At 43.1% G+C, this 144,179-nt stretch overlaps 6 protein-coding genes and 1 long non-coding RNA gene across 10 annotated transcripts in view; 3 read left to right on the plus strand and 4 right to left on the minus strand.

The window, feature by feature from the left end:
- Positions 1-12,775: 12,775 nt before the first annotated feature.
- znfx1 (zinc finger, NFX1-type containing 1) lies at positions 12,776-26,684 on the minus strand. 2 transcript variants are annotated; one of them, XM_079186695.1, is made up of 17 exons: positions 26,073-26,684; positions 25,552-25,774; positions 25,060-25,424; positions 24,768-24,947; positions 24,277-24,383; positions 23,179-23,417; positions 22,923-23,054; positions 22,563-22,711; positions 21,296-21,442; positions 21,082-21,199; positions 19,883-20,106; positions 19,248-19,387; positions 18,646-18,778; positions 17,854-18,021; positions 16,155-16,265; positions 15,923-16,018; positions 12,776-15,717 (listed from the first exon to the last, which is right to left on the minus strand). In XM_079186695.1, exons 1-17 carry the CDS (start codon positions 26,553-26,555, stop codon positions 13,267-13,269), a joined length of 5,466 nt encoding a protein of 1,821 aa, XP_079042821.1. In that variant the 5' UTR covers positions 26,556-26,684; the 3' UTR covers positions 12,776-13,266. The 2 variants fall into 2 exon arrangements, with proteins under 2 accessions (XP_079042821.1, XP_079042820.1); XM_079186694.1 differs by having other exon boundaries at positions 19,883-20,109.
- A 342-nt stretch (positions 26,685-27,026) lies between these two features.
- On the minus strand, positions 27,027-28,797 carry LOC306715790. Its single transcript, XR_013767700.1, has 3 exons — positions 28,675-28,797; positions 27,267-27,327; positions 27,027-27,142 (listed from the first exon to the last, which is right to left on the minus strand). It is a non-coding gene; the product is annotated as an uncharacterized lncRNA (long non-coding RNA).
- An 867-nt stretch (positions 28,798-29,664) lies between these two features.
- tbc1d20 (TBC1 domain family, member 20) lies at positions 29,665-35,689 on the plus strand. 2 transcript variants are annotated; one of them, XM_079156454.1, is made up of 8 exons: positions 29,665-30,048; positions 30,329-30,514; positions 30,711-30,791; positions 31,313-31,499; positions 31,588-31,689; positions 32,378-32,519; positions 33,100-33,278; positions 33,425-35,689. In XM_079156454.1, the coding sequence occupies exons 1-8, from the start codon at positions 29,997-29,999 to the stop codon at positions 33,687-33,689; spliced, it is 1,194 nt and encodes a 397-aa protein (XP_079012580.1). In that variant the 5' UTR covers positions 29,665-29,996; the 3' UTR covers positions 33,690-35,689. The 2 variants fall into 2 exon arrangements, with proteins under 2 accessions (XP_079012580.1, XP_079012581.1); XM_079156455.1 differs by having other exon boundaries at positions 33,859-35,689.
- Positions 35,690-36,256: 567 nt separating this feature from the next.
- On the minus strand, positions 36,257-44,016 carry rbck1 (RanBP-type and C3HC4-type zinc finger containing 1). Its single transcript, XM_079157135.1, has 13 exons — positions 43,879-44,016; positions 43,741-43,788; positions 42,352-42,496; positions 42,058-42,154; positions 41,719-41,917; positions 41,152-41,294; positions 40,894-41,067; positions 39,964-40,124; positions 39,718-39,814; positions 38,513-38,692; positions 38,308-38,406; positions 37,497-37,640; positions 36,257-37,390 (listed from the first exon to the last, which is right to left on the minus strand). The coding sequence occupies exons 2-13, from the start codon at positions 43,778-43,780 to the stop codon at positions 37,310-37,312; spliced, it is 1,560 nt and encodes a 519-aa protein (XP_079013261.1). The 5' UTR covers positions 43,781-43,788; positions 43,879-44,016; the 3' UTR covers positions 36,257-37,309.
- A 1,015-nt stretch (positions 44,017-45,031) lies between these two features.
- On the plus strand, positions 45,032-78,105 carry necab3 (N-terminal EF-hand calcium binding protein 3; the record flags this gene model as incomplete). Its single annotated transcript, XM_079157152.1, has 13 exons — positions 45,032-45,163; positions 50,508-50,532; positions 58,590-58,698; positions 60,511-60,536; positions 62,510-62,607; positions 64,108-64,244; positions 67,469-67,590; positions 68,960-69,039; positions 71,164-71,217; positions 73,409-73,521; positions 74,820-74,897; positions 75,624-75,715; positions 78,077-78,105. 13 exons carry the CDS (start codon positions 45,032-45,034, stop codon positions 78,103-78,105), a joined length of 1,095 nt encoding a protein of 364 aa, XP_079013278.1.
- A 7,671-nt stretch (positions 78,106-85,776) lies between these two features.
- On the minus strand, positions 85,777-120,833 carry cbfa2t2 (CBFA2/RUNX1 partner transcriptional co-repressor 2). 2 transcript variants are annotated; one of them, XM_079185608.1, is made up of 11 exons: positions 120,764-120,833; positions 95,851-96,003; positions 95,446-95,687; positions 95,244-95,333; positions 92,980-93,164; positions 92,633-92,886; positions 90,769-90,854; positions 90,284-90,476; positions 88,741-88,809; positions 88,370-88,560; positions 85,777-87,811 (listed from the first exon to the last, which is right to left on the minus strand). In XM_079185608.1, exons 1-11 carry the CDS (start codon positions 120,789-120,791, stop codon positions 87,452-87,454), a joined length of 1,851 nt encoding a protein of 616 aa, XP_079041734.1. In that variant the 5' UTR covers positions 120,792-120,833; the 3' UTR covers positions 85,777-87,451. The 2 variants fall into 2 exon arrangements, with proteins under 2 accessions (XP_079041734.1, XP_079041735.1); XM_079185609.1 differs by lacking the exon at positions 120,764-120,833 and adding an exon at positions 106,895-107,297.
- Positions 120,834-130,509: 9,676 nt separating this feature from the next.
- snta1 (syntrophin, alpha 1) overlaps positions 130,510-144,179 on the plus strand; it is a 27,738-nt gene continuing 14,068 nt past the window's right edge. The window contains exons 1-2 of the mRNA XM_079156601.1: positions 130,510-130,804; positions 136,765-136,950. Coding sequence (XP_079012727.1) covers positions 130,522-130,804; positions 136,765-136,950 — 469 coding nt within the window. The 5' untranslated portion in view covers positions 130,510-130,521. The remainder of the gene's footprint in view (positions 130,805-136,764; positions 136,951-144,179) is intronic.

A 144,179-nucleotide genomic window follows, 5' to 3' on the forward strand; every position in this document is an offset into this window, starting at 1 on the left:
ATGTTATTAATCATGTAAAATATATTAATAATATTCCAACAACTAGATAGATGTGACACTATTTATTTTTGTGCAACAGTGAGTGTAGAAATCCTCTGTCTCTCTCCCTCTCTCACACACATGCACACACTTGCAGATGACAGTCATTGACACAATCCATTCCCCAGCCCCTTACCCAAACCATAACTATCACAGCTAAACGCTTGACCCCAACATTTACCCTAACCTTATTTTAACCTGAACCTTGAAACCGAGTCTGGACAATTAAATAGGCCGTTGAAGATCCGTCCCAAAGTAAGGACGGGTCAAAATGTCCACACTTTCCCAAAATATCCTCACTCTTAAGGTTTAGAACTCAAATTGGTCCTCACAAAGGTAGCTGTTCAAGTGTACACACACACAAACTCACGGAGGCACACAGACAGGAGATTGAACTGAAGTAATTGTGAGCAAGCTGGAGGGCAAGAGCCATGTCCAATTGTTTATAATGTGCATGGCGTGAGAAAGGAGCTTCGATACACTTGTGAATCAGGACAGACAGCGGCGAGCCAATTAGAGAGACGTCACTGTTCATATCCTAAATACATGTTAGTATTGCTTATGCTTGTCAGGATGACAAGACTGCATGACAGAAACCAGTGGCCCAGTCATTCCGAGTCATCCGCTGAACATCATTTTCCGCAGATGAAATCTGTTCTTTACATTTACAAGTATGTTTTTTCCACATGAAAAAAATATTTCGACACCTAAATGCCATGATTAATAATGCTAGTTATTAATGTGGTACTGTAGTTTACTTTTAACAGACACTGCCTTTCGCAGGAGCGAGCTGCATTCACAACTCGGAGAGATGTATATTTAAAATTCTTGTGAGGATTTATATGCAGTTGTGTGTCTGCACCAAATGATACAAAAGGGTTCCTCCCCGTTGAGTGAAAAATGAAGATGAAAGAAAATTGCAGTGCTTTCCAGGTACCCGAAGTACTTTACTCTCATCTGCAGCTCCTTCTGGACTCAAACAAACCTGCTCCCCATTTCAAAGCACATCACAATTAACCTCAAGTGAAACCAGGTCAGAACAAAGTCATTTCAGTCATTTCTACAACTCTGATGATGCCACTGCCCCTAATTCTTCCTGAAAACCCATTCTGTGATTGGTTCAGCCAAAAGCTAGATTAATGTGTGTTTATAGCCACAGGCGAGCAAATGTAATTGCAAAAAGAAATGTACAAAAGCAAATCACCACTATAGCCCAGTATTATGTCGCTCGCAAGGACGTGTGTGTTCAAGATGAAAAGGTGAAAACTAAGATTGTGTTCCTCAATGGTTAGCCATAATCCTGAAGTGTGTTTGCTACGCACAGAAGTTCTCGACGCAGCACGTTTCTACAGCCTGTGTTAATTTTCAAGGCAGTTTAATTGAATTTCCCACTCAGAATTATCTAAATGAACTACGCATGAGACAGCAAACGCATTTGGAGGATATATTATGCTTTACTGCATATTACGGTGGCCCTGTGAGCTCAACATACTGTAAGTTAAGAAAACGGATGCAGACAGACACAACAGAAGCCAATGAAGAAACATCCTCACCAACTAGACGACACACGTGCAGCGTTCAGAAAAAGCGTTGCAAAACTTACATTGTGTCGTTATCACAAACTTACACAAAAGACATCCTGTATATAACGTAGTTCAGCATACTCAGTACCAGCTGGAAAATAACCATCAAACCCAGTAATTGTGGTACTCTCACTCTGCTGCATGAGAACTTAGCATTTTAAAACAAGTAAAACATTCTCAGGAAGTGAGAAAACTAACAATTTCCTGACATCATAAGCATACCATCAGTTGAGAATTGTTTTCCTGAGCTCTCTGGCTACAAAACGTACTCGGGCACAAACAGGACAGAACATCTGTCACTGAACGGTCTTGACAGAGGGCTTTTCAATGGCCTCTCTCCTGGATCCAGTTTTGCTGTTGCCGCACAATGTGAGAATCTGTGCCCTTTGTACAGCAGTCCAAATTCATTCTCACTGCTCACACAGTGCTCAAAGCGCCGAACATTTCCACTCAGTTTATCCAGGAAACAGAAAGAAAGAGACCATGGCAAGGCCTTCAAATAAAGGTCCATGGTTCAAGTACTAGACGTAAATGGTACTAGAACCATGGACTTTGAATGGTTCACTGCTGTAGGCCTCTAAATATTAGCCACACCGTTCTGCCACGTTAAGGTATGAAAGTAAAGGGAGACTTGAACAAATTTCAGGCACCATTTGAGGCTTTCCTCCTAATGTATTCAAATTGAATTAACCATTTACAAGTCTTTGACTCCACTCAGTGTCTTCCCTATTAGATGCTTGCAGAATACATTTAATTCACCTTGCATCACCTCCAAATTCTAAAGCTGATCTAAGGTGCAGCCATGTTACTCATGCTGCCCTATATTTGTCTCAAAATCTCAAAATGTGCAAAATTATCAAATAGTATAGACTCTAGCCTAGTGTGGAGCCTCTTTCACAACATACGATTTACAGATTCAACTAAAGAGAAAGGAGGAATTAAGGAGAAGTCAATTAATTTAAAAAAACAAGGACAAGTGTACAATTGGACCAATTTAAAAGCCATTAAGAGTACAAAGTTATGAAATTGATTAAACGTCAAAGAAAACAAGTGCCTTTTTAAGATGCCTTTAAACTTGTTTTGCTGATCTGCTTCTCTCAGCCTTTGCAGGAGGCTGTTCCAATGTCGAGGGTTTGTTTCCTCAAACCCCACTGCCTGGCATGAATCCTAATGAACATGGCTCCCCACACAGTACACAAATATTTACAAGGAAAACTTGAGCTTGTTTTTAAATCATCCGCACACCAGTACATTAACGTTTCTAGGTTTAAATTGTTCACACAAAGGGTTCTGGTGCTCATAAGTGACTGAAAAGACATTTAACTGCAGGCGTTCTTTGTTTTTCCCACCTCGGTAGCTGGAACCCATACAGGGTGGGAATGACGCTTTTGCCAGTTTAGATTACCAACAAATGCAGCATTAACTTTTGTACTGCAATTTTGCCGGTAAATATCTTGTTTAATTAGCGAAACGCAACCTATAATTTGCATTGCATTTGACATAATAAGCCAAAGGAATGAGGACGACCTCACAGTACAAACATTTCAATGTACCCAGCGGAGCATAAAAGTGTGAACAAGACAATGGTGTGTCCTCCCTGCTGGGAAAGGAGCAGTGAGGCAAGGTAAGGCTTACTGAACACTGACAGAAGTAATCATATCTGGATCTCATGTCTCTCTAAGTGGTTCTACTTCACAGAAATTTCACTGAAGACTGCTCTTATTAATATTTTTTTTTTCAAGCACGTCTTACATGCTTGGTAAGACCATAGAGAAACTATGGACATAGTCTCCGGCCATCACCATCCTGGTGACGACACTCCCAGCTAATCCAAAAATGGGCAAAGAGGTGGTGAGGCAGACCCGAGTGACAGTGGAGCAGTGAGCAACCTGAGAGGACCTGTCACTTAAAGAGACCACACCCTTAATCAGGCAATCCATCAAAATAACAGCTACAATCTGCATTGGATGCCCCATTTTGTACTTAACTTACAATCATTTAGCAGACGCTTTTTATCCACATTCATACATCGTAGGCAGAGCTACGGGAGCAGTTTTGTGATTAAGTGTCTTGCATAATGACACGCTACTAACGGAGCCGGAACCAGGGATCGAACCGTCGATTCTCTGATTGAAAGACGGCCCTGCTCTCCACTTAGCCAGAGTACATGTTTCGTAAACATGTCATCAGAGAGGATGTTGCCTGAAACTCAACTGTGCCACCTCTTGATGTCGGCTATAGAGCGGCGCAGCGATGGCTTAATTGTGTAGGCCACCCTGGATGTTAGCATTGCCCTGGTTCCCTCTTCAAACATTTTTTGAGGGAGATTATTGCACAACATAAACACTGTGGCAAACACAAGTTTATGATACGTACATGTTTTGTTGGGAAAGATAATCTTCAGAAAAGTATTTTAAAAAAAATAATTAATTAAGTCGGTAAAAAGACAAAGTACACCCCGGTCGCATGAGCTTGAGTATGCACAACAAGGCTGTGAGGGCAGACTAGTCAAAGTGATCATTTAGCCACTTGTTAGCAGCCGCTTTCATGCAAATTCATGAGAGTAGTATCTGATGTATTTGATATAGAACATATCTGAAACTTGTGTTAAGACGAGGGAGCTGGAAATGCAAAAAAAAATACTAACTCTTTTGGGGTGCGACAGCCATAATACCGTGGTTCTGAACTGCAGTGGATCAATGAGTGTGCTGGTGCACAAATCATAGAGCCGCACAGGCTTACAAAAAGCTTGCCGGGGACAGTGTGTGCTGCTCTGAACTAACACAAATACCCATTCAACTTCTCTGGCAGATTCAGCTGTGCTGGGCGGGCGCCAGGGGGGTGTGCATCTTTGCCTAATGCCATCCCTCCATGGAGCACAAACATAGTTTGTTTTGGGCCTGGCATGGCGCGTTGGGGCTCGATGGTGAGATGTCCTAATATATATTGATAATCATACACTGATGGTAATGATAATAAACCACCTTTGTCACAGCAGAGGAGAGTAGGATGGATTAGCCCGGGTATTTTTTCCCCCTTTCTTAGCCATATTTCACTGCTGCTCTGAAACACCAAGCCAAGTCCATTGCATGTTTTTGCAAAGCACATATGGTGTTGTATTAAGATTTGGAGGTAAATCCAGAGTTATGAAGCGGCAGGAGCAGCACTTGGAGGCCCAATGCGGCAAAACAACTTAATGTCAGTCACTAATCTAGTTGCAGGTGTTCAGAAGAGCAGAGCGCAATTAAATCAAATTGGCTTTCACACAGTTATTCAAATTAGTTTAGAAATCAAACGCTCAAAAACTAAATACGCTTACCTGGGCAGAATCGCCCGCTTCAACTCCCTCATTGCTCCCATACCAAGACGCTGTCAAGAGATGGGAGGAGCTGAAACAAAACGGAATTTACATTTAAATCAGCTTGGAAGCTGAACAAAAATGTGATCAGGGTCCGCGCTTTTCCCACTGCCTTAATCAAAGTTTTGATGCGATGACACACAACCCCGTGAGAAGTTGCCTGGCTAGTATCTCAAGAGAGGGCCATGGTAATAAGTTATTAATGTACTGCCCACGCTGCAATTAAGCACCAATTAAAATCACAGGTTGTGTGTCTGACATACAATTAGAGTCTCTTAAACTTCCTCATAAGAGTCTCATAAAGTACATGTCATGTCCTGGTTCAAAACAAGTGACGGGTATGCGTGCTTCTAATATAGAGATTTCTGACTAAAATAAACCACACTTCTTTAAAACATTTCAGGTTTATCCATAAAGTTCATCAGTCATTGCTTCTGTATAATCTAGCATGGGTACAATGATGTTGCTATCCAGGACCATATTCGTATCTGCTGTGTGTGTTGATGTAGATTGCAGGCTGCCTGACAGCGCTAAATAAATAGTTGTAGTAGATTTAATGACCGTGCGGGGGCATGAGTTGTTTTGATTTGGGGCTATCGGTAAATTATCGTTATTATTGTTGTAAATTAGCTGTCACTTTTCTTGAATGGAATAATATAAATTTGGCGAAAAGTCTTCATTACTGGTATGATTATTTATTCCTGGAGACAAAATCATCAGTCTTCTCCTGCGGTTGACTCTGCAAAATGCTGAGCAAGGCTCTGCATCGCAAACAACAGCAGCTGCTTTGTAAATCGTAATTGCAAGATTCATATATTTCTCTCGAACTAAAGAAAAATGTAACATGATTAAGTGGATGGGTTGAATTAATAACATCAGTTCAAAATAGTTGAGTCCAGATTTGTTGGCTGGTGTCTAAATCTGAATTAGAATGAGTTATTACCACCGATCCGTGAGATACAGTAGTTTCTTTCAGTAGATTCATATGTAAGCCATCAAAGTATACAACAAAAGTGTGTTACCATATATGTTAAGAATACTGTATTTCCACTGTAAAGATGTTCTTGCTCAGGGGTGAGGATGACACAATAGGACGTTTGATAATATATAGCTGAGTCTGACAACCGGAATCTGAAATGTCAGCCTCCCTTTTACTGTTACTTTAGTTCCTCCTCAATTTTTAAACTCCCTTCAAATGTTCTCTCCCTTTTGCCATATGCCTTTGTTTTTATCTTTTTATCTTACTTTTTTTCTTCCTGTCTGTCTGTGTATCTCACTGGTCCAGTGGAGTGGAGGATCAGTCAAACTCCTCAATTCCCTTCATATGAATCCGGGTCTATTCTCCCTCCATATCACCTGTGTGTGTGTGTGTGTGTGTGTGTGTGTGTGTGTGTGTGTGTGTGTTGTCTTCCCTATATCAGCAGAGTCTCTGGTGGACTGAAAGCAGGTCAGTCAATCAGACTATTCCATCTCATTCCCATCCAATCTGACTATTTTTCTGACTGATGTTTTCTTTAACTCCGTCTTGTTTTGTCCATGTGATTGTGTGTGTGTGTGTATGTTTGTGTGTGTGTGTGTGTGTGTGTAAGTTCGAGTCAGTCTTCCTATCCTTCTCTTTGTGTGGCTTTCTCTGTTTCTCCGGTCCAGTAGATGGGGATCAGTCAAATCCAGTGGGAAGTGAACAGCATGTTAGCAGAGCTCAAAGCATCCGTGGGAATCGTGGCCAGCGATGGAAGGCCAGTTGAGGCTAAGTGAGAGTGCCACGGAGGACTTGGGGGAGAAAAGGGCCGGTCATCCGCTCAGTCAGGAACTCACACCCCGAGGGTCCTGACAAAATGTGAAGGAAATAAGGGCCGGTGGGGCGGTTGAGACAAAAGAGATGTAACGTGCGTTAATAAGTAGTTCCTGAATAACTCCAAATCGATGACTATCTAGAGTGGCGAAAGGTGGTTAAGATGGGCCCAGTGCAGAATATTATGACGGGGCCTATTGCACCTTATACCAGTTATGAAGCACACACACAACATTGTATCGCCTCGTCACATGATCAGATAGAGACTGGAAATTGGACAACATCAACATTCACATTACTGGGCAATCATCATTGCATATATATGACAAAAATGCTAAAGACAATTATTCATTTAATATAATTGTTTTTATATGTTTTCCGTTTTTATTGTTAATGTAGAATAAGCACATCATTTTGTTATCTCTACTGACTATTCAAACAAAACAAAACAAAAAACATGAGGAGATGGGTTTTCCTTTTTTTAAGTTTTTAGTGATGATCCATATGATCCAACCCACGGGGCCCAAGTGCAACCGCACTGTCTCCTACGCCCCTGACTATATATCAGATAATGATGAGTGAGAACAAACTGGGAGATACTATATTACTGTAATGAATCATTAGGTAACAATTAGTCCGTAAAACTATGTAAATCGACTTTCTTCATGAGTCAGTCCTGATTAACTATGAATGAGCCGCTGAGCGGCACAAAACTATTAACAACTCATTAATTACTTATTACTTAGAGGTGCAAGATTCCAAATTCAAAGCATTTATACAGCAGCAAACAACTATTTGCTAGATGTAGTGGAGTAATGGCGTCCTGAGCGTGTTCATTTTCAATCATCAATCTTCAATCATTAGTTACTTTTTTTTGTGCCCCCTCAAGTAAAGTGATAGATCATACTGACTACTTACTAAATACACACTAAATGGATTTCACCAGTTCCTCCTTATTCTGCTTGAAGTTGTTTTTTTTGCATTAGCGCCACCAACTGGTATTGTGGATCGGACCCTAAATGTGAGGCACAAACACTAATAATGGTTCAAATAAAAATAAAGTAACAATAACCAAGAGTACAACATTATCAAATCCTGTCAAACACATGTATTCTCCTCAGATAATAAACACAAATAGATAATATTCATCCCCTGAACGTCTTTGGAAAATGTCACGTTTACAAAAGTTTCATTCGATCTCCATTTCTTGGAAAATGAAATCGTTACATATTCTTAATTTTTTTTTCTTACAGGAAGTCACATCTTCCTGTATTGTGTTAAAGAATGTGCTGTTTATAATATATCAATCAGGATATCAGTATCTCTTCTCCTGACATAAACCATCCGTTCTCTCTTCCTCCCACCGCTTCTGGCGCCTTATCTTCAATCTGGGCACGCATTCCACTCTTTATTTATATATTACTAAAGTTAACTATCAATTTATTTATTTTTTATTCATACTGCACTGCATAATGGCAGTGGCTGCTTTTAAATATGTACCTCCTAATTCATGTCCTTCTATTCCAGTGTGTGCTGGTATCCATAGAAATAGCACACTCAGTCCCATCATTTCAATTCTATTTGGCTGTTGATATCTAGAGATGAACATGCATTTGAACAACAACTTCTCTCAGTGGTCTGAATGCAATTATACCTGCGCCCCATTCTCTTCCAACCAGACATCTCAGTGCCTTAAGATGTGCAACACCGAACAGAGAAATAAAGCTTTGCATATTGGGAGAATTTGCAAGGAAGCAAAGGATTCTGGATGAAAATGGTCCCTGGAGGTGATTACAGGATAGGAGGATATGGAAAGAATAACATGGAGTATTCAAGTAGAGGTGAGGAGGATAGGGATACTGTTAAAAAACAATAAATTGTCAGAGACTACAAAGTCTGTCGCTGTTTCTGGAATCACCGAGCTTTTCAGTCAGACCTTTTTATCCACCTCCTCTTCACTGTTACGGCACAGACACATGTGGCAAGTGTGGAGATCACCAATGTGAAGGTTGTGAAGATGATGTGAAGGCTACATTTTGTAACTGTGGAGGTCAGCACAATGCTACTCCACGTCCATGCACAATTCAAGTGGAGATTCAAGTGTGAGAACAGTAAGAAAAGCAATGCAGAGGCAGTGAAGGTTTTGCATGGACGTGGAGAGTCATAGGACAGAGATCAACTGATGTAGTGTGGATAAACGGATTCATTGCTCGTGTATGTAATTCTACAGATCAAGTCGAACTCAAAACAGAGGAAAAAAAATAAATAACTGTAAAGGGAGCTGAGACATTTTTTGAGATTGAATTCATTCTATCCTCGGAGAAAAAATAGTTGAAAATAACAAGATTTCATTCAAGAGATTTTACAGCATGAAAAACGTAAACGTTTTCGGGTTGTTGTTTAACAAAAGAATAGCATGGGCTGTTCACATCCACAAAGTTATTGACAAATGTAAGAAAGTGATAAACCTATTGTCTGGTTGGGAGTAAATGGGAAAACATTGTATTGATGACCATCTATATCCTATTCATTCATTCTGTATAACATTATGAGTGTGCGGTGTTGCTGCAAGTACATCTCTCAAAACGTTCACACTCGGCATCAGGCTTTGGGATCAAACCCTAACTCCAACATCAGCATTACATTAGTTCAAATGGAGAGAGAAACAAAAAGCTTTGGATGTGCCGAACTGGAATTATCTCAAATAAACACAAATCCAATTCCATTATCAGCAAAACAACCTGATCCTACTGTATATTTGACAAATAATCACAAAGAAGATAAGGAGTTTATTTTAAATTCACAAACAGTAAAGACCAATACAAAAAGTCACCATAGTTATATTCAAATACAAACGCTTCAAAGACTTCAGTCAATACAGTTGGAATTGCATTCTCCGTTCCAGAGTTTGAACCTTAAGGTGGAGAAAAAAAGCAGTGGTGGTTCATCAAGTGAAGAAAGGCTTGCATTGTCGTCAGCATTACAATGGTTTGAGGACACCATTGAGAGCAGTTGTTTGTTCAGATTCAAGTCCGTTTGCGATACAGACATTCAACAAGCAAACCAGACATTTTGAGAGAATTGCAACTGACCTGGCGCAGAATTCAAATGGCGGGACTGAGCGTGCTATCTCTATGGATGCCGGCACATGTTGGAATCAAAGGAAATGAATTAGCGGATACATTTGAAAAAAGAAGCCACCGCAATTATGCAATGCAGTAAAAAAAGTTTTAAAAAGAAATAACAACTTCTTTGGAGCACAACTATGTAAACAACCCCTCTCATTTATTATTTAGCCCGGAGACATGGTTCATCACACATTAAGAGGCTTGGAGGTAACACATGATGGTGAAAGCTAATCTTTAAGTAACTTTGCTTCAGATCTTTTGCCAAAAGAGCAAAGCTGCTCCGTATTCCATTCATGACACAAGCAGTTTCTTTCCGATAGAGCGTCCCGTATTGTGAAGAAACCTTGGACCTCAAGCAGCTTTGCTTATTAGTGTTCCCTTGGTGGCTTTTCATCAGCAATTTTCTGATAATACAACCGCGTTACCCTTATAGCCAACATAATACCAGCAGTTCGTTCAGTGATTATAGACCTTGTTGAATTCTCTAAGGGACAAAGTAATACTGTCCTTTTTTTCTTTGACTTCATTTGAACTGCAAAGAGGTGAATATGATATCTGAACCAGATAACAAATAAAGGCATTTTAAAATTCAGATTGTATTGCTTCAAGACCATGCTGGCATGGTATACACAAAATATACAATGTTAAAATGATCAAACAGTGGCATCTTCAATCACATAGTGAATCTCTCAGCCTTTATTCAACCGTTTAGTTTCAACCACCTGATTCTGTCTGAGCCAGATATGAGACAAACCACAGTCAACATCCACTCTTCCTGGATGCTTAACACTGTGGAAGTTCGGTTAGTGGACCTCTAAGACTTACATTTGAGTGCCCTTACCCTACGACTCAAAATGACAACCTGTGAGGTTTATGGAGAGCTGTGAAAATACCCAATATGTGTTGCAGTCAAAAAGCTTTTGGGCAAGGATGCTGGAAAGTAAAGAAACTAAACTCAGTCGCATAACGTTTGACTATTTACTGAACATGTATATCTCTGGGGTATTTGTTTCATTACAGATCGTGCAGATTAAGTTCCAAAAACTTCCAAACTTTGCACACTAAACTAAAAGCATTTGTGCATTGATGGGAGAAGTGACAACTATATTGTTTAACAAAGTCCTTAAAACTGGACACAAAAGGTGGACGTCAATGATTTAAGTGTTAGCTTACCGTAGTATGAGTTTGTCACTATGAAAATGTTGATTCCATCGCCTGCTCTCGCTCTTGTCACTGACGGGAAACATTTTCAAAACGGGCCTGTTTGGCGTCGTGGACCTTCATGTTTCCACTCTTTGCCATGGACATTGTTTACATTGCATATGAAGTGAGTTTTTCTTTCATTTGATAGGATGAATATGTATTTCTCAGTCCACTCATCCCGAAATGGTTTTAACAATACGACGTTGAGCTTGTTAACAGTGGCTACCAACAGTTGAAAGATGATGATGATGCTGGTGTGTCAGTCAGGTTCCATTTAAACTTTGACCCTCTGGTCCAGTGTCTGAACTCACCGGTAGATATTATACTTTCTGACTGGAATAGCCAATGCTCTTTATTTACTAGGGTGCAAAGACAGCAGTGTTGAATTCTATCATCTTTTTTTTTTTTTTGTCTATAATTGGGACACCGTTTATACTCCGCTGTCAAGAAATGTTGATTGGTTTTGTCTTGCTGCGCCGGTCTGTTTGACAGTGCCACTGCCAGACAGTGTCAGAGCTCATCACTTTGTCTGTTAATAAGGACATGTTTACAGGGTACTGCCTTGAGCGGCTTCACAGACACGGCTGCTCTGTCGCCTTTCTTGTGGTTTTAAAACGTACGGCTGGCTTTGCTGCAAGCGTTTTATCCTTCACATTCCCTGCAGTCCTCACTGATCACAGCTGGGTGTGTCAGATCCCTCTCATTTCAATGGTGCCTTTTGCACCCAGTCTCATCACTTCTGCTAGAGACGGTAAAGAAACCACATAATGTACAGTACGCGTGATTTTGTGTGTGTGTGTGGGGGGGGGGGGGGGGGGGACTTAGTAGTTCTATTGCAGGGTCACACCAGCTGAAACTCTGCCAGTAACACAAAGCCACCTGACATGATAGATGAGACAGTCCACTCTGTAAGATATTACCATTTTTCTGCAATGCCTCCTTTTGTCCAGCTCTCTCTCAGCCCGGGTTTCTTGAATCCTATAAATATTGAGAGTGGCAGCCTTTTAAAGTTTGCTAAATTTTAACACTTAGTCTTGACAGTGCATTTTTTGGTGTTTCTTTTTTTTTTTTTTCTCTCCCTGCAGACAGCGCAGTTTGCATTGGAGCTGGTTTTGTGACAAGGACACATTCATCATGTAATAAAGTGATGCAAGCGGTTACAAAATGCCAAAATGAAACTCAGCGACTGTACAGTAGTGAAGAGGAATTGTAGCCATTTCAGGGTTGTTTCTTTGGCTTCAATGCCAATGATGTCCTATTAGAGACTGATAAACTCATGTTGTCCCTGTGAGAAAGAGAGCGAGCGAGGTAGGAAAGACAGTATTTGTTGCAATAATGGTGAAGAGGTTTTCTTGTCACGCATTATATATAAAAAAATTCCTACCGAACAGCTCGAAAAATGGCATGTTGATTATTCCCATGAGCTGTGTTTATGTGCACGTGTCAACATTTAGCTTTTCTACAAATACGTCTTGTAGCAGCATTACAAGTTTACATGTTAATCATTTCTGCTAAGCTTAATGCTGTCTGCCTATGAAGGCCCATATGAAAAATACAAACATTTTAACGCCGTGTATATTTGCAGAAACCTTTTATTGGAAGGCACTGCTCTCCCTGCTGGTATTTCTTACACTATGGTGTGTGTGTGTAAATGAAGACAAGAATGGGCGAATACGTTCAAACTAGTTTTATTCCGTTCAAACAAGCTGCAAAAATGATAACTATCATGTCATTTCTCTGTAAGTTCTCTAACAGTGTTTTACTGCCACCTATTGTTGAACAACAGGACAACTGTTACTTACACAAGGAACGTTGAACAAATGCAGCAAAGCAAGTTTTAAAACAAAACCACTACCCACCATGTCTGAAGCAGGAAATGTTCAAACTTCCATTAACAAAAAGGTCAACACAAAGTGGCATCAAAACAAATATACAAAGTAAAATTGGTGGGAAAGATCAAAAAACAACTGGGATGTATATATAAAAATGCAAGAGAACTAAAATGCATTCATAAAACCCAAAGTAAAATAGACAACTGCATTATTTCTAACTTTTGCAGAGAGCCTTCCTAGTCCAACATGAATTAAAAGTGATTACAGTTTAGGTATTGCAACCAACGGACCAGGACTGTGAAGGCAACGACGGACTTCTCTATGATGGCTTTCAGAAGTCACCATGATCAAAGTTTAGAAGGTTGTTGGCCTCGGACCAAGCGGAATGCTGCGCCCCATCCATCTCCGAGGCGACTCGGTTGCCGCCAGCCAGTGTGTGATTGGCCCCGCCAATAGTAGCTTCACAATCGGTGCAGCGTCGGCTCTCCGTAGCCCCTCCACACTCCGTTATAACGTAGACATGGCCATTGGGACATTTGTGCCAGTGTCCTGGCTGCATTTTCAGAGCAGATACGATCATCTTTCTCTCCTCGTCATTGATCCCCAAGCCTGAGGGCGGGAACTTCTCGTCGAGTTCCTTCATGGCTTCGGTCACTCGTTGTTGATCTTGCTCAGTGAATTGGCCGCACTTTTCCAAAACCTCTTTTATCGTTTTTACCTCGGATTGTATTTTGCCACTTTGTCCTCTCAGGTTTGCCTGATTGCAACGGGCGTTGAGTTCAACCAGGAGGGTGATTCTCTGCAGCTCTCTCTGCAAATCAAAGACCTGCTGGTCTGTGAATTTTTGGTCTCGGTTATTGAGCCAGCGCACAAACTGCTCAACATTATCTTCCAATGTCAAGCTTTGAACTTCCCAAAGCTTCTCCTTTAGGATATTCTTCAGCTTTGCAACTCTTATTAGGAAATCCATCTTGTTTTCCAGGGTCCACAGGTCCTTTGCTGTGAGATGGCTTTTTTCCAGTTGGTAATTGATTTGCATATACTCCATTTTGCAATGCGTTTTAACGAGGAGAAGGTTGTCCGCCCACTGTTTGTGAAGGGTCTCCCTCTGCTCATCAATATCTGCCTGACATCCATTCATCTTGACCTTTACCATCTCAATCTCAGCAAGACAGCGGTTGATGTGAGATCCGTAGCGCAGATTCTTGCGGATTGGAACTGTACACTTGGGACATTCCTTCAGTTTAATGGCCTCATCCTCGCCTTCATTTGCCTGCTGGTTGGCATCCATGTAGCGGTCCATGGCTGTGTATTCAAAGAAGTGTTCACAGTCCTCCAGCTGAATGAAGTAAGCCTCAGGCTCATCCTCGGTGCCAAAGAAAATCTCTGTGACCTCGTCGTGATTACAAACGCGACATTTGCTCGGACATTTGTCTCCACACAGACCTATGCATCGGTGGCCGCAATCCAGGGTCTTGGCACAGGGTTGGTCGCATGGCAGACGATCGCATGGCTCGTGGCAGAGCTTGCTGCAGCTTTGGTGAGGACACTGCCAAGCGCAGGGCTCAACGCACGGAGCACAGGCCTGTCCGCAAGGCTTCGTACACTTGCTGTGCACGCAGCAGTTCTCACACGGTTTCCGACAGGGGGGGCAATCACGAGTGCAGGGCTCCGGGCATATGTGAGAGCAAATCAGGAGCCGATTACAGGGGTGAAAACATGGGGTATGGAACCGGCCCTGAGAACACCAGCCACATCTACCGCGACAAGCATGGCCACATTTAAGCTGCTCCTCACAAGGGGTCCTACATTCAGGCTCCCGTGTGTGTGTTTTGTAAAAGCACGCATCCTGTTGGCTGTGGCCACACTTCAGTGCGATGGTGACCTTCACATTGCACTGACTGAGGATGCATGGTTCTCCACACAATGATTCACATGGGTGTCCGCAGCGAAGCAGCTTTGTGCATGGCTCCCGGCATGTAAATGTCTGCGGGTCCTGGTGGCAAGGAACCAACTGTGCGTGTTGACACTGGGGTATGATCTTCTCAACCTTCACTGAACATTTCTCTGGGCATTCTTTGAAGCACACAAGTGGACACCTGTGTCCAAGATCGCATAAAGTCTTCTGGCACTTCTTGAGACACTGGTACTCCTTGTGCTCGGGGTCGTAGGGGTGGCAGACGCGAGAGCAAACGTGGCCACAATCCAAACGGAACTCGCAGGGCTTCGTGCAGCCTCCCTCGGGGGCTTGCTTGAAATCGTCGGCGTGAGCCGCTTTCACCTGTCGACCTGGATGATTCTGACAGCACAGCGTCAGAGCCTTTCCAATCTGGTCCTTCTCCCTCAAGGTGTGGAAGATGTTGCTCCACAGTTTGACTTTGCCCAGCATTGCACTGTTGCCAATGCAGTAGAGACCTTTCTTGGCACGAGACAAGGCTACACAGACGCGATTGGGGATGTTCAAAAAGCCAACTTTACCCTGCATGTTGCTGCGGACCAGAGACAACAAAACAATGTCATTCTCTTCTCCCTGGTATTTGTCCACTACGTGCACTTTGACCCCTGTGAACTGGTTGGCAGGCATAAGGTTGCGCAGGCAGTGGAGCTGCCCGGTATAGGTTGTGAGGATGGTAATTTGCTCAGGTTTGTACCCTTGAAGGATAAGATAGCGGCAAAGAGCGACTACAAACATCGCCTCGTGTTGGTTGCGATGGCTTTTCCCGTCTTTGATCTGTTCTTCGAGGTTGTTGTGCTCCACGAAGAATAAATTGGTATCAAGGCCCTGTAAAACAGCATTTAATAAATTATATTCCATGTCATTCTTTGATATTTACAACATACTTTTATCATATTTATGTAAATCTTGCCCAACAGTGACTCAAAATATCTATATGTATTCAAGTAACTATGCAGATGCTTTTTATTGCAAGCGAGTAAACGGATATCCACTGCTGGATGCGCAGCAGGAGAGAAAATAAAATATGCACCTTGATGTTGTCGTAGTGCAACACAGACGGATGGTTTTCCAGCTCTGCGTAGATGTGTGGGGTCAGAAGACGGGCGATCTCTGGCCTCATACGATGCTGAAGAACAAACCAACACGTCATATAGACACAAACGTAGTTGGTCTTTAACTGAATAATCTCAACATGTCTACATTGTTTTCATCCATATATCCTTTCATAAGATAAACAAATGAATGGATGCAGAAACACTGACCTGGTAGTCGAGTCTGACATAAGGAAGTTCCATCTTCACCAGCCGCTCAAACATGGACATCTCCAGGTTGAAGTTCTTAGCGAGGTCATAAACCGTGGCACTGGGCCGCAGCTAAAGGAAAAAAATCACATGTTTAGCATATGCTTTAAACTTCATGAATTATTACGGAAAGGTTGAAAATAATGAAGTAGGTTTTATTTTGTACAAACTGAGAACATGTGGTCTTCTTGTAGCCTAATGAATAAATCTTGTTCCATCCGGTGGTGATTAAGTTCATTCGGCAGGTCTACGGTCTCATATTAGTATATTTAAAAGAGCCCTAGATCATAACCATAGAAGTGAGGGATGCCTCTCATGGACACATGCCTATGGTGATCAGACCATTTACAGTTATGTAAATGCTAGTGAATACTTATTACACAGTTCCTAGACACAGGTGGAAGCAACCATCTATACAGTGGTAAGCCTGGGAGGGATTAACAATATTCTGCTATGAGTTTCTGTTTCAGGGTGGCTGGATGGGAATATAGGATGTATGCAAATGCTCTCGAACTTTCTTTTCCTCTCCTGTCGAGTTTTTTTTTTTTTACTGTTTTGACTGTGCAGAAAATGTGAGTTTGTGTGTGCAAACCTAATTTAGCTAGAGGACAGAGTGTGATTGTGCATGTATGTGGGAGGGGTGTGGGGGAGGCAGGACAAATTCTAGTAAGAAATGTGATACATTGTGTTCTGCCTGATGCAACACCAAAACCTGTGATTAATGAACAGCACAACAATGCCAAAGCTTATTTTACTCGGAAAGTGTGATGCAGCCACCTCCGTTACATGCACGGACTCAAGTTTGGGTTCCGCAAAAAACAAAAAGCGCTGAACACTTGGGTCATAGAATCAAAACAAAATATCATCAAATGGCTTTAAACCCATGAAACAAACCAACTACACATAATTGTGCTGTCAGAATAATTCATCTTGGTGGCTTTGCTTACATTACATACAATTGTTCTGTAGTTTAAATTGATAAATCAGATATACTTTTATATTGATTTATTCATTTTGCACATTAAATTGCACTTTGTGTAAAACAAAAGGGAGCCTCAGGCACAGTGATACATTACTTTTATAATAATCTTGTATACCTAAAAATGACTATGGATTTCCAAGCCTGGGTTAGAATGAATGCAATTTTCAAGTCAACCTCTATTTTGAATTCCATTCTTGTACTCGCTAAACTTTCAGTGCAACTGTAAAGGAGTCAGGTTTGTTTGTACATTCAAATGCCTTCATAAATCCATGCACAAACATAGCTCAACAAGCAAATATTAGGGGAAAGAGCAGACAGAAGTCACACAGCAAGAAGAGACCAGGACAGAATATTGAATATTGGTGTGATAGAATTGTGTGCAGCGCAGATTGCTAGACAGGCTGCCCGGCCATATGTCCTTGGCAGGCCTCGACAAGTTGTCGCAATAGTCTACTGATGTCCAGCATATCACTCTTCTCTATCTTTTGTAATGGCCGGCATGGCATGTTTTCTGTTCGCCATTTCCCCCCAAGGCAACATGCACAAACATACTGACAACGACACAAAATCCCTCTGAACAGGTTGTCCTGTAAATTTCAGTCAGAAGAAGATGGTTTAATGAGATGACACCCGAGAGTTTCGGGAATAGTTGCCCCATTTGTCTGCGTGGGTTCGTACCTGCTGGTGGTCTCCGATGAGGATGAGGTGTTGGCAGGCCTTGCTCAGCGTCGTGATGGTGTGAGCCTCGAGAACCTCGGCAGCTTCTTCCACAATCACCAGACGTGGACACACAATCTGCAGAACTCTACGGAACTTGGCTGCCCCTGTCGTAGTCATGCCAATAACCTGATGGGACGCACGTTAAATATCAAGCTGCAGCCAAGAAATGTATCTTAGCACAAACACTGTGAACAGGAGGAAACGGCTAATTTGGCTTCTCCAAAAATAAAAGTAACAAAATCTGCCTAAAGCTTGCCAATTGCACACGTTATATGTTGTTTGTTTAATCAGCACAAAAACTCAAGTTGTAGAAGTGACAGGTTGCAGTTTTATGGGAGGGGGGGAATTCAGCGCCGGAGTATTTATTGGACGGGCGCAGTAGTCTCCTCTGACTGGCTGGCAACCTCACCTTAAGTGTCATTAATATCATCGTTCATAGGGATCCACAGAGGCCCTATCGAAATGTTTTTGCTACCGTCTACTAGTTTGCGCATTGCGAGCAGTAAACCCGAGTCCAGACTTATAAATATATTAATTATTTAAAGTGTATCTTTCAGGCAAAAAGAACAACTTAGATAGTAAGTGGAAGTAAAGCAATGTGCTTCATTATCCTCTCCGCATATTAAGCTGAAGAGTACATAAAGCTGATAACCTATAAATTCAAGAAGTGTTTTACTTAAAGTTTTGTCTAAACAAGGATCTACAAAAAGACATACATTCATACTATACATTACTGCACGTATACCGTACCGTGGCTTTCTTGAGGAGACAGATGTTCTGATGACGTTTTACGTCGGCCAACCTGTCCACTGCGTTCTGATAGTCTTCTTCAGACCGTTGGATTATGGTGCAAAGTTCTACTCTGTAGCGTGCCACCCACAACCTGCAGGCACAAATTATTAATAGCAAAACAGTGGGACAACTGACAATCTGGAGAGCGGAACACTCATTATTTGCTCAGAATCTAAAAGTATACAACAACAAAAAAGAAAACAATTGCTTGGTACTAGTAGGTAAGCAATTACAGTGAGACATCAGTCTTGGAAGGAAAATGCCCCATTTGTCAGTTTAAATAATAATTACGACTATATAAACAAGAGTCCTGGTAGCCCTGTTTGGTTGTTATGTCTTGGCTCTCTGAGGTGAGAAGATCTTGTGGGAGACATTTTCCTGGTGATTAGTTGACTTAATTATACACACTGGGAATAGACTACTTCTACCAGGCTGGGGTTGCTTGGGGGATGAGAGGAAGCAGGGGAGAGAAAGGAAGAGAAATGTAAGAAAGGTACGAGGGGAAGTGATGTGGGGGGGGGGGGGGGCACATCGTTAGTGAAACAAAGATGCAGACATACCGATAGAGTCTCCATCTGTCTGGCTGGCTAAGGGTCCAAACATCCAAGACAGCATCTTCCTCCGCTTTAGTCATGGCCGTGCTCTTCCCCAGCTCTATCCTGATTCGGTGCTTCAACTTTCTCTTCTGGGACCGTTGTATCTGCGCGGATCAGAACCTCAAGTTATTAACGGTTTTGAATCCTTGCTAAATCTGGTAACATTTAGTTGCTCTTTAAATCGACATCAAAATGACCATTTAAGGGTTAACTGTAGCTTAATGCAGGGCGAAGTATAACAATTGGACAGCTTGACACAGAAGAAGTGTATGTAGCTGTTGTAAAGAAACCGTTTGAAAAGGTATAAAGACGTAGATCTGTGGTGGAGAAATGCACTCAGCACAGTTGTTAGACCCCAAGGCCACCCACACGATGCCATTTCGTAAGGAATAGTGAATGTAAAATCAGAGGGTATGTATAGTGCAGCACCTGATACGGTTCCATTGGACAGCTCTTAGATATACTACTATACTGTATGTACTCTTCTTAAACCAGCTATAAATAATTGCATTCATAATCAAGTTGTCTGATTGAACAGGGATTGCAAAAACACTCATGAAACGTTAAATCCATTCCAATCACCACATGAAAAACGTTACCTGCCACCCTTCCTCGCTCTGCTCGGCCCCTACTTCGTCGGTCTCCAGGTTCATAGCCAGCATCAGTTCCCCTATTGCTCTGATAGCCTCATCCATGTTTCCGTTCTTTTTGCCACCTCTGGGACCAGCGCCGTCTTCGATAAACCGCTCTTCCAGGATCAGATCTGCTTCCTCTGCGATGTCAATGAGGTCGTCCCCGTCATCCGGCTCCCACGACTCCTCTGCTGCTGCATCCGGCACATTAAAGTAAGAATCAGTGTTTCATTCACCAGTACAATAAATGTGCCTCATTTTAGTTTATCGACGATTTATAAAGTTGCATGGAATCTTAATAACACACAAGAAAAGGTCGTAAAATAAAAAAAAAGGACATCAGTCTATAAATTGTACATTCCATGATAAAGGTAGAGGTTGATGGTTCATACAATTCCCAGAGACTGGTCTATCTGAACTGGGTTCTGGATTATGTATTATTGTTAAACTACAAAATCCAGCTGGAGCCGTTTAACGGTTAAGAATTTGATGGTCATTTTGCCATTTTTGAAGCTCTTAAGTTTTCATTTCAGCTGGCTTGGACGATGCCGACATGGAGCTGCACAGGCTATCTGGCTCAGTGGTTGGTGTTCGTACAAAATGCTGTGGACTGGGAGTGAAACCAAAGAAAGTTACTTTATGACTCAGGCAGTGATCACATCTATTTACTTTGAAGAAGACGGACACTTAAGAGTAAGAGCTTCCGTCTCCCTGAAGTCATATTTTCAATCTCAGCACATAATTACATAAATCATTTTCCTTGAGGTAATTTCAAAACATTTCAGCTGAATATTATAAGTGGAATCCATTTGTTATGCTCTCTCAGCCATATCTGTAATGGTTGAGTGCAAGTCAACAGATAAGGACAGTACAGGTCTTACATGTCTGGTGGTTGACAATCCCTTTGACGTCATTACTTCTTTAAAGATAACGTGATGCTTCTACCTGGTCAGTCAAGGACTTTTTCACTGTATTCCAACAATAGCTAACAATAACTGGTCTTCACTTGTTTGATGGGAAAATGTGACGGCCTGGAGGGAATCTTGTAATGTTAAAAGTATCGGTTCACACCAACAAAGGTTCTGAGGTGCCGTTAACAAACCGTCAGTGAAAAGGAAGCAACTATCAGATCCTCAGTGGAGTGCTCGTTACATTGAAAGCCTCACCATCATGTACATTTGCGTTCTCTGTCGCCCTCCGCAGGAAGGCGGTGGAACCCAAACCCAACCAATCCATCATCAGGCTGGACTTCTTCTCACCCGAGGTCCAAAAATCTCCCCATGTCTACAAATCATTTCACAAACAGGAACTGATGAGTTTTGCACCAGTCTTCATCAGTTTACACATGTACACAAAATGTTTCCGTTTTTATTTCCTCACATGCGGTCGCTCGTGCAGACTGTCCCAGTGTCCGTCTGAGATGACATTCTGTAAGAAGGTTTCCCGCAGGACGCCTTTCAGACAACACTCCAGCTTCATGCTCTGGCTCTGGATGGCCCGCTCCTCGTCACACACCTGCTTGTAAACCTGATTAACAGGTTATGGAGACAGTGATTAGGTGGCAACATCACAAAAGAATGCGATACACCGATTGTGACGGGTGGCCCTGCATGTGCCGTGTTGTACAGTTTGTTTTTTGTTCTCTCGCTGGTGCTCTCCCTCTTCTCTAGCTGCATTCTTCTGTAGGAGTGGAGCACCTGAAATCAATGACTCATCAAAAAGAAGGAGAAGGACCGGAGGAGCAAAGTGCGGCAGAGACACACAGGTCGGCGACACAGTTTTTGGAGGCTTGTTTCTCCCTGAATGTTTTGCCCCAGCATGACTTGGAGCGTCTCTCATTTGGGAGAACACCGGAAGTTCAGTTACTGGCTTTTGATTGGTTGGTTGTTAGATTACTCTTTAGGTAGTTTGTGGGATATATTATAGAGGATATCTCTCCTTAAATCATTCCATAATTCAGAAAATACAGTCAATAGCCATTTAAAAAATGTCGTGTTTTTTTGTAACAAAATGTTCTATAATCAGGCTCTAAATGATATGAACACAAATCACAGATAAGAATGAAACTGGGAAATGTGGCGTTTGTTAGTGCTACTGAAGTGGAGATTTCTGGCTCAGAAAGAGAAAAAGAAATAAACTGCCTTTAAAGACTATAAAAAGTTTTCTGAAATGCTGTGTTTAAATATGCAATAAAGGCATTATCTAATGCCAAGTTTTGGTTTATGTAGAAGAAATCTACAGATACAAAAAGCCAAAAGTGGAGTAAAATAAAACACCTAAAATGTGTTTTCTTTCCACTATTCTGAAGAAACAATGCAAGAAAAAACTATGTTTTTGCCTCCAATTAAACTAGGAGTATGGTTACTCTTCTTAACAATAAAGCTTGTTATTTTTCTCCAAGTAAATCTTGGTTCCTTATGTTTTGGTTGCCATTAGAGCCTTTGTCAGACAAAGATGAGGTAAAAAAAATGTGCATAACACAACAACATAATAAACTCAAGACAGAATCTCAAAAAGGCAAAGTTATTAGGAATTATGTAAACACATTATATCCTTTCATATATTCTCAACATGTTGCTATGCATGAGAGAAAGAAGTGTGGAGCAACTTGAAGCATCGAGTTCACGCTGCAGGTGAGGCAGCTCACCTGACTGTACGCACGCTGCAGGTCAGACGGCAGCGTTCGTTTGAAGTCAGGTGAGTGGGTCAGCTCCCTTAGATTGAAACGCTTCAGGATCTCACTGTTGCTGCGCCCTCCTATCCTCACTAATCCCTCTGGCAGAAACGTATGAATACCTTAGACGCAGAGGCAAAACAAGAGCTTATTAGTCTTACATTGCCCATTCAAGGTCAGTTTGTAAAGATAAATAATCAAATAAAACTTGAAACAGGCGCATTCGCAAAGGTTTCAGCATTTGTTTTTTACAAATAAACTTCTTTGGTTTAAATCCAAAACCACTCAAACAACATGGAAGCTAGATCTGATTATATTGGCACCACGGCTTACCCTCAAGGAACTGATCCAGGGCATGGTTAGTGTAACACACTACCAACATTGGAGCTGCGTCACGTCCATCTCTCCAAAGATCCTGATTGGTCAACAGAGCCTGAGCGATCTTAAGGCCAACGTAGGTTTTTCCTGAGAAAATGGAAGATGCCGGATTTTTGTGCGTTAATGAATTATCGAAAACACATTTCACACGGTTTCTTCATTGACACATCAATGACGTCATCGTTCCAACAATGTCTCTTCTATGTCTCACCAGTGCCAGGAGGTCCCTGTATGATGGTGAGCTCCTTTGTGAGGGCCATCTGGAAGGCTCTCATCTGAGACTCATCCAGCCCCAGCGCCTCCTTTCTCGGCCAGGCCCGTGCCACCAGGCTGTGAAAGGGCTTAAGTTTGGGCTTATGGTCAGGGTGAGCAACATACGACAGGTCATAGTCATCTCTCCTTTGCAGATAAGCTGGGGGTTGCACATCTGTGCTGCACTCCACGATGTACCTGGACACAGTATGGATAGGAGGATTACTTTTTGCATCTACTATCTGTGTGAAAGGAGGATGTCGAGACTTCTAATTAATAAGACACTTGGCCGATATGCAATTTCAGAAGCCACTGGTTATCGTCTGACAATGATTTCAAATCATAAGCTACAGACCAAGTAAGGCTTTAGCTGCAAAACCAGAGTGTACCGAATTCAACAAAAAGTGCATTTTGTCGGCAAGAGGAAGAATGTGCTTTTCTACATAGTCCTTAAATACAAGCGCAAAAGCAGCATGTGTTTAGTTTCGACGGGTGAAGGAAAACAGTGGGAGAGCTGCACAATTGATCTTCAGCTGAAGTAGGGGCTGTTTGAGGATTCGCCAGGAAAAGCTGGAGATGTCACTGTTTACACCACAACACAGCCACAAATTAGCATCTAGCATAAGGTGAAGAACTGTTTTTAATATATACGCCTATGTTAGTGGTAAGTCCCATGGTGCACCTCTGAAGGAAAAACAGTTGTTTCAGGTGGTCACAAAAGAGAGTCTAGGGCACAGACAGTCAACAATGTCTCATATCGTGCATTCCTTTGTGGTAACTGTGGAGGGCACTGGGAGTGGAGACAAAAACCAAACTTTTGAACTTATTCATGCATGATCGCTATCTGGAAAAGCGTGGCGATATAATTAAATCATACCTAACCCCCCCCCACCACCCCAGCTTCCCTTTGAAAAAACAACTTTGAACTGTTTTTTTGAAGTACTGTGGGATTATATCAAAACTATGACCCTGGCTGTAGAATGTAAAAACTTCAACACACACACACACACACATACACACACACACACACACACACACACACACACACTCCTCCTACCTCTGAAAGGGCAGGTCTTCCTCCTTCTGCTCCTTTAGACCCTCTAGAACATACCGATAAGCCTCAAAGTAGGCAGTGGTCTCAATCATCAGGAACGATTGATCTTTCTGTGAGAAAAAAAATAAGTTACTTTTTTTTCATAAAAAAAAAGGCCTAAATCCCCCCATCCTACATGTTAGGAAGTTAGTCTTTACAAGGTGTTGATTCACTGTACTGTTCATTGTAGATGCACTTATGACTTCTGGTGACTAGTAGTCCTCTTGAATACCTATGTTGAATACACTTACTGTAAGTCGTCTTGGATAAAAGCGTCTGCTAAAAGTGACATGTTTGCAGGTATGTGTATATCAGTGAAGACTGGACTTATTAGAAACCCCTCTCAGTGTTTTAGCTAAATGTACCTAATCATTTCAGTGATAGCTTTTTGCAGAAGAAGTGGCTGATTTTAGACCGTAACTACATGCATTCTGCTCACACACTCCACTGCCCACCTCAATTCTGGCCAACTTGCGTCTGCTCTCTTCAGTAAATGCAATCTGGACCAGTCCGTGCTCTAAGGTTTTGGGATCCCGATCAGACACTGTGGCAAACAGGAAGCTCTCAAAATTATCACACGACAAGCACACCAGGGAACCGAAGATCAGCCTCTTGGAGTTCTGCCAGCGCACAAACTGCACGACAGATGGAGGAAAGATTCATATACGTGTTAATATATGCATTTTTAATTTGCCATTCAATAAGCTAAATACTGTATCTCTTAAAATATGCAAGAGAGAGACTAACCTTGAGTGGCTGATTGTCAAACTGCACTACGTAGGCAATGCCAGTCGACGTGCACCTGGGCACCACCAGTTTGGTGTCAAAATATACTCGGATGTCATCAAATTGCTTCGTCTTCAGATGATTTTGGCTCCCATCATCGCCCCCTCCCTTTTCCGCTTGGATCCGAAGCAGTTGCTGGATCCCCTCCCGGAGTGGCCGCACAAAGTCCTCTCTCAGCAGCCGGAAGTGCGTGTCGAGGTACAGCTGGGTGTTCGTGTAGCGCTGAGAGGTGAGGTTGGCTCTAAGGAAAGGCTTCTGCTCCTGCTGGAGCTCCTCGGGCGTTGGGTAGATGGGTATGGTCCTGAAATCCGGTTGCATTTCTTCACCTGGGTATCATAAATCACATGAATATGACATTGAGCGGCAATCGTTAAACTAAAATATTTTCCGCAGTGTTGAAAAACAGCATTTGTAGTGGAGAGATCTATAAGAGGCCCTTATCTGGGTTATCACCTGCTGTGGGTAGAAGGGAATACGTGTCCTTGTCCGGGCGCAGGGTTCTCTCCCTGGATTTCTCCTGGAGGTGCTTGATCAGGCCCTCGATGTTCTCCACGTTCTCCTCCGTTTGAGGCTGGATGTCCACCCCTAAGGCCCTCAGTTTGTCGATGGAGGCTTTAAGCATCGTCAGTATCAGACTCACAGCCTGGGCCGAGCTGGCAGGGAAGATGCTGAGGACCTAGTGAGCACAATATTGAGGATAAATAGTTGAAGTATATAAGAGTTTCAATTACTAATTCAACAATTGTTAATAGAAATCAGGCAAAAACAAGGACCACTACATATTCTGTGAAAATTAAAAACATTGTTTGCTGGACTTTGTTTGCGTCCGTCGTTGAAGGCAGCTCTTCGGGGTCCATTTAATTAGTTTAATGCAAACTCAAACTCACAGAGTGTTTTTCATGCATTACGTAATTTATCCTTTAGCTGAATTAACTAACTGATTGGTTCGTCCATTCATTCTTTCCACTATTTACCTGTGACAGAATGGTCAAGATGTTTTCCATGTGCAAAGGGTAGTCCGCCCTGCGGGTGGGGTTGTACTCTGACACCATGCCCCCCAGATAGTGGGGCAGGACGGTGCGGAAGAACCCTGAATCTTTTACGATGCCGGCCAGGTGCTGCAGGGTGCTCCTGTCTGCCTGAGATTTGAAGGCTTTACTCAGCACCAGGCAGAAGAGTTCAATAAGGTCCTGCCTCATATCTGTCCCGTGCAGGGCCTCTTTCAGGGCAGGGTGAGCGGACAGGGTGATGGCCACTGCAGACGGATCTTTTCCAGAGAGTTCCTGCAGTGTTTTATAGCCCAGCCCGCGACCCCGTGGTGCCCCGACTCTGCCTGTCGAATTTGATCTGCCTTCATTCCTCTCCTGTCTGTCTCCAACACCATCTCTTTTCTCACCCCAACGTCCTCCTCTTCCATCCAAACTATGTCCTCCTCTCCACACACTCATTTCAGTCATCCCCCTAAATGTTCCTCTGCCTGACGCCGCTCCTCCTCGTCCTCTGCCTGCAGCTCCTCTTCCTCTGCCTGCTGCTGCTCCTCCTCCTCCTCCTCCTCCTCTTCCCCTGCCTGCTGCTGCTGCTCCTCCTCCTCCTCCTCTTCCCCTGCCTGCTGCTCCATCTCCTCCTCTGCCTGCTGCTCCTCCCCCTCTTCCCCTGCCTGCTGCTCCTCCTCCTCCTCCTCTTCCTCTTCCCCTGCCTGCTGCTCCTCCTCCTCCTCCTCCTCTGCCTGTTGCTGCTGCTCCTCCTCCTCCCCTGCCTGCTGCTCCATCCACTCCTCTTCCTCGCACCCCTTCACCTCCCCCACCTGTCTTCTCCCTTCCTTCTTTCCTTGCACCTTTTCCACTCCCTTTTCCTGGGTCTGCTGCTGCTGCTGCTGCTCCTCCTCCTCCTCCTCCTCCTCCTCCTCCTCCTCCTCTCCCACACATCCCTGCATCTCCTCCACCTGTGTCCTGCCTTTCAGCTTGGCTACTCCCAGGGTTTTGTGTGTTTTGTTTACCACTACTTTTTCCTTTCCCTCCACTAGCACTTTTATTTTGGCCAGTATCTGGGGGGGGGGGGGGGGAGAAGAAGACAGTAAGATACTTACATCTTGAATATAATAAACACCATGTCTGAATTTGATTGCCTCTACTGTAGCCTGTGTTTACCATTGTTAGGACCTCACCTACCAGTGATTAAAGTTGGACTTTCCATGGTTGCTGGAATTTAGGTTGGTAACACTGATGTTTTCTGTGTGGCAAGACATTGAACGTAAATACATCACATTTGAGCATGAACACGCAAACATTTTAAGGATGCTTAATATATACAAGCAGTAAAGTTAGATACTAGTGGAAGAAGTCATAGTACAAGAGCTCGCTGCTAACGATGCTAACAGCGCTAACACCGGGAGAAGTGCTGGGAGGGCAAACTGTGTTTACCTGGTGGGGGAACGGGAGGGTGGGTGCTACCACGACGCGACGAGGCCGCCGGTCTGGACGGACTTATCAACTGTCACCGCCGTATGAGAGCAGTGCAGACAGGCCCCCGTGAGCTAGCTAGTGGAGCGCGCTCACGTGCACGTACATGCACCTACAGCACGCGTGGCCGGCCTGACTATGACATCAAAGAACAGAGAAACTCAGATTACAGCACATCCAGAGGGAGGGGGGCGTGGGTGGACAATATTACACCTTTACATAGCTAATAGTCGTTTGCTGCTATATTAATGCTCTGGATGTCGAATAATTATCCTTTAAGTAAAGAGTAGCAATGCCAAACACCTGCATTTTAGTCGTACCTATTCTACAGTGCTTAATTCATATAAATATGTCACCATATTAATGGATTTACATTTTGTGTTAATGATCTGCATCTAAAGTTACTAGTAAAGCTGTGAAATAATTATGGTTGAGTAAAAAAGTAAGAAAAATTTAAAGGAGTAGAAGTATAATGGAAATGGAAATAAAGTACTTCAGAATTGTACTTAAGTAGCCTACAGTACTTTCATGTACTTCGTCACTTCCCACCACATCATAAACATCCACAAGTATGCACTCTGTTCTATCCATTAGTCCAACTATTATCAATTGGATTTGCAAGGTCAGATAAGGAGGGTTGATTTCAATAAAGCTTCTGAAGAGATCGAAGCAACCAGTCCGTGTGCTTGCCCGTCTCTTCATTCTCATTAAAAACAGGATATGTTGTGTATTGGCTTTAATTGTAATTTGAGACATTTTTTTATTCGAAAGCATATTGTACGCCAATACCTTTTTGAGAGTGGACTTTGCTTGCAAGTGCAATGACTTAACTTATAGTGAGAGTGTGCCCTCTGCTGGATCTTCTAAGATAGGTTTCTTTTCCCCAGAAAACGGATGAGACGTTTAAAAACCACATCACATGTCGTTCTTTCACGGATCTGCTAAAAAGTAGTTACCTTCTCTACACCGCTTATGTTGGCTGAGTTTTTTTAAATTTCACTCCGGATCTCTATTTATTCTCAGTCCTATAATGTATTCACATTTCCTAATACTTTAATCAGCTGCATCTACCTTCCTCGTAACAAACGCAACATGACGAATAAAAGAGAGAACTCACCGAGACTATGAATACTTCCACATACATCAAGGTTTTACAAGGTCATCAAGCCCATTTGCTAGCATCACAGCACCTAGCCTTCTCAGTCGAAAGTGTCTTCTGTCTCAGCTGCGTCTGCTGCTCACACTGCCCAGCTAAGGAAGCTGCTATTTAAATGCCCTGTCATTTTCATTTTCGTTTCTTCAGAACAAACACACCCCACCGAGAAGTCAATATGTAACACACACATGTAAGCAAGTGTTTAACATAAATGCATACAACAAATTATGCCCAACAGGTTATTTTCACTGCAATTGCAAACATGTAACTAGACTCAAGTGTAATTAATCAAATGAATTATGGCCCTGTTCCATTTAGGTCGGCCAAGGCCCTGGTATTGTGAATGAATGCTTTTTCACTGAAAAGGGTGTGTAAATAGAATAAGTATTATCGATAATGTAGGCCTATTGGCTCCTTACTGTTATCAACACTGATGCATTAACGTGTAAGCAGCATTGTAATGGTGTAGCTGGTTTATAAAGTTGTGTAAGTAAAACATTAATCTGCAAACTATGCCTATAGTTGTCAAATACACCAAATGTTGTACAAAGTGCAATGTTTACCTCTGGAATGTAGAAGAGTGGAAGTAGTCCAATTAAGTAGGAAGGAAATGGAAATGCTAAATTAAGGTAAATTAATCAGTCAATAATCAACCAACTAACAACCAAACTATATATTTAAATCAAAGACATGGTTGAATAATAAACATATTAATATAAATAAATATAATAATAGCACTATAATTATTGTTATATTTGTATTATTGTCTTTTTTTTTTTAATCGTCATTATTATTTGATACACTCAGAAGGTGGACTCCTCCTCCTCGTCGCCTCCATTGATGTTTGGTCACCACACATCATCTTGTCCCTACGTCATCATTCAGTGTGAACGCGGAGGCTAGCTAAAGCTATCCCATTGGTCGCTTCCGTCAATGTAAACATGTAGCCGGTTCACCAGTCCAAGGTGTAACCGCACTGCTGTTAAGCCGCGTTTCCTAATGCTCAGCACGTTTGTCGGTAGCACGGATAATAATGGATGTGTCGCTGAAAATAGCAGTTTCGGAACCGGGGAAATGTAGTGTTAGCTCGATAACTAGCTAACACTGAATAGCTAGCGTTAGTTAGCTTAACTATCGGGCCGTGCTTGAATTGGCTGGCCTTGCTAATTAGACAGCTAGCTCCCAGTTGGCAGCCATGAAGGGCTAAATTGAGGGTAGCCAAGCAAAGGAGGATGGCAAGTAATGTAATCTGACAAGGACACACCAAGAAGCGGAGACAAACAATGAGTAAATCCAGAAGTGCTGGTGCCTCGTCACCGGTGAACGGAAAACAAGGTAACGGTAGTTTTGACATGTCGCTAAGGTTGTTAACCGCTAACGTTAAGTTAGCTGTCTTCGTGTTTTAGGGCATTTCAGCAGCAAAACCAGTCCCCAAATACGCTTTAATGTCTTACACGTGCTCACGTTTGATGGTGCTGAAGTTGGCTCACCATAACCTCCGCAAATGCGTTAAGTTAACGTAGGTTAACTGTTACCTGCACGTATAAGTAACGTTAACTTTCCCAAGATAAAAGTTAGCACTTGCTTGAACACTGTTTGTTTATCTGTGTCTCAGACTGGGACACCAAGCGGAAGAGGAAAATTGCGGACATCGCACATGCCCTCAGTGTGAGTCCAGTGGACGTGGCTGCTTTGAGGAGGATGGCCATCAGTGAAGGTGGTCTGCTGACTGATGAGCTACGCTGTCAAGTGTGGCCTCGGCTCCTCAACGTCCCTCCTCACGTCTTGGAACAAGAGCCAGGTATCACGTGGGAATAGCTGCATTACGCACAAGCCCAGCAATATAGGCTACATATCTATATGCCATCACACATGCCTTCCCTCTCCCACTGTGCATGACAAATGGGAACATACAGAGTTCACGCAGGTGCAAAATGTCCCACATCCAGTATTTGATTAGTGTGTGGTAATGCTGACTTTTGACTTGTCTTGTCCAGAAACGGTAGAACGGGAGGATAACAAGGACTACAACCAGGTGCTACTGGATGTCCAGCGCTCGCTGCGGAGGTTCCCGCCTGGTGAGCAGAACTCCTAGCAGTTTAGAGAAGGGTTCATGACGCCCTGCTGTGTATGTGTACAGAAGAACTGACACACCTATAGTTAAACACACTGCCAGGCTGTGCACTAATCCTGAGCATCAAATCTCAAGATTTGGACTCATAAGTTCATGTTAGAAAAAGCTTTGCCATTACTGCTTCTCTACTAGACATGTCTGATCTCACTGTGACGTCTGTCAGTGATCAGGTGGAAGTCAAAGGGTTCTGCCTTCAAAACAAAACTGTAAAATGTACTATTATTACTTTTGGAGAAAAAAAGAAAAAAAAAACTTGATGTACTGTAGTTTTCAATCGATATCCTTTTAAAAATTAGAATGTTCAATTTTATTCAGATCACAGCAGAATTTGTACTTTTTGGCTTCATCCCGGAATAACGGAAATGTATTATTTGTTTGTTTGTTCATCTTTCTGCTGTGTTTGACTGGTAGGTGAAAGCCTATATAAGCTAACGGCTGTATGTTACTCTGCGTGGTCTTGTACAGGTATGCCAGATGAGCAGAGGGAGGGTCTCCAGGAAGAACTAATTGACATCATCCTTGTAGTTCTCAAACGCAATCCCCAGCTGCACTACTACCAAGGATACCATGACATTGTTGTCACCTTCTTATTGGTCCTGGGAGAGCGCCTCGCAACTGCTCTTGTGGAAAAGCTCTCCACGCACCACCTCAGGTACGCACCACATACGTAATCTGCTCCCCCCCCTTCATCAATTTTCTATTGTGCACTCTAAAACGTCTCTCTGTTTTGTTTTTTTCAGGGACTTCATGGATCCTACCATGGACAACACGAAACACATTCTCAACTATTTGATGCCCATCATTGAGAGGGTCAACCCTGAAGTGCATGACTTCATGCAACAGTAAGACTCTCTGTTTCAGTGATAACACGCCAAACCAAATTATTAGAGGTTACTTGTGGGACATGAAACATTCCACAATGAGAAATCCGTCCTCGCTCTATATGCAGTTTGAAGATAATTTGCAAGGTAATTCAGCTATAATTAAGGCCAAACAGAAACGAATATTCAAAGGCCTCATACTCTACATGACTTTCCCTAAGGCTATGAAATGTAATACCATTTATATCTACTCTATAAATAGTGTCTGCTATACTAAATGAGTACGCTTTCTTTAACAAGAGAATTTAGTTCTATATGAACTTTGCCATCACATTCAATATCTTGTCCCAGGTGTTTTCAAAACAGTAAAGGTTAATGTTAAACCTCAACACGCTCAAATACAAAGATGACGTTATTGTTGAGTAAGTGAAGGAGAGGGATGACAGTGCACTTTCAGCGTACTTGATCCTATTATGACAGCTCGAGTTAAGTCTGTAAAGATTTAACACGACAGGTCTTTAAGTCTTCTTCTTCGGAGGGCCAACATCGCGGCTGCCCTCTGTCTTTCAGTCTCAGATACCGTAGCATAACTCTCGTTTTTCATAACGAATGCTTAGTATACAGGGTCCCTGAAGTGCAGCGTCAGCACATGTTACAGTTGTGTGCGCCAATGTAAGTTGATCTGTGCCATTCATCGATTGATCCTTAGGGCTGAGGTGGGGACAGTCTTCGCTCTCAGTTGGCTGATCACCTGGTTTGGTCACGTCCTGTCAGACTTCCGCCATGTGGTCCGGTTGTATGACTTTTTCCTGGCCTGCCATCCGTTGATGCCCATCTACTTTGCTGCTGTGGTAAGTTTATGACCTCTAATCGGCTCTCCTAGTTTTGCCATTTAGAAACCCAGCTTTCATTTGATGGTGCATGAACCAAGTCTGCTGAGTCAGTTACATGCGAGAACATTTGTGTGAGCTACATTTCTTGATGTGGGATTCAGAGGCCAAAAGTTACATTTTGGGGAGGTGTTCTTTGCATACCTCACGAGGCAACCCGAGAGGCCTGTGTCCTTTGTGTGAGGAGGCTCTGGGCGTCCTTGAAGATGTCCCAGCTCAAGTGATAAGCAAGCATGGCAACTGGCCTTGACCGGAGGATACAGACGTGTTGTCTACCTTGTCACATGACACATTTTTTTACTCGAAAAAATATCAAGCTTTTTTGATATGACTGTGTCCGTGCATACAAGCTGTACCAATATCTTCTCTGACATCAGATTTCTGTTCAATAAACTCCAAGGAAGGACAACTACGGCTCATCGAGTTTATTCTGGTATTCATCAAAGTGTAGACTGATCTAAAGTACAGGTTTCTACCTGTTCAGTTATCAATGTGTCAATAACTACCGTGGTGGTGTGTGTTTGTGGTTCTTGTGTTGCAGATCGTGCTGTACAGAGAAGAGGAGGTGTTGGAGTGTGAGTGCGATATGGCCATGGTTCATCACCTGCTGTCTCAGATCCCCCAGGATCTGCCGTATGAGACGCTCATCAGCCGGGCGGGAGACCTCTTTGTCCAGTTCCCTCCCTCTGAACTGGCCAGAGAGGCTGCCGCACATGACAGGTACTGAACTCCCTCTGGTTCCCACCTTGCCTTTACAGACGCTTACCACTTTCTTCTACTTCTCAACTGCAGTTGCTCACTGTTCTCTCATTAACACTTTCCTTTTCTGTCTGTCTCGATCTCTTTTTGTCTCTTTTCCTCCTAAGCATGGCCGCCTGTACCTTTAAGGACTTTGACCTTGCGTCCACTCAACAGCGACCAGACTCTGTTCTCCGTCGCCGACGCAGACAGAAACAGGCTGCACTGGAGAGGTCGGCGGCTAACGCGGTAGTGGCGGTGGCCCAGCCTTCGACCACGCGGCGATTGGTCCGCCTGGCCGTCATGGGCCTCACGATGGCTTTAGGGGCAGCAGCTTTCGCTGTGGTGAACTCGGCCCTGGAGTGGGCCCCCAAACTGGACTTGTTTCCTTGAACTGCTCCTCTTTTACTCCCACACTCCAGCAGATCTGTCCTTGAATGCTGGTGGGTCTGCTTCCAAGAACCCTTTTTTAATTAGTGAAACCACAAACCGTGCAGTCTAACACTGTCTGGAGTGCACTCTCTATACTGAACCAGTTAACGCTCCTCCTTCCATCTTCCAGGATGTGTCTTAACGTCCTATGTGTGGCCTCTAAAGGCTCCGGCTGGAGGTCCTTCCTCCTGAAGAGCGGGCCCCAGTAAAACAGCTGCAACGGCTGGTGTTCCGAAATGAAGGGCCCATCCTGTTATAATGAAGAGACTGTTTTTATAAGAACTATCACTGATGGTGTCATTATCAAAGTTTATTTATATTTGGTATTAGGATAATCTAATATTGAGTTAAGCTCACAGACATTTATGCTGAAAGCTTGGTGGACTCATTACACTTGAAACTGCTGCCAATTGAGAGAGCTTGAGTGAATGTACGAGTGCGTGCGTGCGTGCGTGTGTGTGTGTGTGTGCTCGCAACCTATCTGATACCTGGACTAAGACCAAATAGAGGATTGTTAGAGTCCTTTGTATTATCTACTGTATCATTATTTATAGGTATATAAGCAGATGTAAAGAGATGGTCATGACACACAGGCACCTTGTTAAGGTCACCATTTTATTATGTTCTCGGTCATTTTGTCCATTTCAATGTCTCCAAAAAGTATTTTTTTTGTTCAAGAAAGTATCTTCCTTTCTGGTGACGGAGTATCTTTAAAACATGTCAACAGTTGCATTTTAATTCTGGCTCATGGTTGGGGGTCAGCTAAACATATGTTAGAAGTTTTAAACAAATTCCTATTGGTGTTTTCCAAGTAGGTGTGTTGTAGGATTAGGCCCCAGTTCACGGTCCAGGAAGTAAAACAATTAATAATAATCAACCATATTAAACTAGTTTTACTTGAGCTTTCCTTTTTAATCACGCACTTAATTGTTCGGTTGCACAACCTTAAGAGTGTGTCTGTGTTTCATGGCCTCTAATAAATAGGGTTCGCTTTCTGCGTCACTTTCTCTGGAGTAGATGATTCAATCTCTCCTTCTAGTTTAGTAACGCACTCACTCACTCACTCTGGGTAACAGAAAATATCAGAGCTGAGATAAAATGAAGTGGATATTCTGTAGTCTTTGGGCTGGCACAGCGGGGGGGGGCCACTTCACACTGACTGAGTTTTGTAAAAATCACTTTAAAATTGGTTTGATGGGTGCTTTTCTCGCCCCTCCTCAAAGGGTGGTCCTCTCAGAAGAAAGAAAGCGCCCAAGCCTTCATATTTATGCGATCCAGCCTTTTTGTTACAAACAAGAATTTAGCTTTAACACATAACATCAACTAAGTTGGATTGCTTTGGTGAGCGTAGCATTTGCATTTCAGAAGCAGTCGAGCTCATTCCAATGTTCCAGTCATTCAGTCTCATGTTTAGGTTCATAGGGCGTTGCTTAGGTTTTAAGTGGTGGACCTGAATAGCCGAGTCTCATCAGAAAATACATTGCAAATAGTTTGTCACAGCACTTCATTCTAAGGTGGGTTTGGCTTGTCTGTAGTCTTTATGATGTAGTTTGCTGAACAGAAAAATGTCTGAATTATTGACTTCAGGTCACCTACACTGTGCTGCACAACAACCAGTCAACTAAAAAGGTTTCGCTTCAGTTGAAGGCACTGAAGTGAGAAGAGAGAAGTTGTTTTTGCTGTATTAGGGACTGAATACTTTCTCCATCCCTGTATTATGGTTGAGTGGTGTACTGCCTTTGTAGTGAACCACTGACTCAGCTGTTATGGGATCTACAGACTGAAGGTGACCTGGAACATGTCCGAGGATGCACGGAGGTGCCTGAGAGCTCAGCTGTATTGTAACACACCATGTATCTGCACTCGGTGGCTGTCATTAATCATCATTGCACTAAATAATGGATTTGCCTTTTTTGTTTATTTTGTTATAATGAAACTGTCATACTAATGTAAAGTTGTAAAACAGAATGCTAATAAACTAGAGTGAAAATGTTCAATGTCGTGTCAATTTATGTTAACAATGGAGCATGTGGAAGAAATGCTTTTGATTAGTGGTTCTCTCTCTATGTACCCTGAGCACCCAGAGGTCATTTTTAACGGAGGCCTTTTGCACGTCCACAGCCTGCTAACAGGATTAGTTTTTTTCTTAACGGTCACCTCGCCTTCAACTCTCCGCTCTCTTATCACACACCTGCTAGTCCTCCTCCGGACTTTCTGTTCCTGAGAAGAAAGCATCTCCACTCCCATTCCTTACTGTCTCTACACGCCAGCAGACATGCTGCAGAGAAGCCCTGTCTAGTAGCCATATGTATGTTCTCTCTCTGAAACGTCTTTGATTCTGCATACACGGACGAGTTATTACTCAGTTATATTCTCCGTCTGAATAAATCGGCAATTTTAGGACATCTCAGACTTAGAACTTGTACATCGAGGCTCATCGCCGCGTTGGCACTTTGTTGTTCCTTTGGGCTTAATGTTAACACATGTCATTGTGTTACAATAATGCTAACACTACTACTGTATGCTTGCAGTTCCAGTTTATTAGAGTTGAGGCCTGTCACTTTAAAAAAATGTGGAGGTGGAGCCAAACAAACTTCATGGATACAAGACATAACCAACACTTAAGTACTCCAGTTAAAAGTCCCAAATACCTGACATTATTTGTCTACAGCGCCATGTTTCAAACTGATACTTGTCAACGGTGGCTGTAGCTCATTCGGTACAGCGGGTGTTGATTTAACCACAAGGTTGACAGTGTGATCCCTGGCCCCTACTGTCTGTGTGTCTAAGTGTCCTTGAGCGAGACACTGAACCCCGAGCGCGTTACAGCAGCTCAATACTTATGATGGGATAAATGCACAGGATTAAAGTTATTATCAAGTGCATCAGAGTAGCTTGAACACATTCATTTAATGTAAACAACATCCTTCTCATTAGTCGACAAAAGTAAATCTATTGCTCTTATAGTGCAGATAACACATTCATATTTGAGTAAAAAAAAAAATCCTTTTTGTTCAGTTTACTCAGGAAAGGTACTTTGGTATCCAGCAATCGTAACACTCACTTGTCTGTAAAGCTGGTATAGACTAAACCATGAGTGGCAAAAAATAGTCAAATTATTCATGTATAAAAATTACATGAATGAATTATTTATGTTTTTATGAATCTGAGTATTAGCCTTTTTGTTTTACATATTTATAGAAGAAAGAAAATGCTTTCTCCTATCAATGTTTAGAATTAAACTGGTAGCAATATGATTGCTGGCTCATCAAAGTTTTTGCTATGAAAGCAGTAGCCAGAGGTCAACATGTACATTAAGCATTCATAAATCACAACAACAAAGTATTATTTTATCGTAAAAGATCCCGGTAATCTCACACTGACAAGTTAGAATCCTCAGCGGAGGAGACGTGGAAGATATAGCTTAACGTTTGCATAGCTTGTATGTAGCATTTACATTGCATCATTTTTACAAAGCGCCTCAATGACAAGACAACTCCTGTACAGCGTCTTGAACACATTCACGTAGCCAGCATTAAGTTAATCTGTGTTTCCTCTGCGTCTTCATTAGTGTGCGTCTCTCAGTGGCAATTTTGGCAGTTGGGATGGCAAGGCTGATGATTAACTCGGCATCTACAGCCCCCAGATGTGTCGCCATTACCCTGTAAGAGACAACAACAAAAGTTATATTTTCTTGGATACTAAACCAACACTTAAAAAAGTGGTTTTCTACTTTGCGTGTGAGTGAATATTTTTTTTTTTTTTTACATTTGGTCCCCAGCGAGCTTGTTTGGTGACCCAGCAGATTTCTGTCTTGCACATCAAACAGCAGATCCAATCACAGCCATCTTTTTTCTGGATGACGATGTCACACCGTGGACATTTCATGGCCTCCCCATTCTGTAGCAGGCTCTATATTGAAATACGGTGGAGGTAAAATCAAATCAAAATGCAGAAAAGCCATAGGGTGAGAAATGCACAGTACAACGCTGAATTACACAAGTATGCAATTCAAGATGGTGATTTTTAAAAAACTTGTTGATGTTAGATTATGAGGACAACCCCTTGGCGCTGGGAAAGCATGGACCAAACTGAAAGAATCAGTCAAGTGTTCAGAACAAGGAGCCTGAGGTGTTGTTCCAGCCACACACGTATACAAACACATATTACAATATAAAGTGTACAGTTAACTAAGTCAGGGTCAGTGCAGAACCTGTAAAACAAATGAGTCGGGCATTTGAAGTCGAGTGCAGACAGTAAGCCATCTCTTTATCCATGAGTCATCATAGACTCATTTCATACCATTAGATTTGATTCAATCATTTAAAGCTCTATGAGATGGGTTTTTTATTAGCAAAATATTTTTTTTTTGTTTTAGTTGGCTCCTCCGGGATGTAATGAAGCTACATGTAAGACCCCTCAAAGCTTCCTGTACTGGTTTATGGCTGACTGAGTAGTACACTGGTGCAAAACCACAGGACGGGATGTGTTCAGTGTGGATCGATCCAAACTGATCCACAAGCGCCAAGGAGCACACAAGTGTTTATTGCCAAACGGTGCCACAGAAGGTTGACCTTACCTCCAGCATCTTCTTAGTTTGCTGAGCGGCCAGGTCGTTCTCTGCTCGGGTGCGCAGGTCATCCTGGTAGTCCTTGCAGTTCATGTCATTATGGATGGCCTGCAAAAACACACACACACACTCCCTTTATGTCTGGTGCTTCTGCTGTTACTACACGGCGAGAAAATCCCGGGTCAGTTAACATTGTGAATGTCCAAAAAACTACCCTGCAGAGAATGCAGTTGGTCTCATCGCAGAGTTCACAGTGGAACGCGTTGACTTCGTCCTCGTAGATGCACCACCCTCGACAGTTGGGAGTCTGACAGTGGAAGCTGTGCTCGGAGCGGCTTTCTGCGATGCTCAGACGCAACTCCAGAAAGCGCTGGTGCTCCTCTTCTGTGAGCAGCTGTATCCAGGATCATACAGTCGGGACAGGGGGAGAGAGAGAGAGAGAGAGAGAGAGAGAGAGTAAGAGTGTGCATACTGTAGGGTTGTCATCTTAGAGAACTTGAGTGTTCTTCTCCCAGGAAGAGTTTTGGATAATGGATTTACTACCACTATAACTCCACCCCCACTGACTGACTTGCTAGATCTCCCATTTTCTGTTGCTTTTTTAATTAAGAAGAATTTCTTAAAAAATGAAGATAAGCAATGAGCTTCCCACACATGCTTTTATGTTGCGTGGTCCTTTATGGATAACTTCTATTCCACGCACAGTTCTTACATTTTACAGGTCGGTTTGAAGAAGAAGAAGAAACCACCGTTTTCTTTTACAGACACACATAAACAGTGACATATTACATTAGGTCTACAAAGCTAATGGGCTCATTTTAATTATATACAGTACATTTTCTTCATCATTGACCAGATTGTCATTTCGGTTGTTTAAGGGGACAGAACACGGTCACAAAACCGTTTGAATTATTATTATTTCTCACGTTACTGTTTGCCATCAGCTTTGAGATGGGGCTGGTGTTTTAGATTTTGTGCAAACGGATTTAAGGCAACAAACTTTATTACAGGACAAACTTTTCGACGCCTTCATCAGAGTCTAACAGCACAGAAGTCCTCATTCTCTGACCTGCTCTAATCAGGAGCTGATTCAGCACAGGCTGGAAAGATAGCGCTCATTTTTCCAACCTGTGCTGAATCGGTTCCTAATTATGGGAGGTTATATAAGATCATCTAAATCTCTGTACTGTTTAACTCTGATGAAGACCCTCTTGGCATCGAAACGTCGGTCTTCTGATAAGGTTTGTTGCCTCGTGTCCGTGTGCTACAGCTTTGGCCATGCACTTTGAACCAAACCTTTGAAGCATCTCTCGATACGAGATTGCCCTCCCCGGAGAGCACTGGAGAGGCCTGCTTTTCCTAGTGCGGCAGTTCTACCTCCTCCAGAAACCTTCAGAAAGTTTCTCGTTCTTCACTCACCGCTTTGATCTCTCGGTCCAGCAGCTTGCTGTCACATTTCTCAGGACAGGACACCTCAGCATCTTGACTGTTCACTATTGTCGCTTTTAGACAATCCCTAAAACAAGGAAAAAACAAATGCGAATGAATAAACACTTAAAATACTAACATTTGCCCATTTTTGCAGATAAAGGCATGTATGTGGCCATTGTAAACGTTAAGAAAGCTATTTTTACGACATATGACTAATCATTCAGTGTGTCAGACCTGCAGAAGGTGTGTAGACACTCTCTGAGCACGACGCCCTCCTCTGCCGCCACGGGAGAGAAGCACACAGTACAGTCTATCTCTGTGGTGTTGGGGATAAGGTTCTTGTCTTCTGTTGCCAACAAATACCGGAAGTTCCTCTGTCGCTCCTCCTGCTGAGCCTTCGTCACCCGGAAAAGGGGGGGGGGGGGGGCGATAACAACAGAGAGATTCACTACAAATTACCAAACCCCCATTATCCTCTGTTTCCAGAGAACGGAAAGTGAAACCGCTGAAGACTTGAAACAAAAAGCTCTTGGCATCAGCTTTAAAAGTTTCCATGAGCATCACCAATGTTTTTCTGGACTTCACTCTGTTATGTTACTTCCCCTTTTTATCTATTTGGCTCTGTCAGTGCACAAGGGCCATCTATTGGTTCTGCATGTATCATACATATAAACAATGTTGGTTCAAAATTGGAATATTGATAAAAAAAAAATGTGTCACAGAACAAAATGTAGAAATCTTTTAAGCTGGCTGACCATGTGATCAAAGCTGACAAAACACTTATTACACACTCAGAGGCTACTTTTTCTGTGTAAATAAGTACAATCTAGTGCACACCAATACGACTGTTCAGCCATTACATTTACTTGGGCGATGCCTATAATGTTCATTGAGGCCAGAGTGATTGAGGTGCTGTTCTGGATAACATTATATGGAGAGGTGTTTCAGATATTTGTGTATGTAAGTTTTACAACTACAAAGACAACTCGTGCTTAAAAAAGCCAGCTGCACTGTGCTGCAGGTCTGTTGCCGACTGGTCCCCGCACAACAACCGTATGTTGTGATGAGTCTCGGTGTTCCCGGTTTCGTCAAATTTAGATGAGATAGCCTGAACAGATTCCAGAAAATACCAGTTGTCCGATTTTCCATGAACAGCACTGTTACCTGTTCGTACTGCAACATGGCCAGGCTTTCCTGCTGAATTCGAAGAACCTCCTGCTGGTCCGGCTGGTAGATGTCAGGCACCTGGTAACCCTCCGGCCGATCTCCTCCACACATCTCACAGCCGGGACGCGTTGGTTTGTTCAAGAACGTACATTCAGGGCAGGGCCAGCCAAACTACACACAAACACAGATATACTTAGCTACAGTCATGGAGTCACAATGCAGACATGATGTCTAATGCACAGGTTGTAATCTGACCTGAGGTTTAGCCGGCACTGCTGGTTTAGGAGGAGGAGGAGGAGGAAGAATGTGTTGAGTCTCGGGAGGAGCAGCTGTCTTCTCACCAGCAGCACCACCTCTGCGCAGCCCTCTGGGTAAAAGTTGCATGGACTCCATGATGCCTAAGAATGAAGAATAATGCCACTGAACTTAAATATCACCTGTAAGTTCCCTTGTAAATTCCACCTGTAATCAAGGCGGGTATTGAACCTATTTAAATGTGTCTGCGTCAAATCAAAAACACATCGTTTGGATCGTATGATTGAACAGTTTCTTCGGTTTGTTTACTCATTAACTAGGCATTGTCTGATCAAATAAAGTCAAAGGGTATTACATTGGCACTGTTGTTGAAAGAAAATCATAGGAAACATAGTAGTTAAACAGTGCATTCCTCACTTTGCACTCCGGTTGTTAAGAGTCAGGATTCAATAGTCAATATTTTTTGACAGACTAATTGATCAAAAATGAATTGAACCGATTAACCGACAAAGAAAAGAACTGTTATAAGCAGCCTTGATCTCTTTGCGAGCGTGTTTTGTTACTGACCCTCTATGCGTTGTTGCTCCTGGTCCTGCTTGTGCTGATGCAGTGTGAGATGAGCAGAATTGGCAGACAGGATGAACAGGAAAACCTGGTCTCCGTCCTGACGGACACCGTGGCTGTACAACGTCTCCCGGTCTTGAGCCAACCGCTTCCCGATCACCCAGCGCTGCAGCGAGGGGAGGAACCCAAAGTCGTTGCCTATCTGTGAACACACAACGAGGGACAGGCGGGTCATTCAATGACATCTTGATTTGAAGATTTGTTCCAGAAAGCGTGTGCGCAATGTGCAGTATTTGCGCGCATCGAAAATAAAGCCGTAAGCGTTCGCTGTCCCGTTAGTACCTTTTCTTTAAGTTGTGCAATTGTCATGTCGGCAGAAACCACAGCAGTCACTGGGATGATGGTATCTGACTGAGCATCCTCCACTCCGACCCGCAACCTATGGAATCGAAAACAATGGAACCAGCTTGTCCTTGATTTTTCTATTAAATATGCATCCAAACCCCACTTAGTTTCACATTTCTATCAAGCAGCAACCACACACAGATACATACGGTACATGCGCACAGACACTACTTTGGTTGTTAAGTTGTTGTCCCGCACACAGACACATGCATACACACGGTTGTGTCCCACCTTATGGAGTCCTGAGGGTAGGCCTCACTGTTGATGCTGACGGACACTGGGACAGAGAGTTGGGACAGTTTCTGGCAAAGTTGGACCGCTTCCTCTCCGTCCCCACTGTTGAGCGCTTCACTCAGAGAGAGGGCCAGTTCTTCCGCTGCACAGGGAGCAAGGGAAGAGATCTTATCTTCACGTGGCTTACTGTCAACACACTACATTTCTCCTCAGTGACGGATGTTACTATTGGATTGCACTGCCTGTGGCGCACTGCGTGGTGCATTGTCTATACTTTCCTCTCTGTCACATGTTATAGCCTTTATACATGTTGAGTGTTTCAGCTGTAAGACTATTACATTGTTACATTTGATTTTAGGGGAGGCTTGGGGGCAATTGTACTACACTCAATTCCTCCAATTAGAAACGATTAGAAAACCTCGGCAAAAGTAAAGAAAAATACATAAATAAATACATGATTTTGAGGTATGAAAGTTACTCTTTGGATGCACAGTATTCTTCTTCTGCTGTCTAAAGTTAACATGGCTGCGAATTCAAACTAACATCAATTTTATGTCTGATTTATTGGTTACAAATGTAACACCAATTACATTACACTTACTGTACATCTACCTTGTTTATAGTCCTGTTATCTGTTCGTTTGTGCACCTTATTTTATATTTTACTTTATTTTATATTTGACTGTAAATTGTAATATGTTTCTACTTTTTGCACTGTGTTGATTGTTGTTGATTGTTTAATGTTATGCACCACCCGTCATGTCAAATTCCTTGTATGCGCAACATAGCTTGGCAATAAATGATTCTGATTCTGATTCTGATCAACAACCGATGAAAGTATAGGTGTGGCTAGCATAGAGATGTTATCATGGCTGCAAGATACATGGCCTAATGTAAGCACTTGTGGACCATTGGCCTGTGTTGTCATATTTTTCTGTTAAAAAAAATAATTTGAATTGAATTTGAATAAATAAATGCATTACACATTGTAAAAGGGTGTTTCAAAATAAATGTGTCTGTTATAGGGTTAGTTACTAGTTATAATATTTAAGTTATATTATGAATTAGTGCACATGTATGTCTCTTGTATCAAAAGATGATTATTTTAAGTAGCTGTTGAGTTATGAAGGAAAACTTGGCCAAATGTTACATTTGCCCCCGGGTCTCCCCTACTTTCATGTATTGGTACTTATATAAATAGACTAGAGAATGTAAGTTCATGACTAATCAGAACAATGACACACTTTCACTTTCGTCTACAACACGTAGCCTAGTTATGAAACATAAGTGTTTTAGATATATGTCATATATTAGGAATAGGATGTTGTGACATGACATTAGGTCAGAAACCTCAGAAACACAATCGAAACCAAGTTGAGCCGCTCACCCTCTTTCAACTCGACTCTCGGTGTAACTTCAGAGGCCATAATTACACCTGAAACGAGGAGTGGAACAACATGTATGACGTTTAAACATCGCAGTTATGACAAACACAGCTGTCGTTACAGACACGTTTATGTCCAACCTTATCTGCTCGTGTTGCCGCTGCACTGTCCGCATCAGACACTCCACTTCCTCGAGTGGACTTACAGCAAACAAGCGTAGTGTGTAGCTCCAGCCAGATGAAGACCAAACTGCTTGCTGACGGTGACCAGCTCTGACTTCTCAGCAGGGAGAAAGTGAAACTTACTGAAGATCAGGAAGAGGAAATGACAGCGGGTTGCTCTGGAATCTCCGCCCCTCGACTCCCGCTCCTGGGACTTTTAAAGGTTATGATGATGATATAAACAACCCTGTAAATAAGAAAGAAGAAGAAACCAATGAAATAGTCCCTATGTGTAGGCCATCTGGTTGTTCACACTATCGTTTTATTATCAGCCCACTTTAAATGCCGGCAGACCGCTACACCAGCTCTTCAGCTCAAAGGCACGACTACAATTATATTAATAATAACATTCTTAAAAAGGAATAAACCTGAATGCAATGCAAGAACAAATAGAATGGAATGGAATCATAATGGTTATATTTTTAAGAGAAAGGGTCAAAACACCGACTCCCAGCATCCAGCAGATGGCAGTGTCCAATATAAGTGAGTCTAGTGGAATTTTACAGCTCAAAGTTGTTTTGACATGAATGTATCAAACATTTCACAACGTTAAACTTTCATTGCAAATATACATTAAACGTACACGTTCCTGCACTATACAGTGTACGTTATAATGTAATAAACTACATCTTATTTGGTGTTAATAGCTACTAGAACTTACTCTTTAAATCCCAAGTTGGTGTAACATTGAAAGATGACTTGTCTTTAATGCATAATGTGTTATTTACATTATCAGAGGCTACGGATCATTTGGTCCTGATGAAGTTAACGCTCTGATCCAGATGCCCGGCGCAGATAAACGAGCCAATCACAGCGGCTCCAGCAGGAGGGGGGAGGGGGAGGGGGCTGTGATTGGCTGGCAGCTCCGCTCGGGCAGCTCCGCACAAAGTTGCAGAGCATCTCCGAGTCCCCGCCCGCTCTTTGCCTTCACTTGGTATCTGTCTCACCTGCAGCCCGCCTGCCTCTCCTCCAGACTATACCGCCGCTACTTTTCGTCCACCTTCCCCTCCCCCCCCGTCAACAGTTTAGAGCCATCCGCCCGATCGAGGTGTGTCTCTAACGCGTTTCAAAGATGCTGGCATGTACGGAGATGATCACAATGTGCCTGCAGTCGGCCAAACAGAAGCATCTTCTGGCTCAGCAGCAGCAGCAACAGCAGCCGCAGCAGCACAGCGCCGGACAAGGGCTTACTATCTTTCATGATGTGAGTGCATCGCCTCTCTTACTCTGTTGCCTGCATCACCGCACAAAGTGGTGTTTGTCCATCAAGTTATTACATCTGTCAGCTATTTACTGTTCTCAATGTTGTTCTCAGTGTCCTGTCGAATAGGCTAACTGTGTAGAGTGTGTAGAGTGGTAATACCGACTTTTTTTTCTTTTTTATTCCATAAAAGTGAAAACATAAATGTTTTATCAATCGTTTTTCTCGTGTGTGTGTGTGCGTGCGTGCGTGCGTGCGTGCGTGCGTGCGTGCCAGAGGAAGAGCTGCAGCTGCTGCCTCTGCATGATAAATTAAGCTCTCACAGTGGGACAGGTTTAGGGACTGCTGGGGGTTCTCCTCTTTTTGTTGCACACAGACATGCTGCACAAACACTTCTCAAAAGTGTTATGCAACAACAGATACCACACACACACACACACACACACACACACACACACACACACACACAGACAGAAATATACTTTTTTTTGTTTTATCAAAAGAATCACATTAATATTTCTCACAAGGCAGGGCTGGGCAGTGTATCAATATGACATATCGTGATATGAATATTGTCTTAGATTTGGGGATATGGTAATATTACATACGTGTTGTAATATTGTACTTTCCAGGTTTTCCAGGCCGCAGCATCATTGGCAATTTGAGGAATCGCAGTTTTTGTCACTTCCTCGTTAGCATCATCTTTCAGCACCTTAAGGTTGTCGCTTGGCTGCATTCCAGTAAAGTGATGTCATTCTCTGAACTTACCAGACTGCTCTAGCCGCTCTATGAGTTGCCTTTTCCCACTTCGTCATGACATCCACATTTAAAAATCAAAAACCTCCTTGTGGAAATATTTATCAAAAGCACAATATCGTACAATATCGATATCAAGATTTTTGGTCATAAATATTGTGATATTTAATGTTTCCCCACGTTGCCCAGCGCTATCCCGAGGTACACACTCACACAGACACACCTATCCCAATTGGAGTTTAAAATAACAACACCCACTGCCTGATTCACCTGCAGCACTGCAGCAGAAACTTTCCATCACCACAGTCATTATCCATCCATCACATACTGTCATGTTCTGGGTTAGTAGGCCAATGATGTGTCCAAATCAGAGCTCTTACTAACTGACATCTCTCTGTCTATACTCTGTCACTAACGCTGCAGTACACAGACAGCCTTGTCTAAGCGAGGACACATCACGTTTGGCAGAATTGTCCGTGAAAACGGAAGTGCCGCCTCATTTAGTCTTCAACCTTGAGTTGTTTTTGTTGTTGTTGATTTTAGCCTGAGAATATGCCATTTGCATGGTATTTCCACCAGTCCCCACAGTGTGAGGTGAGCTAACAGCTGATACATCTAAAATGAATATGTTGTGTGCCCTGGAGCAGAAGGTTTAAAGCAGATCAATGGTGATTGATTTACACAGATAATGCCAGTGCATGAACTTCATTATTGCAGTGCACACATTGATTTTCAATGGTCTACTGGAGATTACCTTTTAAAAATGACACACAATTACTGAGTAGATGGGGATAGCGGTCCTTGTAAAGAATATTGTAATTGTTTGAAATCATCAGACCAACCGATCATAAAAACATGCATGCAACAGAGAGAGAGAGAGAGAGAGAGAGAGAGAGAGACAGAGAGAGATCAATACATCAACAGGGGGTCGATATTGAGTCCTTTACACATGATAATGAGCCAGTTAGTAATGTTAGAGATGCAGAGATTCATAGTATTTGACTAACATCTCCCAGAGTGAGTGTCAAAGCAATGCCTTAAAAAAAATATCCTGTTCAAAGCAGGCCAGGGATAATTAATGATGCCGGTCATTGAAGGTGGTTTTATCATCTAAATTGATGCTTTTTCTTCTTCTGATGCGTTTGCTTTGTGCATCCACTGGCTCCTCATTTCTGAGGCTTACTCCATCATACGCACTCGCTCAGATTTTCTCGCGTCGCTGTCCTCCCTTTCATCTTTTCTCCCTCTGCTCTTGCTTTGCTGCTTTTGAGCTGGAGAAACAACCCCCCCCCCCCCAAAAAAAAAAAGCCCCAACAACAACAACAAAAAAACATGGCATGTGAGGAAACAGAAGGAAAGATTCATCTCAGTAAATCACTTAGAATCTCCGAGAAAAATGGCACATAGAACATACTCAATAAAATATGATCACGAGCTCCTGTTTCAAACGCATCTAAACAGCTCTGCACAAGACAATGTGTCAGCAGAGCCTGAGAGAACCCTCTGTCTTAACACCGGCCACCACCACATGAGAACAGCAGCACAATGGGAAGCATGGTGTGACCTTTTTTTGGGGGGGCTCACTGTAAATGATGATGTATTGTAAGTCTCCACTGAATCAAGCAGGAGAGGGGGGGTAAATGCAGCTTAAATGTGTAACAGTGCCGAGGAGGGGAAAGAAAAAGACTGCTGCTCCATTCATGCAGTGAACATGGTGGGTCAGAATGTTCTGCCCTAATGCTTTTATTAGCAGTATTTCACTTTATTACAAAACGCAGACAGTAATTCGCAGCTTTAAAGTCACCTTGGAGTCTAGACAGACGAATCAAATACAGAGCAATGAGTGTGTTGTGAAGTGGTTTTCAAAATGACCTGCGTCTGGTTGTTAGTCAGGACTGAAGCTGTGGAGAGACAGACATTGACAGACAGAGGGCAGAAGTGCCCACCGTGAGCAGGTTGACCTATGGGAAATGAAAGTGAGGGGCAGGTTCTGCTGTTATTAATAACCTGTAGGTCAAAGCTGACAAGCACGTCAGTCCTGACCGCTGCCTAACACTGGAAATAGAATCGATAGGATAGAACAGATCACACTTCTTCATTTTAATGGCAAAGCTTCCTTGCAAAAGTCTAGCTTTAATCATACAGGAATTGTATTTTGTGCCTCTGATTGATAAGTGATTGCTGAACAAAAAAAAAAGAAGTATAAACGAATAGGTTGAAACTAAACAGTGGTTTAAAATTCTAGTTTTAGATTCTGTTTTTTCCGCAGGTTAACTTTGTTTTTGTAATTGAAATGTTAACTTTTTGAAAAGACATCTCTGCACAATGTGGACTTTGGACAATTGTGTTTTATTCCTTCTCTTTATTATCATAATTTTAGCCATCGACAACAATGTAGCCACCAGCTTTAATGTTGCCACATTGGGTCACAGGGACTCCAGTTGACAGGGATTCATAATAAAGCAGGTTTCCTCGGTTTAGTCCAATTATCTAACCCACTTATTGAGCAGGAAAACAAAGCTGGTCGTTAAAACTGTCAACTGTAAACACCTATTTGGTTTTCAAGAGCTACTCCAACTTTGATCCACCGTACTTTAGTTGCCTGTGTGCACAGTTTAACAATCCAGTGGATGATTATAATTGGCCTTTTGGGTGCACTGACTGTTTTTTTTCTAGAAAAATGGTTTAGTGATTATGGTTACACTGGGGACTTATTTAAAATCTGCAGGATATATATATATAGACTCAGTTTTTCTTTCTTTAAACTGCATTCAAGTCTTTTAAACCATGTTGTGTGTCACATTTCTGGAATTGGAAACTGGAACTTTCTGCTGTTGACCAGGAGGCACCCCCTCATATGGTCAGCAGTAAGCCATATTGTACGGATTTGTGTCTTTTTCATGTCAGCCAACAAATTGCTCTCCCGGTGTTAGTCACTCGCCCATACTGAAGTTATTCTGTTGTTGATCTCAGCCAATCTGTGTCAAAGTTTATTTTCATCTGCCTTGAAGCAAGGCCGTGTTGTTCATTTACTGTCATTTGTGGTTGTGAATGTTTAAACCTTTTTTTTTTTTTAAATGGGCTTTTTATCATCCGACACATCGTAAATTCAAACAATAATCCCTGCCGACTCCAGACCAGTCATAAAATCAGAGTAGCAATGATTACACTGTTCATTTGTCATCAGCGACAGATCCTCCAAAGCGTGTTTTGGCTTTGCTTAAAAGTCGACCAGTCCTTGTCATAGTCCTCTTTCTTCAGGGGTCCAGGTCCTGCACCATTTATCATTCAGAAACATCGTCATCATACTTGTTATTATCACAAATGTCAACCGTCTTCAGCGTTGCAGCCTCCCCTGCTAATCATCTCAGAAACCCCCCGGTGAGAATAGAGCGACAGGAGCCAGACCTAATAGTGATTATACATATGTCAATAAATTGAACAGCACACAAACAACACATTGATGTCATTACAAGTTTAGCTGACAGTTCATGTATCGGCGTGTGTCAAATGACAGCAGGTTGCAGCAGCAGCTTAAATAGGCCTTTTTAACTGCACATTTCTAGAGTTGTCAAAGCAGGAAGAGCACATGTGTAAATAATAACACTAACAACGCCTCTGTTTAATTTAACTATGCTTCTGAATGAGCCAGTATGCATGCTAGCACGGCACGTGACTGTGATTCCCCCCCCCCCCCCCCCATCGTTAATGTTATCACTTGCACCTGTGCTTTCCCCTCTATGTCATGTGAACATGTCTTTCGGTGAAAATGGTCTGTTGAGTCCCGTATGGGTGGAGACTGGAGAGGTGGGGTTACAGCTTGCAGTTGCAGCCGCTGGCCAGCGCATACAGTTAGCTGCAACAGGAGCAGCTGTAGTATAGGGACTGATGCTTGGAGTCAAGCTTTTAAATAGACTGCTCTGCTCGGAGGTGGTTAGTGCTCGAAGAGAGCAGCTGGCCTCGTGTTCCTGCCTGAATCCGTACTCTGGGCATTATCGATGACTCAAGCTGGTGGCCATTGCTCCTCTGTTAATTGTTTATTTTGGAACCCCATCCCAATAACTACTCTTCCATATTCAAATACACACCATAATTGACAAATGTTTACACCTACAGTATGTACAGTAAATTACGATACAATACAAACAATATCACCATGACGCCCAGCTCAATAGAATTCAATCGAACCAAACGTTCTTAATTCCAAACATCTCAGTTTGTTTTGCTTTTCCTCTGAGCCGCTTCCCTGACCGAGGCCCCTTGCAACATATTGACTATGAAGCCTCTTTGCTCTTCGACAGCAAATTGCTGTTCACTCCAGAGGTGATAATTAAACCTGTTTTACAACTGACACTTACTATAAACTGGCATTCAACCTTGCATGACATCCAGAGTGTTTGTGAATGCCCTTGTTCACATGTTTCCGTTTGGTGCAGCAGAATAATTTACCTTCATCAGCAGACGTCAAACATCCATTATGTTTTTGTTTTTTTCATCATTCTTAATAACCCGTACCAAGTTATTGCAAGAACCTCTTTAGTGATGCTTGGCTAGAGGTAATAACCATCTCCGCCCTCCTCTATGTTTTCAGATTTTCCGCCGAGCAGACAAAAACGGTGAGTAAACGCATTTTCTTTGCTGATGAATAATTTGTGACAAAACGTGCTTGTTGTTTCCCCACATTCTTCGACTTGTTATTATGCCTCAGATAATCTGGGCGGAGAAATAAAAGATTTGCATGAATGACTCATCAAGTAAAGCTCCTTTCCACCTCACGCACCAAAGAGTTTCTCTGCCCAATTAAAAATGATGCTAAGATGCTGGATTGTTGCCACTGAGAATGTGTCACACAAATAAAGCACGTCTCTGTCAGCGTCGACACAGATGACTGGGTGCTGTTCACAAATGAATATGAGTCATGTTAAAGCAGGAGGAGCCAAGTTATCTTTTTAGCTGTGAATCACTAATAATATCGCTTTATTTGCCAATATAAACAAAACGCATCTTGTTGTAAAGTATATACTTTGACTAACACATTTTCCTTAAATTCATGCTCAATATGTTTAGTACCTTAAAGCAGGTAAGTGGGAGTTTTGGCATTTATGGACCGTGCAATTTGTGGTTGTCAGATCAAAATGATTGAAAACAAAAATGAAAATAAGCCATAAAAGGTATTGTTAGCAATCGGAAACAAAATAAAAACGATTAAAAAACACGAAAATTAAACTGAAATGATATTGCCTGGTTACAAAACTAATAATAAAAAAAAACTACTGTAAAACTAATCATTAATATATGAAAACTAAAACAAATGTGCTCTGAAAACTAAATACAACTAAACTTATATTACACTGAAAATAAAAACTAAAAAAATTCGAAACAATTATACCCTTTTCCTTTTCACATGCCCATTCCCTACATGTCCTACAGCAATCACTGTCATCAGGGGATTCAGGCCACCTGTGTCTAGTGAGGCAGTGGGTGGAGCCATCAATTAGTTGATTTAGTTCCAAAGTTAATCCCTAACCAGGTTTTCCCTAACCAGGTTCATGTGTTGGTGCAGTGTGTACTAACCTCTGTGATGTTTGTTAGGATCAGGTTTCAGTGGGATTGTGTTGTACCTCCTCACATGCAGGGGTTCAGTTGGCAGCTTGCTGCTTTACTTCAGTTTTATTTTCACTCTATTTGCTCTTTTTTAATTTCCCTGGGACTGTTGTTCTTCTCCTCTGTTTCATTGGGATGTTTGGTTTATAAAACCACCACCACCTTTTTCTGAATCAGCAAAGTCAGTAAATGGCCTGATGCATGTAGTGCAGTAAAAAGTACATTACTGGCTTCCAGAATGTAGTGGAGTAGAAGTATAAAGTAGCATACAATGAAAATACTCATGTAATTTAAGTATTTGAGTAAATGTAGCTGTCACTACCGTGTCCACCACCGTCTATGTGCACTAAAAGTCATGTCCAATTTAGAGGTTTTTTGCGAACAAAGAGTCTCTGACTGTGTCAGAAATGTAGGACCTAAATTCTAACCATGTGACTGCTGTTATGATTTTGTCTACAAACCAATCAATCAGAATATGGCATGAAATGACACAGAATACACTGGCAAACTCCAACATTATAAGCATCCACATACTTGTACTGTAGATATCACACTGGCACTGTATACATAATATATATATATATATATATATATATATATATATGGTGCCATTCTTTTGTGCTACAGTACAAAGTCCAGGCAATACAGTCATAAATTGAAATATCTTTACTCAGAATGTATAGCAACCAGGATGTCATTAGTCCTGTAGAATGACTTTTATTGCAGTGTCGAGGGGCCTTAAGGGTACAGCAGGTTTGTTAGTTATGGTGATCAAACCGTAGAAGCATCACAAGGGATCAAACGGAGTATGTTGAAGTTACAATTTGTCTCAATACCCCCTGGATCCTCTTCCACTGCGATGTATCATCAGTCTACGATGTAAAAATCATTCTGGGAATGTGAATTAATTGCTTTTTTTGCCTTTCCTCAAGCTGTCTCATTTTATTTTACTTGGCTCATTGTCTTGCCTTTGCAGATTTAAACAAGTCCCAGCAAATGTGACAGAACTTGATTATGCACTATGAGCTGTTCTGATCTCAAAAAAGGTTTTCTTCAATTGAAGAGCCAGTACTCCAGAGTGTGTGTTTGTTGGTCATTGACTCCTTTTTTTTCTGTGTTGAGACTATCCTGCCGGGATGATGGCACAAAATGATCCCATGTTGAACTCATGCGTAGACTGTGCTGCTGACATTTGTTAAAGTTCATTGAATTTAGCATCATACCAAGGCGCCTCACACACCTAAACCCCTCCCGTAGCTGCCAGTAGCTCCTTACAGGATGCTGATTGGTCCGGACCACTGTGGTACGGACACAATCGAATCCGCTGTCAGATTTTTATTATGATGAGCTCAGTTCAGACGTCATCACTGCACCAGTCGTGGAGAAAGGATGGTGGGGAGAGGAAGAGGAGCGTTAATATTAAAGGAAATGAACACCACTGAGATTATAGACTGAGTAATGTAATATCAACAAAATAAAGATAAGGTCCATAGCACTACAATGTGTCGTCAGGATTTTATAAGATGTACTTTTACAAAGCCATTTGCCATTAAAGTTTGTTGTGATAATTTGACAGTATTGAGTTAAGAGGTTGTTCCACTGACCTCAAGGGGCCAAATAGAATGAATTAGTACCACCATAAAACTTCATTCCTGACCAACCAATCCAGATAGATTTTTGTACTAATCTGGTCAGTAAACCCCTGAACTACTGGTTGCCTTTTGAGATGTTTGATTTGGGCAGTATAAGTCAAATTGACTTAACTTACGGAGCTTGCATGTCTACAAAACCATCTCCATATCAACTGAGAGAACTCCATCCACTGACAAAGACGGATAGAGTTGAAAGCTGTAGAAGAAGCTAGTGAGCGGACATTGAGTTTCTCTAAGATAAGAGCCGATTGTAAAGAACTGTGAAGAATTCAATTAAACCCAGTTCATGTTCATCGCCGGTTTGTGGTCCAAGCGTATACTTTTAATGGTTTAAAAGTGAGCCCCCCTACATAACCGTCACAACCTAATTGGCAAAATGGTCACAGATCAGCAACCCTGTTTGAAATTGTTATGCAGATTTAAAGTTTAGTTTTAACAAGCAGGTCAATCTATACAAAAATGAACTTCAAATGTACTGGGGAAATGATGTTCTTTATCCTGATATTCATATTTCCCATAAATATAGAACACACGTTCCAGTGTGATAGCTGAAGAGATCATGTCCTCTTTTTCTCCTCAGCTTTTAATGAACCTCGCTTCTTTCCTGACAGCAGCTCCAACGTGGAGAAAAAGACCAGCGAGCTTCAGACCATTAGTGAGTGGTGGAGAATCGAGAAGCAGTATGATATGCCATCTAAAAGCAGCGCCGAGGCTTCAATCAGGATATGGATATGCAAAGGCAGCTTATATCACAGATTTCCCCACAGATGGCCTGGTGGAACACATCTTATGTAGAGCATCAGTAATAAGAATACCAGAATCTGCAATGGTCTGGGTGTACAGTAGTAGAATAGAAACAAGACCCAACTCTCTGAGCAATGCTGGTTGCTTTTGAAGCTGTGATGCATTTATGGGAATTTATAAACCACTTAGGAGAGGCAGCAATGGGACTAACCTTTGGAGCGATAAGAGCGCGGCCTACTTTGTGCCCTACTTTACAGGACTTCCTCACTTACTCATTTGGTTCGTGTTGACTCTGGTCTTGTGAGCACTTTGTTGAGAGTATTTACTTTTTTTTTAAAGGAGAAAAGGCCACACAAGAGCTGTCTGTGTCCTGCTGTGTTGCAGAATAAGCACATTTCACCAGCCTAAGTCTGTCTATGGAAACATTTTTCTCACCTTGAAATTCTTCAGTCATTTTTTTTCTGCCTGAGTATTAAAAAGCAATTTATGCACATTGCTTTTGGCTCAAGTATGATTTATAGCTACCTTTATTTTGCTGTATTAATAGAATTGCCTGTGAAGCAATTTGTTGTATGACGCTTTGACTACTTAGATTTTGGTTCCATTTAAAGGAGGATATCACACAGTTAGAAGATGCCTTTCTTGCTGTGCACATGTTCTCTTCCACATCTGTGCTCTACGCACTGGCGGTTTGTTGTTTTTTAGATAAAACAACTGGTTATGGTTAGGTTTTAAGTCTCATTTTTCCTTACTGCTTTGGATTCTAGTCATCAAGGTGTGATGTTTGAATTATTTCTTGATCCTATGAATCACTAAGCATTCAAAATAAAGTATTGTTTAGCCTTTGAGCTTTTCTGTGTTTTTTTTAGCATTTTCAGTCAGAAACATTCTATTTAAAAATAAAAAGAAACAGCGCTTGATAACATGAAAAATTAACAGTCGAGAAAATGAATAGTTTTAGGTCTAATTTTCAATGAACAAGACATACAAAGGTATTTTGTTTGTTCAAGTAGCTCCTGTTTCCTTTCAAACCAGGTCAATGACATTTGCTGATGCAGAGATATGATTCATTTGCGGACTATGATTGAGTTATTTACAAGGAAACTTGTTTTGTTCCCTGAAAATGGTCCAGGAATAGCTTCACATTAACCGGGAACACGACAGGAGCAATGCTTCAAAGGTTATGTTCATAATGTACATAATGTGTATATTAGGAGTGTTATTGGAAACTGTGATCTACTTAGAGAACCCACATGTGTTCCTTTTTGTTGGGCCATGCATGAATGATTTATCAATCTCGAGGCATCAGCTGGCATTTGGGTTGGGAATCTGTTTACTAACTGATTACTGTGGCTGCTCTGATAGGACTGTCGCAGGATGAATAAATGTAGTGATACGTTTGAGACAAATACAGTTTCAAATGCAACGCTACATGACATTTTCTGAGTGTACGCAAGCTGTGAGGGAGAGAAAGATGAACTGTTTAATTTTGGCAGCTTTTGCTTCACGAAATGTTTATCAAAGTACATCAAAATATCAATTCTAGAAATCTCCCTTGACTCTTTCTGGTTATCAAGTGACCTCATATGGGGTCCAGACCCCAAAACATGAGAAACTATTCTGTGAAAGACAACAAATCTGTGCAGAACAGTGCACCCAATACAGGCCTGGTGATAAATAATAGAGCTGCTTAAAGTGTCATAAATGATAAACATCTCTTCAGAATGATGCTCGACTGAACAAGGATGTCCTATTTGGCAAATAAGCGCTGCATCAATTCCTTCATCCTCCCATCCTCCCTTTTGTCATCAAAAGAGATGCGAGGATGCATACAGATTGAGAGGAGGCCAACAGGTTTGAGTCTTGATGTAGCAAACACATAATCCCCTTATCTGACGGTGGATCCTCAAGTTTCTGATGCTTTTAATGCCATCCACCTGTCACCACCATCCCTGGAGGATCTGGGTGAGATTAAAAGCAGGATTGCTGTTTGACATTTAAAGGACCAGCGTGTCGGATTTAGAGGCGTCTTGCGGTGAGGTCGCAGATTGCAACCAACTGAATAACCCTTTGTTGGAAGGGACAATCAAACCTGAGACTTTTACTCAGGGGACTCAGTTGGTGTCCAGTGCAAAACCCCAAAATGTAGAGACTTTTACTGACGACGTTATGTCATGCGACGCTATAGGTCACTGAGTCACATGACGTTAAGTCTGAAGCTTACGTTACAAGCGCACTTATTTTAAGCCAAACCATGATCTAAACCCAACCGCCACCATTTCACAACGTTAACCACGTGCAAACGCGGAGCGTTGAATACTGCACGAAAAGGCTTCCCCTGGTGACAAGGCCCCTTAGAGTGACAAGTATGGATCATAGAGCTTTCTAATAATAGAGGAAGTAAGACACATAGATGCCCAGGGCAGGCTTGTGTATTTGTTGCAGCCATCCCCTGTCATGAGGAAGACATTTGACCCAGAACTGTCAAAGTGAATATTGAAGAGACTGCTGGTAGTCATCAGTCATCCATCAAACTCATTATCAAGAATGTCACTTCTGAGCATAACTGCTGCCTTGGCACCGCAAATGTAGGAATCCTTCCAAATGCAACACTCCGAGAAAGGACAAATATGTGGAGGGGTTTTTAGTCTCAGATCCACAAACTAACTACAGATGGCATCAAAATTAAACTGCATTAACTGAGTGTAAAAGGCATAAAAAAGTACGATATTATTGCATGAAAATAGCTTTCCCAAAAAATCTTGTTATAAAATATACAGTTAGGATGCTTTAGAGCCATTTATATAATGGATAAATATTTGTTAATAATGTATAGTTTGCTAAGGATGCTTTATAGCGTCATTATAAAGGATGCTTTAGGACGAATAATGACTGCAGTCAGCTTCTGCCTTCTTACCGTGCTTATAGTGCATAATATTGCTGATTGGGTTTTGCTGCCATTTCAGTAAATGATGAAAGCAAAGAACATGGACTAAAGAGTTTCAGCACGTGTTCACCGTATACTTGTACTCCCAGGCTTAAGTGGGCATTTTCAAGAAAAAGATGGAGCCACACTAACAGGATTGCCTTCACCTTAAGAATGAACATAATGTTCTCCTTGTGCCCCAGGACAGTTCAGTCTGTTCCCAGCATGCACAAAAGAAATGACCCTTCATGGCTCAAAAATACAAATCATTCGCAATGTGAACTTTGTAGTCTGTGAACATGTTTTTATATTTGTTATTTTGAAGGACGGGCATTGAAAATTAGTAGTAACTATTAAATGCTCCACTTTATTGGACAATCGTGCAATTATCTATGTTTATTGCATCTGTCCCTTTCAAATAAACAATACATGAAAATGGAAAAGACGATCTGAAAAAGAGAGAACACAAGACAAAGTGCCAGCACTTTACACATTCAGAGGTCAGAGGTGATGATGAGCGGCGTCACAGAGGCTCCAGCTGAACAGATGGTCTTCAAGCTTGCCCTTGAATTTTCAGCTCTGCTGTGTCAGCCAAGTGGCGCTCCATGGCATGTTAACCTGCTCTCATTTTACCTCGTCTTTGTGTCGACGGGGTCATTATTTGGGTAGATTGCTCAAGTCAACAGTGAAGTGTGAAGCCAACAGTCGTCCTGCACTCAGAGGGCAGAACACGAGCGGTGATGGTTCCTTAATGGGTGCAGCAATGACATGGCTGGAGGACTTTTTCTGTCTCAGAGACAGCTACTGAGACCCTCTGTGACAAAATCAGTCTGTTTGTCGGATTCAGTACAGTCCTACGCATTTGTCTGTGTGTCATCTTGACCACTTTATCACTCTGTGCATTCACGCGTTGACTGACTGAGTGTCCAACTCATACTTCTGATTGCTCGAGTGTCTGTCGTGGCTCAGGAAATATCCACAGACTCCAATCTATCGGTTGGTGTGGACTCTCGTATGAGGACTGAAACATCTAGCACTTTCTCTCTGCCAGACTAACTGCTGACTGATCTATAATCTTTGCCAGTAGACAGACTGATACAGTCGGAGGCTCGCAAAGGAGCTCTTCTTCACAGACGACAACCGAGCTATTCATCTTCATGCTGCTGATTTTTCTGTGCCTTGTCTGTCACAACAAGCTGTGCTCACAGCTAACTAGTTTGAATAGAGGGAGAAAAAAACCCCCAATCTGCTGACAATATGTGGCCCCTTCCATGTTAAAGTTATAGTTTGTGGAATGTTTCTGCACAGTTGTTGTAGTAATACAATTTCAGTGAGACAGGATGTCATCATCTTATACATCCAGCATAACATTGAGATAATGTTTGACTTCTAAGTTAAAGGGCATGCCACTAATTAGTGCTGTAGAAATGATAAAATAACAATGAATTTTGTACTTTGTACTTGATGGGTTGATGGGTTAATTGTTATAACCAAGACATAAATGTCAAACTCGCTCTGGTTCCAGCGCTTCGATGTGGGATCATTTACTGGTTTTGTGTCTTTTTATGTGATTGTAAATTGAAAACATGATTCGCGTGAGAATGTTTTTTAAAGATCAAGGGCCGATTATTAGCACTTTACGATCTAGAGGCCACACACCCATGTTACACCCCCTTATAATTAGTATTATTTGTAGTTATTTCTGTACTGATGTTGGCCTGTTCTTGTGTTGTACTCCGTGTTTCAGATGATGGCAAGCTGTCATTTGAGGAGTTCAATGCTTACTTCGCGGATGGCATCCTGACTACCGAGGAGCTGCAGGAGCTTTTCTTCTCCATAGATGGCCGACAAAATAAGTGAGTTTTTGTTGTTTAAAATTAGCTCTGATTTCAATCCCTCATGGTGAAAAATGACTAATAGTTGTTTTGTTCTTTTATTTCTACAAGTGCTATATTAAATGTGTGCCTTTCACAGTTAGAAAGAAGCAGAAAAAAAGACTGAACAGCAAGTGTCTGAGGCTCAAAGACACAGTTAATGTGTTCCTTTCAAGTCATCAGTTACAGGCTAAATGTCTCACAGCTGGAGGGAGTCTTGAGTAAAAAATGAGCCCTGCAGCCAAACTCAAGCAAGCTGAATGAATGTTTACCCCCTTCCTTTGGACATCAAATACTGTGGACTGTACCAGCCACTTCAAAACCTACTCGCCCGCAATTTCAATCAGAGAAATGCGCCTGAGGGTTGCTGCTGAAATCACTGGTCTGCAGATGATGTTTAACTCACTGCAGCCACAGAGGAAAAGACCATTTCTCCCCTGTCGTGGTATATGTGATGCTTGCTATCCTTTCTTTAAAGCCAGTTCTCTGTCATCTTTGCGAGATTCAAGATTTGTATTCATGAGACATTTGCAACCTTTTTTTCTTCATCACATGCTTCTTTTTTACGGACCAATGCTGAAAGACTGAGCCGGACTTTGTAACTGTCAAATCCTTTGTATCAGCACAGGTGAAATAATACATTCACTGTGATTGTCAAGTCTCTGTGTTAGTCTCACAGGACGGCACTTGCCAGCATAAACAAACCCACGCACGAGCACAATGAGATGCATCGATTAGCTTACTTTGTATGTTTTTCTTTTGTACACCGAACCAATTAGAGTGAGGATAGTGTCTGGCTACAATAACAACTCTGCTTTTAATGCTTTTAATGTTTTGTTGTGGCGCCAGTTCTTCCATCACTGTGTGATAAATTGCTTTTGGACATGCTGTTACGCTGGGACCGATGGGACACACCAGCCCTCAGACCTCTGTGACCACGCTCCAAGCTTTGAGGCAATTGGCATGAACAGAGCTCTGATGCCTAATTAAAGTACACTCTTGTGCTGAATAACAGTACTTTTAATTATATAATATCACTTCTGAGACAACAAAAAAAAGTCACATAGCAGAGACAATATACTCCTCTCCATTGAAAATATATTGTCTTTGCTCATTGTAATGATAGCCTGCAACAGAGATGTGTCGACACTCATTACTATCAAAATGGAAATTTACAACCGACAAAAAAAAACAAGCATTGTTTTTACCACAGAGGCTGTGTGAGCTTTCTAATAACACAAGCCGTTACACACTTATCGTCTGCATCTGATAGGGAAAATGACCCGTACAGTGCCAGTAAAGCAACACAGGGATTTTTCATATCTGCAACAATTAAGTCTCCAATGTAGACATGGTAGACAAAGGACGTGTCTATCTCAATGTTTTTATGACTGTGGAGCGAGTTCAAAAGAAAATGCAATTTGTTGACACATGGCCGTTTTCAGAAAAAGTTCCATGTTTTGTTTTTATATAAAGTAGAAAAATCTCTAGGCCACAGACATCAAGTATATAAATAGGATAATACTTTCATCAATGACAATAGATAGTGACTTAACAGATATTTATTTCAATAAAAATCTTCGATATTGCTTTAACATGCAGTCTTTCTATCAAGAAAACTATATTCTAAGCTGTTCATATTACACACGTGGTTTTAGCACTGCAGTCTTTTCTGTGTCCTTCTTGGGCTAATATTGTAACATTCACACCGTTTGGAGCCACACAGTTTATCTAGCAGACTTTGAATTTCCATAATTCATTTTCTCAATACCTTTATCTCCTCTTGTGTTACAGCAATCTGGATACTGGCAAGCTATCAGGTTGGTGGGAAAGTGCTTTGTCTGATTAATAAGTTGTCGTTGTATTTTAATTTCTGTAAAACTGCTCTCTTTATCAACATCAGTGATCTTTGTCTTATTGTGGGTCCATATTTTTAAGTGAGCATGGAAAAACTTTCAAGCAATACTTTCACATTTTGGTAAATGTGCTTGATGAGAAAACTGACTGTAGAACGTTAGATTAGCTTAGCATAAATACTGGAAACAGATGGAGACGGCTCAACAGTGCAACGTGTTGTTTTCACACTTGACTTTAGCGCGAATTAAACAAATGAGACTCCCATCCATCCATCAATCCACTACCCAGAACCACTTAACCTTTTCAGAGTTCGCGGGGGGGGGGTGAAGCCGTTCCCAGCTGAAATTGGGCGAAGGCAGCTTACACCTTGGGGATGTCCCAGACTAACGCTGGGCCAAATGAAACATAACACGTTTATTTGTACGTTTTAGAGTCGGCTTACACCATCGTCCAAAGCTGATCAGAATGGCCACACTCAAAGGACGATATAAGCCATCATAGAGTTATGGGAGATATCGGAAAGGTGCCAGGAGGGGAGGTTTCCGAAGCTATCAACTATCACACAGACACAGTGCTTTCGTCCAGGAGACCGCTGTTTGTGTCCAGCGTGAAAACTAAAAGTAAACGTTAACTTTTTGGTCACACGAGTCGCTAGTCACATGATTCACGTGAGTGGTTTGTCACGTGACTCATAGTCACGTAAATTGTAAGTCAGTCAAGTTAACGTCAATCGCACTCTTTCCAAACCAAACTAAGTGGTTTTGTTGCCTAACCTAACTTCATGTGAAAACAGGAGTTCATTTTGGGAAGACAGTCACGTCACAAGCATATGTTGACGGCAGAGGGGTACGTAGAGCATAATAGTTTGAAGCTTAGCTGCAGTATTTGATGCATTGGGGTGAGAATGTGTTGCACAGACACAAGAGTGGTATCACTTGTCTCATTCAACTCCTCTCTTCTTCTCTGCTTTTAGATATTTTGGGAGTTGAAAAAGTACTAAAATATACTGCAACCAACAACACCGCCACCACCATCCACAACTCTGAAAAACACAGAAAAATAAAATGGCACAGATCTATTGACCTCATTTTTAGCAACTTAAAAATGCATGTGAGTGTCAGATGGCCTGAATGAAGCGAAGAAATGGGGCAGAGACCCTTTAATACCAATAGTACCCAGAATAAAACCTCTGCATAATTGATTGAATGGAAATGGCATCTTTTCCATCTGACGTCAATAGAAGTTGACTGTTTTCCATGACAGAATGTTCCGCTTGTCTCAGATTTAGTTCACTAGTCGTGCCGTGGTCTTCTTTTTTGACCATGTGTTTCTAAGAGGTGTTATTCAGGTGGATAGCTTAATTGAATCTTGAGAGCAGTGTAAAAGGTGTTGCTGATCCATTAGCCTTGGATATGTGAGTGCACATTGAGTACAGTCTCTGGTTGTAGTAAAATTAGGTTTTTAATTAAGAACGGTCTAAGATCTAAGTCGTTCTCTGTTTTCCTGGTTTGGTTTTAAGCACTTTCACCACACAATTACCTTGATTATTTAAATACGTTTTAATATTAATGGCATTTGGAGGAGTTTCTTTATCAGTTGTTTATTTTTGATTTCAAATTAATCCTTAAAGCTTCTCTCACCAACTGTACGTGGCCGAGCTACTGTTATAAGACGAGGTGATTAATATGATGGTAAATCAACACAGTATGGGGAGCATTGAGTGTTATTGACATGTGAACATCAAATGCTTCCATCTCGACTTGTTAATAAAACTAAAGATGGCTATTTTTACCCATGTCTACGACCTCACTGCCTTTGTCATGGCCTTCTTTTAATTGGAATCCGTCATGGCAACATACAAGAGTTTGTCTCCAAACTGTCATGACTGTCATGACTTTACAACGACACTGACAGCTTGTTTTCTGTCTCCTATTAGATTACTTCTCTGAGCACCTGGGGGAGTATCTCAATGTACTTTCATCTCTGGAGAGCCTGAATGTTGCCATTTTGAAGGCGATGGATAAAACTAAAGAGGTAAGTTTTTAGATTTCATAGGAATTTGCTTTAAATCAAGCTTCTGTTGTTCAAAAGCACACATGCACAAAGTCGGGGGTCTGTGCTACAAATATGCTTAGTTTTGTGCTGAGAGGAAACACTGACACGCACAGATGGAGCCAATGCTGCGCCAAGTTTCCCAAAAGTGATGAGTTAACAAAAGAGGAATAAAAAACACTTCAGTCACACACACTTCCAGTACATTACCAGTGTTTTAAGCTTGATTTTACAGGAATAGTCCAACACTGTGGGAAATATGCACAGCTGGCCTCGCTCTGTCCAATGGTAAAGAAATCTGCCTATCTATTACCTATCTTGTTTGCTTACATACGAGACATAACGTGTTATTAAGTAGCTAAATTGGACAGAGCCAGGCTAGCTGTCTCCCATTGTTTGCAGTCGTTGTGCTAAGCTAAGCTAACAGGCTGTTGGTGGTAGTCTCTGCTGTACAAGTTAAGAGAGTGGTATCAATATTCTCATCTAACTCTCGGCGAGAAGGTAAATAGGCATATTTCCCAAAGCGTAGGACTATTCCTATAAGACTCATTGGATAAGTCTTAGTAGGATAAAGATAAGGAACATGTACAGTTGGTCCAAAATGTGAGGTATTCTTTGAAATGTTATCTCTCTGATTTCTGCAAATAGCTTTGTGTTGGAGAGACTTGCCAGATCTGTATTTTAGCATTATATGAATTTGAATCATGTTGCTACTGCAGAAAACTATTCACTTGACATTCCAGTGTGGTCAAAACTCCAAAGAAGCCTAACGTTTTGCTTCCCAGTAAATACATCATTTAGTTTTTAAATCGCTTCGGGACTTTGTTTTTAAGGTAACAGCTTTGAATCAGTGATTTCATTCGTAATACCACAGGACAAAAAGCAACGCTTGTTAAACGAGAAGAGGAGAGGAGATGAGTGCTGAATAATTATGCATCCTGTCTTAATTAGATCACCTTGTTCCTCTGTTCTGGCTCTTTTTTAAAGCTGTCAGATTGGGGAAATCCATAGAGCATTGTGCAAACGCTAGTTAACAGCTGTGGTCTGTCACGGAGTGCTCTGGATCATAATCACATGATGCATTTTCAGTTGAGGCTGCTGGCCATTGTAAGTTTGAACAAGGAGCTACTGCAATGCTACTTCATCTGCACATTGCATGAATAAGACTCCTTTGAGAGTGAGTAATCACGTTTGTGTTTGGGGAATCGAGCAGCAATTATGCTGAAGTTCCTCCACCTTGGAATTTGAATGTGCGGTACTGAATAATTTATGCATTCCGATAAATAATTAGTCCATTTAATTGCCGCTGTTACACATTTCACAAGTAGGCCTACCTGTTGTTGTTTTGGAGAAGCTACCAAATTCTCTCTCTCTCTCTCTCTCTCTCTCCCCATCTCTGTCTGTCTCTGACATGCTTTTACATTCTTGTTTCTTCTGTGTGAGCGTCATGTGCTTTGACCTCTCCTTCTGTGTGTCTCTCAGGAGTACCAGGGTTCCAGTGTGTTGGGCCAGTTTGTCACCAGGTTCATGCTAAGAGAGACGTCCAGTCAGCTACAGTCCCTACAGAGGTCCCTGCAGTGTGCCATGGAGGCTGTGGAGGAGCAGAGCAGCCCTGCCCCGTTAGTACTGCAATATGACACGTCTGTACTGATATTATCTACACTACACGATGGTCTTCAACGATACTCACCCTAATGAAGGCCTTAATAAAGAGGATTGACATAAAGAGGATTTTTCAAGTTAGCTGACAAGATTCTGATTGGCTATCGGGTCTCTAGGTTAATAAACCAGGACAAAATAAGACCTGTGTGTACATTCAATGCCAAAGCAGGAAGTAATGTGATGTTAAAAAACAGTTAATTGTGTTTTTCTGTAACCATGAAGGTGCTTCAACTTCAACAAACCTCAAAGAAAGACCACGTCCGTTCTCATAAACCCAAATTTTACTTTCTGGTCTACTTTTTTAAGTAGACCAGAAAACGTCTGAGTGTGGCAACTACACAATAAAACCTCTTGTTTTTTTATTATCATTTATTTAACAAGAATGGTCCTGTTGAGATTCAATATCCCTCCTGCCAGGGAATCCTGCTCAAGATGGGCAGCAAGAAACAAGTTTTATGTTGGACTATATACCAAAACACAACAAGAAAAACAACTCACAGGAATCAGAGGCTAAAATACATTGTTTGGTAAAAAGCAATTTCTAAACATGAAAAGAGAGGGTAAAGATTTACCCAGCTCTGTTTGAATGATTGGGACGGTGAGGATAATTTTCTTTTTGTTACCTAATGTTGTGGCAGGATATATATTCAAGTATTATTCAAGTATTATTTTTCGTTGTCTTCTATGAAGTATAAAAACCAGAGGAAATGGCACTCTGCATACATAACACTGTAAGCAGTAAGACACAACACGGTGTCCACATACACAAAAACGATGGAGGTGCAGAACGCCAAAGGTTCCTGCTGATGTCTGAGGACGGATGGAGAGAATAGTCAATTAGTTCGAATTACTTATATGGAAATCATCCATAGCTTTGCCAGATCACTATCAGCAAAGCACAACACTTTGCTAAATATACTGTACTTTGTTCCTCTACTACACCATTCTATCAAAATCATTGCAGGAAAGCAGCCCTATAAAGCATAGCAGCACGACTACTATGCTGTTAAAAATGAAAATGTTGTCAGTGAAGTCAGCCTTGGTCTGCGCAGAAAGGAATTCCAACTAATCAGTGCTCCCAGAAGCCTTTTGTTTACATTCTCACAGTAATTCAAACAGTCGCCTCACTAATAGGCAGACTGCTTGAAATTCAATATTTCTGTCAGAGAGCCTGACTTTCGAATAAATGTAAATGGAGCTCATGCTAAAAAAAACAGATCCAAATTGCTGCCACCAATTTGGGATTTGGTAAACCACTGCGCGAAGGGACACAGTCCCCGTGGGAAATAAAAAAAAACCTGCACTTTATACTTTTCTCTATATGATGTGGTTCATCAAAGACCTCGGCATTGGCCCCCGCATTTCTTTGATGCATCACCTATTAAAGAAATCCAATGCAGAAGATGCTCAGAGGAACAATCCGTCAAGAACCTTTTGATGAGTAGAAATCTATCTCACCACAGGTCAATACCATGACCAGTGGCTTTCACACACTTTCAAGCGACTGTTGACTATTTTGAATAACAAAGATGCTTCCTCCACTTCCCGCGGCCACCCAATTTGCTTAACTTGCAGCTGAGGTTGTCTGTTCCGCTGCGTGTGTCTCTCTCCCCTCTGGGTGCCACACTGGCAGTATTATTGGAAATAATGGAGTGAATATAGCCAAGGTGAATTATTGCGATGGGACTGGGGGAGGCAGAGGGGGAGCAGAATGTGAAAGGATGATACAGAACAAGTGAGTCATAGAGAAAGAGAAAGCAAAAGAAAGATGAATACAAAAATTAAATGAATGTCTGATATAAAAGGAATGAGAGAAGGGGGGGGGGGGGGCGTACACAAGGACAAGATGAGGATCTTTTTGTCCCCAAATAACTCTTTTTTAAGATTGTATAAACAGTTATGGATGTTGGAAAGAGAAAGGGGGCGTGTGGCAGGCCGGGAGGGGCTGAATTAGAGCCATATTCAGTTGGCAACAAACAAAAAGCTTATTTCTCTCCCCTCTGCTTCCCTGCAGTGAATGTATAGGGCTGTTGCAGTGGCCTTTGGGCTCCAGGCTGTTCTCAGCATGAAAACCTCCTAGCAATGCGCTCCCTCTGCGCCATCAGCATGATGCTGCACACACACACTCACACACACACACACACACACACACACACACACACACACACACACACACACACACACACACACACACACACACACACACAACATACAGAGAGGCACACGCTAACATGAAAAAACAAATGTGTGGGGGCAGTTCGAGACATTGAGACACACACGAGTGAAATCACAGTATGCACACACACACACACAGTCTCAAGGGTCACACTCTCATAACTGCCCTTGACACTATGCATTTACAGGCAGCAAACACCTTCCATGTACGACAGAGCTGTGTGTGTGTGTGTGTGTGTGTGTGGGAGGGTTTTACCTGTCTTGTGGGGACATTAATCTGATTACATAGTCACATTGTGGGGACTCACTTTCTTTTTGGACAAAATGGGAACAACTGCATGTACGCATAACATTAATCATAACATTTTAGGGAGAAGACTTGGTTTAAGGTTAGTGTAAGGATTAGGATTAGGCTAGGTAGTGGTTAAAACTACAAATCTCCAGGAAATAAATGTTAGTCAATGTAATGGCCCCAAAATTAATGAAAACAAGACTATGTGTAGGTGTGTATGTGTTTGTGTGTGAATATTCGAGTGGGTAAGTGCAAGGGCTCATCCTCCTTAACACCTAGCCTGTGGGTTAATAAGCAGTGGTGTGTATCTGGCCTTTCTCTAAATGTTTTCACCTCTATTCTGGACACTTCCTGTATGGATCTTGTGTCTCTGCACCATTGACTGCACTCTGTCTCTGTCTCTGTCTCTATCTCTATCTCTATTTCTCTCTCTCTCTCTCTCTCTATCTCAGGCATGAACCTATCTCCGTTTCTGATTTGAATCAATTATTAATGCATCCTTCCTTACCTCTCTCTGCTATTCTCTTGCACCCTCTCTCCCTATCTACTCTCTTTCCTCCTTAGTTTCCTCTTCTTTAGTCCCTTGTGTGGCTACCTCTGTCCGCCCTATCTTCAATTTCTGTTTTATTTATTTTTTTACCACACACCCCTCTGACAGCTGCTGTCTTTCTCTCTCATGTTTGTCTCCCTGGGTCTCCACCGCTGTCATTGCAGAAGAGAGGTAAAGGCACCGGAGCTGACAGCAGTACAGAAGAATGGCAGGCGGTGCGGTCGGAGGATCCATAATAACCTGTGCATGTCCCCATCAGATCCCTGCTCTAGCATCCTGACCACAGGTAGACTATCATATTATAATAAAACTTTTTTTCATCATTTTAATTACCCCATGATGATGCAACTTTGTGAACACCAAATCCGTAAAAGCAAGCAAAAGAAACCTTGCTGTCAAAAAATAAATATCCACCGACCGGTCACCATTTTCTTACCTTGTGAGCGTCCCTCTTGTGCAGACGAGAACCCATGTTCGTAGTCTCAATCATTCCGGGAGAGACGATGCCCTTGCTGGGTTATAACCCGCCAACAGTGAGTCCACATCAATGCTGACTTAACCAGCTGCACTTACCAAACATTTGAAACGCCGTTTCGTGTTTATCGGGAAACACATAGCGTTAACACATGTGAAACACAGAAAATATCAAATGTAGTTCCGTATGATTTACCGTAAACATTCATACTCGTATACTGACAAATTAAGAAAAACATTTGATGTGTAATGTTATATGTGTAGCAAGCATTTTTTTCCAAATGTTTATACATATTTGTAAAGCCTTTTGACAGTATGCAACTTTTGTTATAGTAGAATGTTGATAAATCTGAAAGCCATGAAGTATTGTGTTTGCAAGTACAGTAGCTAACTACAGTAGCATGCTGACACATAAGTAACATTAGCTCGCTAACAGCTCACTTTTCCCATCCCATCATGCTTTTAGTTATCAACTGCACCCCTGGTAGACATAGGGTGCTAAAATGATCCTTTGACATGTAGAAATCTGATATTTTTAGTTTGATACTTAGGACTTTTCAGTACTTGGTTGCATATTGTGGAGGCGATTGTTTTTCCCTCTGGTGGGCGTGATTTCCACCGTGTGACGGGGTTTCGCTGTAACTCTATTGTGTCAATTTCTGCCTGCTTGAACAAATGACACCATTCTATAAATCGATATTTCAAACACCATGATGACACTCCCACCAAAGCACATCAACAATGAAATGTACTTATTGTCACCCCTTGGGGAAACGTGTTCAGTGGTGTACATGAATCATTCATCACTGTCATTACAAGTATTGGGCATAATTAGAAGCGTCTGTAAGCTCTCTCTGAGGGCTCTTTTCCCTTACTAAGATCATATTGACATTTTCTAGAGACAAATATTTCATGTTGAGCCTCATTTATTTTCTTCTTCACTGATGGAAGCCATCTGTTTTGAGAAGACTGAATGGGGTCTTTTGACATCAATCAAATGATAAACACAGAAAGGAAAGTCTCAGCGATGTCTTCTTAGTCCAAAGTATATATCAATAGTAAAAAGCCTACTTTTATTTGTACCACTACTCAAATCCAGTCAGTTGTAGTATGCAGAATGGACTGGGACAGTTTTAATTGTTGTCGGATATTCTGATGATTAAGTGTTGTGGTGTCTGCAGGTGTGTGCATGGAAGATGGAGAGAACTGGTGCTCTCAAATCAACAGGCTGCAGCAACTGCTGGATAAACTGGAGTGCCAGGTATGAAGCGGTTCCTTCTGTATATTTTACAAGGTCAAAAGGTTCATTTATTGTCATTGTACAACACGGTTTCGCAACGAAATTTTGTTTGTAGTCCCTACATAAGAAAACCACATAAAAAAAAACTATATCATAGGGTGGATGACGATGGAGAATACATTTAGGAGTCTCGCAGCCTGAGGAAAGAAGCTGCTCAGAAATTTTGCAGGTATGGCAGCAGGGTGAACAGGCTTTGGCTGGGGTGGGTGTTGTCTTTTAATATCCTTTGGGCTCTTTGCAGGCACCTCTTGTCACCAATATCACTGATGCTCGGTAGATGGGTACCAATGATGTTCTGGGCAGTTTTGATCACCCGCTGTAGAGCCCTCCTATCCCGGGCCGTGCATATCCCCTGCCAGTTTGTAATGTCTCTAGTGAGGATGCTTTCTATTTAAAGCAGAATACAGATTTAATCTGAAAGGTTTTTGCAAATATGAGCACAAAGCTTTAATATGTTGATCCTCTGGTCCCCCATAGCTTTAAGGCATTAATGTTCCATGAATACAAATACAGTGTGTAGCAGCCATCCCCATTAACATGATTAAGTTTGTTGAACAGGTCATGGAATGAATTTAATAGGAAATAACAAATTATGGAGAAAATATGCAAAACAGTAACGCCAAATGCACTAGCTTTTCAACCATTTTGGGGCACAGAATTATTAATATGTTTAGAACAATGAGAAGTACACAGTTGGGCTACACACACAGCGCTGCAGGTTGTGCATATCTCTACCTGTAAACCTGCCTGCAAAACTACAAGATTACTTAGAACACGTGGATTTCACTTGAATACTTCATGTTCTGTTTTCATTATCATGTCCGGGACAAGGTGTCAGCTTAGTGCTTGAATGGTTTCAGCCGTGATGTGGAAAACAACAAGCCTGCTTGAACAGACCTACTGTGTTTCCAGTTGTTTAGGTCTTTACTGTCTATTGTGTCAAATATTGTTCATTTGTATTCAACTTCGCACTGGCAGCGTAATTCAGAGCATGTCTTTGTACGTTTGTGATGATCAAAATGAGCGAAGGGTGCACTGGAAGCATGTAAAAACGGTGCTTTTTCGAAGAGGAGTTCAGCAGATCTGTGTATCTGTCAAGCGCAGAGCACAGTCACCTCTCTACCTCTCATTCTGTATCCTGTGACCCATTCTTGCTACTATGTCTCAAAACTTCTTCACACTCCTGCCACATCTTCTGCTCCATCTCATTCTCTCTCTGCCAGTTGTTTTCTAGATTAACTCCTGTTATTCCCATCTTTTGATCTTCACTCTTCCTCTCCTTTCAGTCGCTCTCAAAGCAATATTCTCACACTAGCCCTCCGTTCCACCGACCTAGAGGGACTCAGAGTGCAATATCGAAAGCAATTCATAACCTGCAGCATGTTCTGAGTGCAATATCCATCCCCACACTTCAACGGCAGCAGCATCACACACACCTTCTGTCCACTTTTCTCCCTTTCTTTGCTCTCTCAAATGCTTCAGAATGAGTTTTAAGCCTCAAAGGTTATGTTCTCTGTGTAAAACACACACACACACACACAAGCAATAACCATAACCTTTAAGATGGAAAGCTCAATCTGTTTTATCACATTTGTTGTATTTCATTATTCACAACATCATACATTCATAGACTACGTGCTGTATATAGCCTACAGGTATGGTTGAAAGAAAGAAATCATGTGCGGTGAATTACACGTTTCTACTTGTTTTTCTTCTCTGTAGTGTTGCAAAGGCTGACTTCATCCCATCATCCTGCTACTTTCATATTACATATTTAGCTATAAGAAACACAATGGCATTATTGAATGAATAGATGTAACCTTTATAGCCCCGTAGGGAATGTGTACTGCACAAAGACCATTGACAAATGCCAATTCACGTCCAATGCAAGTTAAGTGAAATATGTATAAAGGAAAATTCTGGTGTTTACCAAATTGTTTTTGTCATGACTTTCAAAAGAATACTGATTCAATCCGAAAATCTGAAGTGTGATAAAGAAAGAAAACGATGCCCATACCTCTTGCATCACCAGATGTTCAACAGAGCCAAGAACATCTTCTCATATTTGTTACCTTCTTGTTTCAGGGTCCCAAGTTGGAGCCAATGAAAGAGGACACACTGGCCAGCACGTACAAGTCTGTAAGTCAGCACTGATATAAGAATTTTACCTACTGGCCGAAATAAAAAAAGCAACGACTAAACATTTTATTTTATGGCAGGTAGTATTTATTGAGCATTGAGCTTTTCGTCATTAAAGTAGAATTGCTTAATTACGTAGACCTCAGGCTGCCACATACAGGATGTTATTAAAGCGAGGTGTGAAAAGGTTGCTAATTACACAGAATTTATTCTTATTTTGACATTTTATAGGATAATTAGGGTTATATAGCCACACACACACTCACAGAGGAACAAAAAATATTATCCAAACTAAATGTTACCGACAGCATTTTAGAGCAATCAACCACAGTGAGGGCTTTGCATTGTAATGTTAAAATGTGACACGTATCTCACCATAACACCATAACAGCAGATAGCTGTCTAACTCATTCCAGCTATGAAAATCAATATATGACAAGATGAAATGGTGTTCCACATGAAGCAAGCAAGGGCCACTTTTTGTCAAAGCTCACCTTGAGACAAGATTGGGTAAATGATTATTGTTCTGAATTTGTGTCCGAGTGTCTTTGACATGTTCACACGCGGACAAAAGAAGTTAGACAGGTGAGAGTGCCAGTGAACTGTATTGTTAGGGGGAACTATGGTGACACTTATGTCAAAGTATTTCTAACAGCCACAGCAAAGTGAAGTCTGTTTTCACAAGTTTCAGTCCTTGACAAAAGGAAAATGATGGAAAGAGCAATGTTTGTGTTTCTCTGTTTCTTCTAGGATTTTAGAATAAGCCTTCCAAAATGAAACCCAGGAAAAAGCAAACATTTGAATAAGGGCTTGTGACAAAATACACACAGGATCCATCCATAAACCCCTGTCCTTTTTCACTGTGTATTCCCATGCACAGTAAAATCCACAACATCCAATGGTAGCTTTTTTACTTAGATTATAAAACCACATTTGTTTTCACTCACCTTTAGCGGAGTCGTTTTGTTATGTGCTGAGGTTCTGAAGGATGTACTTATAAAGTTTCTGCCACTGCAATACAATTGAGCTGAATGTAATTTTGTTTGCTCCTCTGAACACAAATTGCACTTTTCGTAGGTACTATTTTCAAAGAAGTTCAATCTCTTTAAAGATAGGTCTGTGTGTAAGGCCGTTCATTAATCTAATTTGAAATGCCATTAGCGTCAGCAATGAAATTCCATCCTCCTCCGTTGTATTGGAGTGGTGACAAAAATCTGAAGAGATCTTCAACGGTTGGTATCTCAACACTAAACTTACAGCCAAAAATATATTTTTGTAATGAAGACCTTTGTCGAAACACAGCTTACACGTTTCCCTTTATACTGGTTTCAGCGGTGACTCACTCCTGCATTGAATTGTTCGTGAAAAAAAGTAAAAGAGGGCAGCAGGTTGACGTTGTGCATCGGGGACTTTAGTTCAAGCCCAATTTCCCAGAGGAGGACGCTGAATCATGGCCTCTGCTGCGAGGATGTTGCTCGTTAGCTGGGTACATCAATCGATCAAGTATTCAAAGTGTCTTTTCTTTTCCTCTGTCTGGATTGGTGGACGGCAGGTGTTTGCGTTAGTTGATACATTGAGTGTGCTGTCACTGCTTCACCAACGAACTTCAAGGAACAACTGTAGGAAAGAAAACCATTTGCGTCACTGGCTGTCAGATCACATTTAATTTCGACGGAAAAGCCGACCAGCTGTTCTCGTTAGTATATTTCATGACGAAGAAGTGACAAACGTCTCTTGTGTCATGGCAACAGTTAATATGGTGCCGGCAGTCTGATATGTAATGTGGTTTTCATATAATTGACAAGTAGTCCTTGAATTTCACTTCGATTACTCTATTGTGGTTTCTCCATCTTACTTTGTTTCCACACAGGCTTTCAGATGTATTGACGAACAAAATGTACCAAAAACCTGACTCAAGTAGAAACAATATACTAAGTGACACAACAATTGTTTATTTACATCCCATCTGTCGGTAGTGATAGTGAGATTTGTACCGTAGGGTATGATCCTCATCAAATGCTTCAAAAGTATCCATCTTGACAATATCTACACACACGCCTGCCCCTCAAGGGGTGATGTGAGCCTCACACACACACACACACACACACACACAGAGCAGCATGTTCTTCTTCTGAGCAGCCAATGGGTCATCTCTTCATATCCCCCTCTCTGTCTCTTGTCTTGTTAACAGAACATCCTGTTGGTTCAGAGGCAGTTGTCGGTGACCGATGAAGATCTGGACAACTTCCGGAAAGTTCTGAAGAGCTACATCGATGCCACCGCAGCCCACTCTGACAACCTGCAGTGAGTGTTTTGCTTGTTTTCCGACAAAGTAATATATCTTTAAACACTGTGTCAGGCTCTGCTGCTGAGGTAGCTTTTTGAAAATTGAGGCCATGTTGAATCAGGGTTTTGAAGTGTCGACTGTGCCAACAAACTAATAAGTAAACTCAGTGGAAAGGATGGAAAGTACTGTGAATGAAAAGTTCCCAACAGCATGTTATCATCCATCATCCTTATAGCTTATATACATTATAGCAGCTTTTATGTGACCCCAAACTGTGAGCAGCTTGATTGAAAATGTAAATTGTTGAAATAACAATCTAATACTTTCACAAATATGGAGGCTAATCTTTTAATGCTGTTTGTTATCTTGCAACAAGCTTTGCTTTAGCTTAGCCTAGTTGTAAGCAGTGGTGGAAGAAGTACTCAGATTCTTTCCTTAAATAAAGCTACAATTGGTAACTATAATGAAAATAACTTTTTATCATAATTACTCAAACTGTCATATTTAATATATCATGACAGTAGTACATGAGACAGATAATCTGTGAACAAATCCAGTTCCTCTGCCTCCTTTTAGTGCTTCCACCGCACTCGAAGAGGAACAACCAATCAGAGCCGAGGAGTCTCTAACGCAGCTGTCAATCACAGCTTGTGAAGCTCTGAGCAGATTAATTAATCAATATTCTTTGACTGTATTGCCTCATTTTTGCCTCAAAGGTTTTCAGAAAGATATTTGAGTGTTCTGTTTAGCTGTGGAATGAGAATGTTTTCTCTGGTCAGTGGGTTTCTCTTGGTTTTGGTTTAGCTGTGTTCAACATGGCGACCAGGACAAACTTTCTCATTTTACAGCTTACCTAAGTAAGTATTATCAGCAAAATGTAGTTGATTAGTATCATGTTTTTGGATCAATATAACTGCTGTGTTGTATTTGACTGATGTAGATTAGGTTGTGCTAATCTTAACTACTTTATGCTGTTGGGTGGTTTAATCAACAGCAATGCATCACATTCCATAAGATCCCCATCGTGTTTGTAACGTCCCTGTCCTGCGAGAAACAACGTATCACTTAAACATGAGCTCAGAATTGTATCAACATATAAAGGAGCACTACATCCTTGCATACATGGTTTTCACTTGACAGGAAGGGGGTGCCAAAATGTATTCTGAAAAGTAACGAAAGGTGTCAGACGAGTAAGAAGTACAATATTTGCCTCTGAGATGAAGTAGAGGAGAAGTATAAATTTGCTTAAAAGGGAAATACAATAACCTGTACAAGTACTATATCCTCTTCTTCTTCTTCTCCATCCTGCTGTCAGTGTGTCCGTTCAGAAGCTCCCGGGAAAGTTGTGTTACATAATGTATGAGTTCTGGCAAGACCGCATCTCCTGGATGAGGTCAGTATAGTGTGTGTGTGTGTGTGTGTGTGTGTGTGTGTGTGTGTGTGTGTGTGTGTGTGTGTGTGTGTGTGTCTGTCTGTCTGTCTGTTTTGTTGTGTGTCAGATATTGGCAGACAGTTTGGCAATCTTAACTTTTTGATGGAAATGTTCCCCACCAGGGAAGATGAGCAGATGGCCCATCTCTCAGTTCGCAGGCACACACACACACACACACATGGATGTAGCTTAAATGGTTTTAAATAGCATCTATCCACATATCTGTGAATAAATTAATCTGCACAGAATTGATTTTAAAAAAAACAATTAAGGTTTACAATTACAAGTTATGAACAATTACAATGTAGATGAAATAATTAAAGGTCCAGTGTGTAGGATTTAGTGGCATCTAGTGGTGTGGTTGTAGAGGGCGACCTCCCGGTCTGACAGGTGAAGCCAATGTGGAAGTGCTTTAAACTTGCCTCTCTGGTTGCAGTTACCAGCCTGATTGTATAGAAGTCTATGAGAAAATGACCCTACGTTTCACTTGATTTAACACCTTAGTAAACATTGTGAACATTAGTTTATGGTCTCAATCGCTAGTTTCAAGTCGTCATCAAATCAGCTTGATGTTCATTTAGTAAATTATGGCTCCACTTAGAGTAAAATAGATCATAAAGCACAATGAATTTATCTACAGTTGATGCTCAACTAAAAGCACCTCCTCCTTCGTCGTCTTCTCTATAGCTACCTGCAGTCCAACAGCAGTAAAGATTTCCAGCGCTGCGCCATTGACATGTTGGAGGATGCTGAACTAGTTTCTACCATGTTGCTGCCAGGTATGTATATATAGTATTAATGAACATTTAATAGTTTTGATGTTATTAAATGAACTTGCTCTCAGTCTATCTTTGGTCATCTTAGGCCATGCTGACTGGTTGAACACCCAGTGGCTTGTGCCTCAATGCTCTTACTTTTCGTTAGATATCGTACAAACTGTGGACAATTGCGTATATCGACGGTCGAAATTGATGCGTTTTTTTTATGCATACCAAATTAAAAACTTGAATGAGTGGATTTTTGTCACTTTTCAAGTGAGAACACACTGCTTATTCACAATGTCCACAGTATGTAATATGGAATTGGGACACAGGTGTAGCTCGTGTTTTGCCTAACAACCTTTTTTTTTATTGGCCAAGATTAGTGAATGTGGTAATCGCTCCATGTGTCACATTCAGCTGTTGCATTAGTACATTAGGCCTGGATGTGTTCTGATATGTTAAGATGTACTAAATTCTCCCATCTGTGGAAACCGGCGGCGCGTCCAGAGCTTCTGGGCCTCCTGACAATAAATCACTTTAAGAATTTGGTTTAAGGTATAAATGTTTTCAAATCGGGGATTTACTGTGAAAATATTGAATGTTTCTGAATAAATAAATAGTGGGGATATTCTCTCCAAACACCCTGGGCTATGTGCGCGCCGCCTGTTTAAAGTGAGCCGGTTCTTATGTTTTGCTCACATGGCACAGATCCGATATGTGTGTATTGTAAAGGTGTAAACAGGGCAAAAACACAGAATAACAAATATTTTGATTGCGTTCTTTCGGACAGATTTGCATGTGGAAAATGTTTTCCAGAAGGCAGACTAATACTTGGCATTGCTATTTCCATCTGACGCACAGTTCTTATTTTTTCGTCACAACGAGGCTCAACACATGGCAGAGTAGCACTCGTCACTGCCCCCCCCCAGTCCAGGCCACAATCATGACTCTCCTCTCTCCTCTTGATATTTGAGTCATTTGTTGCGGGCCTCAAAATACGCTTCAGAAAGCAGTAGGATTCATTATTATTTCTGCCCCTTTGTGTCCATTGTAGAGGGTTATTTAGCTGTGTGGGCTGCACGGGCTGCGCTCGTTGCTAGGTTACTGTATGTGGTTGTTTACTTCCACATCTGTGACTCGCACGTATGCACGCTGACTGTTTCAGACATAAATAAACAGTTGTGGCGTGAATTCAGGAGTCACTTCCACAACAGAGGAAAAACAACCCGAACAGAGACGCAGAAGTTCGGTACTCAGTACTTTATTTAAGAGAACTACACAAATGCAGCGTGTGTGTGTGTGTGTGTGTGTGTGTGATAAATCCAAAATAAACCTAAAATAGATTTCCAGAATGAAAACTAATTACAATTACAGTTTTAAATATATATTTTTTCAATATTTGATTAAATCAGACTGACTGAACAGAAAATAAAATGAAATCATGAACACAAAGATAAACTTGAAAATGTGACACAGAAATAATCACATTTACTTGATTCATAGTATTAATTGAGGGTTTGTCTTCTCAATTCTCTGGGGGAAAAGTCAAATAAAAGGTTATACACTTTATCAAATTGTACTGAGATTGCACTTTTCTGTGGCGAGGGATTGCATGCTTTGCAGCATTTCCAATAAAACAGCTGTCAAGCTGCTTCTTATAGAACACCATATGTGTTTGCATTGAGAGACTTTGCCTGTTTTTTTCTCAAAGACAGATGTCATTAGTAGGTTACTTTGAGTTTGGCTGCTGGGGGAAACAAGTGAGAACACAATGCGCTGATTGGGAGAAAGAGGGAAGGCAGTTTACGAGGCGCACGTCAGAAGCGCAGGAAGGAGTCGACTCTGGAATCAATAATAGAAAAAATAAATAAAACACGACACTCTGCTGCTCCTAGCAGCGGCTATTATTATCTGTGTCAGCAACAGTCACACTCCTCTCTCATTTTTTTTTCCAGGAGTTTTGCACACGGTTACTTTCTTTGAATACTCTTTGACTGAAGAAGACACCACGTTAAACACAGTGTAAAATCATTTGCTTTGTATCTGACCTGCGTTTGCTGGACATTGACTGTCACATTTAAAAAGGTGTAAACAGTTTGAAAACAGCAGAACAAAAGTGCGCACAATGACCCTGTCCTGTATCTATAAAGCTGAGCTAATTCCCAGCAAGTAATTGTTTTAATTGGCGCCGTCTCCAAATGATGTAAATCATTTACACAATTGTTATTTTGCTGATGTGGTCAGCTGAAAATATGTGAAAAATGAGCGCTTAATCAAGCGTGAACTAGCTCAATGATGGTTTCTGAATGTATACCCTGACGTGTCCCTCCCTGAGTTATACTGGTGTGTGGTGACCCAGCTCTGTGTGTGTTCCCTCAGCTTCCTGGTGGATAATGACTAACAACTAGCAACTGAATCCAGAATGTCACATCTACTGCCCACACTATCACACGGACAAAGACACTCTCGCGCATCACCCACACACACACACACACACACATAAACACACGTACACACACGAGAATTCAGAAGGCATCCATGTGTTTGAAAAGCAACAGGAGACAGAGACAATGGCGTCGTCCAGCGCTCTCCAGCAGCATTTTGAAATGTTCCTCTGTCTTCGACTGCTCATTATCGTGCCGCTTGTATCAAAAGGGATAGTTGCATCCCTCTAGCCAATCTAATGACTTGAACGTGTTTGATTCTCTGCAAGGCAAAAGCCTTTTCTTTTATCATAACCCTGTCTCTCACTCGGCCTCCTCTCTCTTGCGGTGTTTGTCTGATATTATGCCAGCGGAGAGCAACCAAAAAAGACGCTAGAATAGGCTGCTAGAACAAATCCAGTTGAATGAAATTCCCCATGCCAGTATAGTTATTGTGCTTTTGATGAGTTGTTTAGAGTTGAATACAGTGAAATAGGAGATGAAGGGTTTCTTCAGCCTAAACGTGCATGCTGACTACTGTGGCCACGGACTTTCAGTCATATAGTTCCTTTAAATCCTGGCTGTATATGCTGTATGATATTGTAGCACTGTTTTTTCTTTCATTTAGCTATTCTACTGTCGTGTGCACAGAATGCTAAAAAGCTACCCCTGCCCTGACAGCTATCTGTTGATATACTACTTATTTATGTTAGTTGCATCTCCTCTGAGACGCTCTCTTTGTTTCAAAAGTATCTCCAAAAGTGTGATTATCTAACAGAAGTAAGACTCTGAGAGAAGATTTCATTGTATCACTAAGTTATGAGGAGAAAATATATTTACTGTGTGATGTATTTCTTTTGATAATGGTAGAGTTTATTCCATCTGTATATATGTAACTCAGATATATTTATGTTGTGTTTTGGTGCTGTAATCTACACCACAAAATGTAAACAAACTGAAACTCGACTTCAACACAAATAAGATTAAAGCTATTCATTGTTTTGACAAGTGAAAATGCCTCTGAATCTTCCGTTTTCCTCTGATAATGCAACTTTTAATTCATTTGAACTCAAATCTCAATCGTTTCCGTTTCCATTGATTCCAAGATTCCCTTCTCACAGAACAATTTAAAGCTGCATTAATCAAGTTTTGGACCACCGAGGAGTCGAGTAATTACCAACAATTACAACAAAGGCTGACAGATGCACAGCACTTGGTGGCAGACTACCAATTTATGAAGTCGTTATGGAACAACGTTTAGTAAATGTCGATATTCAGCAGACACAAAGTAACAACGCAGGAGTCACATTTTCCTTTTGCACTGGTTTTAACCAATAAATATGTCAGGATCCACAGATTATTCGGTTTTCATAACCAGGAAGTTGCTAACTCGTCTCTCTGCCATTAGGTGTCAGGAGGTAATTTACCACTACGGTTTATTAGAGTGTTTTTGTTCTCAGACTCAACCATGAAATAAAGATTTAAACAATCTAAAGAGGATAAAATCGCTTGTGCGTGTGTCACAAGCAACTGTTCTCAACACCAAAAATATGAACTGACGGTGCTTTGAGTGGAATCAGCATCGTATCCTAGTTGATACCAGATACCAGATAAGTCTGGATTTAATTGGAGTAAGGTGTAGAAATCCGAATAATCCAATAAGCAATCTGAGAAAAAAAAATGTGCTTGAAGTCTGGTTCATATTTAGGGTCATAGAAATAAAAATCTGTTTCCTTTGAGCTATAAATCCCCCACATTGCCTTGAAATATTGACAATTTCCGTGGATCACACCAGACACTTCCCTGTCTAAGATTATTCAAGTGTGTGAGCAGAATGCAGAAGAATCAATGGAGGGTCCGTGTCTCAACCCGTGTTGCTACACAAAAGCTCAAAAGAAGAAGTCCTTGTGCATCTTTTTCATTTCCCCGTAGCAATCAATGTTTTACAAGCTCTGAATAGCAATGAAATGTCCAGAACCCTTCTTGCTTCTTGCACAGAAACATAATGCTGAGATTCTTTGTGCCACAAGTGCGTGCACAGTCACATTGCACTGATTGCTGGGGCTGTAATATTTGATTGCTTGATTACTGGCAAATTGAAGCCCTCTCATCTTCAGCCTCTTGTCAGGCTGGCAGTCTGCTGGCAAGACAGAATGAACGGCGGCGATCAGGGCAGCCATGAAGCTGCGAAGATGTGTACCCTCCTCCTGTTCCTCACCTGTTCCTCGGATCACCAGGGGACAAGTGCCACCATTTCACCTTTGACCAACGATGGAGAAGAGACTTCTAAGTTACAGTGAATTATAGGCAACAAAGAAATAAAGGCTGTCGCTGTTTGAAGAGGAATATTTCCGGAAAATGTCACAGACCGATGAAGTAGGAAAATGAATATCTCGACTTGGACTGTACATTTCATACATCATTATGTACATCATTCCTTCCTGTTTCCAACTCCCAAAAGCAAACATTTGGAAAATACTTTTCTCGATGAGAAGATCAAAACTCAGTGAGGCTCCCTTAATCCCCTTGTGCGTAGGTAGGTCATTTGAATCTGGCGCGGGGATGGCGGACCCCGCCTCCAACAATGAAAAAACACTATTCACAAATTGGGTTTGATTTGATGAAAATCTTAAGGATTATAAATTAAAAGACAGAAGTCTGGTTCTAAAAAATATCATCTCAGAGTCTCTTAACAAAATGTATCCAGCTCCTAGTCACCGCCGGCTATACATAATAGAAATTCATCCCCTGCTATAACTGATGTTCTCCAAGCCAACTAAAGAAACAATGTTCTCCTTGTTTTATTATATATCTTGGAGGTACAGCAGGGATTTACTTTCTCCTTCTGCCGCTGCTGGATGAGATAACTGCGTATCCTGAAACCACTGTGGAATGCATTATTCTCTCAAAATACAGCCCAGGAGTCTCAGGAGATTTTCTTTTTGCAGTTATTCCAATGAGACACTGAAACAACATCAGCACCGGCTGGCTCCTTTGACTCTATTGAGTTTTAATTGGATAGCTGTCTGATATGAGCTATAGTTTAATACATTGGTTTCAAAAGAAAGACAAAAAAGCCACCTGCACTTTTCCGTACTCATTCATTCTTTATTAAAGGATATTTTCCTGTGATTCATTTCCTGGTCTGGAACTGTTCTGCATGGTGAAAGGGATGTGGTACGCCGATGAATAGCCAAAGTTAAATCATTTGAATACCACTCTGCAGCTCTACTTCAGCAGGAGGTTTATATATTCAGGTAAGTGCCCTTGGCTCTGATGTGTGCGAGCACAGCTCATCACTTCAGAGGGCCAAGGGCCGGAGCTAAGGTTACCAAACAACATCTGTTGTCCTGTTTCATTCCTCCCCATTGTTTATTTCCTCTACCATGGTTACTTTATTATGCAGAAGGCAATGCAGAAGACATCCAAAGTCAAAGCCTGTGTTTGTTGTTTCTGTTGGAAGAATACAAGCTGTAATTGTACAAGATTGAAGTTTTCCTTGAGATACTTTTAAACCGGATCTGTCAGTGTGTTGCAGACACAATTATCCGAGCGTATACGAGGTCGAAGCAGCAAAATAAAAATGCAAATAAAAAGAGAAAATTCATCAGAATTAATAAGGACACCAGATGATTCATTATTTGTGCGTGTCTGACGTGTTCAAGTGCAACTTATCTTCACAGAAATCCAAAGGCTGGGGGCCCAAAGGTGATAAAGCAACAGCTGTTGTCCTATTTCATGCCTCAGTATCTTCATTTATTTCACCCTGGACACTTGACTGCGTGGGAGGAAAAATGTTCGGAAGGTGTCTCGCCTCTGAAAGTCTAACTCACTCATCCGCTTTGACTTAATGACTTCTCACACGGACTTGTTGTTTGCCAGAAACAACAATTTAGTATCCCGTTTCAGTATATTGCATTTAGGGGGAACTATTGGCAGAAATGGAATGTAATATTAATGATTATGTTTTCTTTAGTGTATAATCACCAGAAAATAAGAATCGTGTTTTTGTTACCATTGAATGAGCGATGTATACCTCTATATGGAGCAGGTCCTCTTCACAGAGTACGCTTTGTTGCACCACCATGTTTCTTCGAACACATTCTCACCCCAAAGCGTCAAATACCGCAACTTGGTCAGCGCTCCTAAGCTATAAAACTATGACGCTCTAGTTCGCTCAGAAGCTTAGCCAACAAATCCCGTTCGCTGGGTTTAGGAAGAGAGCGTGGTTGACGTTTGCTTGACTAACTAGCGACTCGCATGACTAGCAAGTGACAAACGAGTCAGGTGACTAACGACACTAATGACTCACGTGACTTAACGAGTGAAAATATCAACTGTTACTTCTGGTTTGGCGTGGAACACGATCAGCGGTTTCCCGTGTGAACAATCCCTTCACTTTACAGCGCGTGATAAGGAGGCATGTGTGTTTACATTTGAGTTAGTTGCAAGCCCGGTGCCTCCGTGCGTTGTGTCAGACACAGAGGAGCACTGAGTAAGTTGCGGTACTTGATGTGTTGGGAGTGTTCCTATAGTAACCCAGAGTGGACGAACCAAACATTGGCTCTAGATTGGGCCTTTTGCGATTTCGCTCCAGCCACCGTAACCCTTCTACACACTTGGCACACTGGAGAAGTTTCAGTTGGTTGCAGTCTGCAACCTCACCACTAGATGCCGCTAAATCGTACACACTGCACCTTTAAGATCTAATAGTTTACACACAAATTGTTCTTGTAAATGTTTCTGTATTGATTGTTTAATAGAAGTGTTAGAGCTGTGCGGTACATACAAAAGCAACATTTCATGCAGCGTCTTTGTTTCCATACAGGTCCAGCACAGCAGTAGTAACGTACAAAACACAGTCTCAAAATCAATTGCTGCGTCACTCCTGTCCTTGAAGAACATCAAGTGGTCATAGTAACGTTCTGTCAAAGAACATTTGCACATTTTACAGAGGAGCACACAGGATGAGAGAGAGAGAGAGAGAGAGAGAGAGAGAGAGAGAGAGAGAGAGAGAGAGAGAGAGAGAGAGAAGGGAATGAAAAAGGTCTGTAAAAGAGATGTGAAGATGTGAAAAAGACAGATGGGCACAGAAAGTTTTATCATCCTCAAAATTGATTTAGTTTTTTGTCATTTGAGGTCCAGCATGGCAGTAAGATCAACTCCAATGTCCTCTTGGCCTCCTTGGGATGATTAACTGTGACAGACCTCCAATGCCATTATATCATTTAAGCGTCAGGCTGAGCAGAGATGACAGACACAATGTTAGCTCCTTTATTAAGTTTACCATTTATTACTTCTTTATCCTTGTGTGGTAATGGTGTTTATCTCTTGTTCAAATAATCACCAATGTATTACGCTACCTTTTCTTTAGCCATGCTAGAGTTGGTCAGTCCACCACTTTAGCCAGACTACAAATCTCAGAAATTCATGCTCCCCAGAAGATGAATCCTACTGATTTGGGTGATGAGTTTTTCTCTAGCTCCACTATGAGGTTGACATTTTTATTACATTACATTACATTACATTACAGTCATTTAGCTGACGCTTTTATCCAAAGCGACTTACAATTCAGATGCTATCATACCGTAGGCACAGCTACGGGAGCAATTTGATTGAAAGGCGGCCCTGCTCTCCACTCAGCCACAGTCGCCACCTGTCTACTACATCTATTGCCATGACATTTGGTACAGATATCAATGTGCAGACATGTTTTGAACATGAGCAGAAATCTACTGTATAGTGAAACACAAATGAGCTATTCAATTCCAGAGGTTTTATGAATTAAAATGCATTCTCATTGAGGTAAATAGCTGTCACATTTAGAGAGGTTACTTCCCCCAAATAAAAGACTATATGTGTGTGTGTGTGTGTATTTGTGCAAAAAAACCCAGCATATACAGATCCATGTTAAATAATCAGATAGGAACCTACAAGCTAACTTGGCTAACATCTGAGCAACAGCAGGAAACAACTCAATTTCTCATTTTCAGCATAAAGCAGACGTCATGATCCTGCTACTAAACAATGCTGAGTCTTATTTCATTTTTAGATCAACTAATGATCAGGAAATACACTTTATAATCATGTTTCTTGTAGATCTGTGCTAAAAATAAAAAGCTGAAACAATGACGCTTACAAAGACAATCAACAGCAGCTGCTTATGTTAAGATATATTATCTGGAATTAAAAACTATGTTGTACCTGAGGTGGAATGTAAGTACATTTACTCATATACTGAATTTAAGTATTCAGTAAAACGTTGTACCTTTTCTCCACTATTTATTTGACGGCTGCAGGTACTAAATACTTTACAGATTAAGAATATTATTACTTTTGATTCATTGTTATACCCAAAAAACCAGCCAACAGCTATATACAGTTTAGACTTAAATTGAACTTGTAAATTGCTACTTACACTTTTATGTATCAATAGCAATAATTTATTAATATATTATATAAGTGTACAACACTCTCAAAGGAGCATTTTTCTGCCTTATGTACTTTTATTTTTGTTAGTAATACTAATTAGCTTTAACTTAAGTAATATTTTCACCGCAGGACTTTTACTTAAAATGCTTTTTGTCCTTTTTGTGACACAACAACCTCCTCAGACTACCAAAGTCATGCTTTAAGATTATTCTGTGTGATTTGTTATTCCATAGAGGAGGAATTGTGGACTGTGATCATCTTCTGCTTTTCATCACAAACCTTTCGGTCAGGTCACCCACAGGATCTTCTTACATGTAGAAGCAAAGACATTTCTTAAAATATATCTTATACTGCCACCTTGTGGTAACATACAATATTACATATTTCTACTGCATTTTGGCCTCTTTTTGAATTATTATTGAGCTTCTTTTGATGTAAAACACAATGACGAAAGTTCCTTTTTTACTACAGACCTTCAGTATGAACTGACTTGGTGGAGAACATTATACATTATACATGACAGAATTTCGAACCACTTCAGTATAATTCAGTCTCTAGAGGAGCCTCCCCATTACTTCATACCTGAATTCAAAGATGCCACTTGCATATTTTATCAGGAGTCACTGAATATTTCACAACATTAAGGAGACAAAGACGATGCAAAAATTAAAGACTTGTGTGGCTTTTTTTTGAAGAACCTTTGTGCAGTAAAATAAGTTTATTTAGGAAGCAATTGTCTATATTTTTTAAGGTATTAAGATATTTTTAAACATGTTTAATGAAGTTATACAGAAGTATTATAAGGAATGTGACAAAAGGTGTTTTGAAGCTCTTTTATATCAATTTATTTTGGAAGAAACATTGTGGCTCAATATATATTACAATATATATTGTAATGAAAATGACTATCTTCATATTAAAGACTAGACTAATAATACAGAATAGAGAATTTAATTATATATAGTTTTTAAATGTTATGTAGCCTTTTGAGTTTCTGATACAGACTATATAAAGCAGATGATTATATTTTGTAATATTTAATGAGTACGTCAACGCTGACTGTGGCAGTTTATAAGACATTTTAATTCCATGTTAGAGATGATAATCTATATTCATGGACAGATGTTTTATTTCACACATCAGACGGCATCTATAGATAACCTTTATTTCATCATATGTTCCTAATATTAAGGTCAATCAGAGAAAAGACAAAAAAGAAAACTATTGTGAGGTAATTCTATTTCTTTATTTCATACTTCATGTCAAGATATCTTTTTTTTCATATGAAGTTATGCCTCATAACAAAAGAATGTGTTTAAAGAACGAAGAAAATCGTGGCTCACAAAATAAAGGCATTCTCTCATAATATTCTTTACAAAGTAATCTTACAACAAACGGAAAAAATAAAACAAGAACAATATCTCAGTTGTGACAGCAGAGTATGATCGATCAAAGTCACTCACTAAACCTTTGACTTCAACCGAACTGCGACAAAAGAAAGAAAAGAAAAAAAGAACAGAACGACCTGTACATACAAATACAGTTTAGCTGCCTCCTGAGATTCTCCGTGGGACGGAGTCGCTGCTCTCAGCCTGCGCCACGGCAACGTGCGCACCAGGGAGGATTCTCTCCCTTCTGATTATCTCAAATTAAGTTAAAACAGATTTCACCGTCATCCATTTTCTTTTCCTTTTTGTGTGGAAAACTGTACTTGAAAAGCTGCCGTACAACCTCCCCTGATGCAAACATCGCAATGGCGGAAGCTTTGGAGCAACGTCCGAGCCCGCCATACACACCTGGTGACGCCATCAAGTGCCAAAATGAAACCGCGACCGGAGTGAAACATCTTTTAACTTCACCTTCCTGCGCTTACTTGAACTAATCACCATCACCTGTCTCTCTGTTCTTTGCAGACTGCCCGATGATCAGAAATTAAAAGACAGTCACCGGCGTTCCTAGTTAAGCTCTTTATAAAAGTAGATATGATGTGGGGGTTAGTGTATAATTATCTTTACAGGCGATGACAACGACTCTCTCTCTCTCTCTCTCTCTAGTGACCGAAAACTTTGGTGATGCAGAAAAACGGCTTGAGATACCTGAACACTTCACTTTAAAATATTGCTTTGACAAAAGTTATCATATGCTGTACAATATTCACTGACTGCACGACCGTTTGACACGTACGCATTCACACACACACACACACACACACACACACACACACACACACACACACACACACACACACACACACACACACACACACACACACACACACACACACGAAAACCTGACAAGAAGTTGGCGAGCAAATATTTCTGTATACAGGAGGAGCTTATGTAGTCTCCTGTCAGATTTTCCGACAGGAAGAAGACAGATGCTTTATGGCTGGTAATATTACACTGTTTCCATTTCCCACCGCCACCACCTCGCTATCTTAAATCTATACACAAACAATGTGAGAATTTTGGTGTGTGAGGGGGGGGGGGGGGGGGGGGGGGGGGGGGTGCCTTTATATCTCTTTTTTTTAATCTCCCCTGTCTTTTCTCATAGGCCTTCTTTCATAACTTCCAGAGATAAACGCAGTTTTTATCTTCCGCCCCTTGCAGATCCAAGATTTGGGAGTTTTGGACGAAGACAAACACGTTTCCATCTGTTCATCCAATAGATGCATTCGAGACGTTCCCTTCTGTTCTTTGCCAAAGCCAAAATCCCAGTTGACATATCACTCAAACAGTCATCCATAATCTGCTATTTTTTTTTTTCTGCCAAAGAGTGTGATGAAAAATCTGTTACCCTAACTTAACCCACAAATAGTTCCCGCTTGCTGCTGGATTCACTTCTTCCCCAGGAAGGAAGAGGATAGGTGACACGTTCGCCGCCGATGTACTTTCGCCTCCTAGTGTCCGCTGGTGTCGGGGGCGGAGGCGGGGGTGGAAGGGGTGGAGGAGCGAGAAGTGACCGAAGCCTTGTCCGCACCAGGACTGGACACTGAAGGGACGCTGTCGAGGGCCTTGACCCCGGCCAGACCTACAGGAGACACCCCGGCTGCTGCTGCTGCTGCTGCTGCTGCTGCTGCTGCAGCAGCTGCCCTGCTTGCAGTGATGGCAGAAACGGGTTTGGGTTGAGCCTGAAGTCCTGGGCTGCAGATGAGGTGATGCCTCTCCCAGTCTTTGTGCTGGCAGAAGGAGCCGCAGTAGCGTGCGGCGTTGCAGCCGCTGCATGTCTCGCTGGCTTTGCGGCCACAGTTCCAGCAACACTTAGGGGGGAAAAAAAAAAGAGACGAAGCGACTGTAAGTCTTCACAGGAATGTCTTTCGTGCAGATTTGAGTCGCTATTCGAGGAAGCACAAACTCAACATTGACATATTGTCCCCCTGATAATCGCGTTGCTGGCAAACTCGAGTCCTCACTCTTCTTTAACCGCTTTTCTTGTCTCCAGCAGCCCCTGAGGGAAATATCTAGCCTCTTAGCTGCTAAACGCTCCACTATGTCTTTGTTTCGTTGATGTTTGGTGCTGTACAAATAGCAAACCGTGGAGATTTGGATCTTTTTTTTTCCACTGAAAACAACTACCTGCATCACGATACTGAGGAGAGAAATAACAGTGAACACAAACAGTGAGCTAAAAGATGCTAGTTGTGTGTGGATTTAACCCCGGTCACTTAGATGTTAATGATAGCAGCTGTAAGTATGACTGTGTACATCTAAATTGAATGTTTTAAAAAAAAAAGTGAATTTGATGCGCTTGTGTGTAGAATCACAAATTTTTCAACACAGGACTTCATAGAATCTCGTCAATCTAGATTTCCGCTCACCTCACTGGAGTCCTCCTGTTCATTGATGACCATGACGGCATCCTCTTTAGCCTTCTTCTTGGCATCAACCAGAGTCTTCTCCATCTTAGCCCTCTCGGAAGCGATCATCTCGAAAGCCTTCTGCTCGGCCTCCGCTACCGCCTTCTGAACCTCATCCATGGCCTGCCGCTTGACCTCATTCACCGCTTCTTCTATACATCAGGGGAGACATTAACCAATCATTGATTCATTTAATCTGTGCCCCAAACACTCTTCCTCTGGGATCTTGAGTAAATGCTGGATTACCTTTTGTATCCAAACTACATATATTAAATCCTTTTTCTTTTTTTTCAAAATAACACATCAGTAATTAAATTTGATTGTGTTCTCACCAGCTTTCCTCCAGATCTCATCTGTAACGTATGCTGAGCCTGGCCGTGGAGCAAAGTCGCGCTGGGAGTCTGCGGGGAAGCAGAGACAGAAGGGATTAGCACCTGCCAAGGCTTATAAAGATATGAAGATGATTCATTGTTGAAATAATGGCCGACTTTGTGACTGACAGCTCAATCAAGGTAAAGGGCGCTGACAAAGAAAGGCCACAGAGGCAGACAGCGATACTATCTTTGTCATCTGGTCTTTTAATTTGTCCGCATATCTTTCTAGGCCACACAACCAACGTAATTGTTGTTTATCAGAGTCTTGGACTGATCTGAGATCTGACAGCTTTGGAAAGGAATGTGTTTGGCTTGGAGGGAATTGCAGACCAACAAGCTGTGTCAACATTCTGTCTGTTTTTTCTCTCTCTCTCTCCCTCCCTCTCCCTCTCCCTCTCCCTCTCAATTCAATTCAATTCTGTGTCGCTACTGGGCTCTGCCTCTCCAACACTGCCACATCTCCTCTTTCCCCATATTCTCCATCCTCCGTCTCACCATCGCCTTCATTTACATCCACTCTCTTCAACCACGCCTGCATTCACCCTCCCTGTCGCCATTTCCACCCCCACTACAGTCTTCCTCAGCTCGAGCCCAGGCAGGCAGGCAGGCAGGCAGGCGGGCGGGCTTCCCGGCTGGGGGCCCAGATGGCGCTCAGGCGAGTCAGCCAGCTCTGCGTCTCTGAGCCTGCAGGACGGCAGGACGGCCCTTCTGTGGCCGATATGGCCGAGGCCAGTCCTGGCACCTGTCTGTGACGATGGACCAGCAGGGGGGGAGGCAAGGCTGGCACTCGGAAATAACTGTGCCAGAACACAGCAGACTGGGGGACTAACTGTGGAGGGACCCAATAACGCCGTGACTTAGCTGCAATTCCATAATTGACCACTAGACGGCAGAAATGGAAGAGAGGCTGTCCCGGTTGGTGTTCAGACCTTTCAGTATCAAATATTGGGCCATATAAAAAAACGGACTTGGCCATCATGTAAAGTAAGTACAGCTCAGGGTGTTCAAATCATTACATCGTATCATTAAGAATAAAATTGGCATTTAAATTCAGGTTTTGTTACTGACTTGTATGTATAACCTCCGTATATAGTTACACTTTCCTGCCAAGACATATCTGTAACAGGATCTGAGACTGATGCTCATCTATGATGCGTATTCCAATTTAACAAAGAATCAGTTCAGCCAACTGAACATCCTAAACTCATATCATGGGGCACTCACACAAAAAAAATTCTCTGCTTTGCTACTCTGTAGCAGAAATTGGGCAAATAAAACATGGTAGATAATGCTATGTGGCACAATGTTTGTTTTTGTAATTTGGGTGACCCGGCCCTTTAAGCGCAACAACAAACTTTCCCCAAAAATTTCCATTGGTTTGGCTTCATCCGATTGTTCATGAGGCAATCGTCTCATGTAGAAAAACAAGAGGCTCCAATCACAGAAATGACTGGGTTCTGCGGCACACTGACGTAAGGGAGTTGAAAATAGCGGTACCCACCCGACTCTGCAGAGTGGGGGCTGTGTGTCTTCGAGAAGGGAGCGGAGCCCGAGCCTCCTTTGCGTGGGTCCTCCTGCTCGCTCGAACGCCGTCTCCAGTAGTTGAGCTCCTCGCGATCCGACTCCTGGCATCGTCTGAGCACACTCACTGACCTCCGTGTCTTTTCCACCATGTCAACTATGCAGTTCAACACCTAGAGGGTGAAGGAGGACACACCAAATTGATTGTTTGCTTTAGCTATTTATAGATAATTGTATCTAAATCTTATCTGCTACTTAAATGCAATATAAATTTGAGGCCAGTATGTTTAGGAGTGATTGTTCCATCTATTAGCAAGACACTAATTCCCCATTTCAAGGTATAACATCCAGATGTGAGAATTCTTTTTAACTCCTTAGCGTAGGACCCCAGAAGACAAATTACATTTTAACATTCTTTGTATATCACAAGCCATTAGCAGCAGTGGTGCCTGTCTGCAGACTTACATGGTCCAGATGCCTCCATTCATCAGCCCACTCTCTGTCTGTCAGTCTGTGGTCCACCGGCTCCTCTCGGTAGCCCCCGTTAGTGCCTGATTAAAACACACACAAGACAGACCACAGGCCAATGTGATTATCATTCTTTTTAACTGTAAGAGAAGCCACAAGTGACAGTAAGTGATGGAAAGGTGTGTGTGTGGAGAATCTGTGTTGTTTTTTTTAAGATGACCAAAAAAAAACAAAAAAACAAAACACTTGACCTGAACTTGAAATTTGAGCTACAGTAGCTAAATTATTTCACCTCAAGATCTTGTGAGGATCATACATTGTGATAAAATATTTTCCACACAGAGACAAGACTCGCAGGCAGCAGCGTCTTACATGCAGAGTGACGGCAAATAAATGGGAAAAAAAGAAAAGAAAAAAAGATGTGAGATGTACCGGGGTGGGGGGGGGGGGGGGGGGGGGGGGTTATGAGAGTCAGAAAGGTGGGGTGAAAGAGAAGAGAAGAAGCCTGTGATGCAAAACAGACTTCCAGCACCCAGAGCCTGCACACATCTGGAAGTCAGCTGTCAACCACACACACACACACACACACACACACACTGGAGCTCACAGCATTCCAGTAGGGAGACACTCAGGCTGAGTGGAGTGGCTCCACTTCTAAACACAACCAGCCGGTCTGACACTCACTGTGGACCATTACAACCATGAGCACACACACACGCACACACATTTAGTGAACTATCTGATTCCAATTCAGTTGTTACACAACACTATGAATTAAACAATGTCTAATTATGCATTTACCAGCAATAATAGTTTGCATACACAAAGCTTGTGCTCATGCAGAGCCCAGAAACTTCTTGATACATATCCATGTAAAGACACAAACTGACTACAAAGAAATAGCAAACCACAATCTCTTCAAATTGAGTAACAAACAGCCAGCGAGAGGCCACATGCACACTCGGCCTGCTGAGAAGCATAACTATTCCCTCATGTACAGAGACACACACACACACAAACACACACACTCTCTCTTTCTCTCTCTCTCTCTCTCTCTAGCCTTCCCCTCGACCTCTTCTCTACTCCTGGTTCCCATCAGTGTTCATCAGTTCAAAGCCACGAGTGTGCGGACTGATGTGTTTATGCGTGTGTGCGCGTTTGTGTGCCTTTGAGTTAAGTGGCGGCAGGCGGGCGGGAGGCTGTCAGACAAGGGACTAAGGCCTCGTAAACACAGCACCTCTACCATGAACATAACCAGGTATGTTTCTGTACGAGTGTGTGTGTGTGTGTGTGAGTCTGTGAGCTACTGCCGTTTCCACTGCATGCTGACAAGCCCCAAATGGAGGGTAGATATACACCAGAGTAGATCCGACCCTCCCTGCCTGGACAGTATGGCTCCGTTTATACACACGTGGACTCCAGAGATATATACGGGGGCGGCTACACAAACACGCAGACCACCCGTTATCTGCGGCAGATTTTATGTGCGTGTCTGCTTTCATGCAAAATGTGTTCATTTTATATTTATCAGCTACTTGCAGTCACTCTGCTGTGAAGAACAAGAATGAAGTCAAAGTTTTTGGCATTTAAGTATTTAGCAGGACTTCCAAGTTTACATGATTTGATTACTAGTTTAACGTCCACAAGGATGTGCGGTAGCCTTTAATCATTTACTGAAATTAGAGGAAGTAATGTCTGCTGCCGTTTGTTCAATGAACTGAACTTTTCCAGTCCGAGCAGCCATGACTGAGTCTGAACATCTCTTGAGGAATAAATAAGCTGTCAGTAGTCATTAACTTTAAATCTCGAGATGCAAAATGACTCTCGGAAACCTGTACCAAATAAAATGAGCGTCACGTACCAGGGAGTCTGGGCCTGTCTTTGAGCTCGCGGATCTCCAACATGCGTTGGCTGTGCTCGCGGTGTAGGATGTGCGGTGCTGCGATGTCGTCCAGGGCGTAGTGCTGCAAGGGCGGAGGGGTCGGGTGAAGCTGGGCGCTGAGGGGCAGCGGGTGGGCGGGGCTGTGTCGGGGAGCGGGGCTGATGGTGCAAATTCGTTTAGCGGCGGGCTCCATGGCTGGGGGTGGGCGGTCGTGGAAACCGTTCTCTTTAGCTCTGAAGGAGAGAGAGGAAAGTGGGCAATTAAATCGAAATAAAAGTATGAAGGCTGTGTATGTACACGTCCACTAACGTGTACTTTCAGCTCACCTGTTGGGGCTGTGTCTCTTGGCGACGGCCTCCGGAGGCTCCATCAGCAGCTCCGAGGAGTCTGGAGAGGAGGCCATGGTGGTGCTCAGCAGGAGATGCTCGTGCTGGGACAAGTACTGGGCTGGGGTCTGCTTGGCTGCCCGTGCACAGTGGAGCAGCTCCCTCTGCAGAAGGGGCAGGTTTGCCTGGCAAGAAAGAACAAATGTGGTGAGGTTGCATTCTGATTTGTGGAGTAGTCTAAAAACTGGGAAGACGACAATTCTCTATTTTTTTTTTTTTATATGATTGAGTATTGTTGTACCGGGTTAAATGTCTGCCACATGTCAAGTCATACATCACATACACATTCAGAGGCATAGAGAGACCAACAGAAAATAAGAAGTCACAAGTCAGCTCGTCATTAAAGTAGTGGAGGAGAGATCTGAAGCAAGCAGAGCAGAAGTGTGCTAGGAGAGACCACCAGCACACAGAGAGAGACACACTGTTCATATGTCTGCTGGGGAGGACGTCGTAGTGGGAGGAAGGGGGTTGTAAATGGGGGGGGGGGGGGGCACACTGACTCCTTGAGGTCTGGCTGGAAGGCTCAATTTGGGCCTGGGTGTTGTTCTGTGGCTGCCTCCATGGTGGCTGCGGCTTCCCTCGCTCAAATGAAAATATTTTCTAAGCTGCTGCTGGATTTGGTTGCTAAGCACGATACTTTTGGTCACAATATCCATATGCACGATGTTGCAGGGGGGGGCTTATGAACTTAGAAACATTTCATAACAAACGATACACAGACCCGGCGTCTGCCTCATTCCTCACCTTCGCTCTGGCTCTGAATATTTATCTGTGACTGTCTCTGTCCTATCTTCCATCTCGCTTTTTTTGTTTCCCGGCATTTCCCTAATTGGGAACAGACTCCGGTGTGTTTGCAATTACGCCGCTTCCTCACTCCCTCATTCCCCCTTCGTCTTGAGCAACAAACTAAACAACCATGCCGTTCTCGTTTTGTGGCTCTGACCTCCTATCACGCAGCTCTTTTGGCCATTACCGAGCAGACTCTAGTAAAGCTTCCTCCACGAATCTGACCTTTTGTCTCCACTGACGATGATGCCTCTGCTTTATGGTCTACTCTCTGTAACACCCTTTTTTTCCCGTCTCCCATGCTCCTCTGCCTCCCTTATTTCCCTGGAGCCCCGAGCTAGCGGACACATGTGCTGTGTGTCGATACAGAGGAGGGCTCTCTGGGGTTCAGCGGGGCGGATGCTAGATTGGCGGCGCCTTGGCAGCTGAATGCTCTTTTTTAACGGCACAGCGGCTCCATATGGCACATGGAAGCCCATAAAAAAGGGAAGGCAACACTTTATAGGCATGTTTCACACTTCCGAGTTCCCACTTTTCCCTCTCTCCTCCTCACCCACTTCTCTCTTTTCCACTTCCTCACCCCCTGACTTTGTCCCATCTGTCTGTTTCTGCCCTACTTTCTCTCTCTCAATCTTGAGACGGGCTAGTCTCTAGGAGTTGGAATTAAGTCGTGGGGACCCCACCCCCTCGTAATAAATTAGTAGAGGGAGGGGAACAGAGGTTTCTTGTCTCAGCGCTCTCAGGCAGACAGATGGAGGGGCTCCAAAGGTGAGTAAGAGGTAAGTGTGGAAAAAGAGCACATTTCGACCACTTGAAGTTACAGCGGCACAACTGACTGAAGATTTATGGGCTGCTTTACCGAGGGGAGCTCTTAAAAAGTATACTCTTGCACTCCACTGGTTACAAAGGGGCTTGAGAGGCTGTTTAACACACACACACACACACACACACACACACACACACACACACACACACACACACATCTGTTGCTTGTCAAGTCAAATCTTGATACAGATCACTTTGAACCGCAGAGAAGCCGTTTATTTAATTAGAAAACCTACAGAGTTGCCCATTTATAGACTACTGCATTGTATCCTGGATACACAAATATATTGCAATGAATGTATTACAACCATGAATTACAGGCTGCGATGTGATTGGCCATAGATTATTTAGATCATCCTGAATGAGGGTTACGTTGATGTCAAGGACTTTCTCTTAATCACTTGTTAATCTGCGATTAATCAGGTTTCCAGAGGGGCTAGATGATTCTGACGGGCAAACAGGTTTACCATTTTGTGTCAGGTTCAAAACTTAGTTAAAAAACACACTGCTGCTGAGAAAGAAAGGAAGTAAGTCCAACAGAATAATAAAAAGCAAATATGGGAAGATGGAGGGGAGGTTGGAGATGCGTTTACCTTGAGAAAGGGAATAACGAAGGGCCGTAAAGGGAAGTTTGTGGCCTCCTGAAGCCGCGAATGGAACTCCTCAATGGTGACTGTCGAATTCTAGGAGAGAGAGAAAGTGACGTTCAAGAAGCCAGTCAATCCAAGTCACAATTAGAGGATGAAATGCCGGATATATCTTTTACAAGACGTTGTCTTTCACACAAGAACTTACCACGAGGGCCAGGACGAGGCTTCGGACGCTGTCTCCGATCTCAGGAGAGATGTCGTTGCCAAACTGCTGCAGCGTGGTCAGGAAACGTTTCAGCTTGCTCAGCTGGCGAGCCCCGCACGTGGCCGGCAGCTGCTGGTTGGCCAGCGATGAGGAAGAGGAAGAGGACGGTCCATTGCTGTAACGCTGCGGTGGAGATGGCACTGCATTCAGGGTTGGCGGGGAATGATGATTCCCATTGGTCACTGAGGAGTAAAAGGTGAGATGAAGAGGGTGGGGGAGGAAAATAAGATAATAGATTGGACCCAAGTTTGAGGAAACGTCAGGAGAAGTAACGCCACAGGCTTGCCGGAGAATAGAATTAAAGAAAATAATTAATAAAGAAAATAATTTGAGAATGACCCTTACATGCTGTGGTGGAAAAGGAGGCCGGGCGAGGGCCGCTGTGGTTGACTGAAGGCAGGGGTGGCATAGTGGAAATGCTGCTGGGGGCTGATCTAGAATGAGTCTTAGCATCCACAGGAGAACCGGGCATGGCAGGGCTCTTCTTCTCTCTACTGTCTGCAGAGAGAGAGAGAGAGAAAGAGAAAGAGAGAGTTAGCAGTCGGTCCAAAACCAGAACACTTTTACCAACACATCGTACCATTTTCTCTTTATTAAATGCACACACACACACACACACACACACACACACACACACACACACACACACACACACACACACACACACACACACACACACACACACACACACACACACACACACACACACACACACACACACACACACACACACACACACACACACACACACACACACACACACACACCAAAAAAAGGGTTTAAAAAGATAATCATGTTATTGAAAACCATAAAAACAAATATAATTCATTAAAGCGTCCACATGACAAATAAACAAGCAAACAAAAAGAGCACTTATGCTTTCCCTATGAGCTCAATAGTTTAAATCAATTCAAAAGCTTCAGGTCCATAGCCACAAAAGAAAACTAAAATGCCCCCCCCCCCCCCCCCCCCCCCCCAACCACTTCACATCATACAACACTTACTGCCGGTACATCAACCGCCCTGCCCCCCCCCCCCCATCAAAGAGCCAGATGTCTAAAGTTTAGCCCCTCACTCCCAACCATTCAGATCAATAACAGAAGAAACTCTGAAGAAGTCCATTGTGTGGGAGAAGAATGCCCCGTTATTGAGCTCCCCGACAAATGGGGGGGGGGGGGGGGACAGAGAGAGAGAAAGGGACGGGGTTATTTCACGCTTTACTAACAAGATCGGCAGAGCTTTTGAATGTTAAACGCAACTTCTCAATATGCTATTGAGTGAGACCACCAGATAAGGAGTATTGAGAAAGTGAAATGGGGGGCATGGCGGTGGGGAGGTGTGGGATCAGAAGGCGTCTTTGTCTCCCGGAGATCCATGAAGGCCGGGTCCCGTCTCCATTTAGAGTGGATCAGACTTTTCTAACTGCTCCAAGAATGGACGATTAATAGACAAGCAAGGCCTCACGGGTCATGGGTCGGCAGAGAGCAGCTTTTTAAATGTGGTTTCATGGTTTTAGGACTTTGGCTTCAATGGCACCCATTATATCTTTTTCACAGCTATGAACTCTGCATGGCCTTGAGCCACAGGGACCCAGTTTATAAAGGAAGGTTTAAGCCGTCAGTAGGTAACTCATGAGAACTCGAAAGGACGAATAACACCCATTGAATGAATAGAAGGCATTTTAGATTTTGTGAGTGCGAAACAAATACGTAAAAACATACAGAAATCAATGCCGTAACAATTCAAGAGTTAAATTACACAAGCGAAACTTTGGCAACGAATCTCTCAGCCCTGCTTGCCTACTTTCCTAGAGTCAAGCTATCTGCACACGTTCTCAATCTGCCCTGTGAAACTCATCCGTCATGTCTGCAACTCGTTATACAGCTTTGACTGCTCTTCCTTCTGTTTTGCAGTCCACTTCGACCCGCTCTCTCGTTCTTTCTCAGTCCTGTGGCCTTGCCTGCCATCGCTCCACCTGTTCACCAACACAGGGGGGCAGGAAGGAGGGATCAACGCAGACATTTGGACTGTTGTACCCACCACACATGCGGCCTGCCAGTGCACCGCAGGAAGCAGCCCGCAGCACACACACACACACACACACACACACACACACACACACACACACACACACACACACACACACACACACACCGGTTCCAAAGCAGCTCCGCACACTCTGTCCGTATGGCCAGGAAATTAGACTGACATCTCAATAATAGAACCAACGGGGCATATGGCCTTTAGTGTCAAGACGGGTTACCACGTAAACAACTTCATAGACTGTTGCATGGGGATGTATGCACATGTTGACACATTATCAACAGCTCTACATTGGCAGCAAACGGTTGCGTCCAAATTGACTGTCATCCTCGGGAAGCTTCTTGTAGGCCTGTTGTGTTTGACTGACAGATCCACAGGACGCCACAGAACACAAACATGCCCAACAGATACAAACATACGTCTTAATAATGCACCCCATGTCCGCATAGAGCTGACAAATTAGGTCACAGCCACGTTGGAGCAATCTTGAGATGCGGCAAGGTGCGTCGACTCGCTTGCCGTGCCAGAGGTAATGGCCAATATGGGAGACATCAGGTGTGTGTGTGTGTGTGTGTGTGTCTGTGCATGTAGTGTGCTGACAGCCCACGGAGAATTGCCTCTGCTTGTCAATTAAGGCAGTGTACATAGCTGGATGGCTTCATCTGGCTGACGAGCACCTGAGTCCATCTAATGTAGTCACAGGACTGTCAGGGGAGGCAGCTGTTACAGCAGCCACAAAACACACACACACACACACACACACACACACACACACACACACACACACACAGAGTACAAAGTGGTCTAATGTCAACTCAGGTGAATGTTGGCTCAGAGGAGGATATGGGGTGTGGGGTGTTTTTTGGTCTAAATGCCACCTGTCATCTTTGCTCAAATGAAACAAAGGCTTGTCACTACACATCCAACAGGATCACATGGAAATGCCACGATGCATAGACGACACTTTGAAGGAAAGCTGGAAAGACCGACGCATACTGAATATAGAGCTGAAAACCAGAAGTCTTCATCTACTCTCTTAAAAAAAAAAAAAAAAAAAAGAAACGGAAAATAAGTCTAAACTCTGCTCACCGTTTCATGCTGCAGCTCTTCCTGTTGTCTTCTCAAAAAATGTGAAATAGACCTAAATAACAACGTCTAATCAGCTTTCTGAGTTGCTTTTTACAGCAGTTGTTACTGCGCGGGTGGGAACGTAGTGTGCGTCTGTGGGGATGACTGCCGTTGCTAGCCAGGTGTTCCTTGTTTGTTCAGCTTCAGGTGACGCTCGTCTGCATTAAAACATTTAATCGGCTTTAATTGCCTCTGCCTCTGCAGGTGATGATTTAGAATGAGGCTCACGACGACACAGAGAGAGATCAGAAATATAAAAATAGAAGAGGGCTATCCCCACCGTGCTACGACTGTGACTGAAGGCAATATATTAAAAAATGATATTTGAAACAAGACATTCATTTACCTCCTTCCAGGACGTGAAGATGGAGAGCCTACTTTCAATCGGTGCGAATAAGTTACTCTCGATGTGTTGTATAAATAAATGTGTTGAGTGTTAGGGTTTATTAAGCTCCTGGTTTAACTCTGAAGCTGAAACTCTCCGGCGGCTGTGAGTCACGAGGCAAGTGTGTGCAAGGGTGTGTGGCGGTGTAGGCTTGTGCGTGCTGCTATCTCTCTCCTGTCACTGTAGAGGAGGTGAGAGAAGACGTAACACAGGCCTGACTAATTTATCAGGGAGCAAAAAGACAATTCAAAGCAATGTGCAACGCTACAACTATGTGGGCCCAGTTAACACCCACAGACACACACACACACACAGCTAAGTCCAACTTTAAAACGGCTTGTTAAAGGAATGGAAGACAGAGCATGTTTAGTCATAGTGTAGCACAAACACTGGAACAAGAAGGAAAACCAAACTAAGTTACTAACCTAGTTTAAAAAAAAAAAAAAAAAAGAACGCAGCAACACAGGAGTAATGTCCTCACTTTCCCAACCCTGAACCCTGGGTGTTTCGGTGAGCCAACACATGTAAATGATTTAGCTTTGCTGCAGGCTTGTTTCCTCTTCTTTTAGGGGTTGGTTAGCTTTCCTCATCCGCCTTCTACTCTTTGTGTCAAGCTAAGCTCAATATACTGGACCATGAGAGATTAAAAGGAATCAACTTTGTAACTCTCTGTAAAACGGCAAGCATCAACAGAAGTCGGTGTATTCCTTGGCCTTGTGAAAGAATTATCCATAAACCCCAAATTCACACCATTTGAATTTAAAAAAAAACCCAATAATCCCTCAGAGCAGACCAACGGCAATAGATCCTGAAAATGAACTCGGGAGAACAACATTAAGACTCTAGAGTAAACAGAGAATAATGGTTTGAAGCTAAGGGCAAAAAAAGGACAAGCTAGAAGCTCCCTTAGCACTCATGCAACTGATGGGCACTTCTCTCTCCTCCTCCTCCTCCTCCTCCTCCTCCTCCTCCTCCTCCTCCTGCTCCTGTACCATATGGATCTAATCGGCCAAGAGCTGGCCAGCTGGGACCTCCAACAGTCACCTGTGAGGGACGAGGAGGGGGGTGCAGAAGGGACGGCTGGAGCCTCCTCCGCTAAGCCAAGGCGGCCCCTCCTCCACACACACACACACACACACACACACACACACACACACACACACACACACACACATTTCTGCCTTCCCTCCAAGGAGTGGAGGAGGACGTGGAGGGGAGGGGTGGGGAGGCACGAGGCGGCTGAATGCAAGCGAGTGGACTTAAATGCCAGGGAGACAAAGGCTGCACCTGGTCCCCGTCCGTCCACGCACACCACCACAATACAGCACACATCTGTTCCTCTATCCTGCGCTCCCTCCTGACCTCCACCCACACACACACACACACACACACAAACTGCGAAGACTAGGGTGCATGCACCAACACTCACACAACATCCACTTATAAAACAGATTATTCAACATGGTGTCTCTCAAGTGTCAGGTTGTTGTTATAACCTCATAACGAAAAGGACAGGTTCAAGGACTTTTAGTATTTTAGAGACTTTTCGCTGTGTGCATGGTGTCAAATGTCGGAAAATCAGGACACGCGTGTCCCGTGTACTTATTTCAATCAACTTAATTTATACTATTGCTCCCTTGGGACTGACGCCTCCTCAACTGTTGCCACAACACAGTTGACTCACTTCCACGTAAGCATCACCAGATACTTTTTAGACTATAATGACACGCTACATGTTACAAATCTATGTTATTTAAACACTTGCATTATTTTCTAATTTACTTCTTTATGAAAGCCAACTGTAGACAAAATGTGCCGATATATCACTGCAACACTTTTACTGACCATGCAAGAGTGTGAAACAAGCTTTGACTTTAAAAAGAAATAAGTCTGAGAGCGCCAGAGGCCGAGAAGGAGGGATTCGCGCAGAGGGAGAGGGATGGGAGGAAGGGAGGGAATAACAAGGAGAGAAAATACTGTTTTCATTTGGTTTCATCAGAAAGACAAGCCTGGTTGTCAGACCTCGGAGCCGGGCTGTTTTTCTTGGCTCTCATTACCACCGTCCAGCCCCGTAGACATATTTGGACAAAACCCAATGTCAACACTCTGCTCCTCACTCTGCTAGGGAGGGGAGAGATGGGGAGGTGGCAAGGGTTGACAGTAAAGGGAGGGGGGCGAGCGAGAGAAAGACGTATACATAGAACTGGAGAAGATGGAGGGAGAGAAATGTGTCGGTGAAGGAACATGTGAGGAGACACACACATGTTCCTGAGGTGAACCCTGTGATAGCGAGAGACGAAATGACTTTGTCACTCACTGAGATAAGTACAATAACATGCCGTGAAAAAAAGGGGACCCGTGGATGGAAATGTACTTAGTGAGAGAGAAACGAAAAAAAAAGGGGGACGGCAAGGCAGGCAGACGTCTCCCATAAAAACTAAGAATGAGCAGTAAAAGAGGCGCAGTGATGTGATGCTGCAAGCAGAGGAGGGAGAAGAGGTTTGGCAGACGCTGGACAGCCAGAAGGGAACAGTGTCCACGTGTGCATGAGGTCAAACCGCAGGGAGAATACACTGGATGTGATTTTAAGTGACTTTATTCTCCAAAACACAAAAGTCAAAGATAAGTCATCTCAGCGTGTTTCGTTGCTGCTGCTGCTATTGTAAGAATTGTAACCATAACATAGAGCTACATGGTAAAGGATTAGAGAAAATAAATAGCAATCAACAGCAGCACATCCACGTTGTCAACTCGTATTACTTACTAGATCCATTCCATGTCCCAGCGTAACATTATAAGCGGGGTAAATGTGCATGTGTTTGACAAAGACTCACACTTGTCGAGCTGTAGTCGGCCTCTGTTAACGGGCTCCGCCGTCACCGGGTCAAACGGATGTGTGTTATTCAGAGTGGCACAAACTTTAAATCCAGACGCACGCCTGCGTCACACACAGCTGAGCCACGAGGGATAGAGCTGGAAATGGATGTGTGTCATCGTGTGTGCGTGTGTGCTGGCCTTGTGTACCAGGTGTTGGGTTTGTCATCGGCTTAGTGGAGAGAGGCCTGAAGTGACACACACACCTGTGTGAAATGGCCAGCCTAAGGCACGTGTACACACACACCCACACAAATAACAACTGTGGCAAAACGGAGACAATTCAAATCTGTCAATCACGACCTCGACTCACAAAAGCTGAGACACACACACACACTTAAGCAGACTCTCCCACACCCCTTTCTCCGAGGGGCAGTAGATTATGTGCCTATCTGGTTACAACCCTTCTCACCTCTCCGTAACTAATTGGTTAGCCTGCCCATCAATCATCCTGAGCCCGCTGAGTCTTTAAACCCAAGACTGCAAAGAGAAAAACAATCAGCTATTTGGGAACATGACAGCATTAAAACTAAGTTGGGTTGCCCTTGTCCCCCCCCACCCCCCCCACCGGCATCTTTACTCTCAGGGTGAAACAGCATTATATGATGACAGAACAGACTTATAGAGCTCCCCTGACAAGCAGTGAAGATGTAGGTCCTCATGTGTGTCTGGAGGATTAAGTCTGGATAGCTCCTATCCATTATAAACCCAGACAATCAACCTGACCGGCAGCCAGGCAAAACACCGTTTCTCCTCGGCTCCGTACTTCGGTGTCATACTTATTACGCAGGCACACGCTCTGAACCAGTAAGTTACGGTAGTCCATAAAACTAAATACGAGCTCTAGACACGACAAAACAAAGCAAGCATTAAGAACGGCCTGTTTCAGACCAGGTGTCAAGAGGCTTCGACAGCCAAATGGCCCGGGCTCAGGTCCAACCAGATGTTGCTATCACCACGGGCCATGCCGAAGACATTTACACAGCCTTGCGGTTCACGGACGTACACAAGTTGTTTTGGAGATCTTCCGTTTCAGGTTTGAGACCACAAAAGAAATAGATTTTCATATCGCTGCATGAAATGTCGGCATTTCTCTGATCAAGCTTTCCGGGAGTCACATTGAGCACGTAGTAAAGCTGGAACTACAAGCCTTACTGTATTGTAGAAAGTTATAATCCTTTCCCCACGCATTGGACTCAGGGGATGCAGTGAATCAAAGCTGAGCAGTAGATACAGTATGGTCCACGGAGTCCATTAAACAGAGCTGTGTGTAAGCTAAGCCCAAGCTGCATGAAAGACCCAGAACTCAGCAACCACTGATGGGGACAGATAGGTTAAAACAAAGAGGCCAGCTGTGCACCAAACAATGAGGAGAGTGAGACGGAGATAGCTGTGTGTGAGGATGAGTGTATGTTTGTGAACGTGTGGGCAGAGGCCTGCTGTGCACATTGTATGGGTTTGAGCGCACACGTGTTTAAGAACACAGTGTTTATTATCAGACGGTCATGTCTTGATAACAGACACAATTCTTCTTGATAGCAAAGTAGGATTATAATGTTGGTCCAACATAAAACTGTCGACAAGAGAGTATCAACGAGTGTGTGTGTGTGTGTGTGTGAGTTTTTGGTCTCTTTTTTTGAAATAAACTAAAATATTTTAATTCACGCTTTCCCAGACGGAGAAAGAGGGAAAGGAAGAGAGAAAATAATGACTATGACAGACAGTTCATGCAGAGAGGCTGCAACACCCATTTCTTATCCGCCCACACACTTAACAGCACAAGCTTATACAATTTTGTTGTTGTTCTTGCACGTCCCCTGTAGTATCAACTCTTGCCTTTTGGGTTTTTCCAATTGGAAAATAACAGTCTTTCCAGGGAAGTCTAAATGCATCCGGTTAACTCGGTTTTTCACAGATGCTCACAAAACGCCAATGTCCCTTCTGTTTATCTGTGTCTCCTTGGTTAAATATTGGAAAATTCAAGTTAACGACATCCTGACATAATATTTGTGGTATTAACATTCAAACAACTCTGTGTAGTGTCTAGTACTGCTGAACAAACTGAGAAACAACACAATCTGGTACCTCTGTGCAGATTGCAAGTTACATCTCACTACTACGTTTTTTTTCACAATTTCGAGCCAACAAGTCTGGACAAACCCTATATATGCTACAAATAAATGAAGAAAGTTGTACTGGCTCACAAGCTTAAGACACAAATGGGTTTTTTCTCAGGAATCGGTGCACTAAACATTAGCTAAAAGGCTAACATTCGGTAGCCAGTGGGGCGCTCATGTTGATCCGTGTCTGCTGGATGAGTGAGTAAGCGACCGTTAGCTAACATGTTAGCAGCTGTGTTTTTGTGAGAGAAAAAAAAGGTTCATGCCGCTTTAAGAGATCAATTAAACTTTAAAATGGCCCCATATGTTTTATTATTCTTATTAGATTATATAGTTATAGATAATATAGATTATTATTCTTGCATTTACACAGAATTTAAGACCTTGAATCAATTTGTTTGAAGAATTCAACTGAGGTCATTTAAGAGCCTTTTAACGATGCGCTGGTACTCTTCCCCTCTCAGACCACACAAGCCCAGTAAAAAAAAAAGAATTGTTGTCTTGGGTCACTGAGCGGGTCTCCCAGGCCAGTAGAGAGTCACTAGACCCCGGAAAGAGACCTTTACTCATGCACTTAGCACAAGGAGAGGGGATTCCACAATGTCAATGGGGTTACAATAGAAGAGATGGGGGGGGGGGGGGGGGGGGGGGAGCGCGCAGGTGGTTAGATGCTCATTGACACAGATACGCGTCTGCACACTCGTTAACACACACACACACACACACACACACACACACACACACACACACACACACACACACACACACACACACACACACAGCCATTTATACTGTCAGGAGATGCTCCTAGTGATGAAATAATCTTTCATTACACTACTTGTAGTGACTGAGCTGGTTCTGTTGAGTAACCCATTGATGTCCACACACACACAGACACACACACACACACACACACACACACACACACACACACACACACACACACACACACACACACACACACACACACACACACACACACATAAGCGAGCTCACACATTTAAAACATACAACCTCTCATTGAACCCCTGGGGCCAGATATCACAGTCCTCACCACTGGAACTAATAGAGCACTTCCTGCATCTTGACGCAGCTGCTCTATTCTGTGTGCATGTGTGTGTTGAAGAAAAGAAAAAGGGGGGGGGGGGGTATTCTGTGTGCATGAATTCTTAAGATAATAGCACGGTGAGCAAGGGTCACGGTGGTCTGTTTCTCCCATTTATTACTGAATTTTGAGTTGATAAACCCACAGCTGAGAGGGAGGTCAGAAAGAAAAGGGGTGAAAGCAACCTTGTACTTTGGCAGACAAAATGTCTCCAAGACACCTGGCACACACACATGCACACACGCTTCCTTAAGACTCAACCACGCACATATCAAGTGCGCTATCGAAAGCTTCAAAGCCACAAGAGTCCACGACAAACACAGCCGCTGCCCGACAAGGAACGAGCGGAGGCAAAACACAATTTCGGAGCAATATAAATGTCACATCCTCGATCATCGCGCAATCACACAAGACTCGCACACGGATGCAGAACAGCGGCTGCTGTCAGGAGCGTGACAGTGTCCAGCAGACCAGACAGGGGTCTCTGGTTTGAGACTGTGCAGCAGACAGTTAGTCGCTCCTATCTCCCCGATGGACGGGGTCTGGCCCTGCGATACACTAGCCAGGGTCTCTCTGCCTTCTCTCTGTCTGCTGCTCTCTCTGTCTTTACATGGTAAAAAAATAAATAATAATAAAGTTACCTATCTTACAAAAAAGGTGTTTTAACATTGGAGCTCCAGTTACTTATACACAACATACACAGTGCATCAATGTGGCGTTTGCACTCTGTTAGGATCCACGTTCCCACTGATGTCTGTGTTGTGTAATATGTAGGCACAGCGTGAAAAGGCAGAGACAGCACTTCCAACATCCTCTTCCCATATGTCTGGGCTACTGTACAACAGATGCACACGTCTTCTTTACCCATTTTTTTCCCCCTCTGCTATGCTCTGCGGTCTGGAAAAAAAACGGATTACTATCTGAGCAGACGGACAGCCGAGCGAGATGACATATATTACATATAAGTATTACTTTTGGGAGAAGAAAAATAAAGAGGTCTGTTCCCTCATATCATAATAATTCCAGGTGGATTTGACGTTTCTTCTGCTTGACACACATGGAAGCAAAGGGGGGGGGGGGGGGGGGGGGGATTAGGGAGCAAGATGAAAAATAAAGGAACAACAGATGGCTCCATGTTTTGGCCGCTAAACCTGGGAATGTGTCTGCTTTGGTGTTCACTAAAAAGATGAGAAGTTTTTTTTGAAAAATAAAATAAATAAATAATAAAACCTCAGATGGCCACAGCATCCTTAAAGAAGAAGATCTGCTACTGATGTTACCACATTAGGCCAAACCCTGATATTCCACAGAGTATTTATGAGTTTATTTAGAAACAGAAAAAGGAAGTAAAACATTTAGACTACCTCCATGCAGATACATTTCATCTCAAAAGGAAATGACCATAGAAAAGCACCCACAACAAGAGCAATCAGTATTGTGTCCATATGGCAACAGACGTTTAAGTCCACTGGTAAAGGAAGCAGGCAGGCAAATGCATCCCTCCTACCTCAGCAGATAAGGATGAAGAGATAAGAGGAAAGGATGAGGCACCATCTGTACAGCAGTACAGAACAGCTCTGGGAATTAGGCTGGAACACACACACACACACACACACTTAAATGCACCGTTTGCAAAAGCAGACTCACTCACTCACGAATAGAAATAAAGGAAAATACACACAGGGAAAATGCTGACACAAATTCCACGTTGAGATCCCCTCTCCTCTCTCCTACCTCCACTCTAGTAGAGTCCACTCCTCAGTCCTTGGAGAAAGTCAGCTGCTTTCTTATCCTTTCCTTTTTGTCTCTGTCTGTGACTCCACGCCTTCATATGTCAGGCATGTGTTTGCATTCCCACATATGTGAGCTCCAGTGTGGCGAAGGCCAGAGCCAGAGACACAGATGGCACCCAGATGGAGACGGATCACCGAGTAGACCAGCGCAAACGCTGCCACTACTCTCTCTTACTTTCTGTCTGTGTCTTTGTTGTTTCTCTTTCTCTCGCGTGAAAGCTCTCTCTGTCTCACTCTCTCTGTCTGTCCGTCTCACTCTCGGCTGCCCTCAATCTGCCTTCCGCTGCTGTGTTTGTTTTCTTCAAATCTCTTCTCTCTCTCTCTCTGTAAATTTGCGTCCGCCCTTGCGCTCTCTCTCTCAAGCTCTGAGCCTCCCACCCTCTCATTCTCTCTCTCTCTCTTTCTGCTCTAGCTCCTCCCCCGTTTTTCCCCCACACACTGTCCTCTCCTCTGTTTTCATGGGGCGGGAGCACCGGCGACGTCACAAGCCCCCACCCCCTCTCTCCCCTCCTCTCTTCTCCCATTCCCCCCCCCGCCCCCCGCCCCCCGTGGATCCTGGCCAATCATCCGCTGCTGACAGGCTCTATTCAACCTGCATTCACCGGCAATGGCCCCTGCAATTAACATAACTAATTGCTTTGGCACCTAAAGGCTAAACAAGAGGCCGTGCCAAGAGAGACAAAGGTGTGTGTGTGTGTGTGTGCGTGTGTGTGTGTGTGTGTGCGTGTGTGTGCGTGTGTACGTGCGCGCGTGTGTGTGCGTGCATGCGTGTGTGAGGGATGGGGGGGGGTCCTCTGCAACCCCACTCCCCATCAACCTCCCCTCTACCCCTTGAAGAGAAGAGAGGATCTCCCTTTAAAATGTTTTCATACTATCTAACCCCCCCCCCCCCCCCCTTCCCGGCTCTTTCATTGATGCCCTCTTTTGTCTCAGCTCCTTAATGCGCCGCTCAGCACTGCCTCGCCAGCCCATTGGTGGTGGTGGTGGGGGGGGTGTGGGGGGGGGACACTTGAGGAGCATGAATGAGTTATTCTTCTCTCCTCTTCTTCTACTCTCTCGTCCCGTTGCGCTTCGTCCTCACTGAGTTAAACTTAAATCACCGCCTGATTTATGGCTCACCGCTGAAGTGCTCCCGTAGACACAATGCGGGTTAAGATAATGGGGCCTTGGCTGAAATCGGGCGGCCTGCATGCCTTCTTCACTCTGCCGCTTTACTTCCGGAAAGTAAAGAGGATGCTGCTCAGTTCAGTGTACGACTGGGGTAAATAAGGCATCAATCTGTTTTTAATTTAGACAACCGACAATTAAGAGAACATGATCAACATGTGAGAATCCACAGGCACTTGACCGTGTAAACAAACGAGCGAATGGCGTCGGATGAATACAAACAGTTGATTAGGAGAAGGTGCTGCCGCTTATCTTTGCCCTTTACACGTTTGAACAGCACTGGATGACTTAAAGGCGTATTCCATTTTTCGTTCTGCCCTTAAGGAACATGTCAAATCCACAATAATGGGATATCTAATTGTTTGTGAGCGCACAGAAAATAGCTTATTGTGGGGATGCTGTATTTCTATGGGTCTTAATCTAGATATAGACTGAGTAATCACCCATAATAACCTCCAGTTCCCCTCCTCTCTCCTTGCAGGCCTGCTTTATTCAGGGTGCATCTGGTCAGCCAGCAGGCTCAGAGGCAGGGCCAGGTGGCTGTGAGGGGAGGGAGGGAGGGAGGGAGGGAGGAAAGATGGAGAAATGAGGAAGGCCTCGCTCATACTGTAACCCACATGCTATTGTAGCACATGAGCTGCAACTGACACGACTGATGGACAAAGGCTACTCGCAGATTTAGTTTAAAACCCAGGTGTGAGTTCAGGCAGGCGGGGAGATCAGTGAGCACGCGCATTACAATCCTTTCGTAGGCTGAACGCTATTTGACCTTTTTCCTTTCTACACAAAGACATATGGGACAAGGTTTCAATGTATCATTCAATAGCTTTAGAAGATGAGCAATATCATTTTTTGATAGACCACAGAATTCATTCACCAACAGTCTTCCCTTAAGTACCGTCATTTCATAGAATTTTGCACCCCCAGCACGTGTTAGTTTCAAACCATCTTATTTTGAAACAAAGCAAACTAAGGCGCACTGAGGGCGCAACTAAGAAATAGTGTTCAGTTCATGACAATCAACTATTCTCTATTCATTGTTTAGTCTAAATGCTGTCAAAACGCGTTTAAAGGCTTAGCAGGCGTCCGCTAAGCCTTTAAACGCATTAACCTATTACTTCGCCTGAACTTCCTGGATCGTATTTCACATGTCTCACCGCCGGTACCTGAGGCAACACGCCCCCAGCAACGCAGCCCCGTGCACTGGTTTAGCGCACGGCAGTGTTCTGAATCTCTGCTTACACTTAAAGGAAATGCGAGCAGCTGGTTGTCATTAGCCGAGTTTCCATTTCAAATCGGCAAGAGAATTCAAACTTTTAAATGTTGCACATAAAAAAAAAAAAAGAAGCAAATTAGACACGTTTCTATCAACTGGCTTGTGGCGAACAAACTCTGGTCACAAGGTGGTATCGGATGCGCATGCCTGGAATCCTCCGGTAAACAGAATAGAAGAAGAAGAGGCCGCGTACCAGAAAACAAATGGCCTTGGCCCATCTGCGAGAGAAACGTGGGGATGTCTTAAGGAATTTACGTCAATTGGTCAGAGTTTTAATTGCTCTCTGCAACCATTCTTTCTTTCCCAAATGTGATCATCAGAAAGGTACTCATGGCCACTTTCACATATTCAAGGGTCTCTTGCAGCACTTTGAAGCATATTGGCCTTCATGTCTGAGCTGCTTCTGTCAAGACGGTTCCCAAACAAGGAGCGTAAACAATACCATGCATACAATATACCATGTATGCATACTGTAGGGATTCCTTTTTACTGTAGCTGCTGAAGCCTCACGCAGCTGTTTGCCATTGTGTGTAAGAGAGAGAGAGAGAGAGAGAGAGAGAGAGAGAGAGAGAGAGAGAGAGAGAGAGAGTCTGCAGCATCTGGTTCTGTTCACACGCTCCCTCGCCAAACTTCCACTTTTAGAAAAAGTAAACAGCATTTTTTAGAGAGGACAGAAAAGAAAAGAAACCGAGAGAAGGACCAGAAGGAATCGGGGATTTTAAGACTTGGGGATTGAGTAAACGAGATAGGAATCACCAAAGTCAGAGCATGAGTTTTACAGGTTTCTAGTGTATTATGTGTGGATCTCCCCATTTAAACGCATTTGCATTGATTTTTCCACTATGTAATTTGTGTAAAATGTGAGCACTGCTCAATGTTATTCAATGTTTTTTCATACCGGTAAGTAAAAAGTATCGTGGCCTCAGCCTTATGATATTTCACGCAACAAAATAACTCAATTTTAATTGACAACAAACTTTACGCTCCTGAATGTCTGGATGCACATGTGCCTCTAGTTAAATCTGTGTTTTCTAAGGTCCCATTATCATCACAAAGGACGCTGCCCATGGCTGCATGGACGGCACACAGAAGTGTTGCATGTGCTGAGAATGGGAGTTGCCTCTGTAAAAGGGGCTGTCATTAACTCGGGATAGCTTGGGCTTCCACACCAACCACAGCGACACCGCAAAACAACAAGGGGCTCTACTGACGTGGGCGTGCTGCAACAGGTAAAGAGGATAAATTACCAACAAGTAATTTACCAACGCAAAATGAATCACAAGCGCCGAGGGAAGCAGCAAATCCTCGCAATAAAAGAAGGTACACGTTTTTCTGGGTATACTTTGTATGCATGCAAATATTAGATTGGGTAACATCATGCATTCCCGGGTGAGTGCAAAAACCGCAGAGTTTCTGCACTGCCAACTCGTCCTCTGAAAACGAACCCTGAGTTCATGGCCACCGACAACAAGACTGTCGGGTTTTCACAATCTGCCCCGATGAGCCTGGTCCTGTCCGGACATCTCGATCCAAGCTCGATGTTTTCATCAGCAGTCCTGGAAATCAGGAAGTGTGAGATATATCCTGATGAAACTAGGTCTCCTTGGCAAAAGGCCACATCGGCTCTGCTGGGTGTTGAAGAGAAGAGAAACTGTGCCTCCAACACAAACTGTGCAACTGGAATCATAGAAGGACATCGATTTTCATAAGGAAATACAACTCACACATGGCGAGCGTTTCAGTGTAAAACTATGACGGAGATCTAAAAAAAAAAATCCTGTGCTGCTGCTTTTGTATTCTTTTCCCAGCCGCAGCTTTTCCACGGTCAGAAGCTTTCCCACTTCACTCAGTTGAGTCAATCTTTGTGACATTTTGCGAATGCGGCCTTATCAGCTATCACGCTTCTCTATGGTCTTACAGTGTTGAAAGGGAGCCAGAACAGCTAATTCTGGTCCAACTCCCTCCGACCTCGATTTCACTGGCCACAGATCTCTGGAGGATCCACTGAGCTCAGAGAACTAGCACACATACAGACAGACTTGGCTTTGCATCGCCTCACGATGACCTATGTTTTATGATAAAGTTGAGACCACCACAAAGACAAATGATGGACAGACGGTTGCCACATGTATGCATGGAGAAAATGTAGAGCCGAAAAATAAGAAGAAACCACACCAAATTGGTTGGATCAGTTTTGCTGGGTTTAACGACTAATACAATTGCTGAATAGGATAAATGGCTGCCAATAAACGCAGACTGGAGTCAACAGTGGCGGACGCACAGCAATAAATAACGCTTCCAATGCCCGGATATGCCGAAAAATGGCAAAACAACATTGGTTTAGTGTGTCAGGGCCCCTTATAATATTGTCACATACCCAGACGCCTCTCTCCCACTCCCTTTCTGACCATCGAATAGAAAGTTCTCGTTTGGTTAATTATCCACGTTTTTGCTATTATTCCCACCAAGGCGCATCATTGTTACCCCCCCCCCCCCCCCCCCCCCCCCCCCCCGTCTCCAACCATTTTACCAGCATGGCTCCCCTCCCTCTCCGTCCCCGCTTTCCCTGCATTGCTGTTCAGACTCCTGATGTTCCCTAATCTGATGCAGCCATAGATCTCCCTGTCTGATCACACATGGCCACATTTTCCATTACATCTTCTACAGCATATTTATCTGATAGAGACACGTCATATTCCAGGTCCATGTCTGTCTGGAGGACCGTTTACTGTAAAAAAAAGAAGAAAAAGAAATACATAAAATTGGTCAAATGAGATGCTTCTCGGTAGCGATGAGGGCTATTTTCTCTCTGCAGGGTCAGATAAATGATAGGCCGGTATTACTGTATGTGTTGCTTCTGGACAGTGGACTTTAAAAAGCATTACTAGCGGACGGCGAGGGGGAAATATGAGGTTTCCTAGAACATGACCCACCCACACGCACGCTTTTGCTTCTTCTTCATCGCTCTGAAATTCCAAAGGAAAAATAACATTTAAATCTATTTTTCCTTCTTCAACTTTTATTGAAAGCGGCCTTGTGGAGTTCGCTTGTAAACAAACAAAAGTTGCACACGATAAAACAAATTGGGAACCACTCGTCAAAAACAAAAACAGCTCCATAGAGCTACTGGAGGTCTAGAACTCCACAGGGAATCTTTTAAAAGCAGTCGGCAAACCACGAAACGGTTCGGGTAAGCAGTGTGGCTGAATGGGTAAACAGATCTCACAAACATGCCTGGTGACACAGGCTTCGTTTTCAGGGCGAAGCCTCTAATTCTGGGCCTCTTTCTGTCGTCGCTTAGTCTGTGGTTCAAAGTAGCCAATCATGGGTGTGTTGAGAAATACGACAAGATGCATCTATGGCACTGCATTGAATACATTTGCATTACCTTGTGAAAATAAACACAGACATGGATGGAGACGGCAGGAAGTTCGCTTCTTAAGGGCAATCCACACCGCCGGCAGTTTTGTTTTGACGTTGGTCGCTAGAAATAATTATGGAGAAAACACACCTGAGCGGTGGCGATGCGGCGGCCTGTGTTGCAAAGAATTCCTTCCCATGAACACATGAACACGCCTCCAGACCGCAGAAAAATGTGATCATTGAGGCAAAGCCCCACTTGGGCCGCTGCCTGTTGTGCATCAGTGTTACGCTTCCATTTAGCTGATGTTCTAGCCAGTTATGTTGATGATGCTGAACAAATTGATGCTCATGCACCACTGATGGCTCACGTAGTGTGTGAGTTATTGGGTAAAACATTTGCTACACCAGTCTTTTGAATATTTAAGCTGTTGCCATTCCACATTTCTTGGCACATCAAAGCCACCAACTGTACAAATTGTCTTTGCATCCTCATGCCCGTGCAGCACAAGAACGAGAACAAAACATGAGTACTAGTGTCGTAAAAAATGTTACTTAGGTGACAGACGATAGTACGCCAGCCATGATTCCCTTTTTATGGCACATCCTACAGGACGTATGTTTTTGTTGCTCAACAACGCTTACGTAGTGAAGATGGAGGTGCACAAAGCAGTAAAAAAACATTGAAATCATCTGCATTATTTTGGACATGGCCTCAGTTCAAACCTTTACTAATTCCTTCAAGACTCCTTCACAACTCATTCTAAGGCCAAAAACAAATGGGTGGCTGGCCAGAGGGGGGGTCCCCACGGAGCTCTGACACAAAACAACCACTGACTGGTACTTTACCCCCCTCCTGACATCCCACTAGCCCAAACACGCCTCTCCCCTCCCCTCCCCTCCCCTCTCCTCCCCTCCCCTCTTTCCCCACAGTCCACCGACCCGCCCTTGCCCCCCCTCCGTCCATCCATTCCACAACTATTGTGCCCTCCTTTTCAGGCATCCTCATATCACCCAAAACAAATGGGTCCCGTATTTTCCCCTTCTCTCCTCCTCCTCCTCCTCCCCCTTTCGCTCTCGTATTTACTCCCTCTCTTTCTCTCCCTCACTCTATGCCGATGAAAGGCAGGCATTGAGCCGGCGGTGGCATTCCAAAACCTCAGGCCTCGGCTCCAGTGTGTCTGGCTATTCAACACTGCTGGGAGCCATTAGTTTAAGCAAGGTCTGACCCGCCTACTCACCCACGGAAAACCCTCAGATCTCCTGTTACACTCGGCGCACAGAGGGGAGACACACGGCTGCTCTCGGGGCGCAGCGGGTGTGTGTATGTGTGTAAACACAAGACAGGGACAAATAGAGACGAGTAAATATAAGAAGGGGACAGAGAGAGAGAGAGATGCATGTGTGAGTGTGTGTTTATGAGCGAGAGGGAAAGTGAGTGTTAGTATGACAGAGAGAGAGAGAGAGAGAGAGAGAGAGAGAGAGAGAGAGAGAGAGAGAGAGAGAGAGGCTGCATGTGTGCTGAAAATTTATGAGCGGTGGGTCTCATGCTCACTTGGCTGCATCTCCCTAAAGTTTCCACACAGGGAGGCCAAGTGCGGAGCCAGACGCCAAACCCTCCTCACCAATAACTCCCCTTAAACGATATTCAACAACCAACGCACTTTTCAAAGTCCCTCCAGCCACTCTCTCTTGTTTAACTTATGTACCAGATACGCTGTCAGGGATATCCATCTGTGGCACTCACAGTTTAAACCTTAAATGCTGCAATTTCACTAATTAGAAAATGATGCCGCGCATCAGAACTTGCCAGCCTCACCCGGTTGTTGGCACATAAAAAATGGATAGTGCTCATAAACAACTCTATGTTTGGGAGAAGTTTTGTGTTAAAAGAGAGCGTGCTCGCTAAGATGTGGACAAGCCCACACGCATACAGTGAGTAACTACGCACTGGACATTCCTCTCAGTACAACAGGCTTTAATTTAATGACAGTAGGCCTACTGTGTATTGTTCCCAGCTGGCCAGTAAAAGAGTTGCGACTTTGCCACCTTTGTTATAGGGAATTAATCATAATCCAAAACATGGCATTTTAATTACAGCACTTATATGTTATTCAAGTATAACATGCTGCATAAGAAGTGGACGGTTTGGAATCCTTGAGTTCGGCATTTTGGCCATCACCATATTGACTTTTTGCCACCTGAAGTAAGATGAGAGGGTGGAGCCAAATAGAATAGGACATTTTGAACTGTTGAAAACAAGCATATCCTGCTTTATGGTCTATTTGACTCTAAATAGGATCATCATTTACTAAATGAACATCATGCTATATTGAAGAAGACTCGAAACTAGCGATTGAGACCATAAACTCACGTTTACAATGTTTATTAAGGTAATAAATCAAGTGAGGAACAGAGTAATTATCTCATAGACTTTTATACAATCAGACTTCTTTTTGCAACCGTAGGAGTCGCCCCCTGATGGCTATTTGAAAGAATGCAAGTTTAAAGCACATCCGCATTGGCTTCCCTTTTCATAACCAGAGAACTGCTCAATTTCAGCAGCTCGACTTGCACTTGTGGACAGAAAAGTCGAGCCTTAAAAGAGTGGAATGGATGTCTTTCTAATTTTAATTCAGCTATAATAACATGCTGTGTCAAGGTTCACAACAAAGCCCACTCTTGTCAAAGCCATCACACCGAGCTGCTTCATTTAAAAGCACATGGCCAGCAGGCTAAGAGAGGGAAAGTCGTCTTTCCTGAACGGCAGGCGATGACAACACCACCTCCGATATAATGTAACTTTATACTTTGTACTTTTGCCTGTTGTTGTGCGTGACGCTTCGTGCTACCAGCGGTCGGTTCGATATAAACCTTCCAAATCTCTTTTTTTTTTTCTCCCTGAGGCTGTAGGAGCAGCTGTGTTGTTCTCTTCCCTGACGATAGCCACACCTGTGATCTGCAGGTGGTTCATCTGGCAGCGGAGCCGGGAACACCTGGCCCGGCACAGATAGAGCCTCCAGGCTTTACTCGCTGTGTGTGTTTATGTGTGCGTGTAATACTTTCTGAGGTTTCTGAAGGGCTCAATTAAAGCTGAAGGAAGATAACGGCTGGATCTACTCTCAAACACACACACACACACTTTCAGAGTCATGTGTTGGGATTTCCCAAGGTGAAGTCTCAGGGATGTTTGGGCTTGTCAATGTTGCAATACAAACAGTTATACTTGTTCTGGTTCTTTTTCCCATTTCAAGACATAACAAACCTCCTCCTTTCTTCAAAATAGTCTCCGTCTGTTTTTTGCGGACCGAATCGTACAAAACATCTCCAACCCGAACAACAGGAGACCGTGGCAGCACCTGCTTTGTTGTTGCTCTGCAGACCCACCACAGGCATGACATGCCGCCGCAGTCCTCTGCTGGAACAAACCAGCAAAGACAACAAGCAGAGACACCAGCTGAGGACAAGACACATAAACAACAGCACACAGAACACATTCCACCCTGGGAGCAAGAGCAGACGGGAGTGCAACGCGAGTTTATGTGCGTAGCAAGAGAGCAGGTCCCGTTCCGTGACAGCACGAGGCCCAGCAGGAGTGAAATCAGAGACGGGACAGATGAGGTGAACATGACAAGAGTCATAAAAATCATAAAACGGACTCTTGAGAGCTTGGGACGGACTGATATTGGCTCAGGCTACGATCGTCTGCCACAGTCACTGTGTGTTTGTGTTTGTCTGATAAAGCGAGTCTAGGCCATGGCCACACATTATCTTCATTGTTATCTGTCAGGATGTGAAGCAGTCCTTATCTGGGTCAGACTTTGCTGCTTGTTGCATGTGCTTCACACAAACCTTACATGTGTTTCGGGCTCATAATTAGAGAAATATTACTGGCAAAAGAAAAGGCGATTGACATCTATTGCACCGATCCGACTGGATTTAGTCCCGATAGCGATACCTGAGCTTTGGGTGTTGGCCAATACCGAGTACCGATCCGGTAGCAGTGTTCAATCAATAAGCTGTACGTCAACACCAAGCTTTCTTTCCTAACTTTAAAAACAAAATAAAACAAATAAATATAGATACGAATTTACTGAATTGTTATTTATTATCAAACTAAAAATACGTTCACAAGCAACTTGGTAAAAAGTCTTCAAAGTTAACCGGGATTACAATTCCAGTGTAACCTTTTCCATACATGTTATGACACATTCTAAAAATAGTGGGGGGGGAAACGACAAACGGCATTTTGTAATAAGTGGGATATTGACTATATCTTGTTGAACCATGAACTGAGACTCCTTTTCACAGAGTCTTCGATAAGAGCTCACACACAGCTGGATGTCAGCTTTCCTCTGCGCACTGACCGGCCAGCTGCAGTTGGACTCTCCGCGTGGCGGCCGAGACGAGGTGAGCGGGGCTGGAGGGAGAGAGAGGGTTCGGGGCGGATGAATGGAGACGGAAAAGGAACGAGGACAGAGAGGTGGGGGACAAAGAGGGATGGGCGGAGGGAGGCCGGACGTCAGACAGAAACAGGAGGCCAGAAAGAAGCGCTTGAGAAACCGAAGGCGTGGAGAAAAGGGGGAACCAATGCTAACTCCTCTTTGTCTGAGCCAAGTGGGAAATGATGGAGGGGGGGGTGAAAGGCCTTCTTTTTTTTTTTGCCTGATCATTCTGATTCACTCTGAAGTGACTGGGACCTTTTGTTCCCAGCCAATAACCCCTCCACTTAGAGTAGAAGACCGAATAAATGCCTGCACACAATCCTGGGACCTGCATGCCCCCATCCGGATAAAGGATACATGATTTTTTTTTTTTTTCTTTCTCCGTGATGATTTAAATGAAACACAGAAGAACACACAAAAGAGGCTTTTATCCCATTTGGCTGAATATTTTTCAAAAGCTATGTGACAAATATGCAAAACCACTCTCAAACCGTGCGAGACGTCTTTTTGGAATAGTCAAATGTGTCAAAGCGATGTTTACGCTACCAACTGACACCTGAATACAGGGGCCAATGGCGGTGGCTGGCAGTGGGACAAAATGACAGTGTTAACAGCGCCGGGGAGCCCGAGACCTGCAATCACGAGTGAAAAGCGCCCGAGCTGGGTTTATCTTTCAGAGGCGGAGAAGTGATGTTTTGTCAGGAGGTGGGCGAGCGCGGACACTCTAATAGCCCTCGTCTCCTGCACGGCTGGTATTTCTGAGGATTGCTTATTGGCGGGCGATCCTCGGCGCAAGATCACATCTGGATCCCATCCTCCCAGCCGCTCCGTGCAGTGCCGCACGGCAACAAGAAACAGCTGTGCAAAACTGGCTTCAATTAGCCTCACATTCTCCCTGACAGTTAATCCCTTTCTACTCCCCTTCTCGCACTGCCTCCCCCCCCCTCCCTCCCTCCCCCCATCCCTCCTTGAACTGTTCGGTCACTCGTCTTTTTTTTTTTAAAGCTTTGCTTCAGGTTGCCACACTGTCTGAAGTAACAGACAGGGGAACACTGTGTGCTGAATTGGAAACAGACAATGAGACAGAAAGCTCAGATGTCTCACGAAACACGGAACATGACAAATCCTATCTGTTTGAAACGACTGATGACGCCGTTTGCAGCGGTTTGGGCTTCAACACAAGGGAGCTTGATAATAGGATGCCGAGATAATATATTTCCTCTTCCTGTCATTGGGTAGTAAACGTTTCATTACAATTAAGGGTTCGTTTGAATCTCGAGACTTTCACAGCATGCAATCCTTAACAGTAGACGTGCGGCACATGCAGTCTGTTTAAATAGCCACTTGGGTCACATATTATTACTACTCGAACAGAAGATGGCGGATTCTTTGTTGTGGTTCTCACATGTGGAGCACTGGGCAACAAAGTGACCCCGTAAACTCGGCACTAAAAGATCTCCTTTCCTACTAAGAGCACATTTTGCAAACACTGAAGTGCTATCCATGCTACGCAATAAAAAATGTTGTGGCTCCTGAGTCATAAATCAAACTCGGCTCAAACTAATTCATCGGCACACCGTCTTGACTGGGCTAAACTGCACCGGGGAGGTTGGTCCTCGCGATGGGGAAATGGGAGCCTGGATTGAGGTAACGGGAGCCGATCTGACGAGCTTGATGAGCAAATCTGGAAGGTTCTGCAGTCATTGTGGCCCTTGGGCCCCGAGTAAAACACTAACAGGTGGTAGTGCTGGTGGAAAAGACCCACGCAAAGACCAGAGGGAGCGAGAAGAATACTGGGCTTGCAGCCTTGACGCACACAAAACACACACACGAGCGCACGCATACAAAAACACAGCCAAGCGCATGCATGACACGTATAGCAACACACAGAGACAAGAAAAAAAAATCGTGCAGCATTTGAGGACATTTTCAGCAGACGTATACCTGAAACGACACTTGACGTGCATACACACACACGCGTCCTCGTACACACACACACACACACACGCGCATCCAAACAGCCCACAAAGAGAAGAAACTGTGCCGGGATGACTCAGAGAAGATCTGCAGGCTCCTCTCCTCTCTACCTCCAGCACGGGCAAATTTTCCCACATGGCAAAATACAAAGGGCCCACGTTTGGCAACGCTAACAGCCCACTCAAGCCAAAACCAATTAGGTCTCTAATGCGAACCTGCAGGGCCCCTTTGTCGTTTATTTCCCCTTTTAATGTCAGAGGATTGGAATCTGACTCCGTAACCCACCCCAAAGAAGAGACGGGAAAAGGCGAAAGGGAAAATGATCGGGGCTTCCAAATGATCCACATGTTTTCGAGTGGGGCTAATTGAATTAGTGGTGAATGGAAATGATTGACTAGTGTGAGTAATGCCGACATGCTCTTTAACACATTTTCTCCCCGTGTGTACACACAGCATCTCAGCTTCCCAGAGGGCTATTTAGCTTTCTGCAAAAGCATCAAATTACCCCCGACTAAACAACGATTACGGTAAAAACAGAGGAGCACACATATTCCTTTTGCGGGTTGAAGTCGGAACCAAGTTTCCCAAAACAGGAATTGCTTTCAAACCCAGAATCCACCGTGTTTACAGTTTCATATTACAGTAACACACTCTGCTGCTCCCTGGTGGCAACTGCAGCCCAATCATCATCATCACCACTATCATCATCATCATCAGCATTACAGTCTTTTGTCATGCCATTATTTATTTCTCTGTGGGGAATTGGGGACCGATTGGAGTCCCGACGGGATTCGCAGTGATACAAGGGGAGCCTACAGTCATGCACCCGGGCCCTGCTGACCCCACTTGTGTTGCAGGACTATACTATTGAACCCCGATGTAAAGCAGGCAACAACAAAAATGCAGACAAAAAGGGAGAAAACCTCCTCCTGGCATCAAGCACTAGCTCCAGCCTGGTTTCACACCGCCTGGTGTTTTTGTCTTTAAAAAAAAGTCCAGATGGTGGAGAGAGAGAGAGAGCGAGAGAGAGAGAGAGAGAGAGAGAGAAACTTTGCCTGGTGGATTAAGGGCTCCAAATCCCCTACTGAATAGACACACAAACCCGAAAGCTACTTTTCAATCAAATAGGAGCATAATAGCTGTCTTGTGGGGGCTATATAAGGGATAATGCATCCAATAGAGTGTGTGTTATGCATAGTTTATTCTCACTCTTCAATGGGTCCTAATGAGCGTAGGATCTCAGCGGACAAAGGGGTGGATGAGTTTTTGTTTGGTCATTATAATGATTGGATATGATCTGAAGTAACACATTCAAAGGGTCTTCTCTGGGAGAGGAACCTGAATATAATGGGGGTCCACATTATGTAGCCTACATATCTAGAGGCTCATTATGAGCGCTTAACATTTAAAAAACAAAAATGAGATCACGCGCATTGTGGTTTTTGTTGACTCAGCATGGTGCGTGGCTGCGTGCAGGCGCTACATAGCCCACCTGTGCATACATGATGTCAGGTAACAGCAACTCAAGTCGCTGTGATGCTTCATTTTACACAGCGTGTAAAGGCAGAATTTAAAGTCTACTTACAATGTAAAGCACTGGGCATTCCGACCATGCACCTCGTACTTATCAGTAGTCTTCCCTCTCTGCAGAATAATGGCTGACACGATCAGTCTGCTTAATAAGTCCTGCAGTTTCTCTCCGACAGGGTGGTTTACAAAAAAACAAACACAAAACTTGTTAAAAACTCTTTAGAAATGAATAGGGTGGAACGGGAATCTGCCCGAGACGATCGATCCGGTTCACCGCGAGGCATCAGGTAATCTATTGTCTTTAGCGCGAGCGTGAATATTTGAGTGGGCGGTACTAATTGTCAGCATTTAAAGCAGAAAGCCAATAACGCTCCGTGTACAGCAGGGAGACGATGTCGTGCGATGATTAACTCCGAGCGGCAACAATAGGGCACCAGAGCTCAGGTCGCATAATCCTCACAGCAGACGCACTTCCATTGCCTTGAGCAAAGTCGTTTATGACCTCGACTTGTTGTCACCGTATTGATTTTTTATTTTTTTCCCCTGTAGCCGCAGTCTGAACGCCTCCTCCAATTGTCATTGCGACAAAGCAAAGACGGGGAGAGCCCGTGAAACTAAAATAATGATGGATTGAATTTCATAATTCGGGGCCCCAAGGGATACATTAGGACTTAACATGTTGCACAATGTGACCACGCATGAAGTTAACAAACAAAAGTTGAATATTTGGTGTGCGTCATCTGTTGAGCTTCATAAACCAGAACACCCCCCCCCCCCCACACACACACACACACACACACGTATCTGGACTCCATCCAGAGACTCACGTGCTACTCTTCTTTACAAGCATAATATTTGGTTGCTGGCTGAGAAGATTGTGAGCTATACCACCCCCAACACACACATCCGCCATCATCCCCCCCCCCCACACACACACACACACATATGCCACACGCTCCTGTCATCCCCTCCCCCTCCAGCCCCCCCATCCTCCACTCCTGCCAGGCTGCCACCTGCTCTCTGCAGCATGCCGCACAGCTGCTCTGCTACAATAACAAATTAAGGTCCACCGTGGCAGGCAGGAGTCATTACCTACTGCTCCTGCTATAGAAGAGCCAAGGAGAGCCATAAGCTACCGCCTCTGTGCCTGTGGATAACACCCCCCCCCCCCCCCCCCCATCACCCCCATTTTTTTTGGGGGGGGGGTAAAGCTAGAGGACCATGGGCCACTAATTGTTTTGATGTGGAGCACACGATCAGGGAGTGCTACAGTGTGGGGACGCAGAAGCTAAAGAGTCACCACTTGCTGTGTCAGTGTCAGGAAGCAAGTCCCACGGTGCTGACTGTGCTGTTTTCACAATCAATGGACGAGGGAGATAATTAAATGATATTTCCAACGACACATGGTCAGGTACCTGCTTAAAACGGACTCATTTATTCATCATAATCCATTCTTGAGTGACTGTTTAAGCACTTAGAAACACCGTTGCACATCCTCAAATTTAATTTGATAAGCAATAAATGACTCAACAAATGCTAACCCTTCCAATTCATATTGTTTTCCGATGGGTTAGTTCTTTTGTCACATATGAAATGGAACTGGTTTTGAGGATTGAGCCCATCCCCGCTTTAATATCTTGCGATAAATGTATCGCCTTGAGCACTAATTGAAATGCAAAGCGTTTTGATTCGTCAGTAACTAGACAAAAGTGTGAAGGTGCAATCCAGAGATGAGGTATTAAAGTTAACGAGAAGTACTGATGGAAGTCTTCCATCAGTACTTCTTTGGAGAAACATCCTACAAATGCTGTATGCAGGGCCACTAGGGCTCCTCTCTTCATGAAAGGGGGAGACTCTGTAGTTCTGCAGATCCACCACCCACATAGTCTCCAGCAGGTGCAGGCAGTGCATTTACTGCCCGCACAGACACAACAAAGTGAAGGAGATAATGTTACTGCGATACTACGCTGTAATGACAGTTTAATCTCTATAATAGAGGACACGCTACTTCATCAAGGTACCTCCAGAGCCTGGGACACAAAACGGTAAAATGAACAGAAAACATGCTGAAATATTGAATGCAAGAGAAGGCTGTAGGAGTTATTAAGGTACTGGGAAGCACAACAACAAAGAGAACCAGCAGAGGTGTATGCATAAAGAATAAACACCAGAACCTATTTATATGGCTCACCTGGCTTGGAGTTACATTATGTTTACACTCCAATTCAGACCCAATTCTCATTTCAAATAACCATATTTTTTTCTATCACAGCATGATTTTTTTTATTTGTGTAAATCCATCAATCGGTGTAATTTAAATCTACTTGTATTCATCCAATCGCTGAGAAAATGAATCAATCGAGACCGAACCTTTGATTGTGACAACAATGTCCCATCTAACTCATCTTGTCAACAAGCTCAGTGACAGGTTAACAAAGAGATGACTAGTCAGTTAGCAGGAGGCTGAAGTCAAAGAAGAAACGGGCTCAGACGGTGGTGGGATTTTGCCCTGGTCATTATGGTCTCTCTGTGTGACAGCTGGCCATTGCTCCCCCCCCCCCCCCCCCCCCCCCCCCCGTTCGTCGCCTTTCAGCGTCTTTGTCATAGCTCCTTTAATCACACACACCAGCAGGACTCTTACGCAGCAAATCAGCTGACCTGACCTACTGGCTGACTGTCTGAGCGTATAACAGCAGAGTTTTATTACAACATGTAACCTTCTCCCATAATCCACCCAAGAATTCACACCATGCACTAACTGACGTGCAAGCTTTGAGACAGTTTCAAGCAAAAGTTCCGGCCATAATAACGGAAGATGTCCCTTGTGTTTGGTAAGTCAGTGGGCAACAGTATACTTCTTCAAGAGGACAAATTGAAGCAGCTTTAATCCATTGTGAACCAGCTGCCCAGCACCGAACAGCCAGACAGACAAAGTTTGCAACTATACAGACAGACAGATATTTCCCCCGAGGCTTAGTGAAAACCAAAAACAGAGCTAAAAAAAAAAGGTGAATATTGTATTTTGTTATCTGTGGAGAACCTGCAGACCTTTCTACCCATCCACCGTGGACTCCCCAGCCTCAGGAGGAACTGGCTGCTCCTCCTCTCTGCTGAGTTAATCGCTGCCTTGGAGAGATCCCACGGTGCCAACAATACCGTGAAAAGATGCCATGAATACATGAGCCCACACATGTACCCTTTGCCAGCTCGACGCGGCTCGCTTACCCTCTGCACCGCACAGCGGTTTAACCCGACGGATTCTTAATCCCCAGGAGGGAATGTTTTTCTCCGGTTATTTGCTCTTTCACTTCACCGTACCGAGTCAAGAGGGGGCAACTCATTAGCTGGGACTGTTTACCCTACTATCCCAGCAGTCATGCCATCTGTGTGAGCTCTGTAGGTTGCATAAGGCCTGGCAGATATGACACCTCCACAAAACCTGTTCCCTTTTATCCATTGTTTCAGTCTGCTCATCGTGTCTGTCCGCTGTGCCTACCTTCTTATTCCCTCTGTTGGCTTTTCATGATTTCACTCTCCTCGCCAATTGTTTTTTTTTTTTTTTTTTAATCATTTACTCCTCCTCACCTATCTCGTACGTCTTCCTCGCCCCTCTGTGCTACTACGTACATCTTTTCTCTGTTCCGCTCTCGCCTCCTCTCCTCCTGTCATCCCCAACAGCTGACAGACCAGACACTGCCTGGTGGTGACACTTCACCCACGCTGACCCGAGCCAGATCGCCACAGCCACAGCCAGAGCCAGGGCCAAGGCCAGGGTTTGCTGCATGAGGGGTTGGTGGGGTTGGGGGTTTGGGGGGGGGGGGGGGGGGGGGCGGCTGAGGCCAGCAAGGTGGCCCTAGTCATCATAATCATTCATCGCCTGCTGGTCCTTCTGTCCTCGGCCTCCTCCTACTCCTCCTGCTTTTTTTGTCCCCCTCATGTCGGGGCCACGCGGCACGCGTATCAGCTGAGCCCAGGACGGTCGGAGTCAACGGGGGTCACGCGGCAGACGCCTGGTTAATTCGCTCTCGTCAGCTCATGCAAACGGACACTGACAAAGCGCAGACAGAGACCCAACACACGTGCATTCTCACTGATACACATTCACAGTCTTCTAAATGGGACGGGCTGTGCAGACCGTAGATAGGTAGTGGGACGTTTGACGATGGGGCACTGGGTCCGTCAGACAAACACATAGATTGGTATTAAGGAGGAGGAAGGGGAGATTATACGACACATGACCAGATGGAGGGAGAGATAGCCCTATTATGTAGATCCTTCCATCCCTCAGCCCCTGTCTCCTCTCCCTTTGCTCGGATCCCTCATGCATATATACCTTTACATTATTCAGTAGGTTATAATGAGAGTAACTGAACGTGGTGGGGGTCAACACAAAATGGTCGCAGGGCGGTTTCGATGGCAGAAGGTGGGCCACAGGTGTACAGGCCTGGGACTTATTCTTCTGTTTGACCTCTCATTATCACCCCCCCCCCCCCCCATTCATTATTATCCCGTGTCCTCGGGTGTTTGGGGAGCATCGTGGTGTGTCTGTCTACCGCAGTCTGTTCGCTGCACAGTCTGTCATTCATATTTTGAGAATAAATTATTCAAAAAAAAATGTTTAATCCGGTATCGTCCGCTCATCTCTTTGTCTCTTAATGTGAAGTCTATCCATCCGTGTTCATATCTTTTTGACCCCGATCTCTTCCTCCACTATCTCCTCACTTTGACCCCATTTCCGTGTACTCTTCTAATGGCTTGGCAGGTGCTTATCAATGATATGACTCGCAGCTGCTCGTCGCTCAATGCGACTGTCCCATTTGATTGAAATCTTTTCAAAACCCTACTGTCACATCTGCATATCTCTCCTCAGCTTCCTCTCAATCTATTTATCTTTTTTTTTGTCCGCGGTCTGTTCATCTATCCATCCAGCAGCCTGTCCTGGACGGCCTGAAGTGGAGAGGGTCTGGTCTGTTGTTACAGAGGAACAGGTGGGGCCGACTAACAGTCAGGACAGGCTTGAATCACACACACACACACACACACGCACACACACACACACACACACACACGCAAGCTGCAGGCAGTCAGCCGCTCAGACACTGGCCCATATGGTAGACCTCTGGAGCTGTTGCCCTTTGCAGAGTAGGGGAGGGATAGATGGAGGGATGCAGTGATGGTTGGAGGATGGCAGGAGGACGCAGAGGGAAGCGGGGGGGGGGGGGGGGGGGGGGGAGGTTGAAATTAATCAGCAGGCCACCCCAACTGTCCACCGTCTTTGGGGAGTTGAGACATGCATATATGTGGCTGATTGAACCCGGGGTGAGGACGGCAAGTGGGGGTTGGAGTGTGTTCAGTTGTGTGAGTGTGTGAGTTACTGTTTATGGACCTTAACATAAGCAGGATTTTAAAATCATTTTTCACTTGATATCATTTAGTAGAATAGAAATACAAAGACATTATTCTGATTACCTTTAAACACCCATTGCAATAACCTGAGCACATCCCGTTAATGCTAAATATTTCCACAAATAAAGATATATATATATTTTTTAATGGTAAAATGCAAATAGATAAATATAGAATATATGTAGTGTATTATGTTTTCTCGGGGGAATCAAATCATTTGTTTCTAAACCTCTGATTATCCTTTGCATTCTTTGTCATCTGTTTTCTGTTATATTTCATTTACATGTAATTCAATCATATCTTTTTGCAGTGGTGGAAGAAGTATTCAGATGCAGAACCTCACTGCAGAATATTCTGTTTAACGTAAAAGTCCTGCATTGAAAATCTTAAAAAAGTAGGAGTACTTGCACGAAAATGTACTAAAAATACTTGTGTAAAATTGTCCCCTTTAAGAGTATCATATTATATGTTATAATATTATCAATGCAGTAATGTGTAAGTAGCATTTTAATGCTGTTATTTGTGGTGGAGGTCATTTCAAATATTTCATATGCTGCTGGGTAGTCAAATGTCTAACAGTGCCTCATTTGAGGACATTCTGGTTTTGAATGTAAAATTGAGCGACAACATGTTTACAATACATTAAATGTGCTGGAGTAAAGCCAAACAAAAAAGTAGCACTGCGTCCACACACTTACGGTGCATATGTTTCAATATGACAAGCAACTTTTCAGTGAATTACATCAACCCCAAACTCGAAATGTGTTACTGTGAGATGACATTCTATTCTTTTGTCTGTGAGAGATCCTTACAAATCCTGTTGTTCCATTCACTGAAGCTTTGAAAAAAAAAAATATATATAAGACGGCCTGGTACTGTGAAAATTAGGCTGGCCACCTGCCATTCACATCACAAAGGAATAAACCGACAGATGTACAGACAGGAGGTCAGATGGTCAAACGCTTCGTCATAATGCTAAACATCATTAGGTAGATGCACTGCTTAAGGCAAGCGCCGTCGCTGAAGCCCCCGGTTCATTGTTGCCGAGCCGTTTGTTCGTCTTCTTCTACTGATGTGCTAAATACTACATGCAAGTGGCTTCGTCTGAACAAAGAGTTTTACAACAACGGTGAAAGTTTATGGCGAGACGTATAACAAAATGCATTTACATTGATTTGCCATCATGTTCAACGTCATTTGAACCCATCTTGCATATTTAAATGAGTCTGCCTGAATCTTGCATGTATTTTTATGGCGCCAAGGGGGGCCACCAAACCTCCACAACTATAGCTGTGTTACCTGCCTGCACATTGATTGTTTTTTTACTAACTCCCATCTGGCTAGTTAGCTAAATGTCAGCTGAAAGGGAGTTGAATGCTTCACTGTGTTCACTAGCTGTCGCTATAACTTTGTCTGCCGTTTTCTGCAGGGCAGGTAGAATACAGTGGATTTACCGTTGGTGTTTCTTTGTTGTTGTTGCTGAAAACAGCCGTTCAGTACATTTGTGGATTATAACTAAAGCGATGAGGTAAAACAGGCTCAAAAAAGCTCAGCAGGATCAAATAGATTATACATATATTATGCTTTATATCTTAATCTCAGTCTGCAAAAAAAATTCTGTGTTCTCTTTGAAGCTGCTCGACAATATTCATCCCAACAGTTTCATCCAAAGTGTTCTTTTTGTATCCTGCCAAAGGGTTGCATAGCCTATGAAGCATTATGAACAGTATCCCATTTGTAAACACTCTGCTGCTTTTGGTTAAGAACATCATTGTTGTGGCTTGAGCAGTAGAGGTATTCTGAATGAAAAAAAAAAAGGTTAATTAAAAACAAGGCCTCTGTAACTCATTGAGTAAAAATGTTTTTTGCAAAATGAATAATACTTTAAGACCTACATGACTTGACTTCTATGCAGAGCTGTTTGTTTAAAATGCATGCATTTTCTCTGGACATATGGTTGGGCGTATGAATGTAATAACTGTGGTGCATTTAATCCTGGAACAGATTACTGAGGTGCGATGTAGTTTTAGTTGATTGCAGAGTAATTGTATTTAGTCTATGTTTAAGAGATTAATCTATAAATGACATGTATTAAAATCAATCTGTGAAAAAGGCATCTGCAAGGTCAAATAAATGGCAATCCTTCAGTCTGGTTTTAGAGAAAAGAGAATGTTTTTTGCCATTTAGCTGTTTTTTTAATTTGTTTTTATTTCTATTTTTTTTTATTACAATAAAACAGGCATCACACAATAACTAACAAATGCTCCTAAGAGATTTTCAAACAAACAAAAAGGCAGAAAATATTGAATATCCCTTTCTAAATTCAAAAAGATGCCCTTGAGTCGCACCGAGCCATTTCAAGTTGTATCCTTCTTGAAGTAATGCAGCCATTTGACCACTAGAGGGAGACAAAGGATTTAGGAAAAAAGCCTGTGCTGAGCAGGACATTCAGTTTGCCTGTGCATTGTCAACCGATGCATGATATTCAGCTCAGAGAAATAAAACAACCTCTCAATATTAAAAGCAGCCACTTATAAATGGATGCAGCAGTTCTGATAGCGTAGTGTGTCTGCTCAGCTGCTCTTATGAGGAGGTTTAGTTAATAGATGAGCATCTTCAAACCATCTGTGTGGGCTGAGAGCTATTTTCACTAACTTGTTTTCATTAAGGAAGCAATAGCCCCTGTGTTTTCTAAAATTGGATGCTGGAACTTCTTTGCTTTTTCACCTGCTGCGAAGCATCACAGGCTGCCACACACACACACACACACACACACACACACACACACAGCAGAAGGGCTGCAAGGCAGATGACTTGCAGATGCACTACTAGAGCATGGGGAATGTGGACTGCTTCATCAGCTTTTTTCGGTGACTCACACATGTTGTTAATGTCTACTTTGCGCAATTAAGTGCACCTCTGCTGAGTCACCGAAGCAGTGCAGTGCTTAACCGTGTAGAGTTGGAGTCAGGACCAAGACCAAATGGATTTGTCACCGCGTATTACCGCTGAAATCATTGGCTCACTACAAATTAGTTACAAACGTATATATTAGACAGCATTTGCTGTGTTTTAAACAAAAATACAATATCATTGTGCAAATCTCTGTAGTTGTAACCTTTCAGTTTTTCTTTCAAAGTTCATTCATGCATGAAAAAGAAATATTGCAAATTAAATTGTGGACTGAAAATAAATGGAATTGCTTGATAGATCAGACTGATGGAAGGTGGAAGAAAATAAATAAATAAGAACTGGCTAGAGGGAGTTATTTAATATTTAGTCTTCAAAATAATCATGTGATTTGGAGGACTTTTCTTATTGCCAAAGCCCTGTGCCATGAGTTAGGCCCACATGCATGTGTTTCTCAGATGAGCAGCTCTGGTGTGCACCAAACTACTGACCTGACCAGTGACGCAAACTAACTTATTAGCCAATAACTACAAAGTACATGTATTGTTTTGTCTCTTGAAGTCTTTCTCCTTACTCTTAAGCAACTCCGTCCGACACACCAGGTCCTTTTGGTTTGTGACTGTGGCCAGTATTGATTCAGGGCTCATACACTGCACTGCCAACTCATTTAGTCCCTATATGGAGGAAAGCTTTGGGGCTAACCAGCCTTTAGAGAACACCATGCTCGGCCTGTGGCTACCTTATATTAAGATTTTGCCGTGTGTTGATTGGAGGGTTTACTTTCCACAAGCAGTTTAACTAAGGAGAAGTCTGTACCACAGCCCAGAATTGTCATGGTCCGTACATATGAGTTGTTAAACTTTCTTTACATGCTGAACAAGAACAAATAAAGCATGGCTTCCTGTCTTTCAACATGAGAGATTCGTGGAGCAACGTGGTATAATTAGGTAAGCATGTTTCCTGTCTGCACAGTTCAAACTGAAGATGAATGTGTGGATCTCATGCCTGATGTGAGCTCTATCTACTGGTGCAGTATATCTGGCTTTGGAAGCACTATTCATTTTAATTTTCCTCATGACAGACCGTCTGTATAGCCCTATATAAGCCATTTTCTGTCTGTTGGGCACATTGCAAATTAGATCTGTGATCTGAGCCCGGCTGGTTCAATGCACTTGAAATAAATAAATAATAAAAAAGTATCAAAACGTAATTATGTGCGACTCAACCGCACACAGTTCATTAATGGAGGGACTCAACAAGAAGCTCTTTGAACTTTGAGTGTGTGTCAACACCGTTGCTAATCGTATCACCCTCAATTAACTTTACTTCTTACTGCTGGATAAACCTCTTTGGAGTGGGACAAAGTCAGGGAAGAGAGAATATATGTGTGTGTGTGTGTGTGTGTGTGTGTGCGTTCCCCTTACTCCATCCCTCCACCCCCCTATCTCTTTACAGGACTGCCAGCCCGTCTCGAGTTATTCCAGGAATGCGTTGAACATGGCTGCCGCGATGAAGGCGCAGAAAACGGGACTGCTGGAACTCCGAGTGACCGTGGACCGCTGGATCCGGGTGTTGGCCACTCTTACCGAGGACACGCTCACGGTTAACCCCGGGGAGGGCGTCGAGGAGCCCGCCAAGCCCAGCCCGAGTCCCGCCGGCGCGATCAACGGAGACCCCCCGAACCTAAGCTCGTCCCCGGTCCCAGAAACCATCACCAACGTGAAGCGCACCGTGCGAGTTACCAAGCAAGATGTTGGAGGACTCGGAATCAGTATCAAAGGTAAGACACTTTAAAATAAAACCTATCCAAGCAGCTAACTCCACAAACGGCGAGTCAGCGTCAGTTAGCACAAGTTACCGCTAGTTAGGAGTTTGAGTGCAGTTTGACAACGACGGCGAAAACACGACCGTCGCCTGTTAACGTTAGCTAACTTCAGACTGACCGTGGAGCTAAACCCCACATACGTGCGATACATTTCACGCGTCTGTGCCGTTTAGTCAAGACAAATATCTGACTCGTATGTTAGCTCAGCCTTAAGACAATTCAGGGCTGTTGTTTGCGCTGAGAAAAGTTGACAGCTGTGATTATCTCACGCTGTGACTCACCTGAACGGGGAATCATTTCAAGAGTCACCGCCGGAGATGGCATTTCAGCTGCTGTGGTGTAACGTCGGGTTTGGTCTTTGACAGCGTGGCTCCGCACACACACACACAAACTAACAGAGAGTAATGTTGAAGTTGATAAAAGACCGAAGCTAACTCCCAACAGCGGTCCCAAGACAAACACACATCAACTGCTTTGTGTTATAACACTATAGTTTACATTTTCAGCCACATTTCTTAAGGGTGCATACTTATTAAGCACTATATGAAAGTATAGTCACGGAAAAAAATAGAAAATACATCACTGTTTTTACAGAATATAAACTATTTCGGTTGCTTATTAACTTAGTCAATGAGCACAGATACCCACACTGCCGCTGCGTCACAGTCACACCAGCATTGCTTCTATTGCCTCTCAATGGGAAAAGGTGGCGACCTCTCCATACAAGCCAGGCTTACATACCTGCGCTGTGTACTGTTCAGCGGCAGATTAAAGCCTTTTCCTTCGACTTGCAGCAACAGGCTGCTATCTCAGTGAAAATCTACGCGTGAGGAAGACTAGGAGGGCTGAGCACGGGGAGCCATGTGAATAGATACAAAAGATAAAATGGACAGCACAGTGATGACGCAGTCTGAGCAATATAGTCTAACATTCTAGTATTGGCAGGTTATCACTTGCCTTGCACACAGTCCATTTGATGGACATCCTTGAACTAGCACCGATGTCATTTTGCAAAGATGGTGACATGTTAATTTGTACCCCCCCCCCCCCCACACACACACACACACACACACACACACACTCTCTCCCACTGCTGCCGCCAACAACAACAACAACAACAAAGCCAGCCCCTAATGACATAAATGTAACGTCCATCTCTGTGGAAACGGGTGGCTTTTGAAAATCAGACAGCATGTTATTAAAACAAAATCATTGCTGGCACCCTGCTGGCTTGACATTGTTGTGATGCCCGTTGTTCAAAGGCAGTGAAGAAGAGAGAGGGGTCTAGCAGAGGGAAAGAAAAAGAGGAAGGCAAAGGCACCAACAAAACAAGAAAAATATGAAGAAAAATGAACTTGATGCAAGCCAGCAAGAGGTCAAATGAGTAGAAAGGAAGACAAAATAAAATAATGAACGGAGTAATAAATAGTACAGTGTCAAAGAGAAACGGGGTGAAGCAAATGAAAGAACAGGGCAAAGTTGTGGGCTAGCTGACACCACATTGTGAACAGCTGAGAGGAGCTACCCGCACGCAGCAAGCAGTTGTCATTGGCCAAAGATGAAAGCTATGTGGCTGGGAATGGACCACTCCACTCGTGTTAATTTTAGGGAGCCCACCCCCAACGTGCAGAAAAAGCATGGAGGCAGTCGACCCCTCCCCTCACATGTCTAAATTTAAGAGGAGAGGCCAGGAAGTGAGGCTCCAGATCTCTGTAGACAGGCCCACTGGTGAGAGTGAAGAAGAGCTGGGTGTAACGCTTTGGTGTGAGTTTGGTGGGTTGTATCGCAGCAACAGTACCCCCAGAACAGGATTTGGATTAAATAGCTTCCCTCACATTGTTTAAATTATCCCAGTGTGTTTTTTGTTTTCTAAATTTCAAATAGGTGTGACGTAATGACTTCAAGTTCAAATCAATGCTACGGTTTTTAGGCCAAACATTATGAGACAACATTTGGTGCATTGTTATGTAACAAATCTATTATTAAAAAAGCTATTCTCTCCCTAAGTGGCTCTGCGCGCTCATCAGGAATACTTAACCACCGCATTTTGAAGGTTTGTGGTAGGTCTTTTGTTTTTTTCTGGTGTTTGTTCCAGCGCTCATTAGCCCTATACACGCATATCAGCTGATGAAGTGTGTTGAAGTAAAGTGCTGATCGTGCTGAATTCTTTGAAAGGAGCGTTATCACAACAAACCCATCGTTAGAACAGAGTTACCTAATTAGGTACATGTCAGGGTACCGTCCATTTACCTGTCACGGGGAGCTCCGGTGGCTCCACCCCTCCCCCGCCCGCCACCAGCTGCTGTCAGGCGGAGTGACGGGCTGCCCAGCTGGAGGGTGCTGAACTGTGTTTGACACGAAAAAAGGCAGGGATGGGCAGGCAACATGGGTGGATTCAGGGCTGTGTAGGAGTGGCAGACGTGTTGACCGTGTTTTTTCCTACAATGTGTCAACAATGTTTATCCAGCTGCCTTGTTAGTACACGGTGTTTGAAGTAAACCTGAAGGTATGCCAAGAGAGCAAGACAACTAGAAAGGACATATATAGGTGGAAAAGGAAGTACTGTGTGCAGTACTTGTCACTGGTGTTGGCCCTCTTTGGCAAAGCAGTAAAAAGTAATTTAGTCTCCTTATTGATTCAATTATCTCCTATCTATGTGTCATGTTGGTGCCAATGTCGTCCTCTCATCACTTTGACACCAATGTCACCATCGTCCTTTCAAATGACAAGACCGCTCTTTGGCCCGCTTGTCCGACCATTCACTTTAAACAGATCCTTTACATCAACTTCCACCGTTCATCGGTTTGCTACATGAGATATTAGCATGTCGTGTTTTAATGGACATGTTCCTTCACTGGCACTGACTGTTCGAGTCGGGCAAGACCCCACATCTACCCTGCATTTGTGAGCCTCACTTACTGTTGTAGTTGGATTAACAGCCCAGCAGCAATGTACTGTAGTGTGTGCTGTAGTTTTTACTACAGATACTTTGTGTAATTCACTACAGTGTCTATGGTAGTGCATATTCATGAGCAAAGATAATATGAAGGTTTGAGACGCACATACTGATCAGGGAATACGTGCACATGTGTCGGTCTGTTTACCGCTTGAGTTTGAAAGTCTCTTTTGCTGACCTACTGGGAGATGATTTGCTCCAAAATGCCTGCATGTCGTCACTGCATACGTCTACTTTATCCTCAGTAATGTAACTGTTCCTCAGGGTGCTCCGTGTTGACAGTATGTGGCCAAATCAGCAAACTTCAGTTTTCCTCACAGCTGCTTATGCCTGTGTGGAATGTGTGATTTATCACACATAAAAACAAAACGTTTTGGACTTTGCTTGTTTCACAGGAGTAATTGCTGCTTCAGGATTTCAGAGAGCGCTGATCAGACCAACAGTTCCTCCGCAAAACAATTCCACAGAAAGTTCACAGTAGTAGAGTTGCAATTACTCCCCGAGGGGGTTGTAAATAAATACAGTCTATCGCTTCTTCCTACAGAGCCAAATAGTTAAGCGCTCCTTATGAAGCGAACAAAACAATCTCCCTTTGTTACAAAGCATTCTACAACGTAACAAGGCAACCTTATTTCTACAGCACATATAGTATAATCTAGTGCTTTACCTAAGATATAGTGACGACAACAACAACAGACCAACAAATAACTTAATAACAACCACTAACATCTGGCTTTTGCCTTCAGTGGGAAAGGTTACAATCAGCATTTATTCCAGAGAAAAAGGACTCTGCAGTGGTCACAGCTATTTATCGGCTAACAATCACCAAGTCTGGTTGGAGATACAAAAAAAACAAGAAGTTACCATCGTAACGCTTTCACTGTTTATTAATCCTGTTTCTAGTGCCGTCCTCAAAAAAACGAAACAGAAAGGCCAGTTGCTCCAAATAGGGAAGGGAGTCTTTTGCTTATTTTCATCGTGTTTTAACCGTTTAAGAAAAAGATTTACCCACAAAAGATTATGTGGGTAAAAGGGTATAAAAGTCAAGAAAAGAAAAGCCTAAAAATCAATGGTAAACAGATATTTGTTAGCTTTGGCTAACAACGAGTGAATTAAAATGGTCTTACATCCGCTAACTTGAGCCCCTAAGTAGGGATTGCTCTATCCAAATGGAAGCTTCCTCACAAACCACTAGGCCTCAGAATATGAAGGGAAATGTAGTTCATAGGATTGGTTAGCGGTGTTCTGGCTAGCGCTGCCCCATAGTCGATTAGTCAACTAATCGGTTGTTTTGGTATTATTTCTTCTGTCGATTAGTCGTTTTTTATGTTTTTGCTATGCTGAATCACTTTTTGGTGCTTTTGTGTGATTCTTTGTGGATAAAGTCAGTTTTACAGAACTTTAAACCAACTAATCGATTAGTGTCGGTCGACTCAGGATGTCTTTGGCAGAGGACCGCCCCAGCTGTGGCAAAAACGCTGTGCTCATTCCTTTTTGGTCCTTCTGCAGGTTCATCCATGCCGAGCAGTCAGAATCGCATCTAGGTCCCTCTAGAGGGTTTCAGTTAGGCATGGCTAAACCTCTCTCCCTCACTGATTAGCAGTATTCAGTTTGGAGTTTCATATCAGGTTCCTCTCGAGTGCTGAGCAGTTTCCAAAAATTGCTCTTTTATAGTAATTCAGTTCCCGTCCGACCGTTCCAGCTAACTGTATGCTACGTTATTTGAACAGAGTCCGAATATTGGTGCTTGACAGATTGCAGTGAAGTGTGCAATGTACGGACTACTGTCCATTGCAAGACATGTTCTTTTCCTTTTGCACTGTGCAGAACTTTATATGTTCGTATTCATCGTGGGACATTCTGCAAATCGCCCTCATGTCCCTGTGCCAAATGCCAGTACATTTACTGTATTTAATGATTCAAAACTGTTATTCAAGTTCATGATTTTTGTAGTTATTCTGATTCAAGTTTTGACGACAGATATATTGGTGACCACCAACATTGCTGAAAGGTCCCTTTCACCTCATCTCCACTTTAAAAACAACATCTGATGTCACAGAGCGGTGGAGTAGCTGGTAAATCCCTCTTTCTCTAACCTGATCAGCATAGTGACTGCCATGAATAATAGGAGTGTGTGGTTTTTTAAAAAAAAGAGTGTAATGAAAAAATGTATGAAGAGCACCAGGCAGTGGCCTCCAAAAGAAGATACATGAGTCAAATCCAAAGTAATCACCCGGAGGAAGCAACCTGTGGAAGATGTATTTCAAATTAATTAAACGTAATCCTCTTTCAGATCATTTCTCAGCAGCCTGAAGGCCGGAGTCCAACTGCCGGCTGACATTAATGGCGATATTTTTTATGGAGAGTGGAAGCCCACGGCAAAAGGCAGATCCATCAGCTTACCAGCTGACCTTCATGTAACGAGAGAGAGAGGGAGAGAGAGAGAGAGGGAGAGAGAGGGAGAGAGAGGGAGAGATGGGAAACTGCGGAAGTTAGTATGACGGGGTAATCGCTGCTGTCGGTGTTTGTCCTCAGACGCTCTCTGTAGTATCTATGACATGCAGTTACTGGACAACATGCACTGTATCTTTACATTCAATTAAGCTGGTATCTTTGTCTTGGGTTTCACTGTCGGTTATTATTTCTGCTGTCGTCTTCTTCGCTGCGAGTTGGAAACTCTGCACCGTCTAGTCTGAAGTTGGCATTTCATACAAACATCATGCCATGTTCCATTTTCTTTGTGAGTGAACCACAGATCTTAGCATAAGCACTTGCACTTTGCATGGGTTGTGCAAGTAGAAAATAACTTAATTCCCAGCTGCTCTGGTAAAGCTGATGAGGGGTCAATAGCTGAGGTTTAGGGTTGCACTTTTGCAAACGTGAATGTATGTATAATGTGCAGCTAAAGCAGCGGGTTCCTGGAAAAAAAATGTTTTTTTTCCCCCCTCTTGTCATGCAGGTGGGAAGGAGAACAAGATGCCAATCCTCATCTCCAAGATCTTCAAAGGCCTGGCCGCTGACCAGACTGAGGCGCTCTATGTCGGTGACGCCATATTGTCCGTCAACGGTTATGACTTACGGGAGGCCACTCACGACGAGGCTGTGCAGGCTCTGAAGAAAACTGGCAAAGAAGTCATCCTTGAAGGTAACATCAAACCCAGAATCTGTTCCGTCTTTCTCATGATGGAGCATTTCTGCTGTCCTTTCTATTTTGTCCCTGCTTTGCCGTTAAAACGGTAAACGGTGAAATGTAACAGGAATCTAGGAGCTAACTTTAAGATGCACTTGGAAAATATGTCACAACTATCTCTTGTTGCATGACAAAGAAGTCCTTCATATTTCTGAAACAATACACTCCTCAGAGAGTGAAAGAACTAAATCCTCGACTTTCATGAAAAAGTAGCACTTCCCCGTTGACGCTCCACTGCTCCAAATAGATACACGGGTGGAAACTTTTGAGACCTTGATATGTTTTCGCTGCGTTTCTCCAGCACTTGGGGTTGATTTCTCCTTGAGGGCCATACATGATGAGCAGAGAGACGATCTGTTAAATCGGAACTTTGATCAGACTTCCTCGGAAGTATCAAAATAATGAGTTGAACTGAAACGGCAAGAGGAAACTCCAAATTTGCCAATATTGTTGTGGCTCTCACATCTGAGCATCTCGGCATGCTAATGAGCAGCCTTCCCAAACCATCAAACACTGTTGACACTGACAGAAAGCACTTTGTTGCTGTTCATGTCTGATCTGAGTTCTGCTGCTGTGCATAGGAAGGTTCACTGTGGAGTCAGCAGGTGTTTGCGGGCGTTTTTCTTCCCTCATGCTAATGCACTGTACCTCTCTGTCCTTCCCTGTCTCGCTCTTACGGTTTCGTCATTTGCTGGACTTGTTTGTGTTTGCACAATTGTCTAAAAGCATTAGTCCACCATCAGGTGTGAAACAACATGGCTAATCTGAGATGCGGTCTCGAGCTGTGAGGACAGAATAAAGGGGATTAAATACAATCTTTCGTCTTGCCAAGTGATTGCGTCACAGGAATTCTGCCTCTCCCACCCAAGCTCACTTCAAGTCTCTGGGTTGAATCGCAAAAATGTGCTCGTTCCAAATGCACAGCGTCTAAAGGCGAAGATGTTTTATACAGGATGTTGCTATTCAAAAAGAATATGCTCCCATCAAGAAGCATAAAAGTTGACACTTTGGAGCCTTTGCTTTTATTATTCGTTCTACTGATCGCTACGCTCTCTTCATCTTTTAAGAGAGCGCTCACCCACAGAGTCCAAACAGAGGCTGACAGTCATGTTCAGCGATGTGAGCCGAGCTGAGTTCAGACCCCTATGTGCTCTCAACGTATGCTTCCAATTGAAAAGCTTGTATGTCCAAAAAGTCTCTTTAGCAGCTGAGAGAAACAAACCCTAACACTTACGTATACTTTAAAAGACAGGTTCAGTAAACTTCAATGAGAATGAGTCGTGAAACATGACATAAACTTTCCGTTTGAGAGGATGGATTAAAAGGAAGGAACACTAAAACCGGCGTTGCCATGTGACAGCGTTTTCTGTGGGTTAGCTGGCGCAGTGGGCTGGCATCAGTAACTTCAGTCGGCGGAGCAGACACAGCGAGAGCTACAGCCGGGGGAAATCATTGCAAATCCCCCTGCCTTGCTTGTCCACAGTCAGGCAGAAAAGTGTTGATATCAGACGGCTCAACCAGCGCTGCTCTGTGATCCGTCGTGTCAGGAATCATTTCATGGGTTTCCCTTCCCCCTGAGGACCTGATAGTGAGGAAACGAAAGAGGCTTGAAGGCTCACTGAGGGGAGAAGGTTACGTGCGTGTGTGTGTGTGTGTGTGTGTGTGTGTGTGTGTGTGTGTGTGTGTGTGTGTGTGTGTGTGTGTGTGTGTGTGTGAGAGTATATTTTGATATCCTTAGATGTCTGTGCGTCTCTGACCCGGCGACTGCAGGATTGCAGGACGCATATATCTGTAGTGAGAAGCTTTGGGGTATTTTAAGGGAATAAAGGAAGTAAAGAATTTAAACTTTTTGGTCAACACTGGAGGGCTATGAGCTTTTCCAGCTGCAGTTTTTTTTTTACGATTTAGATTTTTCTGTCAAGACTATTTGTGCATCACACAAATACTTCTGAGTTCATTTGACATGAAGTTCGAGTCCAAAGTTTATTTTGGTTTTGGCAGTTTATCAAGATACTCAGAAACACATTCAGAAACGAGCTCCTTCTTGGCACCTCCTCAGTGTTAAAGGTCGGGTAACAGTCTTCCTTACATGTGCACAGCAACAAAACGAGCCGCCACAGACGTGCTCACAGACGGCCTTGACTCAGATCAAGGAGGAACTGCCTCCATCACATTCAAACATCTGGAATACAGTAATACTTAAATATGTCGGATAAGCACTTTCACAACATTCAAGAGAGTTACAAGAGAAGCCCGATCACGCATTCTGAGCTTGTGACTCTTTTGGAAGTCGAGAAGAAGAAGGAATATTTTGGACAGCCTGTATTAAACAGATTCCTGCCCACTTAGATCAGTGCAGCTGTTGCTGCAGCACATGCGAGGCGTCGACGCCGAGCTCTGCCTCATAGCTTTAGCGGTACAATCGAGGGGAAGGATGTTTCCAAGGACGCTGTGTATTTCTGTCAGTGAGTGTGTGTACTGGCTGAAAGGTTGACTTCAAAGTTGTCTATGTGCATGAGATGAAAACAATGGACTGGTTTTGAGAAGGGTAAAGAGTTGTTAGCTGCGCAGATGTGACACAGCTTGGAAGAGTTTTAGCACTCCATACATTTTTCATAAATCGTATGTGTGCGTAGTCAATCCGTCTGTTTGAAAGATAGAAAATAGCCTTTCTAAATGTTTCCAATAGGATGCCCTCTGCTAGCCTCCCTCTGTGTTCCTGTTGCACGTCTCATCTGAATGCTGATGGAATAATCAATGTGTGTCTGCGAGAGAGGAACAGTGAACTCCTGAGAGGGTCAGATAAATAGAACGGACCCGATGAAACCACAGAACCACAGGTGCCTTCATTTCCGCCCTGCGGCATTTACAGCCTGACTGTGTGTGTGTGTGTGTGTGTGTTTGGGCGTATGAGCACATGTCTGTGTGTTTTTTTTTAGTCTGCTGCAAGTGTGTGTGTGTGTTTCTGTGTGTACATGGGAGGAGAGAAAGGAAGTGGATGATGAGGAGAGGATTATAGGTCACCTCGATATTTTCCCGGTCAGGCGCACACACACTTTATTATCACACCTGAATGTGCCGCTATTGTGTAGTCGCGGGTTCATACGGGCTGCTGTCACAATAGATTGGGAGATTTCTACATCACTTTTTGCGAAAGGTTAACCGTGAGAACAATTAAACAATGCTTCACGGAGCAAAGAAAAAAAAAAAAAAAAGAAGAAATTCAAATTGAGAATGAAAGTGGGACAGAAATAAAAGAGACTGAAGACCGATGAAGCAGCTGTTCAGGGATTGGATGAGCTACAGAATGTAGCGCTGGTCTCTGAACTGCCCCACTCTGTCTCCGTTTTAATTTGGATTCTACTCTCACTGAAAATACATCCATCATTGCCCCCAGCCTGCCAGCCGAGGCAAGGCATGTACCAGAGACACGCACCAAGTCAGTCGGCTACACAACCACACACTACACATACTCACATGCATGGTGTAGAGCAGAGAGGGATAAATGGGCCACTGAAGACAGGTCAGGGCACCGAGGTAAGTGTGAATGTGAGGGGGGGGGGGGGTGGCGGTAGAGTGTGTGTGCATGTGGGTTTGTTCACAGGGAGCAGGCGTGTGTGTGTGTGTGTGTGTGTGCGAGTGCTGTTCATGTATGTAGGAGTCAAAGTGCTGGTACATTATGTTTCGTAGCGCAGGGGAAGAATGTAACGTTCTAACGGTTGAGCTGGTGAGGCCTGTTGTGAGACCAATAGTCTGGACCATTGGCCGTTCAGAGCTGTTGTACAACTACCTCATTCATGTACCAGTTTGGGTTACTGGCAGCATACTTGACCCTCTAGTTCAGTGGCTAAAGGCCGCGGTTTGTTCGGAACAAACTAGATTGTCCAACATGTCGTCAGACCACGTCTGAATGCACAAAGTGTTGAGCAATTCCAATCTCCCACACTCAAAACCTGCCACCATAGAGAGGGGTGAGACGGGGATAACATCGCACAGTCCTGGACAGCATCTCCTCGAATGCACTAAGATTGTATCCGAATACGTTATTCAGGAAATCACAAGGGTGCCCTGGAAACAGATATTTCTACAACCCAACGTTGTGTGTTGTTTTCGGGATGAAAACAACAACGCGATTGACATGTCTGTGCATCCGTTCTATTTCTTAGAGTTGATTCATATCATTCTGGATGGCCACAAGATAAAAAATGCCCGTTCTGTTTACAACGTAGGACTAGTCGCCCCCTCCGAGTCAGCGCACAGCTGACAGCTGTCTGAGACTGGGGGCCTGCCCATTTTTTACGACGACCCATCATTCTGAAACCCCAATGGTCTCAAAAAAATGTCCCGTTTGCAAAACAATTTGTTGTACTATTAAAAGGTTTTGGCCTCGGTTTGACTATTTCATGTGGTCAGGTCCATTTCTATACTTGTGAGGGTAGTATAGGAGGAGAATTTACTTGGATACCCGGGGGGGGGGGGGGGGGGGCATCATTTTCTGTGTGTCTGTGCGCGAGGCTCAGTGCACACACACATGGATTAAGTAAGCTTAGATATGGAAGCTCTACATTGTCTAGAACCTTTATCAGGACATGTCTTGTTAGCTGTATCAAGTCTCCTGATTTTTGTTATCCCCATTGGGCTGTTGGCCAATGTGCATTATGCAAGCATGACCTGTTGAGCAACTTTGTACAAAGTCCAATGTGTTTGGGGAAAGGTATGTCACATTTAAAGCAAAACAACATATATATATATATATATATATATATAGCAGTTTAGTAAAGATATGTGAATGAGTAAATTAAAGATTTGGCTCATTGCCGTTAGCGCCGCAATGAAGCAAAAACATTTAATCTGCTGACACATTAAATATCATTGTCTAATATGTGCAGAACTTTTTGCTTGATGCAGTTATAATTTAACCTATCTTTTTTTTTTCTAACTGTGTTTGAAAGATTAAGTGTTAATCACGCAGATGCAATGTAATTCTATAGAAACACTGGTCATCCTGTGTGGCATAGAACAGGTGATTCAAATCAAGAAGCTCACATGGCAATCACCATGGACGTAGACATAGAGTACATAGAATTTGTCTCCAGAACATACAGTATTTGTTAATTTAAAATGTTTTAAAATGTTTAAATGTTTGTTTTTCTACTTTTCCTTTTGAATCTATGACTTTCTACTTTACTGATTCAGATATTGTAGACATATGGACATTAAAAGCCATTTGGCAACAAACTCCTGCTCTATGTGATCTGTTTCTTTGTTCATGTTGATTGCTCAGTGATTTGAAACACCTGCTCTACACACTATATATGTCACTCAATATGGCCTGTCAGGGTTTCTTTTACATCAAGCCTTTCACGCAGGCTGTGTTTTCAGGTTTCATCGCAGCTTTTGATTTGAAGTCACAGCGGTTGCACTTTTGTATTTAATAAATGTGACTATGTTACATCGACTGCATCGTTCCTCTGGAAGTGCGTCAATACTTCTTTAAAACGGCCAGAATGTGAAAATTCAATATGCACAAGTAGGAGTGTGTTTCAGGCTGAGGAGAGATTAGATTTGAAGAGGTTCATTTGTGTCTGTGATGAGCATTAGCTGAAGGATGCTTTGTCAGCGCTCTCACCAAGAGCTAACCCCAAACCTAATCTCTCTCTCTTTGTGACACACACACACACACGCATGCATACCCACCCACCCCTCGTGCTCCTCTCTGCATCAAATACTGTGTTTGTATCGCATGCAATACAGACGAGTTGTGTGATCTGCACCTCTTTGCTGTTCAACTGTAGATATCGACCACGTGGTAGTTTTGGTTTTGTAGGTAGCCGCTGAAGATCATGTTCATAAATTGACATGAATATAGTCTGGGTTATTAATACAAGGGCAGCCCTTTGGAAGAGTGCAGACCAGCAGTTTGAGTTACAGTTTGCTTTGAGGGCTAAAACATCATATCTACAAATCAAGCTCTCCAAGGACGTGCGTGAATACCACCCGTCAAAAGAAGAGACCTACCATATAGCAAGGCCAGCAGAGATATATATATATATATATATATATATATATATATATGTGTGTATGTACTCCAGCCCTATCTTCCTGCACTGATTCAAGTCTGGTTAAGTGAGTGATTTATGGAATGGAATGACTTTTGTAGTAAAGTTTAAAGCTCCTCACAGCGTTCGACTGGCTAAGACAGTCTGTACCGTTCATTCTTTGTCTAAAATGTATTCTTTACAAGTTCTGATACTGAAGCAGCGTAAGCGTCAGTCATGTTCACACATGGTGTAAGATGTGAATAGACCGGGTCGTGTATGCAATTTGAATTTGTACACAGACACACTACTTCTACCAGTACCGCTGACTCGGGAGAGTGGCCCCGTGTCTACTTATTGGACCGTGCCAGACAGGTAGCCAGGGAGGCAAGTGAGATTTTCCCAATTCACAGTTTTCAAAACTGCAAAGTCTCGGGTGGTATCTTTGGGCCAAGCCGCCTCAAACCCAGTCAGCGACGTGAGAGTTGGTGTTTCCGTGCAGCAGCATCTCCCTGTATGTTTGGTTGCGCTTACCAGTAGCCTCATTTCTCCAGGAGTTCATGGCCGCTTCTGAGAAATATCCACCAAAAAAAGACTAATTTCTAAAAGCCGCTTTACACTGTGCGAGAATTTTTGCCGTCAATCCAGAACCCGTGGGAGATGTCCACAGACGGCTAAATGTGAGCTTGGGTGACTGTCAGAAATGTAGGGCTTTTTTTCTTTACATATTTGTAGTTCAGCGCTCAGTCATCCCTTAATCGGACATTCCTCAATTTAATATCCGTTTGACGCGGCTCGAAACCAAGATTTTATTAGACCTATAAACCCACGCGATCATTGTTGTCGCTCACTCTATAGGCGACCTTAAACATTACAAGATCTATTGTTCTTGGTACATGATCGTTGGCTCTTGTGTTGGATTCCTGTCTTTTTCTCTTCTCAGTCTGACCTGCAGAATGAATTCATTTCTCTCACTGTGCTCTAACATTGCTTGGATAGCTCGTCATGCCGGATTGGTACAGTCACTGGCGTGTCTATGGTGGCTCTGTCTATTTCACATTCCTGGCTTTGCTGTGGTTTTAATGAAATATGTCTTTAAAAAAAAAAACACGTGCACGATAGTGTCCATTAGAAAATGTTGCAGCA

Source organism: Pholis gunnellus, assembly GCF_910591455.1.
Source record: "Pholis gunnellus genome assembly, chromosome: 3".
Taxonomy (NCBI): Eukaryota; Metazoa; Chordata; class Actinopteri; order Perciformes; family Pholidae; genus Pholis; species Pholis gunnellus.

Bases quoted from the DNA above. Each gene is read 5' to 3' on its own strand.
- cbfa2t2 (XM_079185608.1), bottom strand. From the start codon at position 120,791: ATGGTCGGAATGCCCAGTGCTTTACATT. The intron at 92,887-92,979 runs GTGAGCTGAAAG...TCTCTCCTTCAG, and splicing joins AAGAGACACAGCCCCAACAG to AGCTAAAGAGAACGGTTTCC. The intron at 90,855-92,632 runs GTACGTGACGCT...TGTTTTAATCAG, and splicing joins AGACAGGCCCAGACTCCCTG to GCACTAACGGGGGCTACCGA.
- znfx1 (XM_079186694.1), bottom strand. From the start codon at position 26,555: ATGACTGAAATGAGTGTGTGGAGAGGAGGACATAGTTTGGATGGAAGA. The intron at 25,775-26,072 runs GTAAATAGTGGA...TGTGCTCACTAG, and splicing joins TCTTGACCATTCTGTCACAG to GTCCTCAGCATCTTCCCTGC. The intron at 20,110-21,081 runs GTGAGGCTTTCA...TGCCGGATGCAG, and splicing joins GAACGCAAATGTACATGATG to CAGCAGAGGAGTCGTGGGAG.
- tbc1d20 (XM_079156454.1), top strand. From the start codon at position 29,997: ATGAGTAAATCCAGAAGTGCTGGTGCCTCGTCACCGGTGAACGGAAAA. The intron at 32,520-33,099 runs GTAAGTTTATGA...CTTGTGTTGCAG, and splicing joins CCATCTACTTTGCTGCTGTG to ATCGTGCTGTACAGAGAAGA. The intron at 33,279-33,424 runs GTACTGAACTCC...TTTCCTCCTAAG, and splicing joins GAGGCTGCCGCACATGACAG to CATGGCCGCCTGTACCTTTA.
- rbck1 (XM_079157135.1), bottom strand. From the start codon at position 43,780: ATGGCCTCTGAAGTTACACCGAGAGTCGAGTTGAAAGAGG. The intron at 42,155-42,351 runs GTGGGACACAAC...TCGATTCCATAG, and splicing joins TACCCTCAGGACTCCATAAG to GTTGCGGGTCGGAGTGGAGG. The intron at 41,295-41,718 runs GTCAGTAACAAA...CTTCATTCTTAG, and splicing joins GGAGCAACAACGCATAGAGG to GCATCATGGAGTCCATGCAA.